Source organism: Pleurodeles waltl, chromosome 9 (assembly GCF_031143425.1).
Source record: "Pleurodeles waltl isolate 20211129_DDA chromosome 9, aPleWal1.hap1.20221129, whole genome shotgun sequence".
Classification (NCBI taxonomy): Eukaryota; Metazoa; Chordata; class Amphibia; order Caudata; family Salamandridae; genus Pleurodeles; species Pleurodeles waltl.
Window position 1 is genome coordinate 916,454,182 of NC_090448.1, and position 144,179 is coordinate 916,598,360.

Consider the following 144,179-nt stretch of genomic DNA (forward strand, 5'->3'; position numbering starts at 1 on the left):
GCAAATAATACATTTGAAATGTATTAGTTGCACAGAAAAAAAAATACTGTCACTGGAGGTTATACTTGCCCCGCGGCACTATCAACGTCAAACACAGTCCCAGTTAATTTTTCATGTGTCATATCTTGCCAAAAACAGTGTTGTTCGTATCTGACATATAGATAGTAGCCTCCATTTTTAATGGTGGTGACGAACTAACAATTTAAAAATATACAGCTTCATACCCTAAATTGGCAGCTGCATTACCTTGGCATCAAGACGTTGGCTACCCAACAGCTGTCAATGGAAGTTGACAGCATAGTAGGTGGAACACTCCACAACGGACCCTCCCATAGGCTAACATGTGTGAGGGCTATGCATGAAAGCTAATTTCTGTGTCTCTGTCACATCTCTGTCACGGATTGCATCTGCTGTGTACTTGTATGCAGCATATTAAAAAATTGTTCACTTGCCTTCTAACACTACAGCCAACAGGACCTTCTCGTTTTTGGTTGCTGTTACTGACCACTGGGAGCCAGGATGCAGGGTAAAGCAGGTGATAGGGCCCCTGCCTTCTCCCCTGAGGAGCTGGAGCTCCTCACCAGAGAGATCCCGTCCCTGTACAGCCAGCTGTATAGGACCCCAGAGGAACAGGTACATGCTTAAGTGGGAAATGTTTGCCAAATTAACTTGTTCCTTCTTTGACCAAAGACTATTTAGTCCCTTTTTGTTCAGGATTGAAGTGTTGTAGTTAGAGGGTAGTGACCTTAATGAGTTAGCTGGATACAGGATGTTAGAAATGTCTGTGCATCGAAATGAAAAGTCACCTACAAGAATTAGCTGAGTTTTCAGTGCATGTTGCTCACAATTCCAGGTTTAATGAGACAAAATAAACGTCTCTTAGTTCCGGTGGCTGATAGGCACTATACCACTTGTTTAAGTGGAAACATACAGCCCAGGTTGAAATATGGAAATCTAAATCCCAAGTAGAATTTTCAAAGTTATGGAGATGTCTGATGCTGTTTTGTCAAGTGAATGTAGAGGACATATTATTTGGGAATTGGAGTATCTTTTTGTTTCATACATGTAATGGTGTCACATATGGGGAACGTTATTTCATGTGCTGCCAGTCTAAATGACATAGGCTCTCAATCAGGCTGTCAATCATCTATACAGGTAGGTCCCATTACTACAGACACTTGATCAGACATCATCTAAAACCATGCTCTCACTGACATATGGCAGCCTTCGCATACTGTCCTTAGTCACTGTTGGTGGTGCAAATCATAGTATCTGACTCTTAGAAGGTTAGGCATAAATAAAATGTAGCTGTGTATGTGGTTAAGTGCAAATAATGTACCGATTATTTAGCCTTTAGTAGCTCACGATGAGTAATGGAGTAATCTGGAATGCGGCTCACTACGTGACAAGTTTCCCATCCCTGGCTTAGATGATGTTTGAGTCCTGTATTGGTAACATGAGTAAATAAAATGTTGAGGCTACTCCACAGATTACTGCAAATTAGTGTTTCTTAAAAACTTTGAAAGTTGTGTTGCTAATCCTACTGATTGCTCTGTGAATGCAAGTGAGAGCTGCTAATAAATTGTGTGACTGCACTACAGACAATCAAAATCACACAAAACCTCTTTTGTTGTTATTTGTTCTCATCCATAGAGATCAACACCCATCAGAAGTGGGAACTATGGAAGGCCATTGTGAAGAAAGGGCAGACCCTGGAGGTCTTTAAGTGGTACAGCCTGCATTGCCTGCATTGCAGGAAGAGGTGGGAGGACCTCTGATGCTGGACCAGCAAGTCAGCAGTGGTCTGGCTTGGCCAGGCCTCCCAACAAGGCAAGTGCGTGCCTCTAATGGCCCACATGCTTGCCGTGGCCTACCCAGAGCTTGATGGGCAGTTGAGGGCCCAACAGCAGCATCAAGGAGGTGAGTTATTGTATGTAGCTTATCTTGTTGTTTAATCTTTTTAATTTACCGCAATGTTAGTTGGCATCAAGATGATGATTGACACACATCCAACTCAGACGAGGATTTCTGGAGGTGTAAGTTTTCCAGACGGTGTCTGACGCTGTGTTTGAAATGTATTTTTGTGCTGAAGTTTGTCACTAGATTACTCATCACAAGCCAAGTACTGCTTAGAGCAGACACATGACAGCATGTGAAAAAAGTGGTGCCAGCATTTCTCCATATTATGAGAGACATTTGTACCAAACATGCTCCATTTGAGGATTGGGTCAATTGTGATAATCCATCACAGATGGGTAGTGTAGGCTCTGTTACTGGTGACGTGGCATAGTAAGTTCTTGTGAGACAATTGTTGTTTCAGGCTTTACATTGGTAAGTTCGTACAATGAAAATATGATCATGAGCATTTGCACCAAAAGGACTTAAAACATGTACGATAGCATCATTCCTTATCTGACAATAGCAAAAATCAGAACATTTAATGTAGACAGTGGAAGGTTGTCATGAAGCCTCAGTTCCACAGAAATGTGTATGTAAGCCAGTCTGTGTCTACCAACATACCGTTTCACTCCAGAATGTATTGATTGAAACGGACATGAATGTGTACACATTGTTGACAGAGTCACAGGTGCCCCATGTAAGTGTTCTTAGTTATGTTCAGGTGAGAAAGCAACAATGGCGAGCAAAGCGATACCTGAAATGGGAATTGCAGATGGAAGGTTCCATCACATAGATGCTGGAGTATCCTATCTTGATGAGTCAATAACTGGCTCTAAACATGTCTTTTGGATATGTTGAAAAGTTTTTTCTCTGTACTGAAGTGGTTTAGGAATGTATCCAAGGCCTACGTATTTACTAATGCTCTCAAAGCCATTTGTCATGCAGAGAATATAAGTGAATAAGAGTCAAAAGGCATACATGGTAAGAAGCTAGCCTGGGGAATTTTGCCACTATTAGCAAATGGTTTGTGGAATTATTCCCTACAGGTGTGAGATACTGATGATTAAGAAGCCAAGGTTGAGTACCTTAAAGCTACTTTAATATGTGGACTTGGAAAATGGCTTGTGACCAAAGTTCATGTTCAAATATATTTACCCAAATGTTCTCAAACTGCAGTATGTGTCTTTACACATCATCTGCCCAAAGTGAAAGTGACAGCAGCCACATTGGCAGAGACGAAGTTTGGCACTGTGGTCCTGGTGCAGACACTACCAACACTGAGGGACACAGTGACATGGACAATGAGGGGACTGGTGCAGAGGCCAGGGGTGACTCATCATCGTCTTTGGAGGCCTTCACAGATGACCAGTCCCTATGGTGGCGGCACCTAGTACGACTATTCCACTTACATCGTCGTCTACCATCCACGTTCAAAACTCCAGTCTCCCTCTTGCTTCCCCCCAGTTGGTCGTAGCCACTTCCCTAAAAGGGATGGCGTCACCTTTGCTGCAGGCACCTCTCCCCTTGCCCCGGTCTCCCAGGCTGCCTTCAATCGGGAGGCTGTTGATAGTTTGTGGACTATCGCTGTAGGCCAGACTGCACTTCTGAATGACATCCAGGGGCTTGCTGGTGAGTATAAACAGATGCTGGCTTAACTTTTATGCAATAAAATATCCGCAGATTTTGAGGAACAAATACGGACCATTCAACAGACATTTGAAAGTTCTCCCTCTTTTATGAATTTTCCAACAATTGACATTCCCCATTCAAGACCCTCTTTGTAAACCTTCCAGAACATTTCTATCAAGCAATTTTAGCATGGAAATCAGGATCCCCTTATGATCTGTGCCCCCCTCGTATACTCCGTAAAGTTGTCAATTGCATAAATCCAATAATTAATGACATTTTGAATACCCCTTTGTCCTCTGCGGAGGTTCCAAAAGACTGGAAATTAGCAATGGTAAAATCACTACAGAAAAAACGACTAGCTGACCCCATCATTCTGTCTAATCTTCAGCTCATTTCATTACTTCCAGCCTTAAGCAAAATTATGGAAAAACTGGTTAAGAGACAACTAATGGCGTTTTTGGAAGAGGCCAATATTTGACACCCTAAACAATCAAGTTTTCACCCAAAATATTTTACAGAAACAGCGCTGTTGGAAGTAGCAGACATGCTTAAAATTATGATGGATGTGGGGAAGAATGCAGTGTTGATTCAACTGGAGTCATCCACAGCATTTGATGCAATATCACATGATATACTGCTGCAAAGTGTCAAGGACTGCAGTGCTTCCCACCTAGCCTGGACCTGGATTAAATTCTTCCTCTCTAACCGCAGACACATGGTGATGTTAGCTTTACTTCTTCTCACCTTAAATGCCTGTTGATTCAGGGGTTCCCCAGGGCTCTTGTCTTAGCCTGGTATTATTCAACATCTATATGGCCTCCCCTAATTACATTGATCTCCTAGTTTGGCATTGATGCTACCTCCTATGCCGATGACACACAATAGATAGTGTCATTGGACAAAGACTCTTTTTGCTCTGAGCTTAATTTAAAAAACTGCCTGAATGAGGTCTTTAGGTGGGTGCAAGCTAACCATCTCAAGTGCAACACCAATAAGACAGAGATTATGCTTCTTGGGAAGTCCAATTCCTTCGACCCTGTGCTATGGTGCCCTAAATTCAAGCCAATCCCCTGGCGACGGCTCAAGTTGCTCAGCCACAAGCAACCACAGCAGCAGGCATTTGTTTTGGCATCATTCAGTCTTTGAAAAAGTTTTTTGACTTTCTTCCATTAACGGCCAGAAAATTGGTTGCCTTTGCTCCATTAACATAAAGATTGGATTACTTTAAAGTCTGCATGCCAGCTCTTCCAAGGTAGCCTTCCAGAAGTTACAAGTGGTTTACATTCTGCAGCGAGACTGGTTCCGAAACTGCTCTGTCATTTCTCGGCATGGGCAGCCCTGAGAATGTGGTACTGGTTGCCAGTACATAAAAGGGTTTTGTTCAAAACTCTTTTATTGGTGTTCAGAGCTCATAGAGCGCTAGGACCAAATTATCTAACCACCAGAGGTACTTGTCATCCAACACTACCTTCTCTGAGGTCCTCAAATGCCAATTTAATCAAGATCCCTGCTTTCAGACTCAAAACACGAGGAGGGAAATCATTCACAGTTCTGGGCGCGAAGGCTTGGAACCACCTTCCCCTTCACCTCCGTTTTTTAGAATCCAAAGAAATGTATAGAAGGCAGCTTACAACTTGGATCTTTGGTATTTCTGATGTGCTTTGTTATTCACTTATGATCTAAACTGTAGGATCTGGGTATTCCGTTGTCTTGCAGACAAACAAGTATTCCACCCTGAGTCAGGATGCTCCTTTAGGAGCGACAGTGCTTTTTATTTATTCATTTTGTTAACTGGATGGCATTCATGGTGCTCTGCCTGGCCTACAGCGGTCTGCCCTCCTCAATGACCACAACCTCCCACCGCCCCCCCCAACCTCATGCCTCTCCCTCTAAATCCTAAGCCTAAATCCATCCCGAATAGCCTACCTGTTCCCTCAAGGACAAAATAATGTTTCACCTTGCCCTGACCCTTTCCTCATCCCAGACCACACCTCCCAAACATAAGTCCACCCCAACCAAACCTCTTGGTACCCGTTCCACACCCCAATCTAACCCTTCCACACCCCAACGCACCCCTTCCACATCCCAACCCACCCCTTCCAAAGCCAAGCCCAACCCCCCAAATCCAATCTACCACTCCCAAATACAAGCCCACCCCTCCCAAACCCAAGTACCCCCCCCATAAGTAACATCACTGAGGTGCCTGCTCTCTACCCCATAGATACCCCTTCCATAGGAGGTGTATTTTGGCAGTGACATTAGGAGGCAAGTTTTGGGCATGCAACCCATATTGACAAGTAACAGTCTTGTTTCTCTCTCTGCAGTAATGTTTAGTTTACTCCTGAGAAAGCTATCTCATTTATATAAAATGTTTTTATTTTGAGAATAACATTTTCCTGGCCTTATCTTTGGATTGTTACAAATGATGTTATTTTTGCTAATGTGTGTGCCATGCACTTACTCTAATTTATGACAGTGACAAGCATAGGTTATATATTGTAGTTATTATCTTTAAGTGCATACATTAGTGTTGCACATTTGTGACGGACATGTTAATTTTGGCGCAAGCATTCATCATGTTACTGGACACTTACATCAAAATTATATGTGTTTCTGATATTGTGACTGGAGGATGCATATGTGTTCATTTTGACATGATGTGTAAATAATGTGCACATATGAATTACATAGAGAACCTGGCACCTTAAAGTTAAATGACATCTAATGTTTGTAATATAGTACAAACCAAGGGGGTATGTGACCTACATACATCTCTGCCATGTTTGCAGTTTAGAGGTAAGATTGGTAGTACATTCTGTGTACACCCACTTGTGGCGTATTGTAGTGAAATTGTTACCTTATAATGGGATTGAATAGTTTCTGTTGGGTATATTGTTTATGTTGATGATATGGAATGTATTGGGACACTATTACACACAACTGTTTGGACACATTTCTATTTGGGATTGATGTGGCCTTTTGTGTAGGTGTCTATTGGCAGTTTGTACCAGATTGGTGGGTGCTACTAATAACTCGAGGCGTGTTATTATACAATTTTCTAAGTAAAACATTAAACAGATATGCATTGCACATCATTATAGTGTTGTTTGCAACTATTTGTTAAATATACTTGAGTCTAGTGCTTCTGTACAGCAACAATCAGAGGATGACAGGTAAACGGTGACTTACCTTCTGTTGTGGCTATGTTAAGGTTAATTTTCATCTTGGCCCAGGAGCAGCAGCAACGGCAGGACTTATACTATCGAATTCATGGCAGCAGCAAGTGGGAAAAGCATCTAAATAGAGCGGGCGGACCGTCATAGCGGTGGACTGGTTTTCAGATGGAAAACTGACGGCAGATCATTACGGCCAAGATGTAAATCAGACCCTAAGTGTTGAAATATAGAAATATCAAAAGTTAGTAGGAAAAAAGGAGCATTTGTGACAACGTTTTCATGTGCAACTTCTCATCACAATGGGTGATTGACAAAAGAAATATACCATTACATCTTCTAGCCCCTTTCGGTTGTGGGTGGGCATATATAGGGTTTTTGGGTTTTCCAAGAAACCCAGAGCCAATAACTGAGCTGCACATTGCAATGGTTTTTCATTGTCTACTGGGTATAGAGCAATTCATATGGTATCAAGGAAACCTATGTATTTCTGTAATGGGAAAAATATATGGAGTTTAGAAGCAGGGGTTATTTGCACATCTCTGAATTTGTAGGTACCCATACTAGCATGTGAAATAGAGGGCATTTCTCAAAATTACTTCTTTCTTGCACAGTGTCTTACATTTGGAAGGTGCAAATGCAGAGAAATACTTTTGGAAATAACACTTGCATTCTGTATTCCTCTTAGTCTCCTGATAAAAATGTACCTCACTTGTGTGGGTAGGCCAAATGCCCACAACAGGAAACAGCCCAAAACACAACATGGACACATCACATTTTTCCACTCAAAACTGACCCTTGTTTGCAATGTGGCTAGCTGTGGATTTTGTGCCCTAGCTCAGCGGACACCTAGAGAAACCTAGCAAACTAGTATATTTTTGAACATTGGACATCTAGGGTAATCCAGGATGGGTTGACTTGCGTGACTCTCACCAGCTTGTGTTACTCAGAATTCCTTGCAAGCCTTATACTTTAGCTTAAAAACAGATTTCCCTCACATTTCTGTGAAGGAAAGTTCTGGAATCTGCAGGGAGACAGAAACCCCCTTCCATCCAACATTCCCCTAAGTCTTCTGATAAAAATAGTACCTCACTTGTGTTGGTAGGCCAAGTGCCCACAACAAGAAACAACTCAAAACACAATATGGACACATCAAAATTTTCCACTCAAAACTCAGCCGTTTTTTGCAAAGTGGGTGGCTGTGGATTTTGGGCCCTAGCTTAACGGGCACCTAGGGAAACATAGCAAACGTGTACATTTTTTAAAACTAGACATGCATGGCTCTCACCATATTATGTTACCTAGAATCCCTTGCAAACCTCAAACTTTGACTAAAACACATTTTCCTTACATTTCTGTGATGGAAAGTTCTGGAATCTTCAGGACGCTACAAACTTCCTTCCACTTGCAATTTCCCTACGTCTTCTGATAAAAATTGTATCACACTTGTGTGGGGAGGGAAAGTGCCCATGACAGAAACGGCCCAAAATGCAACATGGACACATCACATTTATCCACTCAAAGTTGGTAGCTGTGGATTGTGGGCCCTAGTTCACATGATATGAAGGAGAGACCCGGTTGGAGAAGAGAAGGTGCCCATTTATTTTTGACAGAGGTCCCCAGGCTGCCTTCTGGTCACAGAGAGTCAAATGACTCCCTCACCAATAAAGTTATATACTGGATACGTTCACAGAGGAATTGTCTCTCTGTTATTCGGTCAGATATTCAAGAGGTGTGTTGGTATATTCAACCAGGGTCAGAATTTGACTACATCTCTATCCTTTTTACCGATAGTACCATGGTGAACAATCTTATATCCTTCAATACCCGAAATGGCTCTTTAAGAGCGGTCAGGAAAACTGGTATTAATCTTTGCATACATGCACCTGGAGAAAAGATACGCAGATGTTGCTGTCCGTTTAATGCAGGTGGGGTCGAAGTTTCACCTGAGAACCATCTACCACTTCTGGTAGAGAATTCTTACCCCTCGTTATCAGACTTGGACTGACTAACTGATAACCCTTATGTAGGGATGCTAAAAGTAGCAACAGAGACGAGTCAAGTAGAATGCCCAGGGAATTTAGAAATGGCTCCCCAAATGAGAACCAAGGCAGGAATTACATCCCCAAACCTTGTTATTATGTCTTGGAATGTAGCAGGAATAGAGCAAAAGCTAGAAGATCCCGAGTGGGTCAGTTTAATTAATAACTATGATATATGCTTATTCCAGGAAACTTGGGCTGCAGAATCAATCCATCTAGCAGGCTTTACAACCTACTTCTCTGCGGCTCAACCAGCTTCTGGGGGCTTTGGTAGATGGATAGGAGGGCTTATGATTTTGTTGAATAACAGATTGAAATGCGATCACTCCGTAATATAGTTTAATTCTCATGACCTGTTGGGTGTACAATTCACATTTCAGCCTGGTTTCAAGGTGATTATGATAAATATGTTTGCAAGATCTATCCCATGTGCTACCGAATCTAATGTTCTCACTCAGTTAGCTGACTATGTGGAGCTCCTACATCCATCAGATTATCTGATGGTTGCGGGTGATTTCAATTGTTCCTTTGCATTAACAAACATTATTAGTAGCCTAACAATTGAGGATGATGAGCTATGGGGTATTCCTCAATCCAAAGAGACTGTCTCCACCTCTATTTCTCGCGTCGCAATGCAGATGGCCACTTTATGCTTAAAATTTGGGCTAAGAGAATGCAATGGTCATACAAGATCCGATCCCATCCGTGCTTCCACCTTTAAGCGAGGGCTTGCCTCTAGTACCATTGATTATCTCTTGGTGGATATTATGGACAAGTACCTTAGATATGGAAATAATATTCCGCCATGATAGTGATCATAATCCCTTGTGCCTTACCTTAATTATTCATGCATTTGCAAGAGCCCAGCATCTAGAGACCACTGATGTTCCGACTCCCCGGTTGAATCTTGGACAAACCTGTGTCAGCTGACCAAAAGTGACATCCAACCCGTACTTGATTAGGGAAATTTACTAATTGTTTCTAGAATTTTTCTCTAGTTTTGGGGAACAATAGGCTGTTATTATTCCAATCATGGCTATTCATACAGAAATGGTAGGAACCCTTCAGGGTATCTTTTATAAGGAATCCTCTTCTAGGCAGACACCCGACAATATTTCAAGTAGGGAATGGTATAACAAGGATTGTGGTTGTGCAAGATCCAATTTAAAAGTAGCTTTAAAAAATCACTCACAGGGGGAGATTAGGAACGCCAGACTCAGGTACATTAGGTCCCTGGAATGAGCTAAAAAAATCTGGGAACATGAGATTTGGCAGAGGTTGCTGGATGCAGTTAAGAACCGAGATGATAGTTCCTTTTGGAGGTTGTTGGCTTGTAGATCAAGAGGAGGTAATGATAATATAAGCATGTACATTGAGCCTGAAAGATGGGTGACTTATTTTTCTGAGATTTATGCTTCCCCTGCTCAACAGGACCCTGTAGATATTGGGGGCGTCGACTACAGTACTTCGGACAAATGTTCAGCGTAGGACATCGTTTTTACAATTGATGAAACAACAGCAGCCATCAATTCCATGAGACTAGCGAAAGCTCCTGGCCCTGACAAGATACCAGGGGACCTGTTTAAATCTGAACCCACCATATGGGCGTGGTACATATATACACTGTCAAATTCTATAGCAGCAGGTAGTCCCATCCCAGATTCGTGGCATGGGGCAGAAATAATTCCTAACATAAGAAAGGTGATGTGGGTTCGCCAGCTAATTATCGGCCAATCAGCCTTATTGATAACCTGCAAAAGATCTTTGCTAAGCAAGTCTTAGACAGGCTCACGGAATATGTACAGGATAACCAGGTTTTATCCCCTCTTCAGGACGGCTTTCACCCAAAAATCAGTACCAAGGACCAAGTTTTTAGGCTTTCATTGTTGTTTTGGAAATATGTCACCTTAGCAAAGCAAAAATTGTGCATTGCTTTTGTAGATTTAAGATCTGCTTTCGACCTTGTTCCGAGAGAGAAGCTATGGGAAGTCTTAAACAAAATTGGTACCCCAGGAAACCTAGTGCACTTAATCCAAAGGCTGCACGAGAATACATGAGTAAGATGGGGTAGCCAGGGGGAACTTACTGATAGAATAGACATTAGGCGAGGGGTACGCCAGGGCTGCATCCTCGCCCCGACTCTTTTCTCCCTGTTTATCAACGAGACGGTGCAAGTCGTAGCTGATTGCTGTAATGGCACGCCCTCCTTGAACAATCAAAAAATCCTGATCTTATTATTTGCTGATGACTCCCTTTTGATTTCCAAAACTCCTATGGGCCTTCAGGTCCTAATGGACAGGTTTAGCTCATTCTGTGTTGATTACGGATTGGAGCTTAATCACAATAAAACCAAACTTATGACCTTGGGTTATGGTAATACCAAGAGATATACCATCTTTTACAACGGGACCCCTTTAAGTAAGGTATGTTCCATCGATTACCTAGGGGTAAGAATCAGCAATAATATGCATTGGGAGGCTCAGATCGATAAAAGCATAGCCCTTCTATCGCACAGATCTGGGGCCATTTTGCGTTTTCATAAATCCACCACAGAGAGAGTGGTCTCTCCAGCCATTAAAATCTATTTGGCGAAGGCCCAGGGTGCTGTGGTTTATGGGGCAGGCATTTGGGGATTTTCTAATGTAAGTAAACTCTCTGTGGGGGAAAATAGGTTTATAAGATCGCTTCTGGCATGTCCTCGGAATACCCCTCTGATCCCAATGTTTTGGGACCTTGGTCTTTCGCATATCTCAGATGTAATTGTCCTAAGACACCTGCTTTTTTGGGTTCGCATCTGGACTACTCCTGAACTAATTGTATATAAGGAGTCCCTCCAAGATATTTTAGATAGACCCAATGCACTTTCTATTCCTTGGCTTCAGCATATCTCAAATTGGCTTCATATTTTGGGTCTTAAAAACTTTTGGAGTCAACCTTACAATCTAAGGAGGGACCATAAGAAACACTTGAAAACAGCTTATTGGACCTGTGTCAGGGAAAACTACTTGCTACATATGTCACATGGCAGACTGACATCCCGTCTCTCAAGTGATATCATTTATAGATTAAATTTCTGATCCGCTAAGCAAAAGTTTACATATTCAGTTTAGGTATGGATGCTTACCTCTTAAATCTTTGAACAGCACGTGGAGTTCTACCATAACAACTGATTTATGTCCCAGCTGTAATTGCACTCCAGAATCCGTAGTACATTTTATGTTTATATGCCCTGCATATAGGACCGCAATGCGGAAGTGGCTACGCCCAATTCGTAGGAATATGGGCATGAGACATTGCAAAGATGCCCTACGGATTATGATGAGGGATACCTCCACTCCCCTGTTCTGTGCGGTCAGCAAGTTCCTTGCGGCCGCATGGTACATACCCACATGTTCTCTAAAAAACTATAATGATTAGTTCTAAGTTTTATAGCTTTAATTATTTATTTCTGATTAATGTCTTTTAAGATTATTGTGATTGTTCAGCAGCTGTTAATGAGATTGTTAAGAGAAATAGGTTTTCAGGTGGTTAAATACAATTTGCGGGGAAGTATGTTTATGATTTTAAGTATTTATGCTTTTATTCTCTTCCTACGTTATTTATGATAGCATGATAGTTGTGTCCTTTTTTTTAAAATTGACTTTATCTCTGTATTTTTATGATGTTATTGCTTTGATGGTTGAATATAACCGAATAAAGCTGTGTATGATGATGACACTATCCCACTGGCTGGGCCTAGTTCCCACAACAGGAACGGCGCAAACCAAGGACGCCGTGAGGACTCCTATTGACCTCGGTTAGATCTGTTCCTGTTGCTTCCACTAGGCCCAGCCACATAAGTGCAAGAAGAAAAGAGGATCGATGGAATGCAGAACAAATCAAACATCCTCCCTGGACCAGAAATAAGCATCCTAGGACCATTTCCAGGGCATCATCCCTCATCAGCCATGCTAACTTGAATCTGGTGGCATAGCAAGCACGAGACCGACATCTGGGCATACCCTTCACACTTAGGGCAACAAATACAAAAAGTAAAAGATTATGGACAGAGTGTGGAATTAGGTTTTTTGCTCGCCATGCCATTCCAGTAGTCTTTCTACTCTCCTGGGGGCAGAGAGACTGTTTCCTTTTTTGAGGGTCTGTGGGCATTGCCGTGATCATTATTTGCGGCCCCCCTCCCTATAGAACACTTCAATAAAATATCCCTGGTGTCCAGTGGGCCTTCTGACCCCCCGGGGGGCAGATCAGGGGCTATTGCAACATTTGTCCCCATTTGTCTCCTAGGGGGGGCTCAAAAGACTTCTGCCCCCATTTATTTGGGGTGGGGGCATGATGATGCCAATGGTCAGCAGCCTCCCTCTTTTTGGAAAACATACAAAACTATACCTCTCTGGTGGCCTTTCTGCCTCTCTAATAACCCCTATTTGCCCCCCAGGGGTTTCCCTCCTTTGGGGGGCTAGGGGCATTGCTATGCCCATGATGTGACATTCCTCTTTTTTTTTTAAAGCAATAATTCCCAGGTGTCCAGTGGGCTTTTTGCCATCCCCCGGGGACAGATAGGGGGTAATAACACCCCGGGGGGGGGCAGAAAGACTGTACCCATTTTGAGCGGGATAGGGGTATTGCCATGTCCATTCTGGGCAGCTCTCAACCCCTAAACTTTACTAAAATAAATAATCCCTTGTGTCTAGTGGGCTTTCTGTGTCCCAGGGACAGATCAGTGGCTATTGTCCATCTGTCCCCGGGGGGGGGGGGGGGGCAGAAATACTTCTATCCCCATTTATTTGGGTAGGGGTATGACCATGCCCATGGTCAGCAGTCCCCTCTTTAAGAAAAAATACAAAACTATAACTTGCTGGTGTCTAGTGGCCTTTCTGCCCCCCTGGGAGGCAGAAAGACTGTTTCCCTTTTTGAGGGGTGGGGGCACTACCATGTCCATGATGGGACATCCTTCTTTTTTAAAAAAAAGCACTAATTTCCTGGTGTCTAGTGGGCTTTTTGCCTCCCCGGAGGTAATAACCTCCAACACGCCCCCGGGGGGGCAGAAAGACTCTGCCCATTTTTGGGGGGATGGTGCATTGCCATGTCCATTCTGGGCAGCCCCCACCTCTAAACTTTACTTAAATAAATAGTCCCTGGTGTCTAGTGGGCTTTATGTCCCCCTGGGGGGGGCAGATCAGGGGCTATCACTACATCTGCCCCCAGCCCTGGGGGGGCAAAATGACTGCATTACAAATTATGGCCAGGGGGAGCACAAGCCCTTGCCCTCCTTAGGAGATTCCCAAGCAGGGATCCAATGGCCAGAGGTACCTTTGGAAAGGGGACTAGGCTGTCAAAATGGCATCAGTGTAGTGTGAAATGACAGGAATGTGCCATATTTCATAGATATAGTCCACTCCTGCCCTTCCCCTTTGATGCAGGGCAACACAGCAGGGTGACTTGCTGCATTGCCTTGTGCCAAAAAGTTGTACCTTTGGCCCTCAGTGTCATCCACTACAACCAGATGATAAGATTCTGATCAAGAAGCATGTTCACAAGAGCTGCCTGCAACTGAGATTGAAGGGGACACATCAAATTGTGCTTGTAACCAACACTGTTGTGAAATGTGCTGGAATTGTGCAGTGGATACAGGCAGCTCATGTGAGAAGGGTGAAGTCAGAGGATGAAGACATGTTGACAACATCCACCTAATTCACAGAGTCAAGCTCCTGGTGATACTGTAACTAGTGAAGTTGGTGTTACTGATAAGAATGAAAATCCTGGTGAAGGAGTATTAACTTGCTTCATTTTGAACATGAGAGTGAAGAACTGTTGCAAGCAGCTGGAAGAAGCAGTCTGTGATTCAGTATGAAAAACTCAGCTGAGAATGTGAGTCTCAAGAACTCTCAAGGAAAAGAAGCAATTTATATTGAGTCCAGTTACTGATGCTGATCAATGTAAAATTTGACTGTGAGTAAAGAAGACTCAGCAATAATCAAAAGTAAAGACACAGAAGTTAAGAGAGTGCACTGAGGAGGTAAGTGGCCCCAGGCAGTAAAATGTTACATAGAACACATTGGAAAAATGAAAAATCAGAGCTAACCAGGGAAGAACCAGAACTTTAAACTGAATCTGAGAGTAGTGACAGGAAATCATCTGCTTCTGAGAAACCAACATAAAAGAGACTCCTAAATGAAAAGTACACTCCACCTCTGTGGGCAGAACTGGACTCTGTGTCCCAAGAAGAAGAAGAGTAAGATGTGGAATTCTATAATCTTACAAACTGTTGCCAATCCATCTTTGATGACAAACAGATTGGAGAACCACCTTGAATGTTTACAAACCCTTACAGATGTGAAATTTTGAAATTATGATTTTTTTTACTAAAGTGTCCAAATGAAGAAATGTTCTTAAATCTATGAATTTAGTATTTGAACTGAAAGAAAGAAGAGAACTCTGAAGTTTGATTATTGTTTATTTAAAAAAAGAAGAAACAGAGGATGTATTTTTGTTGTTTTGAAAAAAAAAGAGATCTTTAGCCCAAGTTATTCTGATTTTGAGTTTTTAGTTTTTTCCCCTCACTGGACATGGCATACAAAAGATGTTGTTAGTATTACTTCACTTGTAGTGATATTAATGTCTTTAATTGGTCTATTGTTGTGCCTTACTTCTCTGGTTGTAGAAGTTCCATCACAAGTTGAATTTACTGCAATTAAAAAATAAACTGACACTCAGGGAAAGATTAGTGATCAACTTTTAGAATAACATGCTGTGCCTTTCTCCTTTCTTCTGCAGGTAAAAGATCAGCACATTATCAACAGCTAATGTCCTACAGTTTGTTGTGTATTGTTTTGTTAGTATATTTATTAAGAAAGCGTCTCTGCAGTCATATCTGTCAGATTTCAATGCTTCACTGGAAAACCATCCTCTTTCTGGATATTCTGGATATTCAATGACCTATATTAAATATTTGGAACCCGACCAGAACACTAAATTACCAAAAGGGAGTACATGTGCAGTTTGAGTAAAGTGAATGGTTAGGTTGTTTGAAGAATTTAAGAAGAGGATAGTAACAATTTCGAAAAGCTGGAAGGATGAAAGGAAAATTAGAGAACAGATTATGTCTGAAGAGGAATTTAAGACTTCAAATGTACACCCAAAGTTAAGAATTAAGCATGAGAGAAAGGATGAATTATGTGTGGTGCATCATGAAACTACTGGAGTTTGATCAACAGAGTTTGTGGAAAAGAGTGAAGTTAAAAAACGTCATGTTGTTAGTGGTGAGTTTCAGTTAGTAAAAAGCCAACGCTTAGGGGAATTTATTATATGAGTGAAAAGACTGCCTATTTTATTCTACCTCATAATTATGTGGGTTCCTGAAACCTAGCTTTTAAATTCCCTCAAGTTTACGATGTGAATGGAATAAGGGGTGTTTTTAGTTTGAAAGGGTGAAACAAGGTTTAGGGCAAATTACACTAAATAAATTACACTTATTGGAGTTGCAATTAATGATCTGAAGTTTAGAGATTATCTATGCTTGTGGTCTGCTTTGGTTCTAACACACCTGGTGCATTAACCCAGATAAATAATGATTTAATTGCCTCTTGGACAATGTTAGAAATGGCGTCTCTATTTGGCAGAGGACCACAATCCTAGTCAGGGTAAGTCACACACAATCCAAATTATCCTGTGCCCACCCTCTGAGCAGTCAGGCTTAACTTAGAAGGCAATGTGTAAGGTATTTGTGCAATAGATCATGCAATAACACTGTGAAAACACCACAAAAATACACGACACAGGTTTTGAAAAATATATGATATTTAAGGTCAAAACAAAAAAGATTCAAGAAGCATAAGTGAAATATCACTTTTGCAATGTTAAGAAGAGTCTTAAATCTTAAAAATCAACAGTTGTCTCTTGTTTGCACAAAGTACCTGATTTGCGTCAAAATTAAACGCACTGAGAACGCAGAGGAGGATATGCGTGGAAAAATAAGGTGTGCCTCAGATTTTCAGATGCGGCACAGACGTTGCGTTGTTTCTTTCCACGCTGCAAGGGGCTTCACGTTGATTTCTGGCACACAGTCTTGGGTCCTCACTACGATGCGGGGTTCTTTTGACGCCCGGGGAGGATGCGTGGAAATCCTGGGCATGCGGGATGAAGTCACAAGCATTGTGTTGATCCGGTAGGCATTGTGTCGAATTTTCTGTCGCACGGTAGACACTGTGTCGATTCTTCACTCAGGAAGTGGGCCTGCGTTGTTCCGGCTCGGCTGTGCATTGATCCAGTTGGGCTGTGCGTCGAATTTCTGGTTGCAACGCAGGTGCTGCGTTGATCTTCACTCGGCAAAGTGGACTGCATGATTCTGGTTCAGCTGTGTGGTGACTTTCTCGTCGCAAGGCAGGCTGTGCGTCATTTCAGGCAGGCCGTGCATCAATTTTCAGTGCACAAGAATTTTCTCTGAAGAGCTGAAATCTTTTTGGCCCAGATACTTCAGAAAACAGGAGGCAAGCTCAATCCAAGCCCTTGGAGAGCACTTCTCAGCAAAGTCAGAGGCCAGCAAGGCAGCAGGGCTACAGCAATGCAGCAGTCCTTCACAGCAAAGCAGTCCAGGTGAGTCCTTTGGGGAGCCAGGCACTTCCTCGTGACAGGTGGCAGGTTCTGGTCCAGAAGTGTCTGATTGGTGGGGTCAGATACCTAGTTTATATAACCCAAAATGACTTTGAAGTGGGGGAGACTTCAAAGAGTGGGTTTGAAGTGCACAAGGACACCTTTCAGTACAGTTCTGCCTGCCAGGGTCCCAGTAGGGGGTTTGGCAGGCCACTAGCCTTTGAAATGTAAGAGTCAAACCCTCCACCCTTCCAGCCCAGGAAGACCCATTTAGTATGCAGATGAGTGCAGATGTGACTGAGTATCCTGTGTTTGTGGTTGTCTGGGTGAAATGCACAAGGAAGCTGTGAACCAGCCCAGACGTTGATTGGAGACAGGCTGCAAGGCACAGATGGATTTTCAAGTGCAGAGAAATGCTCACTTTCTAAAAGTGTCATTTCTAAAATAGTAAAATAAAATCCAACCTCACCAATAGGCAGGATTTTCTATTACCATTCTGGCTATACTAAACATGACCTGTCGAAAATCTACCACTCATACAGTATATGATGGTAGCCCTAATGCTAGCCTGCGAAAGGAGCAGGCCTCACAGTAGTTAAAAGAGAATTTAGGCGTTTTCCAATACCAGGACATACAAATCACCCAGGTGTATGTCCTGCCTTTTACCTACATAGCACCCTGCTCTATGGGATACCTAGGGCCTACCTTAGGGGCGAGTTATTTGTAGAAAAAGGGGAGTTTAAGGCCTGGCAAGTACATTTCAACGCCAAGTTGAAGTGGCAGTGAAACTGCACACAGAGGCCTTGCAATGGCAGCCCTGAGACATGGTTAGGGGGCTACTTATGTGGGTGGCACAATCAGTGCTGCAGACACACTAGCACAATTTAATTTACAGGCCCTGAGCACATGTAGTGCACTTTACTAGGGACTTACAAGTAAATTAAGTATGCCATTTGGAGATGAGACAATGTTACCTTGTTTGAAGGGAGAGAGCATATGCACTTTAGCACTGGTTATCAGTGATAAAGTGTGCAGAGTCCTAAAAGCAGCACAAACAGTGTTATAAAAGTGGAGGGAGGCAGGGAAAAAGTTGGGGGATGACCACCCTAAGGCTGTCAGGTCTAAAAGACAATGCTTCTGCAAAACCACATTGCGCAAGATATGCTTCTCCTGAAGGAAGGCAGAATTTCCAGGGTTTTGAAGATGAGAGAGTGCCACACATTCATCCCAGATAACAGTAGCTTTTTAAGGCATCTGCAACTAACATCAATAATGTTTCTTGTGAAGTCAAAGCTTTTGAAGAGTATGGCTTATTGGAATCAGTGGGTTACTGGGTTAGGAGATTGTAAATAGTTTTATTAAAGTTTGTGAGTGGTGTGATAGCTTGGGGGAATGCTAAGGGCTATTCTAACCCCTGTAATTATTGTGTTAACTTGTGCTATTGTTCTGTTTCTCTTTTCTGTTTTTTCTCTGAATTCATATTTTTAAAATGTGGGTGTAAAAAGAAAAAGGAGTAATCTAAAAGAAAAAGATGCAAGGTGGAGATGGAAGATGCCATAGATCAAGTATATACTCAAGAAAGGGGCTCCTCCCGTGTATCCTGTATGGAACAGGTAGCTACACGACTAATGTGCTCTGTCCCTGGAATTAGGGGCAGTTCTTTAGTGAGAAAGGCTACCAGGCCTGACTGCATGAATGAGGCCGGGACTGTGCGCCTCCACTCTGGGAAGACTCACACATGCTTTTAGCATGCTGCATGTGTGTGTCCTCAGCGACCGAGACCAGAAGTTGCCTGGCACCCGTCCTTTTCTGATCCAACAGAGACAGCTGGCCCAGGCCCTGTGCTGAGCCTGGGACTCCAGGGAAATGTGGAGAGCGCGTGGGGAGCTGCCTGCTGACAGCGTGGGGACCACGTGAAAAGCGCAGATGGTGTGATTCCCCCACATATGCCTGGAAACACTGCAGGAGACAGTGTGACCCAACACAGAGATCAGAGGAGCCGCCGACTGTGTGGCCCCATGGTACAGAGTTGAATGGAGTGGCTGAACCATTCTGACTCCTGTAGGAGGCCGGCCCTAATGGAGAAACTGTGCAGGCCCTTCCAGCATTGCAATGGAGCCTGAGCACTGTGCACTGCTCTGGCAGACGCCCCTGCGCGGACTGACGACACTGACTACTGCAGGCCTGCTCATGTCAGCTTACGGACCAGGGCCTTACAGTGAAGGGAACAACACAGCCAGTGTGGTGCATAGACTCAGTGCCACAGGAAATTATTAACATACCCATATATCTCATGGACCTGGGCCCTGCAGTGAATGGAACAACACACCAGGTATTGTGCAAACCATCTGCCCTGCAGGCGATACCTAATTTACCTACGTGACACGCGGCCATGCTGGGCTGCGAGGCTGGAGGGCAGTGAGGGGGGCACTGGATCCCATCTTCCAAATGGCTCCCAGGACTCAACTAAACCACAGGCAAGCATTACAGCAGAGAGACCTTACCCTTACTGAATGTCAAAACTTGCCAAGGCCTACCATGCTGAGACTTCTGGGATAGGACACTGAGTTGACAAGCAACTCTTGATCCACGTAGTGGAACCTTCTGGGGCAAAAGAACAGCTTCCCTTATCGAGACTGAGAACTACAATCCTGCCCTTCCGGCCTGGGCCATAATATGCTTTGCTGTAAAAATGAATGGCCACCACTATAGTAAAGTCGTCCATGGCCTAGACAGGTGGTATGTGCAACTGGGGCTTGTTGGGACCATTTATACCTACTAGCAGGGAGCCCCTTCAATGGCCAAAGAAAAAATGGTAAAAGACAAGGCAACCTGACTGCTGGCCACATGCCAACAAATGTATTATCTACACTCACTAGGCAATGGTGAGAGGAAACGACACAGAATCATGCCTGACTGACACACCAGGTGGTACTCCCCCACAGGAGGCACAGAGCCCATCCTTACTGGATGTAAATGAGGAACTCCAGGCAACACGCTCTGAACTAGCCACAAAATCAATTCCTTTGCCATTGACGTGAGCCTTCAGAGAGCAGACCTTTTTAAAGTGATGGACTGAGTGACAACAACTGAAGAAATGGTCGATGACCTACGACGTGAAGTGCCCACCTTGAAACAAACCATGCCCTCCCTGCAAAAGTTGTCAGTAAAGTTACAAGACCGAGTGAAGGACTCAGAAGGCCGATCCAGGAGGAATAATCTGCACTTTGTTGAGTTCCCAGTGCAGGCGGAAAGAAAAACTGTAGAAGCCTTCCTGGAGGAGTGGCTCATGTCGGTCATGCCTATACAAGTACTTTCCAATTTCTTCTCAATTGAGAGAGCTCATTGCGCTCTGGCCCTCCCTCCTTGACCCGGAGTGCCACTGCATGTCTTCATCACTCCCCTATTTAATTATAGTGACCGGGATGCTATCCTGCGCCAGGTAGGATTGAATGGGCAGCCACAATTTGAAGGCAAACCTATAGCAGTTTTTCCAGACTACACTGAGAACATTCAAGCCCTGCACAAAACTAATTTAGCTGTTAAAAAATGTCTAAGAACTCTGAATCTGAGTTACAGTCCCATGTTTACGGCAAAACTGCTAGAGGTGCATGAGGGTAAAGTGCACCTCTTCTTCAGTGTCAGTGAGGTGAGTGACTGGGTAAACTCGCTGATGGAAACCACTGATCGAGAACCCGAACAAGGAGACTCCACAACAATAACAGACCTGAGACATTCAAACAGGCCAAGGAAACACAATAGCCGTGAAGGAGAGGAGAACATCCAGGCTCTCAGGCCATATTGGGTTTGGACCAGATGGTGCACTCACGGAGGAAGACACATTGATGGACCACAGTGCCTCCTTCCGAGAAAGACAGAGCCACCCTGGATCGGGCACAGAAAGCAGAAGTGCACAGACCCTGTGGATATGACCCCTCACCGCTATGTTTCCCACTATGGGAATAAACTTGAACTGCATGTGGACGACAGGGCTATACTATACTGTGCCTTTTGGTAGTAGGGCACTTGGCCATGCGCACCTATTTTTCTCAGTACAATTCGCCACTGCGGACACCATTTGGATGTGCAATCTCTACCATCTATTACCTTTCAGGGCCCTGGGGTTCAAGGGACCCCCGTACACTAGGGTGGGGTAATTGTTTTTGAGGGACTTTTTTCTGGACTACACCATAAAAAACATTTATATGCTGGTAGGAACCAAAGGATCGAGGGGCCTAGAAGTTGTTGGATCTACTTGAGTGCTTTGGTCTTGTGGCTCCTGCAAATTCCTGGCCTCCAAACGCAGAAATGAAAATCTGTATATCTAAAGTGTTAGTTTAAGAGTTGGTCTACTTATGAGTTGGGAATGGGGCGGATAATGCAATATCACATCCAAAGTTATCATTGCCTGGGTCAGACGGCTTCACTGCCCATTGGAGGGGACATTGGGACATTGTTCTAGTTGGTTAGGTTATTTGTTTTGGGGAAGGATTGCGACTCGTTTATCTGATTGCCGGTCACGGGCTGAAGTTGCATGCTGCATATGTGCTGATACGCTAGAGAGGGCTCTTCTGGAACGGCCCATTATCAACACAACAGAGTATGGAAGACATATATAACTACGACATGGAATGTGAGAGGCTTAGTGCACCTTGAGAAGTGCAGTAGGGTACATGCTTACTTGAAATGACACTGAGTACCACTAACCCTCCTTCAGGAGACACACTTATGGGGGGATTGCATACCTAGTCTCAGGAAGTGATGGAGAGGGCAACTTTATGTAACCTCGTACTTGGGTATATTAATATGGGTGGCACCTGGAGTCCCCTTCCAATACAGAGGCCATAGGTCTGACCAAGTGTCAAGATATGTTATCCTTTATGGAAATCTGGATGGATGTGAGCTCTGTTTGATAAATGTCTTTGCTCCTAATAACGATTTTGGGAACTTCTACACCAGGGTGATTATGGCAACTACACTCTTCCAAGCACCAGAGGTAATCCTGGCAGGTGATTGTAACTGTGTAATTGATGGAGAGCTTACACCCCACAATTTGCACACAAAATCCAATATGATAGGACAGTTAGTGGACCTCTTGAGGGGTCTCAAACTATTAGACCCAAGGAGACAAAAACACTGACAGACAAAAGTATACTCCTGTTTCACGCCTGCAACGGGGACACATAGAAGGTTAGGCTACTGCTTGGTGTTGGCTGCTCTGGCTTCACAGGTGACAGGCACCTCACACCTCTTCTCTTATCTCTCTAACCATTCCATCCTGCTGACAAGCCTGCGTAGGGGACATGAGCATCCAGCTTTCCCCCTTTGGTGGCTTCGAGCAGAAGCACTCACAGACCCCACATTTGAAGCCGATATCTGTGAGGCACTTTACTTTCATAAAAATTAGGGGACCTCTGGCACTAGGGCACATGACTGGGAAGTGATGAAGCTGGTGATGCAAGTGATATGCCTCAACTCCAACTATGGAGTAAGGAAACAACTGCAAAGAGATATTTCCCAGCTGGAAAAACACTTACTGTCACTAGAACGTGACCTCCCATCCACACAAATTAAAGGACTGGCAACACACCAGATGGGTCCTTTTCGATGACTGGCATAGGCTAGAAAAACATATTTACACAGTTTATCGCCAGAGACTACATGCAGAGGGGAACAGGACCGGGGCCATGCTCTCACTACTACTTCGACAACAAGAATCCTGGGAGCTAGTCATGATGCTATGAAATGGGAAGGGAGCACTGGTCCATACACAAAGGGCTATCAATGAGGTATTCCAAAGTCACCTCGGCACCCTATATGCAGACCGAAATGAAACAACAAAAGATCAGGGCACTGCATTCCTGACAGAGTTAAATCTTCCATCTTTGGGGATGGAGGAGTGTGCTTCCTTAGATGAGCCTATTAGAGGAAATTTAAGGCAGCTATATGTAAACTTAATACCACAAAACAATTTTTTCCAGTATTATATCGGGCTGATAGCAGAAAAACTGCCCGAAGTGTACCAAGAGGCAAAACAATGAGGGAAATTACCTGATTCCATGAGGAAAGCGCTCACAGTAGTAATTCCCAAACTAGATAACGACTCAATTGTATCCTTGTCTTACAAATCATTGTCCCTTTTAAATGTGAACGCAAAAATACTTAGTGGGGTGCTAGCGCAAAACTACTCCCACACCTACGGAGACTTGAGCATATAGACCAATGCGGATTCATACTACGCAGAAGCACCATGCCCAATCTGCGATGTCTAGCACATTTCTATCATGCGCTACAATCGAGAGACAACCCAAAAGCCTTAGCACTATTAGACATAGAACAAGTGTTTGATTCAATAGAGTAGAACTACTTATGGTTAGTTTTGCAAAATCTGGGCATCAGTCCACAGTTTACTGCGTGGGTTAAATTATGATATGCAGACCCCGGAGCGAGAGTGCATACAGATAACATTGTGTCGGACAGATTTGTCCAGTATAGGGGCACTCGCCAAAGCTGTCCCATATTGCCCCTCTAGTTGTGCTGGCCCTTGAGCCTACGGTGGAGGTATTGCACCATCCATTGAGACCTTGGGGATTCCATTGGGTGGCATCACCGATGTGGTGTCTCTATATGATGACGATGCCCTGGTGTATTTGTCCCAACCTGAGTACTCAGTTCCTATCCTCCTAAACTCCCTTCATCTCTTAAGGGAAGTCTCCAACCTCTTTGTGAATATACACAAATCACACCTATTTCCGCTGAGCTCCCTGGCCATGACACAGTTGACATCCTTTCCACAAACTGGTCTCCCATGGGGGTGGCAAGAGGAAATCTGGTATCTGGGGTTAGATCAGCCCATGCAGAACGGAGGCTCCTGGACCTCAATTTGAGTAGAATGATGGAAAACATGAAGGTGTTGTTCCACTTTTGTAAAGACCTGCTCTTATCTTTAATGGGTAGGGGGGTTGTGGTAAAAATTGGGGTGCTTCCCAGATACCTGTATGCCCTACAGAGTACTATTATGAAGTCCCACAAATGTTTTTTGCTGAATTGGATGGCCTGCTAATAGAAGTACTGTGAGCTAACAAACGGAAGAAAATAGGGTTACCAATGCTGGAACAGTCTTGGAAAAAGGGCAGCATAGAGCAGTACTATGTGACTGCTCATCTTCCGCATGTTGTCTATTGGTTGGACAATGATAAGAACTGGGAAAAGAAACTCTTAGAGGGTACATAAGGGCTACAGACACTACCGGCTCTGCTCATGAGTGGGGCGTGAACACAGGAAGACCTACACTATATTATCCAGCAGATGTGGGGAGTGTGGGAAAGTGCAGTTACACGTGTGACATGCCACTTTGGAACCTGAAACCTTTTGCGCAAATTACCAGCACTCTCTCGATACAGAAATGTAGGGATGGTGGTTGTGAAAATCTGGAAGATCTTTGTCTAGGGAACGCCTTCATTACAATGGCAGACTCAATAGACTCCTTTGGGCTCGGACAAGGCCAATACTTACAGTATGCAAAGACGCAGTAATGGCCGTGAGCTATGGTCATGCTTACCGAAGGAACCACCAGTCTCCCATGTGCCGAATGCACTCCATAATATGGCTGGGGGACACAGGTTGATCTCCGATATATAAAGAACATTTAGAGAAGATCTCCCCAGAATTGCCCCTATGGCAGAGAAGAGATGGGAGCAGGTCCTGGAGGACACTTGCACTGCGCTTGAATGGGAGAAAATACACATGAGAGCAAAAATGGTGAGCTCCAACGCTCAGTTCTAACTAGTGCAATATAACTATTCGCATCAAGTGTACCTGACCCCCAAGACACTACACCATGGTTACAGTGACCGACCAGACTGGTGCTTACAATGCAAGGCCCCTGCAGCTGACTTTTTGCATATGGTATGGAGCTGCCCAACCTTCGCCAGTTTTTGGGAAGTCATAGTGACTGCCCTTACTAGAGTGACGGGATGGAAACTAACATATCGGCCCAGGGCTCTATTGCTGGGACTTCTCCCATCCACGAAAAAAGGGAAACTCAGTTGCAAATTTGTGATGTGAGGGCTCCTGCTTGCAGAAACATCGCATTGCTAATAAATGGTTGGCTGGAGGACCACACAGATATGATGATTGGCTTAGAGAGATGATTGAATGGGCAGTAGCAGAAGGTGTGAGGATTACATTTGTGAGGAGGAATGATAAATAGGAGGATGATCTGGCTGCATGAACTCAGATGTTATCAGAGTTACATGACCCTCTTGATGCCTCAGAGGGTCTGGGGAAGTGGACAAGATGATGAAGACTCCACTGAAGCTCATACACTGTAGGGAGGAAGCTAGCTCAAGAGTTTTAATAAAAATCATTAATGAGTGTTTATGTATTCTGAATAAAGAAGTTTGTGTAGAAAATAAAATAACGTAGAAAAATAATGCATGCATTTGAAAATGTGATCATGAAGAATGGCCACCAATATTAACGAAATGTACTAATCAATTATAAATGTTTGACTAATGTAGTAATATGTCATATTAAGGGTTATAAAGGAAGCTTTAGCTTTAATTAATTGTAGGGCTTAACTTAACGAGTGTCTTGGCCCAGTTTGCCAGGCCTCATGTCAAAGCTGTATATCTTAACGTTTAATAAAATGGCTGTCCTATAGAGTTAAACTGCGATTTCTATAGTATTGTTTAAATTTGTTCATAACAGTAGCTTTCTCATGAGAACCGACTTATAGAAGATGATGTTCCTGCTAGATGCAACATTGTCTGTGTAATGTGTGTGAGGCTGACTTTCTCAGAAGAAGAACAATGGAGATACTGACTAGAGTGGAAGCTCAACAATATTGTTACCTGACAACCCGGATGATGAGGACATTGCAAGACAACCTAATCAACGACATGTGAATGGAGTAATAGTAGGATTCATAGATTTGGAATTTTAGTTTTATTGGACAAAGTGTGAACATGTGATTAACTGACCATGGATTTGGGAAGTAGTTTTAGCAGTTTTGACTTAACAGGACTACACTGAGAAGAGAGAGACATTCTGACCTTGCATTTGCCATTACCGTCATTGCCCATTTTCTTGCTGACCGAAAGACTTATTCATGTTCATCTTGCTTCTTGGCAAGAGACGTGCTTAACTTTAATGCTAGGAGACTTTGCGTTTTCCGAACTTTGATACTGAATCCTGATGCCTTGCTGATCGACTGATGTCCTGAGGACGAAGACTGACTCTGCTTGTTGTTCCACACTGAAGATAGGTATTATGATCCAAAGTGTTGATTGACATGCATGTGCTTTTACTTTCTAGGTACCAACTGCACTGTTTTGCTAGAGCCCTAGTTAGATGTTTTTTCCAAATTTGTGTTACTAAAACTGTTTTGCATGAAGACCAACATGCCCATGCTAATTTGATGTTAGTTAAGGACCCTTACTAATGAAATCATGATAACAGGGATTAATGCTTTATGAATTTCGCTGCTAAACTTAATGTATGAAATTACTTCGATTAGATCACATTTCTTCCGCCGCTCTGGACAGCCAGTGATGTTCCTGTATGTGTTTGATTTGATTTTGAAATTTATCTACATGTCCTTAGCATTGTTAATATAGGGAAATAAATATTCTAACTTTTACAAAAAGGTGTGGTTATTTATGACTGAAAGGTCATGGCACATGACAATTACTGACTCTTTTGATTATTACTGTTATTGATTATTGTTGATTATTGATATTGCATATTGATTATTGATTATGTACTGGAGCTATGGTAAGAACATCTTAATTGCGAGTCAGAAGGTTCATCGACCTATTCGCGTCCCCTTGTAAGTTTACTTATTAAGGTCTGACGCGCTAACAGAGATGGTAGCAGACTGATGGTTTGTCTCCTTAAGAGCTTATCATAGACGTCAGGTACAGAGTAACAGGTGTTAACAGAGATAATAAGAGACTGATGGTACGTAGGTACAGAGTAACAGGTGTTCCCAGAGATGGTAGCAGCTTGATGAGTTGGTCCTTTGAGAATTCATCATTATTGAGATTTGGATTTAATTTTTTAATCATGCTAATTGGAGAGAAAATGTTCCCTTAAGTCCAGAAATGACTTTCCTAGATCCTGGATCCTGCTAATGGTTGTTTGAGGGTGTTCTCGCTGTTCTAGTGACAGGGTGAATGTAGGTTGCGCTTGCACAGCTTATACAAATTGCAGGTGAATTGTGAGGTCTGTGAGGGTTTTAGGGAGATGGCGTACTCCAAATGAATTTGTAGAAGGAGTGTGTGTTCTCCGCAGTGTGAGAGTAGGGAAGTCATCAAACTTCACATGTGTGTGGCGCGTTGTGCTAAACATTTGGCATGTGGTTGTTGATGTACGGACCCTGCATGGTCTAAGACTCCGGAGTATATTGAAAAGTGTACAAGATACTTGGCTTTATGTTGTAATCTGTTTGGTTTAGTAGGTTGATCAGGCGTGGTCAACAAGTCAGAGTGTGAGTAAAGTGAGTGAAAGAAAATTTCAACTGAGATTTGGCAAGTCCTATGTGCACCAGGACAGACCCATTGATCAGTTGAGAGTAAAATTTGTGAGTCTGGGAGATCGAGAAAGAAGGAGTAGCTGTAAGTGCGGGAAGAGCCGTCAGTGAAAAATCTGTAAGGTTTCTGAAGCGATTGTGTTAACTTTCCTGTAGTAAACCAGCAGATTTGTTTTTGTTTTTTGTTTTTTGATTAGGGCTCGCAATTTTTGTATTAGTTTGTGTGAATCAGATTTTGGGAGGACAAGCTGCACGACTTTGCCAGCCACAGTACGTGTGAGTGTGATGTCATTGGAGCCACACTGGGATAGGTCAGTTAGTGAGAAGGGTTGCGCACGGATTGGCAGCCATCCGTGAGAGGCAATTGGTTGAGAACATAGGTGAAAGGAATCTTGGGATTAAAAGTCACTTCCTGATTTGATTTTGAATAACAAAAAGGTCTAAAAGTATAAATTTTTCAAAGCATTAAAAAGTGCCCTAAGGGGAGATACGTATATTACAATGAGTGTAGGCAAGGCTACACCGCCAGAAGGTACACCAGCTTACATTGTAATGGAAAAGAAGGGTGTCGCGCCATGTCTTTGGCTAAAGCATTGGTGCAAATTAACAGAAAAGGACGGGAATTTAGCATTTCCTACAAATGGGATGTTCAATTTGAGGGTCTTGGAGCATTTAAGGATGGTGCTATATGAATCGAAGACCCTCCCGAGACCATCACAGTTTGAGGCATTAGGGATTTGGGAGTTAGAAGCCAGACAGCAACAGAAATTCGTGAGGAGGATGAGAAAGGCAGAAAAGACTCTAGCGGAGGCTAGATGGGACTGTGTTCAGAAGGTTTGGAGGATGGAGACTTTGTACGGGATTAGGTTGTTTCCGGCAATTACGCCGGAGAATGAGAAGGAGGGAAAAAAAGCTACTAGGAAGACTAGCAAAAGTCAGTCCAAGAGTAGGAAGGCTAGAAAGTCTTCAACAGTGGAGGAGGAATCGAACGATGATGAGTTTATTACACAGTTGTTGAGAGATCGTCCACCACCATATACAATACATGAGAGTGGTCCAAGTACCAGTGCTGATCCAACAGCTCTGACACAGGTTAATGAGACAATGAGTCCGATGCAGGTTAATGCTAGCCTGACATAGAATGTAATGCAGAGTGGCCTTAATGTGCCTACCACTCCTGTAGTGCAGAGCCAGGTGCATCCGCCACAGGTTCAGAGAAGTTACCCTGATGTGCCCATTATGGGAACGACTTCGAACTTAATGGTGCCAATAGAGCAAGTTTACCTGAGACTGATATTGGTTCAGACTGAACCAACTCCAATTTTACTGCCCCAAGTGCAGCTGCAGGTAATGCCAAGATTTACTCCAGTAACAGGGACACAGTCAGATATGACTCCAATAATGAATCAGAATATGGGAGTTACTTTCCCACAAAGCGTAAGTGCTAGAACAGTCAAAGATGCTATATCGCTACCTATTGCTGTTGGTCCAGCGGTACCATTATTTGCACAGAAGAAACCTATTGTAGGTGAACAGGGAGCAAAGTGCCAGAACATAATGAGTTGAGGACATAATGAAAATGCACGAGTAGTCTCTCCTGTGGGACAGATTTTTGATGGATCAAGATCATTGCTAGACCTTAGTCCATTTGTAGCACTTCCAGATATTATGGCAGGGCTGAACATTAGTCAGAGTTTGAAATTATTGACACCACAGACCCGAATGACCCCGCAACAGCCACATCTCCGCACACCTGAGACACCTGCATTGGCTCCCAGTCAGCAAAAGGATCACCTTCCGTCTTCTCACCCACGCACACAAAGCCCTCCACAACAAGGGACCGGAATACCTCAACAGACGCCTCAGCTTCTACGTCCCCACCCGCCCCCTCCGCTCCGCTGGCCTCGCACTTGCTGCCATCCCTCGCACCCGCCGCTCCACGGCGGGTGGGAGATCTTTCTCCTTCCTGGCGGCCAAGACCTGGAACTCCCTCCCCACCAGCCTCAGGACCACCCAGGACCACTCCGCTTTCCGGAGACTCCTAAAGACTTGGCTGTTCGAGCAGCGATAACCCCCCCTTTCCCCCCTAGCGCCTTGAGACCCGCACGGGTGAGTAGCGCGCTTTATAAATGTTAATGATTTGATTTGATTTGATTTGATTTGCACAGCAAGTGCCACCGGTCCAAGTGTCTGAGTTGGGGGGATGTGGAAAGATGTTTTGATTAAAAAGCAATTAAATTGCATGCTCAATGATTTATTTACTGCTTCATTTAATGTGACTTATGATTGTATTTTTTCTTACTATTTGACCATTTCCTTTTTAGATATTACCGGTCCAAGTGATAACATTTCATTACAAGGATTGACAGCTCAGCAGTTTACTGAATGGTTACACAAGCTGAATACCCCACAGAGTGCCCCTAAGGGAGAGAAGCATTTGAATTATACTAGGCTGAGCATGGAGGCGGGTGAACTCATTGAGAGAACAAATGGGGGTGCATAGGTTAGAATCCTACACAGAGACAGAGTTGAGATATTTGTGCCCGAAGATTACAAGAGAAGTGAGCAATGTGCATCAGAAACTATCAGACTTTGAGGCTAAAGATTTTGAACACATGAGATCTGCCGGAATGAAGACACACCTTAAGGAACTGCTTGAAAGCGCTCAGACCTGGAAAACATTAGTCAAATGGGATGGGTAAAGAAAAGAGACAAGAGAAAAAGGGATTCTTTGGAGCTGACTGCAAATGTGCAGCAGGATAAAGGTTCAGTGAAAATGTTGCCAATGAGAGAAGTCCCAAGGGTGAATTTTGTTTGTGTCCCATGGAGCAGAAATGACATTCTATCATGTACAAATGATTACACGAAATTGAGAGAGAAGCCAGTAGAGCGGTATTAGCAGACAGACAGGTTTGTAAAACTTCCGAAGTGCCTGTGGGAGGACTTGAACACATTACTAGAGATAGTAGTTCCAGCTGATCTGTGGATCGAGTGTAAGAGGAGTGTAGATTGGCCAACAAGCAAACCAGAGAGAGACAAAAATGCAGGTGCACATCTCCTGAGGTAATGAAATATTACTATTAGGTGATTGCATTCTTGAAAATAAGAATTTTGACCAAGAATATTGATTGGCCAAGGATTGACAGGACAGATCAAGAAGCAAAAGAGTCGATACATGCGAATTATGAGAGATTGTTGGAGGCATTAAAGCATTACAGTGGTACACAGACAATTGAGGCAAAAGACATGCTCCATTTTGTGTTAAGATTTGTGGAAGGGTTGAGACCTGAAATTAGACAGATGATTGAGTCACTTGATTTGCTGGCAAGCATGGCCGATTGATGAGGTCTTGCAGTATGCAAAATACTTCAGTGATGAAATTGAAGTGAAGCAGAGAAAGTTGAAAGGGAAGGCGATGGTGATGCAGATTAAAGCAGTTACCACAGCAGCAGCAGGGAAACATGATGTTTCAGCCACAAATGAGAGGTCGTGGAGGAAATATGAGTCGTGGTCCAGACTTGCATACTGTAGTGGTTAAGAATGATGTGCAGGGGATGAAGAAGTTATTGCCATTTCACATTTGCAGAGCCGTTGGGCATCGGAAACAGGAGTGTCCAATGATGGTGCAGGAAGGTGTCATTCAGCAGAGTAATGACATTAATTCTTTCCAGAATGTGAGAGGGCTGAGAATGAGAGGTCCTAATCCAAGTTTTTAAAATAATGTGAATCAAGTGCAGAATTTCCAGCCCATGCAGCAGGTGCAAATGCCATGTGCACAAATGTCACAGTTGCAGCCAATGCAACAACAGGTTCCCATGGTGCCTAGACAGTAAATTCAAATACCTCAAGCCCCAGCAACAGATTATGCTTTCTCAACAGGTCACAGATCAGAGGCTTAACCAAAGTAGTAGCACAGTGCATCAATTCCCATTACACAGTGAGAATAAAATAGATGATGAATGGACGAGTGACAGTTCAGACGAGGAGCTGTGTGTGCTTGCAACTTCCTCAGAAGTAGATCAAGCAGGACACTGGGGGCCAGATGTAGCAACCCGTTTGCGAGTCGCAAACGTGGGTTTGGCATGCAGAAATGCATATTGCGAGTCGTTACTGACTCGCAATATGCATTTCCGACTCGCAAATAGGAAGGGGTGTTCCCTTCCTATTTGCGAGCCGCTGTGGGATGCAATACCATTTGCGACCGCGTACACGGTCGCAAATGGCATCGCAGTTACCATCCACTTCAAGTGGATGGTTACCCACTCGCAAATTGGAAGGGGTCCCCATGGACCCCTTCCAGTTTGTGACTGGACCCCAAAATATTTTTTCAGGGCAGGGAGTGGTCCAAGGGACCACTCCCTGCCCTGAAAAAATACCGAAACAAAAGGTTTCGTTTTTTTTTGCAGTGCAGCTCGTTTTCCTGTCAGGAAAACGGGCTACACTTCAAAAAAAAAAAACTGCTTTATTTAAAAGCAGGTCGCGAACATGGAGGTCTGCTGACGTCAGCAGGCCTCCATGTTAGCGAGTGCCCATACTCGCTATGGGGCTGCAATTTGCGACCCACCTCATGAATATTCATGAGGTGGGTTATTGCGATCCCATAGCGAGTTGCAGTCGGTGTCTGAGACACCGTACTGCATTGGGAATTGCGACTTGCAATTTGCGAGTCGCTCCGACTCGCAAATTGCAAGTCGCAATTCCCAATTTTCGTACATCTGGCCCTATATGAAGGGGAAGGTTATGTGTAGGAAAATGCCACTGTTGGCATGGTTACCCCCTGTAACTTTTTGCCTTTTGTTGATGTCAGCTTTGATTGAAAGTGTGTTGGGACCCTGCTAACTAGGCCTCAGCACCAGTGTTCTTTCCCTAAAACTGTACCTTTGTCTCCACAATTGGCAAAGCCCTGGCACACAGATAAGTCCCTTGTAAAAGGTACCCCTGGTACCAAGGGCCCTGAGGCCACGGAAGGTCTCTAAGGGCTGCAGCATGTATTATGCTACCCTGGGGAGCCCTCACTCAGCACATGCACACTGCCTCACAGCTTGTGTGTTCTGGTGGGGAGAAAACTTCCCTCAGAGTGCCATGCCCACAACCCACTGCCTATGGCATAGGTAAGTCACCCCTCTAGCAGGCCTTACAACCCTAAGGCAGGGTGCACTATACCACAGGTGAGGGCACAGCTGCATGAGCACTATGCCCCTACAGTGTCTAAGTCAATTCTTAGACATTGTAAGTGCAGGGAAGCCATACTGAGTATATGGTCTGGGAGTTTGTCAAACACAAACTCCACAGTTCCATAATGGCAACACTGAATACTAGGACGTTTGGTATCAAACTTCTCAGAATAAGAACCCCACACTGAGGTCAGTGTTGGATTTATTTAAAAAAAAATGCACACAAAGGGCATCTTAGAGATGCCCCCTGTATTTTACTCAATCCTTCAGTGCAGGACTGGCTGGTCTTTGCTAGCCTGCCACTAAGAGACGAGTTTCTGACCCCCTGGGGGGAGACCCTTTGTGTTCTCTGGGGCCAGAAACAAAGCCTGCACTGGGTGGAGGTGCTTCACACGTCCCCCCTGCAGGAACTGTAACACCTAGCAGTGAGCCTCAAATGCTCAGGTCTGGTGTTACAATGTCCCCAGGGTGCTCCAGCCAGTGGAGATGCCCGCCCCCTGGATGAGCCCCCACGTTTGGTGGCAAGTCCAGAGGGTTAATGAGAAAAACAAGGAGGAGTCACCCCCTCAGCCAGATCCACCCTTATGGTGACCAGAGCTGAAGTGACCCCCTCCTTGGAAAATCCTCCATCTTGTTTGGGAGGATTTAGCCCAATAGGGATAGGGATGTGCTCCCCTCTCCAAAGGGAGGGAGCACAAGGAGGGTGTAGCCACCCTCAAAGACAGTAGCCATTGGCTACTGCCCTGTGACCCCCCCTAAAGTCAGTATTTAGGGGAGACCCTGAACCCAGGATTTTAGGTTCCTGATGACCTACAAGGAAGAAGGACTGCTTAGCTGAAAAGCCCTGCAGAGAAGAAGGAAGATGACAACTGCTTTGGCCCCAACCCTACTGTTCTCTCTCCAACTTCAGAGAACCTGCACCAGTGACGCATCCTGTGGGACCAGCGACATCTGCCACTCAGAGGACTGCCCTCCACCTAAGAAGGATCAAGAACTCCTGAGGACAGGGGACCTCCAACCAAGAAAGAAGAAACCATCTTTAAAGGGACTCTCACCTCACTCCAGAAGCGTGAGTCCCCACCACTCTGCACCCGACACCCATGGCCTGTGTCCAGAGAAACCAATGACCCAGACAGGATCCACAGGCGACTCTGATGACGTGTCCACCCTGGGCTAACCTCTCTGCACCCCCAAGACAACGCCTGCAGAGGGAATCCTGAGGACCCCCCTGACCGCAACTGCCCGGGACAAAGAAACCCGACGCCTGGAAGAAGCACTGCACCCGCCGACTCCAGGCACATGAAGACAACCACCAGTGCAGCAGTGACCAGCAGGCAGCCCACACCCTTGCCCAGTCAGCGGCTGGCCCGAGAAGCCCCCCTATAGCCTTCCTGCAACGTCTGAGTGACCTCCAGATCCCTTCATTGAAATCTGTTGCAAACCCGACACCCTGTTTGCCCACTGCACCTGGCCGCCCCTGTGCCGCTGAGGGTGTGTTTTGTGTGCCTACTTGCGACCCCTCCAGTGCTCAACTAAACTCCCCAGGTCTGCTCTCCGAGGACACAGGTACTTACCTGCCAGCAGACTGAAACCAGAGCAGCCCCTGTCTCCAAAAGGTACCCATGTTATTTTGGCTCCTCTTTGACCTCTGCACCTCACCGGCCCTGTGTTGCTGGTGCTGGGTGTTTGGGGTTGACTTCCATATTTAAACAGATCTTGAAAAAGAATTTAGAGTCGTTGGAATTGCCTTTCCAATCGATATTGGAGCAGTACATTGATGATTTGCTTGTTGCGTCCAAAACAAGGGACGAATGCAAGTATGATACGATTGCCCTGTTGAACCATTTGGGAAAGAATGGTCACAAAGTGTCTCCACTTAAATTGCAGTACTGTCAGTGAAATATTTGGATCATAAGATTGAGAAGGGTTCAAGAAAGATATCCAGAGAAAGGATTACAACCACATTGCACATAGATCCCCCGACCACACAGAGAGGTGTCAGGATTTTCCTAGGGATGGTAGGCTATTGTCGCCAATGGATTTCACATTTTTCTGCTATTTCAAGACCATTGCAGAAGCTGACTCATAAGGAAGTCACTGATCCCATAGTGTTAGGACAGGCTGAAATGAAAGCGTTCACTGAATCGAAAGTCTCGGCAGGACTCCAGCATTGGATATGCCTGATTACACTAAACCTTTCACATTGTTTTGTCATGAGCTTGATGCATGTTCTTTGTCTTGATACAGGTCCATGGAGGTGTAAACTGCCCAGCAGCATATTTTTCAGCTGCTTTGGACCCAGTTACAGCAGCCTTGCCGTGTTGCTTGCGTGCAGCAGTTGGTCAGGGTCGTGCACAGCATGAAGGCATTGTGATGTGACATCCCCTGACTGTATTGGTCCCTCACTCTATTGAGATTCTACTTACAAGCATGAAAACCCTATATTTGACTGGTGCGAGGTTGACCAGATCTGGAATGAGTATTCTAGGGTCATCAAATGTGTCATTGAAAAGATGTACAGTGCTGAACCCGGCAACCTTACCTCCAAGTGAAAATGTTAAAATTGAAAAGGAGGAAGGTGTTGAGCATGATTGTCTTGAAGTAACTGACTTGTGCACAGAACCGAGGCTTGACATTAGAGATACCCGTTTGGAAGAAAATGACCAAATTATCTTTGTTGATGGTTCTTGGCTGAGAGACAATACAGGAACATTGAGAGCAGGATATGCTGTGTGCACAATTACAGGTATGTTAGAAGCTTCTTGGCTTCATGGAGTGTGTTCTGCACAAGTAGCGGAACTGGAAGCCCTTACTAGAGAGTGCCATGTTTCTGCTCAGCTGAAAGTTACAGTCTATACGGGTAGCCAGTATGGATTCGGAATAGTCCTTGATTTTGGCCAATTATAGTCACAAAGAGGTTTCCTGACCTCTTCTGGTTCACCAGTGAGAAATGGTGAGAGTATTAAAGAATTGTTACATTCTATTCAAAAGCCTGAATTGTTACATTCTATTCAAATGCCTGAAAAGATGGCCATGGTGAAATGCAATGAACATCTGAAGTCGCAGGACTTTGTGTCATTGGGAAATGGATATGTGGATCAAGTCGGAAGGTTTTGCGCATTGAACTGTATATTGTTCAAAGACAAGTGGGAACTGTTACCTGAAGAAGATGAATCTTGTACAAGCTATGCACTGAAAATAATTGACACTTTGGAATGATTGAAAACATTTCAGAATAATGTTATCAGGGAGGAAAACGTTCATGGAGCAAAATGAAATGTTTGCAAAGACAAAATAAATTGTGGGTTTCAGAAGGGAGTCAATTGGTTTTGACAAATAACCTGTTGTCTCAAATGGCCAGACCACAGACAACATGACGGCCCTCAAACACGCCACCCGCAAACACCACCAACTGATCCGCGCCACAAAGAAGACAGCCTTCAAGGAACGACTGGACAACAACACCCACAACAGCAAGGAACTCTTCAGCATCGTCAAAGAGCTCTCCAACCCCGACGCCGGAAACAATGACATCACTCCCTCGCAAGACCTCTGCGACTCCCTCGCAGCCTTCTTCCACGACAAGATCGCCAACATTCACAACAGCTTCGGCCCACCAACCACAAACCCCACCACCGAACCGATGCCCCCCACCGCCACCCTCCGCACCTGGACCCCAGTCAGCACCGAAGACACAACACGCAAAATGAACACCATCCACTCCGGATCCCCTACGGATCCCTGCCCACACCACATCTTCAACACGGCCGACCACATCATCGCACCCCACCTCCGTGACATCGTCAACGCCTCCTTCAACACCGCCACCTTCCTGGAGTGCTGGAAACACGCCGAGATCAGTGCCCTGCTGAAGAAACCAACTGCAGACCCCTCCGACCTCAAGAACTACCGCCCCATCTCGCTCCTCCCGTTTCCTGCCAAAGTCATCGAGAAGGCCGTCAACAGACAGCTAGCCGCCTTTCTCGAGACCAACGGATCCCTCGACCACTCGCAATCCGGCTTCCGAGCCAACCACAGCACGGAGACCGCCCTCATCGCAGCCACAGACGACATCAGATCCCTAATGGACAATGGGGAAACTGCGGCCCTCATCCTCCTGGACCTCTCCGCAGCGTTCGACACTGTCTGCCACCGCACCCTGGTACAGCGCCTGAACAACACCGGCATCCAGGAGAAGGCCCTGGAGTGGATCACCTCATTCCTCGCCGGAAGAACCCAGAGAGTCCGCCTCCCCCCGTTCCGGTCAGCGGCCACCGAAGTCATCTGCGGAGTTCCACAAGGGTCATCGCTCAGCCCCACCCTCTTCAACGTCTATATGAGCCCCCTCGCAACCATCGCACGTCAACACAACCTCAAGATCATCACCTACGCCGACGACACCCAGCTGATCCTCTCCCTCACCAGCGACCCGGACGCCGCCAGAGCCAGCCTACACGAAGGGATGAAAGACGTCGCCGAATGGATGAAGAACAGCCGCCTGAAACTGAACTCAGACAAGACGGAGGTCCTCATCCTGGGATCATCACCATCCGCCTGGGACGACTCCTGGTGGCCCCCCGCCCTGGGAGCCACCCCCAAGCCAACGGACCACGCTCGCAACCTAGGCTTCATCCTGGACTCCTCCCTCTCGATGACCAGACAAGTCAACGCCGTCTCATCTTCATGCTTCAACACCCTGCGCATGCTTCGGAAGATCTTCCGGTGGATCCCCACCGAGACCAGGAAGACGGTCACCCAGGCCCTCGTCACCAGTCGGCTGGACTACGGGAACGCCCTCTACGCCGGCACCGCCGCCAAACTCCAGAAGAAACTCCAACGGATCCAGAACGCCTCAGCACGACTCATCCTGGACATCCCCCGACACAGCCACATCTCCGAACACCTGAGAGACCTGCACTGGCTCCCCGTCAACAAAAGAATCACGTTCCGACTCCTCACCCACGCACACAAGGCCCTCCACGACCTGGGCCCCAAGTTCCTCAACAGCCGCCTGACCTTCCACAAGCCCACCCGCCAGCTCCGCTCCGCCAGCCTCGCTCTCGCCACCGTCCCCCGCATCCGCAGAGCCACCGCCGGAGGAAGATCCTTCTCCTACCTGGCAGCCAAGACATCGAACTCCCTCCCCATCCACCTCCGGACAACGCAAGACCATCTCGCCTTCAGGAAGCAACTGAAGACCTGGCTGTTCGAGCAGTAGCGTTCCCCCCCCCCAGCGCCTTGAGACCCTCCGGGTGAGCAGTGCGCTATACAAATGCCTTTGATTGATTGATTGATTGATTGGTTTTGACAAATAACCTGTTGTCTCAAATGGCCAGGTACTTGCACGTGTTGGGAGGGATGCAATGATTCAGTTGTTCAAACATGATTGGTTCAACCCAAAGTTTAGACAAGTTGCTAAAGCAGTTTGCCATCATTGTGTCATTTGCCAACCGTTCAACGCAGAGAAAGGGACAAGGGACAGTGGATCATTTAAGCCACATTGGAAGAGCAGTGGGTCCATTCAGCAGCATGCAGATGGATTTTATTGAGATGCATGTGTGTGGAGGGTTGAGATATGTGTTGGTGATTGTTTGCATTTTTGTCACTGGATTGAAGCTTACCCCACACAAAGAAATGATAGTCTCACAGTAGCAAAACTACTTCTTAGAGAACTGATACCGCATTTTGGATTTCTGATCTCTTTAGAATCAGATAGTGGAAGTCACTTCAACAATGAAGTAATTAAATTACTGTGTGCAGCATTGAACATTGAGCAGAAGTTGCATTGTAGTTACTACCCTGAAGCATGAGAACTAGTGGAACAGATGAATGGTACCTTGAAGTCAAGAGTTGCAAAGATGTGTGCGTCCACAAATTTGAAATGGCCTGACGCATTGCCTTTGGTGTTGATGTGAATGAGAAACACACCTGAAAGGAAGATAGGATTGTCGCCGCATGAAATGCTCATGGGCAGAGCAATGATTTGCCGGCGGTGCCATTACAGAAGATATGGTTTTGGATTACTGCAAAGGTCTGGCTGCTGTGGTTCGCTCTTTTTCTCAGCAGATAGAAGCCACCACACTGCCACTGATCCATGACCCAGGGCACAACTTGAGAGCTGGAGACTTCAGTTGAGGTCCTGAAACATGTGAGGAAAACTAAGGATAATGACATATTAATAGTTAGAGGTTTCTTTGAACCTACATTGACTTTTGGCACAGCTTATGCGCACAGGAATAACCTGACATGCTTGCTTACACCTTTAGAGAAAACCTTCTTAGATCACACTGACGGCAGGAGAAAGGCATTAAAGGAGAAATGAGAAAAAGGCTTAGAGAAAAGGACTTACAGAAATGATTATGCTTATAGTGCAATTAAAACGCAAGGGAAATTAGCTTTAGATGCACAACACGTAGGGAAACTTTGTATATATAGGGCTAAATCACACACTGACACTTTATTTGTGGGAACAAGTGAATGTGTGCATGTGTTTTTGTTTCAAAGTAAATCGATGTTTATGTTGAATGGACAGGACCCTGCTATTCCAGGGATTTATTACATCTGTGGTCTTAATGGTTGTTACCGTATTCCAAGAGGATGGTATGGGGAATGTTACTTGGGGATAGTTTTCCCAAAGATTTATCAAATAGAGGATTTGAAGAAGTTTCAGAAAGTGACTGGATTACATCATATGAGACAGAGGAGGGAGTCCTCTTCTGCTATAGTGGTAGATATATTTGGAGCAGTGATTTGTTCGGTGGAAGTCATTCTGAATTCGATAAAGATTCGAAAGTTGTCTCCTATTGTGGATAACATGCTGACAAATATTTCAGGAGCCATACTCCTGATAGATACCGAATTAGCTCTGATAGAGCTATGACTCTACAAAATCGTCTTACTTTAGATATTCTTTTAGCGAAGGATGGTGGAGTCTATAGAATGATTAATTCTAGGCATTGTTGTTCATATATTCCTGATAACAGTAAAGAGGAAAGAGACTTACTTACTAATCTGACTAATGAAAGTACTGATTTGAAAGAATTGAACGAACCAGGAGTTTGGGAAAAGATTGGCAAAGGGTTTGCTTCAGTGGGAAAATGGCTCAGCAACATTTAGAATGGGATTTTATTGAAAATATTACAGTAGATATTAATTGTTGTGGTCTGTCTAATTGGAATGTGGGGATTGTGTAAGCTATGCAAAAGAATTAAATTGAAAAGGTCAAAAAATATTCAGAGGAGGGAAGAAAAGAAAAGGGAAAAATTGTATGGAGAAAATTCAAAGGGGAAACAAAAGCATGAAGGAATTTGTTAGACCTGACAGCCTTAGGGTGGTCACCCCTAATGTTTTGCCTGCCTCCCTCGACTTTTTGGACACTGTTTTTGCTGGTTTTTAGACTCTGCGCACTTTACCACTGCTAACCAGGTCTAAAGTGCATATTTAAACATGGTAACCTTGGATCACACCAAATTGGACTATTTGATTTACTTGTAAGTCCCTAGTAGAGTGCACTATATGTGCCCAGGGCCTGTAGATTGATTGCTACTAGTGGGCCTGCAGCACTGGTTGTGCCACCCACTTTAGTAGCCCCTTGCCCCTTTACCTTGTCTCACGCCTGCCATTGCAAGGCCTGTGTGTGCAGTTTCACTGTCACCTCGACTTGGCATTTAAAAGTACTTGCCAAGCCTAAAACTCCCTTTTTTCTACATATGAGTCACCCCTAAGGTGTGCCCTAGGTAACCCCTAGGGCAGGGTGCTGTGTGGGTAAAAGACAGGACATGTACCTGTGTAGTTTACATGTCCTGGTAGTATAAAACTCCTAAATTTGTTTTTACACTACTGTGAGGCCTGCTCCCTTCATAGGCCAACATTGGGGCTGCCCTCATACATTGTTGGAGTGGTAGCTGCTGATCTGAAAGGAGTAGGAAGGTCATATTTAGTATGGCCAGAATGGTAATACAAAATCCTGCTGACTGGTGAAGCTGGATTTAATATTACTATTTTAGAAATGCCACTTGTAGAAAGTGAGCATTTCTCTGCACTTAAATCTTTCTGTGCCTTACAATCCACGTCTGGCTGGGTTTAGTTGACAGCTCCTGACAGAATCATAGTCTAGTAATGATTAATCTGATATAATCTTGATATTGTGTGTTTTAACCTTTTGCTTCCTACAGGTCTCTTTCCCAGCTGTCCCCTACCTAATCCCCTTTTCCCAACTTGGACTCTCTTAGACTCTGTGACATTCTAATCAGAGTATTGGAGCTGTCTTGTGGTGGACGTGTTGGGAACGTGTGCAAACCCCAAGGATCTGGTGACTCTGACACTATTACTCCGTTCACATGTCATTGATTGGTTTGTCTTGCAATGTCCTCATCATCTGGCTTGTCAGGTAACAATATTGTTGCAGCTTCCACTCTAGTCAGTATCTCCTGAGGAAGTCAGTCTCACACACATTACACATAAAATGTTCCATCTAGCAGCAAGGCAGCAGGGCAACAGCAAGGCAGCAGTCCTTCACAGAAAGCAGTCAGGTGAGTCCTTTGGGCAGCCAGGCAGTTCTTCTTGGCAGGATGCAGGTTCTGGTTACAAGTTTCTTCTCCCGGAAGTGTCTGAGGTGGTAGGGAAGAGGCCCTGATTTTATACCAAAATGTGCCTTTGAAGTGGGGGAGACTTCAAAGAGTGGCTTAGAAGTGCACCAGGTCTCCTTTCAGTTCAATCCTGTCTGCCAGGGGGTGTGGCAGTCCTTTGTGTAAGAGCAGGCCCTCCACTCTCCCAGCCCAGGAAGACCCATTCAAAATGCAGATGTATGCAAGTGAGGCTGAGTATCCTGTGTTTGGGGTGTGTCTGAGTGAATGCATAAGGAGCTGTCAACTAAACCCAGCCAGACGTGGATTGTAAGGCACAGAAAGATTTAAGTGCAGAGAAATGCTCACTTTCTACAAGCGGCATCTCTAAAATAGTAATATTAAATCCAACTTCACCAGTCAGCAGGATTTTGTATTACCATTCTGGCCATACTAAATATGACCTTCCTACTCCTTTCAGATCAGCAGCTACCACTCCAAAAATGTATGAGGGCAGCCCCAATGTTAGCCTATGAAGGGAGCAGGCCTCACAGTAGTGTAAAAACAAATTTAGGAGTTTTGCACTACCAGGACATGTAAACTACACAGGTACATGTCCTGGCTTTTACCCATACAGCACCCTGCCCTAGGGGTTACCTAAGGCACACCTTAGGGGTGACTTATATGTAGAAAAAGGGGAGTTTTAGGCTTGGCAAGTACTTTTAAATGGCAAGTCGAATTGGCAGTGAAACTGCACACACAGGCCTTGCAATGGCAGGCCTGAGACAAGGTTAAGGGGCTACTTAAGTGGGTAGCACAATCAGTGCTGCAGGCCCACTAGTAGCATTTAATCTACAAGCCCTGGCACATACAGTGCCTTCTACTAGGGACTTATAAGTAAATTGAATAGTACAGTTGGGTATGATCCAATGTTACCATGTTTAAAGGGAGAGAGCATATGCACTTTAGCACTGGTTAGCAGTGGTAAAGTGCGCAGAGTCTAAAAACCAGCAAAAACAGTCTCCGCCAAGTGGAGGGATGCAGGCAAAAAGTTAGGGGTGACCACCCTAAGGCTGTCAGGTCTAACAAAAGGCCACCATGTGAATGCCATGAAATGGTAGCGCACAATGAATAACATGAATTAAGCACAAGAAATGAATCAAGCGTCTTGCCGATTCGAATTCCACCATTTGAATGCCATGAAATGGTAGCGCACCATGAACAACATGAATTAAGCACAAGAAATGAATTGCGCATCTTGCTGATTCGAATGCCCCATGTGAATGCCATGAAATGGTAGCGCACCATGAACAACATGAATTAAGCACAGGAAATGAATCACGCGTCTTGCCGATTCGAATGCCACCATGTGAATGCCATGAAATGGTAGCGCACCATGAACAACATGAATTAAGCACAAGAAATGAATCGCGCGTCTTGCCGATTCGAATGCTACCTTGTAAACACCATAAAATGGTAACAAACAATGAGTAACACCGATTAAGCACAAGAAATGAATCGCACGACTAGCCGATTCAAATGCTACCTTGTAAATGCCATAAAATGGTAGCGCACAATGAATATCAAGAGTTGTACACGAGCAAAGAATTGCGCATCTTGCTGATTCGAGTGTCAGCATGTAAAAGCCATGAAACACCAAACGCACATTCACACGCACAAGAGAAAAACTGTTTTATCATACAAATTAGGCCCAAGAACTCAAAAGCTTTCGAGAACGGGATCGGGGGCCCAGCCAGACCTCCGTCTTACCGCCCTGATCAAGAATCACCAACAAATTGAAAGGGCAAGACCTGGAAGATCAAAGTAGGCCTCTGGAACAGGAGCTCAGGAAGTTGATGCTGCTGCTCTGTATCGGTACCTCGGAATAGTGAGCACGTGGAGCTGGACTGGCTCCCTTATATAGAGTCTTGGCCCAGCCCACAAACTACACCCAGGCATGCTGCAGGGAAAGCTTCTAGAAGGCCCTGGAAAGGGACCACACCCTGACACACTTCGAAAGCCTGCAGCAATACATTGCAAATGAGCAGTATTTATAAGCACCTTGAAAATAAGTCTTCAGGATTAAACTCTACAATGCAAAAGGTTCAACAATAGCATATCAGCACAATGCATAAATTACGTTATCTTGAAAGTGCTGGGTTTTTGCATTCTAGTCGCCCGTAGAGCGGGTACTGCGCAGATGTTGACAAATAGTAGAATTCATAGATTTGAAATTTTAGTTTTATTGGACAAAGTGTGAACATGCGCTTAACTGACCTATAGGGATTTTTAAAGTAGTTGTATCAGTTTTGACTTAACGGGACTACACTGAGAAGAGAGAGACATTCTGCTTTTGCATTTGTCATTACTGTCATTGCCCTTTTTCTTGCTGGCCGAAAGACTTATTCTTGTTCATCTTGCATCTTGGCTTGTGTTTTCTGAACTTTGATCCTGAATCCTGATGACTTGCTGATCGACTGATGTCCTAAGGACGATGACTGACTCTGCTTGCTGATCCACAGTGACTAAAGGTATTATGATCTAGACTGTTGACTGATATTCATTTGCTTTATCTTTATAGGTACCAACTGCACTGTTTTGATAGAGCCCTAGTTAGATGCTTTTTCCAGATTCGTGTTACTAAATCTGTTTTGCATGAAGCCCAACATGCTGATGCTAATTTGATGTTACTTAAGGATCCTTACTAATTAAATCATGGTAACAGGGATTAATGCTTGATGGATTTCTCTGCTAAACTTAATGTATGAAATTACTTTGACGTAGTTGACTTTGTTATTGATTTGCACCATAGCTTTAGAATGTGTTGTAGTTCAAGCTTTTATTAGATCACGTTTTTTCTGCCGCTTTGGACAGCCATTGTTGTTCCTGTATGTGTTTGATTTGATTTTGAGATTAATCTACATGACCTTAGCATTGTTAATATATAGGGAAATAAATATTCAAATTTTTGCTAAAAGGTGTGGTTATTCATGACTGAAAGGACATGGTGCATGACAATTACTGACTCTATTGATTATTACTGTTATTGAGTATTGTTGATTATTGCTATTGTGTATTGATTATTGATTATGTACTGGAGCTATGGTAAGAACATCTTAATTGCGAGTCAAAAGGTTCATCGACCTGTTCAAGTCCTCTTGTAAGTTTACTTATTAGGGTCAGACACCCTAACAAGGGATAGGAAGGAATCAGTGTTGTCAGAGTTCCACCAAATTGGAATCAATTGTGAAGTCATTCAAATATTATTTTCGACAAGATTTCATTTATTGGTAATGTCAAAACTTAAATGTCTAAGCGTTCCACATGAAAAATCTTGAAGCATATGATGAAGAAAAAAACGGAGAAATCTTGGACATATGGTGAAGAACAGCCGACACGTGTTTCGCCCCCTTTATTTGATTGGTTTACCCTGGTCTTTTTCAAGGTTGCAATTAGGTAAGTAGTGATTAAGTCAGGTGTTACGAGCTATAGGATAGGTGCAAAAGGAAGGAAAAGTGAACTGAAGAAAAATTCCTTATAACCATAGTAGAAAAAAGGGGAGAAGAACTTAGATAAGTAGACAGATAGTCCCAAAATGATTAACCTCAGTGACATGTTAGTCAAAATGAGGGTATCAAGAGAAAGAAGAGTCCATGTTTGTGAGTATATAATCGGTTGGGGGAAAAAACAAGACCAGTGTAAACTGGAGCAGAATGTAGAGAAAGTAAAGGAAGAATGATTGTTGTCAACAGTGCATTGTTTAAAAACACTAAGGGCCATATTTATACTTTTTGACGCAAAACTGCGCTAACGCAGTTTTGCGTCAAAAAAATTAGCGCCGGCTAACGCCATTCTGAAGCACCATGCGGGCGCCGTATTTAATCAATGACGTTAGCCGGCGTTAGCCGCCGGCGTTAGCCGCCGGCGCTGCCTGGTGTGCGTGGAAAAAAACGACGTACACCAGGCAGCGCCGGCGTAGGGGGATATGGGTCTTGGGCGTCAAAAAATGGGGCAAGTCAGGTTGAGGCAAATTTTTCGCCTCAACCCGATTTGCGCCATTTTTTTCGACTCCCAACCCCCATAGAAATGACTCCTGTCTTAGCAAAGACAGGAGTCATGCCCCCTTGCCCAATGGCCATGCCCAGGGGACTTCTGTCCCCTGGGCATGGTCATTGGGCATAGTGGCATGTAGGGGGGCACAAATCAGGCCCCCCTATGCCACAAAAAAAAAAAAAAAAAATGACTTACCTGAACTTACCTTAATGTCCCTGGAATGGGTCCCTCCAGCCTTGGGTGTCCTCCTGGGGTGAGCAAGGGTGACAGGGGGTGTCCCTGGGGGCATGGGAGGGCACCTCTGGGCTCCTTCAGAGCCCACAGGTCCCTTAACGCCTGCCTTTTCCAGGCGCTAAAAAACGGCGCAAAAGCGGCCGTACTTCATTTTTTTTGACCCGCCCACTCCCAGGCGTGAATTTTGCCCGGGAGTGTAAATACGGCGCACATGCCTCGGAGTCAATTTTTTAGACGTGAACGCCTACCTTGCATATCATTAACGCAAAGTAGGTGTCCACGCTAAAAAATTACGCAAACTCCATGGACTTTGGCGCTAGACGCGTCTAACGCCAAAGTATAAATATGGAGTTAGTTTTGCGTCGGAATTGCGTAAAAAAAACGACGCAATTCCGGCGAAACGGAGTATAAATATGCCCCTAATACTGTACAATATTTTTGTCTCTGCAGTTGTTTAGTGTTAGACCTGTCTGCCCAAGGTGGTCTTCCCCCAAAGTTTTGCCTTCACCCCTCCTAATTTTGCTGATTTGTTTTTATTGGCCTTAGGATTCTGTACACTTTACCACTGCTAACCAGTGCTAATGTGCTTGTGTTTACTCTCTAAAATATGGTAAAATTGGCTTCCACCTGATTGGCATATCTAATTTACTTATACGTGTTAAAGTGGTATACTTTATGTCGAGGGCTGATAAATTAAAGTCTACTAGTGGGCCTGAAGCACTTATTGTGCCACCCACTTAAGTAGCCCCCTTAAATAAGTTCCAGGTCTGTAATTGCAGCCTGTATGCAGTTTTAAATTGCCAATTAGACTTGGGAAAATAACCTCCTTGACAAAAACTCATTTTTTATGTTGTATTTTGTTGATTTGTATAGACAACTAATCACCCGAGATGGTATCCAGGTGCTTGAACAAGGTGTTCAGATGTGCGGTCCCAATGTGCTTACATGAAGAACCAGGTTTTCAGTTTCTTATGGAACTCAAGAAGTAAGGAGGAGGCTTTGATGTGTTGAGGAGGGTTGTTCCTTGTCTTGGGTGCGATGAAGGCGAATGAGGGACCTCCAGTTTTCCTTTACGGATGTGGGGAGTGTGTGTGAGTGAGAGTGAGGTAAAGCATAGGTGTCTGGTGGGTTGGTGATAGTGTATGAGGCTGTTCAGCTATTCTGGTCCTATGTAGGACTCTGTATGTGTGTGAGAATTTTGATTTGACTGCCCTTGTTAATGGGGAGCCAGTGAAGCTTCCTGAGGTGCGGTGTGATGTAGATGTTTTATGGAAGGTTGAGTATAAGTCTTGTGGCTACCTTCTGGATGGTCTGGAGTCTGTGTAGAGTTGTTTGGAGATTCCAGCATAGAGTGTTGCTGTAGTCCAGCCTGCTGGTGATGAGTGCTTGCATGGCAGTTTATCTGGTGTACTTAGGCAACCATTTGAAGAATTTTTGTAGCATTCATAGGATGTGGAAGCAGGAACTGTACACAGAGTTGACTTGAGCCATCATGTTAATCTTGTCATCAAAGATGATCCAAAGATTTCTTAATTGGTCTGTGGGTGTGGTTGTAGGTCCGGTCTCAGATGGCCACCAGGTGGAATCTCATGGCAAGGTCTCATTGCCGAAGACCAGTGCTTCCATCTTCTCAGAGTTGAGCTTCAGGCAGCTGGTTCACAGCCAGTCTGCTACCATTGTCATGCAGTTGGTAAAGATGGTTCTGGTGGTGTTTGTCTTGTCTGTCAGGGAGAAGATAAGTGTCAGGAATAAGGCCAGGCGTGGTCCAGGTCTCGCCTGAAATTCCGCTGCGCAACTCTGCTGCACTTTATGCGCACCACTGGTCATCCCTGCTTGTTCCAAGAATGGCCATCAGCGTCATCTGCGCTGTGGAAAAACTCACGAAGCTGCAGGTTCAGGGTACTGGTGGACAAGATGCACTTATCAGTGCTATCCTATGAAGGGACTACATTTCCCATGTTTTTAGGGGCAGCGGCCATCTTGGGGTGTGGCAGGCCTATAAAGCCCAGCCACACCCAAGCACATTGCTCACTATTTTGAAGACTTCGATGCAGCCAGGCCTCGTGATGGTTTCTCTGGAAAAGTCCAGAGTTTCTGAATGGCAGAGTATCGTCTAACCAAAGTCCATGGTGCATCTAAAAACGAGTAGGTCGCACTCGTAGCGGTAAGGCCTTGCAGAATCCAAGTTTGGAGGAAGTTATTACTTCCTAGAGGTAACGCGCTTTGTGCACATGTAATTCATGGTGATTCCATTCCCTGATGTAAAGCGCTCTTTTGGCTCAGTGATTCAAAGTGTTTCAGTTCACAAGAGATAATGCACTTTGTGCACATGCAATTCATGGTGTTTTCGTTCACAGATGTAAAGCGTTCTTTTGGCTCAGTGATCCAAAGCGTTTCGTATCACAAAAGATAATGCACTTTGTGAACATGTAATTCATGGTGTTTTCGTTCACAGATGTAAAGTGCTCTTTTTGCTCAGTGATTCAAAGCGTTTCAGTTCACAAGAGCTAACCCGCTTTGTGCAAATGTAATTCATGGTGTTTCCGTTCACAGATGTAAAGAGCTCTTTGAACTCAGTATTTCCAAGTGCTTCAGTTCTCAGACGTAAAGCACTCTGGGCATGATAATTCAGGCGCTTCAGTTCCCAGATATAAAGCGCTTCAATTCACAGAAGGAAAAGGTTCTTGGCACAATGATCTAAGTGATTAAGACTACTTGAGTAAAAGTGCTTCCTGGTGTTATTTAAGTAAGGTGCTTTAGGTTTTAATGAGTAAAACCTTTTTGACATTTATTATTATGAATGTGAAAGTATTTATGGAGATAAAACAATCAAAGTTTTAATTGTTCTTCGAACAACTTAAGATATGAAAAAACATATTTAAGTCTTTGAGATTTTCTAAGTCATGATCAAAGGTTTATGTTGTGAATACATAAGTGTTACAGGATTGATGTTCTGTGTCAAAATCATAGTTCAACATTCTTGCCATCTCTTGAATCTGAGATCGTGTTTTACAAGGGGCTTCACCCGCATTTCAGAAGAGGTCTCCACCTGATATCTCGGAGACACATTAAGTCAAAAGTCTATAAATGAATTACGTTTTCTATGAATGAGTAAATGCATATTGTTCTAACCTTTCCTTCTCAGATCTCTCTCCCTGCTGTTCCGTTCCCTAATTGCCTTCCTCCCGACTGGCTTCACCATAACTCTGTGCTATAATAGCTTTCTGAGTTGGTGTCGCCGGGATGTGGGCCTTTTGTTCAGCAACGTGCAGATCCTGAGGAAAGGACCCCGTGACAATAAGTGTCATCAGTGTAGGAGATGACGTTGATGTGCTATGAGCGTTATATGTTGAAAAGCGTGGGGCAAGGGACAATCCTTGTGGACACAGCATATCAGTTTCTTGATCTCTGATGTGAAGGGTGGTACCCTGACCCTTTGGGTTTTTCCAGTGAGGAAGGAACAGATTGATCTGATAGCGGATCCTTGTATGGCAATCTCTTGGAGTCTTCTGATGATGGTGTTGTGGGAGACAGTGTTGAAGGTCATGGAAAGCTCGAGAAGGATGAGGCCCTCTGTTTTCTCCTTAGTGTAGGATGTTTTGAATGTTATCAGTGGTCGCGATGGGTGCTGTTTCAGTGCTGTGTTTTTTTTCTGAATCCTGAAAAAAATAGCAAAAGACTGGCCAGGCATAGAGAAGCATAAACCCATGTGTATCATAAAAAAGTAAAATAGGAAAGATTTGTGTGGTGCTAAAGTGAGGCTAAAGAGGCCACTTCAAACGTCATATAGGGGCCAAAGGCGTCTTATCAAACAACAAATTGTCCCCCGAGCAACCAAAATTAATTTGTATAAATTGTCCATATTTTTCAGAAAAGTTATTTTATTTGTATTCTTCATGTTCTCCAAATAATTCAAATGATACAATGTAGTCTTCAAGCAATTCAAATTAAACAATGTAGCAAACATATGTTTCATCGCTGCGGTACAGTAACCAACAAATTTGTCAGTGTAATAATAGTGTATCTCAACAATTTTCTCCCAAATGTTTATCCTATATCATCACAGTCAAAAGAGTAATTCGTAATCATACATTCCCATTGAAAGTATCCAAGTTTCCATGATTCGTACAGTTTATGCAGTCAAAGCCTCAAGTACAGCAGGTCCAAAAGAGCGTACATGTGAGGTAACTGCAGTACTCTCCTTCAGACCTGCTATAATTTTAATGGGAATGTATTATTACAATTACTCTTTCGATTGTGATGATATAGGATGAAATAGGATATACATTTGGGAGAACAATGTGGAAATACACTATTATTGCCCTGACAAAGTCATTGGTTATTGTACCAAAACATATGTTGGCTACATTGTGTCATTTGGATTGCTTGGGGCTTCTTTAGGAGGGCTTTGATTTCTAAAGGTTTCCATTAATCGGGGTAGGGGGCGGACTTAATGGAGGTGTTGATGATGTGGGTCAGGGTGGTGCTGATTGGTGATGTTCCCAGGTTGTAAAAGTGGTGGCAGCATTGATCCATTGGGATCCCTGAGGGGATGGTCTACATGATTGCCGATGTGTCTTTTCTGGTGAGGATTGACCATTCTGTCAGATAGCCATCTTGGTTGGTGGTTTGTAGGTTAGCAATGAGTTCTCTGAGGTTGGGTTGCAATTTTGGTTCGGAAGAAGTTAAACAGGTTGTTGCAGAGTTGTTGGGAGGCAGGAATGTTGTTGACAGTAGCTGTGGGTGAGGTGAAACCCATGACGATCAAGAAGATCTCCTTGCAGCTGTTGCAGCTTCCTTCTATGCGGTCCACTAGTGCTTTTTTCTGGTGTCTCTTATTTGCGGGTGATAGCATTTGAGTGCAGCCTTGTAGATAGCTCTGTCAGTGGTGTTGTGGGTGGCTCTCCATTTCTTTTCTAGCTGTTTACAGTGTTGTTTGGTGTCCTGGAGGTCTTCTGTGTACCGGCTGGCCTACTTGTTTGAGCTACTATGCTTGTTGAGTTTGAGGGAGTCCACTCAGTTTTTGATCCACTTGTTGAAGTTGTTGATGTTTATTATATATGTCACCCTATGTTAGGCCCTAAACAGCCCTTAGAGCAGGGTGCATTGTAATTAAAAGGTTGGGTGTGTAATTTTAGGTTTTGTACGTCCTGGTAATGAAAAGCTCACAAATTATTTTTTTGCTACTGTGAGGCCTACCTTTCCCATAGGATAATATTGTATTCCTCCTAGGCAGCCACACAGTAGAGGGATTAGGTGTGCCTGTATGGGCCATTTCCGACTGGATGGGGGCAAAGCTGGGCACAGCCCCATTTGCAAGTCAACAGGGTGTGCCCTGCCTTCACACAAAGTACTTCACTCTAGTCCATTGTGGCCAGGACATTGAGGCAGGACATTCCAAGCAACTTGAAAGGAGAGTGTCTAGAAACTTCTCTTAATTCAAAGGAGGCACCAGGTATAAAAATAGGACCCTCAGACCCACTCTTCAGTTCAATTTCTGGACCTGTGGAAGGACTCTCAAAGGATTGCTTGCTGCTGTGGCCTGCTGTGTATTCCAGAAGAATGCTTTGCTGCACCAAGAAGGACTGCTTTGTTGCCTGAAGCCTGCCCTGAGCGCTCAGAGGTCTGCCCTGCAGTTGTGCCTTCATTTCTCTTTGAACCTAGGACTACCAGAGGGACTCTAAACGCTGGTAGCCTGTCCTCATCAGAGCCTCAGGGACTGAAAAGGGTCCAACCATCTTGAACCCACTACTGGGCCCTGCCTGAGTGTGATCACATCCTTGAAATGGTGCTTGTCCAGTCCTGAACCCTTGGCAGTGGTGCTAAAGATGCCAAGGTAGCCAAAATCCAAAATACAGGACTTGGAAAATGTTTGCTTCTCCACAGCAACAAATCCTGTTCTGTGGCTCCTTCCAAAAGGGGTATCCAGCCTCATGAGCCTCTTGTCAGCTACAGCCTGAGGCTTCATCCCGCTGGTGATCTTTGACTTCGAAAAACAAGTATAAGTCTGAATTAAGGCTTCTTTGCTGCAACTTCTGCCAGAAACTCCCTGACCCCGCCACCTCCTCCTCGGACACACCCATCTGCCTTCCCCAACTGAACTTTACCTTCTCAGACATTTTTCTTAAGATTTTCTTCCAAGCCGAAGGTAAACACAGATAGAGCTCAATCCACTTCTTGGATCTAAACAACGTTTCACTGTGGTTGGCCATAACTTTTGACTTTGCCCTGGTCTCGTGAGAGTAGATGCCTTTGATTGACGCTTTGATCTTTTAGGTGCTAGTTTCCAACATTAACTTTAAAAATAAATAACTCTGGTTGTACTGATTGGATTTATTTCTTTTAATGTCGAATAATTCAACATTTACTCCCTTTTACTAAATTGGTGTGGGATTTTCCTTGTGTTGTGTTTCACTTTATTGCTGTTTGTGTGCTGCATAAATACTTTGCACATTGCCTCTAAGTTAAGCCTGACTTATTTTGTGCCAAGCTACCAGAGGGTTAAGCACAGGTTAATTTAGTGACTTTAGTGGTTCACTCTGACGGAGATTGTGCTGTTGCTTAATGAAGGCAAACACCCATCTCAACCGACAACCCAGTTTTTCACATTTAGGATCCACCAAAACCATTGGTGACTGGTAATTTGAGAAGGAAGGCGGGATGGTGGGCTATACACACTCACACTCATGCATTCATGCTCACAAACACAAACACACACCTATTCACAATACTCACTCACAAATAGACATAAATACACGCAGGGATACATGTATGCGCCAAACATTACTAAACATAAAACTTACCAGCTGCAACCCTCTGGAGGGAAGCCTTAAAAGTTACATAAGTTTGGGACTGCCGCAATGAGAGGTGACTAAGTGGAATGGGTTCAGTGAGAAATGGGGCCAACCGCACTCTGTGATGAGGTGTCAGTGATAGACACTCTGCCCAGGGCACTTCAGGGCTAAAAACTGAAGCGCCCAAGATTGAGGCTATCAGTAATGCTCCCTCTCATCATTAAGGGAAGGTCCTCCAAGCACTTTGCCAGGCTGAAGTGATCACATCTACAGAAGCTGTGACATCTTCAGCCTGCAAAGTTCAGCTCAGACAGCCAGGCACCTTCACATTTAGCACATATGTAGCACCTGGCTGCCTGACCTGAACATAAAGATTGCCTGTCAGGCTGAACTTTAATCAGCATGACAGAATCTCTCCATGACTGCAAAAAAGGTGGGGATGGGGCTGCCTAAAAAATAAGATGGGTGGAAAAGGCTTGCATGCAAAAAGAGGTGCACTAGTCACACATTTGCATACAGAGTATGTACTATAAAAGCAAAAAAGCTAAATATAAAAAGAATCACTTTGTGTCAATCCAGAAACCCAACTTGTCACATATGAGTTGGGAAACCAAATTACCCTAACTCTGACTAATCAATTTTTCTACATTCTAGAAAAATATTACGGGTTTGTAGGAGCCGTTTTGTGAGTTTTCCACTTTGTTTTGTAAGATTTGAAGTTGGCTTTTCACAAATTACATTCTATATACTGCTTTTTATTTCTAGGTTGCCAATTCCAGACTGAGACACATATTGCTTGAATGCTTTTGCACATACCATTCTGACATCCCACGTGAGTCAAATGTCAGTCAAATGTCTCCCTAAAAATCTCTCACTTCAACATCTTTCTAACCTGAGGTGATCCATTTTGGTGGATGAAGCACATTCTAGATATGCATGCCATTGACACCCCATGCTTTTTTATATAGGAACATTTGATGATTGATGCAGTGTGGGTCAGATGGAAGGTAAAGCAACTAGATTTGTAAGTAATTTTTTTCCAGCCTTTGTACCCTCTTTTATTTGTTGGAGTTCTTCTTAGCAAATGTTCTTTATTGATATGTTACAATTTCCATTAAGTGGCAGTCATAGTGATTGCAAGTCCTTTCCTCTGTAAGGGTGACCTTTGCCTTTAGCCCATCTTGTGCTACAATGGAGAGGCAGGGCTATTTTCAGCTTTAAGCCCCCTGCCAAGTCCTTCTTGGCAGGTGGACAAATGTACGTTATTCAGCTGAGAGAAGAGTTCAAAGTAGATAGGGGTGTAAAACAACTAATTAAGTGGAAGAAGATCATGGAGTGGTGTACAGTTAGGAATGAGTGTGTTTGTGTTCATCTGAGATGCACATTTGTTCACTGTATAGTCACATATTATTCATCTTGACTGGCTAAGATGTCACGTTTATGAGGACAACACAGTCTAATTGTTCCCTGCTGTTTAATTGCTAGCTGCTAAAATGCCTTTCTCAGAGGTGTGCACCCCATTTTTTTGTTTGGAAGGGTAGTATTTATTTATGATTTTTCAATATGCTTATTAAACGTTTGTATTAACAATCTCATCTTGACAAACTCATGAGTACATGCTGCTCTGTGTGGTCCTGTAACAACAGAGCCACTGTGGATGTCCTCCAGATGTGCAAGTGCTGAAGATCGATAGATTGTCTCTGGTTGTTTTAATATTTGGTAATCCTGTTTGCTACAAGCATTCTTATGGTGAGCACATCTGTTGCCATTTGTCTGAACCCCTCGAGGTCTAACCACCGGCTGAAGATGACAGGTGTTAGTGACAACATTGGGTGAAAGCTTCAAATGTTGAACAGTCTGCATCATTTCTGGTATCTTAAGTAGCACTCAATTGCATATTTTTTCACTCCATGACCATTGATATAATTGTCTCTTACATGGTCCCTCTTCAACATTAGCTTAGGCATGGCAGCAACTTTAACGAGAGACGACCACCTTCTTCAACAGGCTAGGAAACCCCCCAAGCAAAATCTGTTCTAATCTCAACTTCTCGCCTTGACCAAAGTTTGTGACCACCTTGACCAAATTATAAATCTTATCTTACTCAAATTTTAAATGGCCATCTTGTCTTTCTCTACCTAAGTTCACATTGATGTGAACAGTGGGAGAGATAGTGACACCGTATACACATAAAAATAAAATCTGTCAAACACAGTTCTGGAAGGCTGAATTTGCCTTGCTGCAATCCAGACATGCGATGTTCATGTGGCACGCCCATTTCAACAGGGGCAAAATAGAATTGACAAGTTAATTTAACTGCTATGCATCACTTTTATACTCATTTACTGCAGGCTGTTAGCTACGTAACCCCTTTGGTGCTAGACATCCCCAACCCGGCCCCCACCCACATGCTGAGCCCTTTTTTGGCTATTTGGGGTAGTTTGCGCTTACATTTTTGTCCCCATATGCTATCCACGTCAACTTTGATTCCTCCTTTTCCAACACCATGGGAATCCTGAACGTACCCAAGGTTTGTTGATTCCAATGGAGGTGACCAAGAAAATATGCAAAATATAGCATAATTTTGAGTTTTTGGAGAAAAACAAGGAAAAGGTGTTCCAGATTAAAGTGTCTGTTTTTTTCTCTAAAAATGGCATCCACAAACGGTTTACTGTACTGATGTCACCATCTTTCCAGCGTTCAGGAACATCAGGAGCTCAATCAAAAAACCTAATCTTGTACTACAGTTTTGGCATTTTTCTAGAAGATAACCTACTTTCTCTATTTTATATGCTCTCAACCTACATCCAGTTTGTGGTGGAAACCAATGTCAAACCCATGGGTGATCCAGAAAAGCTGTACATTTCTGAGAACTAGAAATAATTCCAAATTCAGAAAGAGGTCATATGTGTAGATCCCTCAAGGTTTTATCCAAGGAAAATAAGTGTTGCGATAAAGAAATATTGAAATTAAGTTAGAAAAAACAGGCATTTGTGGCAACATTTGCATCTTTAACTTCCTTCTGGTTGCACAAATATACAGGGTTTGTAGCTTCTACAAGAACCCAAGATACCCAGACCAAACAATTGAGCTGCACTGCACAATGATTTTCATTGAATACCTAACATAGACAAATTCTTATAGCAAAATACACAGAGTGAAAAATGAGTATCAAGGAAACTTATGTATTTCTTGAATGGGCACAGGATATAGGTGGTCATTACAACATTGGTGGTAAAAGCTGCTTACCGCCGTGCAGAAGACCGCCAACACACCGCCGCGGCCGCGGAATTCCGCCACAGCTATTATGACCCACATCTCGGAATCCGACAAAATTCAGACACCCACACAAGTCCGCCACACCAAAGGTCAGTGATAAACTGGCGAAAACAAAACCTCCACCGTCACGCCAACAGAAATACGCCCACACTATCACGACACACGAATCCACGCGGCGGTCTTTCAACCGCGGTATTCCATTGGCGGTACACACCACCGCGCTCAAAATACACACACATATACAAAACACCGCCACATTGGACAATTCCAAATACACACACGTGAGACACATACACACACCACTCCCACACACCCATTACAATATAAAACACACACCCACATTACCCACAAACCCCTATGACCACTACTGCAGAGAGAAGGCCAGAGAGAGACACCACCATCCACAAACTAGCATCCACAGGCACCCACACAACTTCCACGCACAAAACACCACACACCACTACATATCACCACACTTATCACCACACACTCCACCCCACACATCACCTACACCACTCCATGGCACGGCAAAGACACCCCTGGTTCTCGGAGGAGGAGCTCAGGGTCATGGTGGAGGAAATCGTCCGGGTAGAGCCACAGCTATTTGGAGCACAGGTGCAGCACACCTCCATTGCAAGGAAGATGGAGCTATGGCGAAGAATAGTCGACAGGGTGAACGCAGTGGGACAACACCCAAGAAATTGGGAGGACATCAGGAAGAAGTGGAACGACCTATGGGGGAAGGTGCATTCCGTGGTCTCAAGACACCACCAGGCGGTTCAGTGGACTGGTGGCGGACCCCCACCTCCTCCCCCACAACTAACAACATGGGAGGAGCAGGTCTTGGTGATTCTGCATCCTGAGGGCCTCGCAGGAGTCGGTGGAGGAATGGACTCTGGTAAGACAAACCTTAACTATTGCATCCCCCACCCTACCTGCATGCCAGCACATACCCCACCCTCACCCCCATCACACCAACTCCTCACAAATGTACCAATATCACAAACCACCCATCCCAACACCAAGCCCTGCATGCAACAACAAAGCATGGACACCCATCACTAAAGCATGCCCACTGCACATACCCATCCACCCCCATAAACCATCATCACACAGGCCCCCACACAGGAATGCCAGCACTGGGGTACACGGTCACCCACCCATTGCACTCCATGACACACACAGATGCAATAATCATGCTTTTCCACCCCTGCAGGACCACTACCCAACATCACCAGACAGGAGGGTCCAGACATCTCCACCCCACCCACAGAAGAGGCCCACAGTGATGACAGCAGCTCTATCCACCTGGATCTAGATGACCAGCCCGGACCATTGTGGACCTCGGGACAGTCGGTTCCCCTCACACAGGCACTGTGCATCTGGACCATCCTCCTGCAGAAAAGGCACCTGTCGTCGCAAAGCCAAGTAATGAAGCATACAGCAGGCCATGATGATCTGGCACACCTTCTTTGGTGAGTAGAATAGGGATTCACCTGTCATATGGAGGCACCTAAACCTGGCCTTCAGGAGGCCGAAGGTGCGTTCGATCACCCTCCTAGTTCGCCCATGGGCCTCATTGTAGCGTTCCTCTGCCCTTGTCCTGGGATTCCTCACTGGGGTCAGTAGCCATGACAGGTTGGGGTAACCAGAGTCACCTAATAGTCACACCCGGTGCCTCTGTAGTTGACCCATCACATAAGGGATGCTGCTATTCCGCATGATGTAGGCGTCATGCACTGAGCCAGGGAACATGGCATTTACATGGGAGTTGTACGGTCTGCCAAACACACCATCTGTACATTCATGGAATGATAACTCTTCCGGTTCCTGTACACCTGTTCACTCCTGTGGGGGGGGGACAAAACCCACATGGGTCTCATCAATGGCACCTATGATGTTGGGGATATGTCCAAGGGCATAGAAATCACCTTTCACTGTAGGCAAGTCCTCCACCTGAGGGAAAACGATGTAGCTCCGCATGTGTTTCAGCAGGGCAGACAACACTCTGGACAACACGTTGGAAAACATAGGCTGGGACATCCCTGGTGCCATGGCCACAGTTGTTTGAAAAGACCCACTTGCAAGAAAATGGAGCACTGATAGCACCTGCACTTGAGGGGGGATTCCTGTGGGATGGCGGATTGCTGACATCAGGGCTGGCTCCAACTGGGTACAAAGTTCCTGGGTTGTGGCACGGTCAAACCTGTAGGTGATGAATAAATGTCTTTCCTCCATTGTCGACAGGTCCACCAGCGGTTGGTACACCGGAGGATTCCGCCATCTCCTCACATGTCCCAGCGGACGGTGCCTATGAAGGACAACAGCGAGCACAGAGTCAAACAACTCAGAGGTATGTACCCACAGTCTAGACAGAACACGATTCATACACAAATTTAGGCCTGTATGTGTGTTGAGAGTAGGCCTAGGTATGTGTGACGCAGTTGGTAATTAGGCCATGTGGGCCCCTGAAATGGCGGCTGCCTGACCTCTAAAGCGGGACAATGGGATGTGAGGTAACAGCGCTGGCATTGTACACCGTCGCGGTAGGCGGTCGAAGACCGCGGTGCAATGCTGCATTGGTTAACATTGGACCCTACGGGTCCCAGGTGCCAATGACGATGTACGCCGGCGGTGATGGTACGCACCGCCGCTGACGTGACCGCCATTTTCTAGCTGTTGACAGGAGAGGACCTACACTGAAAGTGCTCCTGTGACCTCGGTCTGGAAGAGACAATGGCTAGTGCGTCTGGGTAAAGGGCCCCTGCCTTCACTGCGGAGGAGTTGGGGAAGCTCGTCAACGGGGTCCTCCCCTAGAACACGCTACCCTACGGTCCTCCAGACCAACAGGTATGTACACAGGGAGCATGCTGTATGGGCTATGTGTGTGTGGAGAGGGCTGGTTGTAAGAAGGAAGGGGGCAGAGTTCTGCGTGCATGAAAGACGGTGGGTGCATGTGCCACATGGCAAGGGTAGGGATGGGGTCCACTCACTTTGACGGTGGAGTTGGTAATGACTTCTCTTCTTCCCCTGTACATTTCATGTAGGTCAGCGCCCACCAGAAGAAGGATATTTGGCGTGTCATCGCCAAGGACGTCCGGACCCTGGGGGTCCACCACAGACGGAGCACCCACTGCCGGAAGAGATGGGAGGACATTCGCCGCTGGAGCAAGAAGACGGCGGAGGCTCAGCTGGGGATGGCCTCCCAACGTGGGAGGGGTGCCCGTCGAACCATGACCCCCCTGATGTTCCGGATCCTAGCGGTGGCCTACCCTGAGTTGAATGGGCGCTTGAGGGCATCACAGCAGACACAAGGGGGTGAGTACACTCTCATTCTGCTGACTTTGCACGCAGTGGAGGTGTCTGGGTGGGGGAGGAGGGCTGTGGGTTTCCCTAGGCAAGGGCGAGTTACGTAGGCTAGGCCCCTCCGTAAGGCATGGCCCTGTGGCCCCCCACCCCACCTCTGTAGAGTGCCAAGTACAGGTATTCATGCCCCTGTGTCAGCTATGTGTGCCGGTGCCGTCCATCGCCTTGTAGGTCATTTCCCAGGAATTGCACTGTAGAGCTCAACAGCGCGACGTAGTGCAAGGGGCTGCTGTGTCTGTCTTGTCCGCCAACGGTAGCGGTAATGCATGCACTCAACATGTCTTTCTTCTGTTCCCCCCCTATTTTTTGCGGTCTCCCTGTTCTCGTGTGCATTAGCATCATCAGGCGGAGGAGCAGTGGCACCGGAGCACGAGGGAGCTGCATCCCACATGGGCATGGAGGGCCACAGTACGGACTCAGAATACACCAGTGGGACGGAGGGCGAGGGGAGCACCACGGCGGTCACAGGATCTGCAACCAGCGACACGGACTCGTCTTCCGATGGAGCTCCCTTGTGGTGGCGGCAACATCTGTGCCCCCCACTTCAACAGGTACAGCCGCCACCCCCCCTACCAGCACCGCCCTCCCAGCAGCCCCTCAGCCTTCGCCCCGTGCCCTCTCACCCAGGAGGGTGGGCATCACCTTCGCCCCAGGCACCTCAGCCCCTGCCCCTGTCACGTCTGCTGCCCTCAGTGAGGAGGCCATTGACCTCCTCAGGTCACTCACTGTTGGGCAGTCTACCATTTTGAATGCCATCCAGGGTGTAGAAAGGGAGTTGCAACACACAAATGCATTCCTGGAGGGCATTCAGTCTGGTCAGGCTGCCCTTCGTCGAACCGTTCAGACTCTGGCCTCAGCACTGATGGCAGCCATTGTCCCTGTGTCTAGCCTCCCCCCTCCAACTTCCTCCACCCAGACCCAATCCTGTGTACCTCTGCCTATCCCAAGCACACCATCATACCAGCCTGCACACACCTCAACACACAAGGGAAGCTCAGGCAAACATAAGCACCACACATCCAACAGGCACTCACGCAAGCATCACACACATACAGACACACCAACATCCAATACCTCCACTGTGTCCCCCTCCTCGTCATCTCCCTCCTTCCTCCCAGTCTCGTCTACTCTCACACCTGCATGCACTACCTCTACAGCCACTACGTCCCGCACCAGCACCCCCAGCAGCACACCCCGCTCACGTGCAGTCACCACCCCCACTACCATACACACGTCCCCTGTGTCCTCTCCCAGTGTGTCTGTGACGCCCCCTCCCAAGGTACACAAACACAGCCACACACACACCCAACAGCCATCCACCTCGCGACAGTCTCCAGCGCATGCACCTTTACCCAAAGTCACCAAACGGACACCTCCTACAACCACAACCTCTTCCTCCACTCCCAAACCCCCTCCAGCTACTCGTCCCAGTGTTCCTAAGAAACTTTTCCTGTCCACCCTTGACCTCTTTCCCTCACCTCCCCCACCCCGTCAGTCTCCTAGGGCCCGACTCTCCAGGTCCCAACCTAGCACCTCAGCCACAACAGTGGCGGGACCAGTGGTGCCAGTAGTCACCGGATTCTGGAGTGCACCAGGCAGCAGGGCAGCCAGTGTGGCAAGGAGCTACAGCACGGACAGTCCCCCACCTGTCAAGCATCAAAAGTTGGCCAGTGCCCGGCGGGAGAGGGGGAAGACACCAGCCACCAAAGCCGCTCCCAGGGGTACAGGTGGGAGTGTGGAGTCAGCTGCGACACCTTCCAAGGTGGGGAAGGGGCACAAGAAACCCGGCAAGTCTGGGAAGAGCAGCACGGCGGAGAGGACCGCCATCAGCCCCGCTGCCCAGGATCCGACCAGCACCAGCCCCGCAGGCCCAGACAGGACCGCCAGCACCAGCCCCGCTGGCCCAGACAGGACCGCCAGCACAAGCCCCGCTGGCCCAGACAGGACTGCCAGCACCAGCCCAGCAGGCCAGGAGGCAACCGCCAGCAGCAGCCCTGCTGGCCCAGACACAACCACCAGCACCAGCCCCGCAGGCCCAGACAGGAATGCCAGCACCAGCCCCGCTGGCCCAGACAGGACCGCCAGCACCAGCCCCGCTGGCCCAGACAGGACCGCCAGCACCAGCCCCGCAGGCCAGGAGGCGACTGCCAGCAGCAGCCCCGCTGGCCCAGACAGGACTGCCAGCACCAGCCCCGCAGGCCCAGACAGGACCGCCAGCACCAGCCCCGCAGGCCCAGACAGGAACGCCAGCACCAGCCCCGCTGGCCAGGAGGCGACCACCAGCACCAGCCCCGCTGGCCCAGACAGGACCGCCACCACCAGCCCCGCTGGCCAGGAGGCGACTGCCAGCACCAGCCCCGCTGGCCAGGAGATGACTGCCAGCACCAGCCCCGCTGGCCCAGACAGGACCGCCAGCACCTGCCGCCACAAGCACCGCTGAACAGGACACCGCCGCCACAAGCACCGCTGCCAAGGACACCTTCCCCCACAAGCACCGCTGAACAGGACACCGCCGCCACCAGCACCGCCGAACAGCACACTGCCGCCACAAGCACCGCTGCCAAGGACACCTGGTGCCACAAGCACCGCTGAACAGGACACCGCCGCCACAAGCACCGCTGCCAAGGACACCTGCCGCCACCAGCACCGCTGAACAGGACACCGCCGCCACAAGCACCGCTGCCAAGGACATCTGGCGCCACAAGCACCGCTGGCCCATGAGCGCCAAGAGCACTGACGCTACTAAGTCCGCCACGAGCAGGATGAAGCACTCTGGGTACCAAGCCCCCTCCAGAACCAGTGGAGATTTACATCCATTACCTCTGTCCTTGGCAGGATGAAGCACTCTGGGCACCAAGCCCCCTCCAGACCCAGTGGAGATTTACATCCACTACCTCAGTCCTTGGCAGGATGATGCACTCTGGGCACCAAGTCCCCTCCAGACCCAGTGGAGATTTACATCCACTACCTCTGTCCTTGGCAGGATGAAGCACTCTTGGCACCAAGCCCCCTCCAGAACCAGTGGAGATTTACATCCACTACCTCAGTCCTTGGCAGGATGAAGCACTCTGGGCACAAAGCCCCACTCCAGCACCAGTGGAGATTTACATCCACTACCTCTGTCCTTGGCAGGATGAAGCACTCTGGGCACCAAGCCCCCTCCAGAACCAGTGGAGATTGTTATCCACTTGAGAGACTGTGACTTTGCACTCCCCAGGATTGTACAGTGGGCAAACCACCCACTGTAGAGACTTGTGAGACTGTGGCTTCGCACTCCCCAGGATTGTACAGTGGGCAAACCACCCACTTGAGAGACTTGTGAGACTGTGGCTTTGCACTGCCCAGGATTGTACAGTGGGCAAACCACCCACTTGAGAGACTTGTGAGACTGTGGCTTTGCACTCCCCAGGATTGAACATTGGGCATTTGGCCCCCTCGTGGATTTGGCGTTGTGCACTCAACCGGTGAGGTGCCCCCCTTTCCCTTCCCCCTGAGGTGCCTGTTTTATTTCTATCTGATGCCCCAGCAGTGTTCTCTCCGTCATGTTCGGGTATTTTGTGTGGGCCTCGCCCATGCAGTGTGGGCCCAGTGTTCCACGGACTTAAATGGCGCAATGCCTGGACTTCTATTCTTGGTGTATATATTTGTTTATAGTGTAAATATATTTTTGCGTACTGGATTTTAATATATTACAGTCGTTCACCTCATTTCCTTTTGTCTTTCATTCTTCCGGGGGGGTGTTGCGTGTTGCGTGTGTGAGTCCCTGTTTTTTCCCTCGCCCCTCCCCTGTGTCGTAGGTGCAGTACTCACTGTGGTCTTCGCCGCCGGCTTTCGTGCTCCTGCTAGTGGAGCAAGAAGATAAAGGCTGGAAAAATGTGAAGCTCTGGTTCCATGGCGTCCTGGTTCCTCGTGGGGTGTGTAGAGGTGAGCGTTTTCACTTCGAAGTCCAGTTTCCGCCGTGTTTTTGTTCACAGTGAATCCGGCCCGGAAAAGGTGGCGGATTGGTAGGTTGTGATACTGTGGGCGGTACATTGTCCTCCGCCTGTCTGTTGGCAGTGACCGCTGAGCTGTTTGTTTGTACCGCCGTGGCGATCAGAGTGTTAAAGTGGCTGTCTATTCCATTTTGTTTGACCGCCAGCCTGTTTGCGGTCTTACCACTGCTTTAACACCGACCGCCAGGGTTGTAATGACCCCGAGTCTTTTGTATCTGGGGAGCCCAATGTGCAATGAGGAGGTGGTTATGCGGCAGCTAGATGGGACAAGTTCCATTTGGTGTTAGCCTGCACTGAAATCTATTTTCAAAAACCATCGGGCACCATCCAGGTCTGCCACAATCTTGTTGACTGTTGGAGTGATGTGTCTCTCCCTACAAATGGCTTATTTTTGGAGACTCATGTCAACACACAGTCTGATGGCCCTCGGCTGTTTTGGTTTGCGAGCTATCACCAGAGGTGAGACCCGGGGTAGACTCTGTGACTTTTTCAATTACCGCTTGTTGCTCTAAGTGCCACAGTTCTTTTTCTACCAGAGGCCACAACTGAATTGGGACCCTCCAGTGGTGGAGAGCTGTGGGCATCACTGCGTCATTGATGTAAAGTTTCACTTGAAAACCTTTTGGCCATCTTAGCCCCTGGAACAACTGGGGAAATTCTTGCATGATGTCAGCAGCATGTGATTCATAAATATGTCTTGGAAACAAAACAAGTCCTAGGTCTTCTGCAGTGTGGTATCCAAGGAGAGTGCTGATGTCACCTTCAGTCACATGGAGCCCGGCTTGTGTTGACTTTCCTGCACTCACTACCATAATTTCCACAACGCCTCTCAGTGACAGCAGCAATGTTCATCCATAAGTGTAGATTCTGGCTATTCTAGGTGCTAATTTGGGGTATGGCATAATCTTGCTAGACTTGAGTCCATGGCATTGACTGAGGTGCCAGTGTTAATTAATGCCTTGACTTTGGTTCCCTCGATGTTGACACACTGTTCATGGCCGCTTGTGACTGCCTTCCTTGCCAGAAATAAAGATGGTGAACACTTCTTCATCATCATCATCAGGGCACTCCACTGGGTTGGCTGATGCCGCTGGATGTCTTGCCTCATCTTCCTCGAGCAATAGTTGTTGTAGGGTCAGTTTCCTTTTCCTCTGTAACTGGCACTTAGGTTTGGGCCCACTGCTGCTGCACACCTTGGAGATGTGGTTCATGCGCCGACATCTGGGTCATGTTTTCCTTTGCACCAAACACACATTCAGTGTGCAACGTGTCAGACTACAGTTGCTGCACCCCTTCTCGTGTGACTTGGGCATGGGTGTGACTTGGGCCTGGTAGGCCATCTCTATATGGCGTCCACCTGATCCTCCTTCACTTTCACCTCCCTGGCTGTGCTTGCCAGGGCTGCTCCCCTCATTAGCTCCACCTCCATGTCATCAGCATGACTGTTTGCTAGCTCATGTAGCCTTGCCAAAATTTAATTATTGTCCAGGGAGTTGCCTGGCTGATGCAGGATGAGCATTCGCAGGACAGCTGACTGGCAACCTTGGATCAGTTGTGCTCTGATCTCATCAGGCTGATGATGTCAGTGCAGGGGCTTGCCAATTTTCGGGGTTTTGCATAAAAACATATACAGACCCCTCCTCTGCCTCCTGAGCCTGTCTCAGTTTGAACCTCTCATAATCAGTGTTAGGTTGGGGGTCAAAGAATCAGTTCAGTGCCACCACTGGGTGTCAAAGTCAACATCTCTCCCAGTGTTTGGAAAGTGTTCAAACAGGTCATGCCGGCACACCCGTGTGGCAGTATGATTTGCAGAGCAGATGACACTGGCCCTCAGCAAGGTAGTCGAACAACTTGTAGCTCCACTTCTCATCAGGGATGCGGGCGGCCCCTCTGGCTTGTGGGTGCAGGGTGGTGTGCGTGGTATGCACAGGCTGCTGCCATTCTCATGCGGTCCCCTTGTGGGTGCAGGGTGGTGTGCGTGGTAGTAACAGGCTGCCATCATTCTTGTGCGGATCCCTTGTGCTGGCATAAGCAGGCCCAGAATTAGTGCAGCCACTGCATATATTATGCTTAAATACACTGTTGGTTGGGTGATCCTGGAGTGGCCTTGAGCAACAACTCTGCCCTTTATCTATGCCCACTGGTCACACCTGAGGGGATAAATAAAGGGTGGAGTGGTCGCTCCAGGTTGGATGGCACTCTTCTGGCAGCACAGGATGCATGAGAGAACCATCACAGAGTGCAAGGGGTAGCATTGTAGAGTCAAAGACAGGAGCAGCACTGAGTGCAATGGAGAGCAGAGCACTGTGTAATGTGGGGAGAAGCGAACCATGCAATGGAGCAGCAGTGCAGGGTAAAAGTCGGACGCAGCACAGGATGCCATGAAAAACAGTGAAAGGTGCTGGTGAGTGCTGAGCAGTTTGCTGCTTTGAACAGTGCATTATTCATGGAGAAGTAGCACATTGTTTACAGTAGAAAATCAAAGCAGGGCACAACGTACAGTAGAGTTGCAAACCAAGACTGCATGACCTAAATCTGATTATATATACCATCATCTATACTTTCTGTGCTAGCAGCACCAAGTGCCTCAGCCCCAAATCTCTTATTATGGCAGAATTTAGACAGTGAACTACAGTTTAATCTTTTCGGATTACAGAAGCCTTCCCAACAGTTTTACACTGTTTTGCTGTCTCTATCTGTCATACTCTCTATTTTGTTTCACTCCTCCCCACTAGATAGCAAGGGCCTCCTGGAACTCCAGCAGAAGCATCACGGGTGCTCTTCCAAGTTAAGGGGGGACCCTACTGAGCAATGATTGGAGATGTATTCCAGAGACCAGCAACCAAAGGAATATTCTATTTGAGATCCACCTTTTTTGCATTATGTGCTCTCATACAAAGGTTTGTTAGAGGATGTCTATGTATGAGGTATAGAGCGCTCACAACACATCTACGCATATATTCTTTAGAGTATGTATTATTGCAGTGCACTTAATCACTCAATTTCCCCTTCTCCGTCTTCATTTCCATTCCCCCCAAAATACAAGCCATCTCTTTATATATATATATATATATATACATATATATATATATATATGTATATATACCTTTCTCTTTTGCTTTGTCGCCCTCAAGAGCAACATTTTCTTTGCAATAAAAACTTTTTAAAAGAGGGCATATGTCTACCCTGGGGCTGCCTACTGACTGCCAGCCCATGCTGCCTTCCAAGCAGCCTCTAGGAGTTAGAAGCAACTCTTCCCTTCCCAGCTCACGTTTGAAGCTACGCCTCTCATTTGGCCGCTAGTGAAAATGCTCATTTTTGAATAATTAAGTCTGTTACCTCTTTAAACTGAGCAACTAATTGCATTCCTTTTGAAAAGACATATATATAGAACAGGCACCGAGCAACGTTCTATAAACACATGCATGAGAATACTTGATGATTTTTTATTTTTAGTTTACGTCAAAAGTTCATATTTGGAGAGGCAGCTTTTCACTGTGTGCCCCTACCCATGAATCCATCATTGTATTTCCTATTAAAATAACAATTAATACAACCAGGCAATCGTGTGGAATCATTAAGAACACCAGACACATGTACCAACAAACCAGGAGGGTGCCAGATACTGAACTAGCAGCGAGATGAAAGAGGAGCATAAGTCACCATCAAGTGACTGTGGAATTGTGCACATGCAAAGGCACCTACTATCCACAACATCGCGAACGTACAGCAGGCCGAGGGCTCTATTGATGTCCCACAATATTCCTACCCTGACAAGAGGTACAGGGCAATAGAAAAAGCCTAACAAATGTGATTAAAGTTAATGATGCACTGAAGAGCCATTTATTGCACGGGTGTCGATCCATTGTGTATCGACATGGTGCAGTTTTAGATCAACATTTGCACATACCGATCATTGCAAAAATTGAATTTTCACTAGTGACCAGTGCAAACATCACATTGTGCACTGGTTAGTCAGAGCAAATAAGCAAATGCTGTTGCAGCATCGACTGTCACTTGCCATTTATGGAAGCAGGGCCTAGAATCTATCTTGGAATCGACATTCTATTTTATGTGACGAAAAGAACAGATAAAATGAAAGAAAAGTGGCGTTTCGCTGAAGAAATCATCACTTTTGGATTCTTTCACAGGTTTTCAACTCCTTGATACTATTATGTTTGCCATCTGTAGTTGTTTGAAGCTTTTTCTGCTTACTAAGTGTATGTCTATAGTAAGAGAATGAAAGCAATTGCGGTAGTAAAATGACGTATAATCTGACTGACGTTTCTTCGTAGCTCTGTCTTTGCAGATGCATGGCAAAGACTAGGTAGCAGACCCTATATTTTGGATATCTTGATTGTGCCCTCAGACTAGTCACTTGCACAAACAATTGTGTGTTTCTTTGATAAATCACATTATCTCCAAGTGTTTCAAAATGGAAATATGCCAGATTTGAAGTGTAGAATTCTGACCCAAAGCATCCTCCCTTTGCGTCACATCCTGGATTCTGTAATCTGGTCTCACATGGGGTTCTCCAGAAATACATTTTTAAATACAGTACTTCATATTTCTGCTACAGCAAACGTGTTCGCTGCATATGGGGTATGGTCCCCTGTATGGCCCCAATAGCTTTCGGGAGGCACTTTATGGTTGATATAGTGAGGGCACCACCTCCGCCAGCCTTTGGTGTCCCGCTGAATTTAAAGCACTTTGATAGGGTGGCAAACGTTTCATCCAAATCGGATTCTGCACCAATGGCAGGAGCTACTTTAGAGGCAAAAAACAGTGATAGAAGGTCCACCATAACATGGCAGCATGGCAGACCTGCTCTAATTTTCATTATTTCCAAAGACCAATCCGTAAAGCAAGGGTCTAAGAGAGAGTGGATGCTGGTGGAAATGGCAGAATGGCATCCAATCAACAACCTTAGTAAGAGAGACCCCGCTGACGCCAATCATCCTGGTGCTGCGTCTGTTGTTAGCAGCAGAATCAGTGGAAGCTCCACTGTTGGGTGAACCACATTAACCAACCTCCAAACGAGGTTTGTGGTAAGTACGAAGGCAAACAGACCAGGACCCTATTTTTGACCTCTTCTAAAAAATATCCTACATCAAATGTTTACAAAAGAGAAAGATTGCTCCAGGTGAAGAAAATAATCTAAAAAAAAACAAAAAAACTTAGAGCCTTATCCAAAAGACACAAGTACCTTCATAACAGAGGCATGTCATTGCATCTCATTTGAGTTTGAGTGGTAGAGTGTTTTCTGAGTAGAGGAGCTAGTAAACCGCTAGTAAGATGATCATGTTGTTTCTTACACATTTCACCCTGGGAGAAACAAAATATGGTTGGAATTCCTGAACTAATCTCAGCCATTAATATTTCTCTGGGTCGCATTATAGTTTTCTATTTGCCAGTTATGGAGGCATCCGTGATGTTTTCCTCAAGAACTCGGACACTGACCTGAAGAATACAAATGTGAGGGACACAGACACATCTGAGCTGTTCGACTTTCTTTGTCTCAAAAGATTCATTCACTTCATAGAATCTGACAAATTTTACATAGGTGGTGCGTCAGAATACAGATGACGTACTTGTAACAGAGCGGGAGCAAAACCTAGGTGTAGAAAAACACAACATTCCAGTTCCACAAAACCATGAGTTTTTTTTTATATAACTGCAATTCAACAAATGCTAAGCATTTACACTTTTCAATCACCTCTCCTTGTCTTGCATCCTACGTTCCACACTACATTCTACTCATTCACAAAGTGGTCATTCCGAGTTCCACACAGACCAAACTCTTTATCTTCTTTCACCACTCCTTTCCAAGCGCCCTTCCACCATTCAATTACTTTCCTCCTGCCAGTGCTGAGCAGCATTCCCAGTTTACCACACCCTCCTTACCAATACCCACACCTCTCTCCAATTCCCCTCATTCACATACATCCTAGAGAAAACTCCTTTGTATTAGTGTTGCTTTCTTAACCCTTGCCTCCAACCTGCGAGATCACTTCTTTCTCTTCTGGGGATCTGCCTTTCTTCCTCCTATAAAATCTACCTTCTCCTAGAACTTATGTTTCCCTTGTGCCTTCATCATTCCTGTCTTCCCTTAGATGCCTCCCTGTCTGGAATAATCATGGGGATAGATTAAATACTGTACTCAAATGTTTGTGTGAAGCACCTAACTAGATTCACAATATCTTTTTTCATTGGATTAAAATGCTGCACAAAAAGTGTCTATGTGAGAAGAAATGGTAAATTATTCACACAAAAAAACATATTGCAGTTGCTATTTAAATCTCAAATTAGACGTCCTGAATATCCTGGTCATAAAAGCATTGCATTTCAAAATTGCAATTTTAATGTTCATGCAAAAAATGTGTTCTTTTTATGGATTTAATAAACACAAAATGTAGGTTTAATCTACACATTGTTTTGTGTTAAACTGGTTCGACCCAGGTCTTACCTCCATATTCATTTGATTCAGTCCAAAGTAAGGCATTACGTCTTGCAACTATGCAGATAAGACCATAATCCTCCGGTAGCTACAGGACTCACCAACCCTAATGTTGGCTTCCTAAAATCTTGCCTTCTTGAACTAAACTTGTGGATGAATAGGAGCCATTTAAAATGGAATGGCAGCACGTTAGACACCATGCCATGTGGTAACTAGCCCTGCCCTCAACCAACTATTCATTGACTATCAAATCTGTGAAGCTCCCCCATTGAAATCAACCATCTGAAGAACCTGGAAGTAATCTTGTATGCAGACCTTACCTTGGCACACAGGCCATTTCAGTAGTTTTGTCTACCTTTTACCTCCTCAAGCTCTACAGGTGAATTGCTCTCTTCTTGAGATTCTTGCACAGAGTTTAAGCCTTCGGTGTCCCTCTGTACTTTCTTACAAACCTAGGCTAGTGGCACTATCTTGGTGTACCTTAATGCCTACTGAGTAAACTTCAATGGTTTCATACCACTGTTGCAAGGCTATTACTACTTGCATGTGCATGGGTCAGCATCTCTTCATCCTTACAAGTAATCGGCTGGTTGCCGATTGCCAGATGACTCTCCTCACTGAGCCCTCAGAGAAATTGTAGAATCTTTCCTGCAAAAGAGATGTGCTGCTACCAGCCCAGACAAAACTTTATTGGAAGAACCAGCTCTGGATTAAAGAGTTAGATCTCATTTTAGAACTTATCTGCTTGCAGAGAATCCTAAAAACCTAGATGTTCCCTTCCATCAACACCCTTTGCTTCAAGAAGCTCCACATCATACTCTAGAGCAGTGGCTCCCAACCTTTTGACTTCTGTGGACCCCTACTTTATCATTACTGGAAACCTGAGACCCCCAATGAATCAGAATTCGAATCCGGGGACCCCTCACTGAGTCATTACTGAAAGCTGGGGACCTAATATGATAATACTATTTCGTTTTCTCAGCAGTCATGGGCCCCCTGAGGAGTCTTCGTGGACCCACAAGTGTCCCTGGACCACAGGTTGGGAACCACTGCTCTAGAGACATCTTAAATATAGCTAGCATAAAACTGTTAATTCTTCATTCTTAACCTCAACTTCACAGGTGAGAATTCAATCTCAATTATGGGCTTGGAGAAGTCCCATCAGAGTGCTATTTAAACACTCTTTTACCCTTTCTGTAATACCACTACACCTAGCACACCTGGCAACAACATTATAAGCCTGGTTTAGCATTTAGCAAATCTGCTGCTCTGTCACAAATGTAAAGAATGGCATGTTATTACAACTGTGTTTTATGCTCTGACACTTGTAATAAGGCGGATGTGATACCTGTTACATTAGTGATGGTGTACCCATCTGCCAATCTTTAAATCTGACCCTGTAGCATGTTTTGATCACATCTCTCGCCCTCACCCACCCCACCAACTCTTCCCACAAAGGATATCATCCACTTATTCACCTTCCAACCACTCAAACACACTGCAGTTTGAACTCACTCCGTAAGGCAATAGTGCACAATACCATACCACACCAGTCACGGTAGTGTATTAAACATATACTAGAAAGCATTCCATAAAACTTATGAAATGATTTATATTTAGTTTGATATTAAGAATACCAATTTTGCATTGCTGCTAAAGACTAGGGCCCTCATTATGAACATGGCAGTAATCACCGCTACATCGGTGGTGGCAGTAAATACCGGCAAAACAGTCTGGCGGTCCAGACCACCAAAAAATGAAGCACATGAGAAACAGCCAGTGTGAAATTCACACACCGCCAGCATTAGAGTGCCAACAATGACTGAAGAGGCCGCCAACAGGCCGACGGCGAGGCCCCACCCGCTCAACAAATAATGGAGCACAAGACAGCCGTCAGTTCCGGGGCGGGGACCACCGACACGCAAAGCGTGGCAGAAATGAAACAAAGAAAAGGAAACACTCACCGGAGGCACACACAAAACGCCGAAGCAGACATGGGGAGAGAGTTGCAAATAATGCCAGTCCTGCTCCTTCCAATATACCTCCATAACCGTGACTGCCGACGAAGAAAACAATGGTAAGTACCGCAACCTAGTAAACAAGGGAAGAAAAGGCACAGTTACACACCCAAAGCAATGCACTCCCAACCCCTCACACCATCACAAACCATACACACCAGAACAAGAAGTACTTACGGACACAAGGCCAATAAAACCTGTCCAAAGTACATACATGTGCACACCACAACCCCACAATGAAATGATGAATCACGTTTCCTTTTTGTGCCAACAGCAACACTGGGCGCACAAACTTTAATCCAACATTAAAATGTAATGTCCAAATAAGGCCATTGGCCAGTTCATGCAAAACAGGCCGAAGGGCCAAAATGGCCCAAATTTGACTCCCACATGTGCACATGGAACTCCACTGTGAACGGACATCAATGAGGCAGCCAGGCACCTCAGGGAACAGGGGCAGGGGATGGCAGGGGTGGTGACTTGCTTCTGGGAGGGGGGCTTGGACTCACGTTTGGGAGGTGGAGGGGGTTTGGGTTTGCCCTTGGAAGGTAGGGGAGTGGGCTTGGGCCGGGGGTGGCAGATGGATCTGGGGCAGCATGGGGCTTCTTCCTCTCTGGGGAAGGGGCACAGGAATGGGAAGGGCAGACTGGGGCGGACTGAGACGAAGAAGGAGTGGACAGGGCAAGGAGACGTGCACGTTATGGATGAGACGGGGTGGGCCAGTGGGTTCGAACAGGTCAACACAGGACAGGAAATGCTTTTTAGGGGCAGTTGGGGTGAACGTGGAGGAAGGTGTGGGAGTGGAGGTAGAGGGAATGCTCGTAAATGGCATAGGTGTGCTGGACATGGACGCAGGTGCCTGTACACTATGCTGAGGTGTGGTGGATGTCTGTAGAGTGGGTGTCTGGGAACGTTTGAGTGTCTTGGGAGAAGGGAGTGGACCCAGAGGGACAAGACAGGCTGCAAGTGTACATGGATGTTGTCTGGGTGTCTGCAGGTCTGGTGAGTGTGCTGCATGTGTCAGTCAATGTTGTTGTAGTGAGTGCAGGTGTGGTGTCTGGGGTGGATGACTGGATGTCGGATGTTGTGGTGAATGCAAGAATGGGGCCAGCAGCAGTGACTGATGGTGCAGTGCTTGTGGGTGTGCATGTTGAGGTGACAGACAGGGAGGCAGGAGAGGTGGACACACTGGGGGAAGTGGATGTTGTCATGTGTGCCTTTGTATGTTGGCTGTGTGTATGCCTGTGGTGGGAAGTGTGGTACTTGTGTTTCTCTGTGTGCTTCTTGTGTGTTGAGGTGTGTGCATGGCTGTCTGAACGTGTGCTTGGGATGGGTGAAGGGAGTAGAGGTGGTTGGAGGGGAGACGGAAAAACCAGGGACACTGGCTGCCATCAAAGAGGAGGCTGGAGCCTGAAAAAATCTCTGTAGGCCAGACATGGCACCGTGAATGCCTTCCAGGTCTGCATTGCATTGCTGCATATGGGATGCTAGCCCTTGGATGGCATTCACGATGGTTGTCTGCCCTACAGAGATGGTCCTCAGGGGGTCAATAGCCTCCTCTGTGAGGGCAGCTGGACTGACTGGGGCAGGAGATGAGGTGCCTGTGGCGAAGGAGATGCCTACCCTTCTGGGTGAGAGGGCACGGGCAACTGGGTGGGGAGCAACTGGGAGGGTGGTGATGATATGGGTGTGGCAGAAGATGACACAGAATGGGAGGGCCCACTAGGGTCCACCACCACCAGGGAGCTCCCATAGGAGGAGGTATCAGAGTCACTAACGCCAGTGGTATTTTCATCCACCGCAGTACTCTCCTCATCCTCCAACCCACTGGTCACCTTGGTGTCCGTCAACTCTGCCTCCTTGGAACCTTGGAGCACTGCATCCCCAGTCGCTGGTACCACTACTCCCACGCCAGATGATGCTGATGTACACAGACAACACAAGAGTACAGGGGTGGGGAGACAAAACATGAGAGAAATCTGTAAATACCTGAATGGATGTGCATATTTGGTGCACACACACCCCTGTCCAGCTTACACACCTACACGCAGCACCTACAACTATATTCATGACTATGCCCCTGACTAGTGGCAACTACCCCAGCATACAACTCATTTCCCCATGACACACGGACCTGATGAACTGTTAGACCTGCCCCTAATCATTTCAGTGCCGATGGGCGGGCAGGACTTCTGGTAGACACCTGTCAGAGTGCCTGGCACTAGACAGAATACATACTACAGCCCCCAGACACATCCATCAAAGAGGCATGAAACGGTGTTGGTACTCACCCCCTTGTGGCTGCTGTGCTGCCTTCAAGTGCCCATCCAAATTTGGATATGCCACCGCCAGAATGCGGCACATTAGAGGGGTCAGGGTCCGACAGGCACCCCTTCCTTGTTGGGAGGCCTTCACCAGCTGGGCCTTGCAGGTCTTCCTGGCCCAGCGCCGCAGGTCCTCCCACTGCTTCCTGCAGTGGGTGCTCCACAGGTTGTAGACCCCAGGGTCCGCACCTCCCTGCCAATGGACTGCCAGAGTCCCCTCTTCTGATGGGCGCTGACCTGTATGGGACACACAGAGAAGAAAAACAGACGTCAGGATATGGCCACTTGATACACATGACTATACGTCCCCTATGGGACGAACACTTCACAGGATCATTTCACCGCCTCACTCACAGTACCTGCCACACAATCTACGCCTGTGCAGTTACACACCGACCACACATGCATAAAGGACTCCGTCACCATCACACACATCCATGCAAGGCAACTGCCTACTCACCTGCTCCTCTGGTCTCCCATAAAACTTGGCATACAGGGGTAGGACACCGTCCACCAGCTTTTGCAGCTCCTCCGTGGTGAAGGCCGGGGCCCTTTCCCCTGAGACTCGTGCCATTGGAGTAACCAGAGTCAGGACACAGCAGCACACTCAGTGGAGTACTTGCATGCATGGGATCCAGGAGTCAACGACATGGTGTACGCTCCACGGCGGTGTGCACCTTCACTGCCGGCAGCGATCATGATAGGCCCAGGTTCCCCATTGACAACCACGTAAACCAATGAATGGGTGCACGACGGTGTATACCGCCTTACGCCATGACAACAACCGCCAGTGGAATGAGGTCACTTCCACTCCTTCATATCTGGATGGCAGGAGGCTGCCATTTTGCTAGCACCACTTACATATTTCCTGCTCAGGGGCCCTATTCAGGTCCTATAAATTCCAGCCCTTAATCGCCTGCCCACATGAGTGTCTTTTCCTCACAACAGTCCAGAGGTATCACTGCATACATGTCCCTAAAGTTATACATCATACATCACTTGTGTGTGTAACCTACGTATAGTACAGCAGTTATTCTTACACAACATGTTTTGCATGTATATGTGTGTCCCTCTATGTGTTCTTTCCTCCCCATAGGTACAGACCCATGTGGCGAGGGAGGGCCCCATCTGTGTACAGACCTCTTGTTGATTTGGAAACCATGGTGGAACGTTATATCATTGTCACCTACAGACTCAATCGTACAACAATCCATGACCTATGTGCTTTACTACATCCTGTACTGAGACTGGTTAATCGGATTCAGCATGCCATCCCTACTGAAGTGCAAGTACTCTCTGTACTCCATTTATTGGCTACGTGCTCATTTCGGGTGACAGTGGGCATGGGTGCAGGGCTCTCCCAGCCAATGTTTAGCCTCGTCCTGTCAAAATTCCTAGATGCATTTGTACAACTCCTGCAGACATATGTCAAGTTTCCCCAAGGAGCTGAACTCCCTGCCATCAAGTCTGACTTTTATGCCTTTGCTAACATTTCCAATATAATAGGTGCCATTGATGGCACCCACATAGCTCTCATCCCCCCAAGAGTGAATGAACAGGTGTACAGGAACAGGAAGAACTTCCACTCAATGAACATACAATTGGTGTGTACTGCTGACCAGTACATTTCCCATGTAAATGCCATGTTTCCAGGATAGGTTCATGGTTCCTTTGTCCTGAGGAACATCAGTGTCCCTCACTTGATGCAACAACTACAAGGGGACAGAGGATGGCTCATAGGTGAGTGTGTATGACACTGGATCAGTACATAGCTGACAGCCAGGCTGTCTGCAAGTAATGACAGTTTGTTACAGTCCTGTTTCAACCACTTTTGCAGGTGATTCTGGCTACCCTAACATGCAATGGCTCCTGCCACCTGTGAGAAATCTCAGAACAGATGCAGAGAGGAATTAAAATGAGCCCCATGGATGTACTAAGAGGGTGATTGAGCGCACTATAGGTCTCCTGAAAGCTAGATTTTGTTGCCTCCATCTCTCTGGGAGATCCCTGTGCTATTGCCCTGAGAAGGTGTGTAGAATAGTGGTGGCCTGCTGCATGCTGCACAATGTGGCTGTGAGGAGAGCTATCCCCCTTCTAGACGAGGAGGGTGCTGTACATCCAGACCTGCCACCTCTGAGAGGGGATGAGAGTGATGGTGAGGATAAAGAGGGGGAAGATGTCCACTCTAGGAACCAGCTGATTTAACTATATTTCCAGTGATTATGAGGTACTGTTCAATGATGATGTTGTCTGCACTGCATGTTTGTCTGACTCATTTGTTTGGGGATGTGGGGCCTGTAGTCATTGACACTGTTACCTGAAGAATAGGTGGCATGTGCTATGGAAACAAACATGGTGTACATTTTGGTTCACTCCAGACAATCTTGTGCGTGGGGAACCATTCCTGCAATAAAGATCTGATTATGGAATTGACTGGCAAATACATTGGTGCGCTGTACAGTGATAGGGAGTGGGCTAATGGTGGATGTCCAGACTAGGTACATGGGTTCAGAGATTGGTGGCAGTGGGTATAGGAACACAAAAGGATGATGGATGGAGTGCTGAACAATGCAAACACTCACCCCCAGTCACAGATCTGGATTTAATGCATCGTTCTTTTGCTCACCATGCCTCCCCAGTTTGGACCCACCCATATGCAAATCAGTCTTGACCTTGTTCCTGATGGTAACAGTACAGCCCGAACTGCCAAGCTAGGTCCTCCCTGGACCGGAAACAAGCATCCTGGGACCAGTTTCAGGGTATCACCCTTCATCAGCCAGGCTAGCATGAATCCAGTGGCACAGTGAGCAAGGGATCCACATCTTGGCATACCCTTCCCACATAGGGCAACATTAGCAATACAAAAGGATGATGGACGGAGTGTTTAACAATGCAAACACTCACCCCCAGTCACAGATCTGGGTTTAATCCATCGTTCTTTTGCTCACCATGCCACCCCAGTTTGGACCCAGCCATATGCAAATCAGTCTTGACCCTGTTCCTCATGGGAACTGTCCAGACCGAACTGCCAAGCCAGGTCCTCCTTGGACCGGAAACAAGCATCCTGGGACCAGTTTCAGGGCATCACCCTTCATCAGCCAGGCTAGCCTGAATCCAGTGGCACAGTGAACAAGGGACCCACGTCTGGGCATACCCTTCCCACTAAGTGGCAGGGGTATGCCCAGACATGGGTTCCTTGCTCGCTGCGCCACTGGATTCAAGATAGCCTGGCTGATGAAGGGTGATTCCCAGAAACCGGTCCCAGGATGCTTGTTTCTTGTCCACGGAGGACCTGGTCTAGCATTTCGGGCTGGACTGTTCCCATGGGGAACAGGGTCAAGCCTGATTTGCATATAGCTGGGTCCAAACTGGAGTGACGTGGCGAGCAAAAGAAAGATGGATTAAACCCAGATCTGTGGCTGGGGGTGAGTGTTTGAAAAGTTGCAACACTCCGTCCATCATTTTATTTTGTTTTGTGGTGTTGTTTTGTGCGCCCTCAATGGCAGGGGTATGCCCAGACATGGGTCCCTTGCTTGCTACACCACTGGATTCAAGCTAGCCTGGCTCATGAAGGGTGAGACCCAGAAACCGGTCCTAGGATGCTTGTTTCCTGTTCAGGGAGGACCTGGTCTAGCAGTTCGGGCTGGACTGTTCCCATGGGGAACACGGTCAAGACTGATTTGCATATGGCTGGGTGCAAAATGGGGTGACGTGGCAAGCAAAATAATGATGGATTAAACCCAGATCTGTGACTGGGGTTGAGTGTTTGAAAAGTTTCAACACTCTGTCCATCATTTTATTTTGTTTTGGCAGTGGATATAAGTTGTTAAGTTGGTATTGTTGGGTGAGGATGGTAGCACAGTGGCACACTTGGGAGACAGTTCAGGTCAAAGTCACTTCTTTGAGGGGGCCTTGGTCTTGGCAGGTGTTTCTGTGCCATATCTGGGTCTGAGGGACCGTTTGAGTGTCTGGTGCTGGGCTGCACGGGTAGGGGTGCTGGTCTCTTGTGTGTCCTCTGCCAGTGCCACCAGTCCAGTTGCTGCTGCGGATGTAGAGGGCTGGTCCATGTCCTGGGCAGTGGTAGGGACTTCCAGGTTTGTGGGGGGTCTCAGGCTGGGTCGGGTAGTGGTGCTGCAGCACCCCTGCCATAGTGGCCATGGTGGCATTGAGTTCTTTCTACTGCTCCATGGTCTCTGATGTTGGGCTATCTGCAGCCTTTGACTCTGTTTCAGGGTGGCCAGGATCTGACCCATCCTGTCTTATGTATGGAGGTATGCACCCAGGACCTCTGAGATCACCTCCTGGACTGCAGCATCCATCCCTGCCCCCCCTCGGCCACTGATGCCCTCCCACTGGGCCTTGCCTCCTGTGCCCGTGTACCCTGCACAGGTCTGGCAGTCCCACTTGCACTGGGGCCATCTTCATCCTGCCTGTCAGTAGGTGGAGACTCTGGCCTCCGTACTTGTGGTCCGGCTGTCTGTGGCCTGGAGACACTGGTGTGGGGTCCTTTGGCCAGAGCTGATGTTGGTGGATGGGTGGTAGGGGTGTCAGTGGTATCCTGGGTAGGGCTGCTGGAGGGTGACATTCCAGGACTGTGTGACAGGCCAGGGTATTCCTCACTGTCCAAACTTCCCTCTCCAGTGTCCTCAGAGGGGTCTCTGTCTCTATGTGGGGCACTGGCACTCCTTGGCCTTTCGGTCAGGGTGGCATGGGTGGTGGTGCCTGTGGGGGGGAATGGACATGTATGTTACATGTACTAATTCGAATGAGGATGCACAGTTCTGCCCTATTTTGTGCTGTTTATTCCACTGTCGAGCCATGCAGGGACCTATTGTGGGGTTGTCCTTACATTTTGATTTGGACGTGGAGGTGCATTGTGGGTGCAGTAGTGCCATTGTGATTCCTTGCAGGACTAGGTGAATGTGCACAGGTGGAGGGATGTGGGCCTGTTGGTGGGTTTTTGGGCATGCAGGGTGACTGGATGCAGTGATTGTGGCCTGGGTGGGGTAGTGGTCCTGGTGGTAGTGGGAGGGGTGGGGTGGTACATGCATTACAGGTGTGGTTGATATGAAGTTATTGTAGATGACTTACCCGAGTCCAGTCCTCCAGTGAGTCCAGTGTGGCGCTCAGGGTGCAGGATAGCCATTACCTTCTCCTCCCAGTCGGTGTATTCGGGGGTGCAGGTGGGGGGTCCTCCTCCAGTCTTCTGGACCGCAATGTTGTGCCTGGATGCCATCGACCTCACCATCCCGGCAGGTCGTTCCATCTCTTGCGGATGCCGTCTCTTGTGCGTGGATGGTTTCCCACTGCGTTGACCTTGTTTAATATAGTCTGCCATAACTCCATCTTTGTGGCGATGGGTGTGTGCTGGACCTGTGCCCCGAAGATTTGTGGCTCGACCTTCAGTATTTCGTCCACCATTATCCTAAGCTCCCGATCTGTGAAGTAGGGGTGCTTAGGGGGTGCCATGGTGTGTGTTGTGGGTGGTGTGTTGTATGAATATTGGTGAGGGTGCTGTTCTGTGGTTGGGTGTGTGACTTGTGTGATGTTGCGTTCAGTGTGTGCATGTTGTGTTCTCAATCTCAGTTGTCCTATTGGCATTGCAAAGGACTGTGGGGTGTGTATGTGAGTGTTTTATAGTGTTGTGGATGTGTGTCAGGTGTGTGGGTTTCAAACTTGCAAATGTGTGCATTTCTTGCTGTTGGGTCCACTTGCTGGCCGTGGTGACCCGTACCGCCAATGGTCGTTCAACATCCACTATCTGCTGCGGTGATCTGTGCATCGTTATTTGGAGGGCGGGGATTTGTCTGCTTGGTGGTGGCGGGTGAGGTGTGCAGCCTTTCCGCCATCAAGGGCCATGGCGGTGGCTGGTGGTAGCAGAATTTTTGGAGGTTTCTGTTTTTGGCATCATAATATGGCGGTGTGCTGTTCAGCACCAATGGCGGTCTTCTGTTCACAGTCATGGCGATCAGTCGGTGTTTCCCGCCATGTTCATAATGACCCCTACAGACCTGATTTAGATTTCAGTGAACAGGGTATTCCATCACAATGGTGACAGATATCCTGTCCACCGAAATATAAATCCCTTTATTTCCAATGGGATTTATATATCGGTGGACGGGATATCCATCAACATTGTGGCGGAGTAAACCATCCCTGAAATATAAATCAGGCCTTTATTGACAGCTCAAAATAAGATGACTTTAAAGCACAGCTGACAAACTATAATTCTGAGAGAAACCTATTTGAGACACATATGGTCCATTTTATTAAGTTCGTTCACACAAGGAATGTGCTTTGTGTGTCTGTAATTTTTGCACGAGAAGAGACTTTTCAGAGGTATGCTCACCCAAGACGTGGATGAATACAGCGTTGATTTAGCTACTGCTCTTCACAATGGTGCCTGTTGTTGGCATGGAAGACCGAAAGATCAATACATGACCTTGCTCTTAAAACATTACATGACCTTGCTCTTAAAACATTGACGGCAGCTTTCATCAAGAAGGAGAGCTCTTTTGCTCTCTCCAAGCTTTTACAAGGAAAGCCTTGCAAGGTCTCCTGACTGTTTCCTTAACAAAAGCATCCTTTGATAACTCAAGAACCAGGGTCTTTTAACGAATAACTGTGGTCTTGTGTATTCAGAGAATCAGAGGGGATATACTCATTCTACTGTTGATCAATATTCGTTGTTTTTAACAGAGAGTAGGGGGTTATTGGAACCTATAGCTTTTAACATGCTTGCATTTCACCAGCCTCCTACTGTGGAGGAAGTTAGCTTGTAGTTTCAGTATCAGTGTACAGATGCCTCTCTTAATGGACTAGTCTGGGCTGCTACACAGTGAATAACTGGAGTTTTAACTCTACTCTGGGGTGGGAGAATTACAAGGATTTCTAGGTGAAAGAGGACTGAAGGACATAAGGAGCTGATCGTCAGACCGTTTGAATGGACTATATCAATCATCACAAAGTGCTCTATCCCCACAACTTTTCCTTGCTGGCCTAGGCCACTACTAAGATAAATGTGGATGCCATGGTTTTAGAACCCAGTTCCAATGAGAACATCGAATATCACCACTAAGCACTGGGCAGGAGATGACTAGAGGTATTAGTTGGGCCAAGCTTTGTTGCTCAATTCCAGTTCCAGCGTAGACTTTCCCATTGTGCAAGTAGCCAAGGGCCAGATGTAGCAAAAAGCCAATTTGCGACTTGCAAATTGCGAGTCCCTGCGACTCGCAATTTGCAACTCGCAAATTGGTATGCAGAATGGTGTCTCAGACACCGTCTGCGAGTCGCTATGGGGTCGCAATGACCCACCTCATTAATATTAATGAGGTGGGTCGCAAATTGCAGCCCAATAGCGAGTATAGGCACTCGCAAACATGGAGGCCTGCTGTAGTCAGCAGACCTCCATGTTCGTGACTGCTTTTAAATAAAGCGTTTTTTTTTTTTTAAGTGTAGCCCGTTTTCCTTAAAGGAAAACGAGCTGCACTTAAAAAAAAAATACGAAACCTTTAGTTTCGGTATTTTTTCAGGGCAGGTAGTGGTCTCTTGGACCACTACCTGCCCTGAAAAAATAGTTTTGGGTCCATTCATAAAGTGGAAGGGACCCAATTTGCGAGTGGGTTACCATCCACTTGAAGTGGATGGTAACTGCGACACCCTTGGCGACCGCATATGCGGTCACAAATGGTATTGCATACCACTCCGAATCGCAAATAGGAAGGGAACACCCCTTCCTATTTGCGATTCTGAAATGCATATTGCGAGTCGGTCCCGACTCGCAATATGCATTTCTGCATTGGAAACTGGAATTTGCGACTCGCAAACAGCATTTTTTGCCGTTTGCGACTCGCAAATAGTTTCCTGCATCTGGCCCCTAGTCACTTGCTATCGGATAATCCCTGATCCCACTGATCGGATGTCCTATCCTTCACCGCTTTGAGTTGGGTGGAAACAGGGATCTTGCCCCTGTGTTCTACAATGGCTAATGCACAAAAACCACTGTGAAAAGAGAGAAAAATAGTATTTATATTTGAACTGGGAAATTAATTGCTGTGTTGTTCGAATACCAACCTTTGGTGAGTGCCAGCGTGAGCAAGCCCGGTACAAGTAGGATGCTTAAGTAAACTGCCACTCAGGCGCCCATGCATGCTCGCAGGCACAAAGATAGCACCTACACGGGGTAATGAGTTGCTTACTACTTTCTGTATGATGCCACATCTTTTAAGAACTGCACAGCAACACCACGTTCACACTTAAAAGTTAATGGTAATAGTGTAACTATAAAATTAAACCACTTTGACACAGTTTAGAAGTAAAACGAGTGTTTGCCTTTAAAAGAGCTCTCTATTGGATCAGCTGGAGCTATGAGCCGTATAAACATACATATTGCTTCGAAATAAAGACAGAAACGAACAAATGTCTCTGCAGCCTTGAATTTATGCCTACCTACCGTGCAGAGTGGCCACATGCTCCTGTTGATAACAAACTGAAAATATCTGGAACCAATCAAACCATTCATTCCAATACAAGGAAGGAATCTGGCCATGACTGGCATTCTGGTTTGCTCCACCCATTGCTGCGTTTTAAAGTATGGTTAAATCTTGTGCAGCTGTGACAGCTGGGATGAGTTCCTTTTACTGTATTAGTGCTGTGGCAGATAGCGATTAGTCAAAAATGTATTTATATGCCTCACCTTTTTATCTGAGGCTGTTTCCAAAGCTAGAGGCCCAGTGGCATAACAAAAAAGACGAGTCTCTTTTCCAAAATGTTCAAAGATATTCATTGGCCTTGAGCTGAATGGGAGCCCCGTGAAGGACTGAGGCCCCTCCGCTCCACAGGGGCCTGTGTTATGCCACGTGAATTAGATGCTGCATTAATTAGATAGCATTGCCGTTTGTTTTGCCTATTAGAACTATTCAGTTATGGAGCCTTTCAGGAATGGTGCCATCATTTACAGATCCCAGCCAAAGAAGTGTTTTGCCTGCTTGTGCACTCCTCATAGATACATACAAAAACCTCTGATTTTTTAAAGCAATTTGGCAACGCCGTCAAGGTGTTGGCATAAGGATACTGCATTGCAATGTCTTCTGGAAGCCCCTGTCAAGCTGCCACTCAAGTACCTTAAATCATCCAAATTAAGGGGCAGATTTAAGAAAAGTGGTGCTGCACCCAGTGGAGCACAACTTTTCTTGTGCCCCTTAGCGCCCTCCTACCGCCACCATGTGGGCGCTGTATTTAAAAAATGGTGCACCATGGCGAAGGGTAGGGGCAATAGCGTCAACCAACATTTTAGCCCTAACTCTGAAGATTTCATAGAGGCCTATTATAAATAATGGTGTGCCCCTTTTCAACTCCTGCTCTGAGCAGGCGTTAAAAATGGCGCAAAAAATGGCGCATATAAATCTTTTAGATTTCTTTGCTCCATTTTTCAGCCCCCCTAACAGGAGTGCATAAATTATGCCTGTTGCAGACATAGGGCCTGATTACAACTTTGGAGGAGGTGTTAATCCGTCCCAAAAGTGACGGTAAAGTGACGGATATACCACCAGCCGTATTACGAGTCCATTATATCCTATGGAACTCGTAATACGGCTGGTGGTATATCCGTCACATTTGGGACGGATTAACACCTCCTCCAAAGTTGTAATCAGGCCCATAATGTGGCACAAGGGGTCAGAAAGTGGCGCAGTGCATGCATTGTACCACTTTGTAAATCTGGTGCGGCGACTTTGGTCTCATTGGGCCACATTAGCATAAAAAAATTGACCCTTATGTGGAGCAAGGAGGCACTAGACCCCCTTAAATCTGGGCCTAAATGCTCTGTGATGGCGGTTAGATTCTCTCATTTATTATCCAGTCAGAGATTGATTGGAGTGTCACTCACATGCGTATGAAAATGTAGGCAGTGCGGTTTGACTATTTGAGTTAGCAGAGTTATAAAAAAGGCATTTCACTCACCCAACATAAAGTAATTTTGACTGACAAAGCAAGCTAGCTGCTGCCATAATAATATCCTCCACGTCCAGAATATCCCTTGTGAATTACCCTCACACAGGGCAAATACTGACCCATGGCCTGTATGTCTATGAGTATCACTTTGTAGTAATCGTATGCTGCTGTTTCCAATTTTTTACCAATAATCACAATCCACTTAGTTTGACACATTCACATAACAAAGGTTGTGGCACATTCTTTATGTTCTTGACACACTTAAACAAAGCTACTCAGACTCCGATCTGCTATGAAAATCTTGGAACCCTTTGAAAGTCATCTCTGTACTGCTAAATGTACTCAACTGCTGTAGTATTATCTGAATATGAGCTATATAAATACCAAATAACAATGATATAACTATGAAGTTGAGTTAATATGGAATTGCATGGAACCGAATGAGACAACGGAGGCATCTCCTCATTCATCAAGTTATAGAAGTCTTGGGTGGGCTCTTGTGCTCTCCATCAGGACTCCATTCTTTCATATGCACCCTTCGTTGTTACATGAGTTCCTCCCCGGCAAAGAATCTGTGGCCAGTGGACAACCGACAGATAACAATACTGTATAGGATGGAACCTTACAATCTTTCTGTGTCTCACAAAGTCAGGGATCATCCATGACTTAATTTGAGATAGAGTTGTTTCGAATCCCTGATAACTGTACGTAAACCGTTTCTGTTGAACAACCCGTTACTTGATGCTATTGAACCTAATAACAGTGCTCTCATTGATGGGATCCACATCATAGGTAACATTGCGAAAAAACTTTTGATGTAAAAGCTTCAGACTCACTTGCAGCTTTATGAAACTCTTGATCGCAGACTGCGACCAATCTGCATTTTCTTTATGAGTGTGGACTAAACACTCAATTGTTCATATTATGGACATTGTGGGGGTTCCTGGTAATAGGTATCTAGGGCATTTGGTTTGTTTGACTAAGAGCCAGCATTTGAATTGAAGGATTAAGGTCTCCTGGACCAGTGTCTGAATCATGTGTTAAATGCTGACCATTCTTCGTTTGAAGGACTTTGATAGATAACTGTACTGCAGGGCACTTTCTATAATCTCCACATTGTCTCGCTAGTGGCATCCCTAAAGGAGCCCACTTGCTCCACTGTATTTTGAATGTTTACCCAAGACCCTTGTGTGATTTACTGAGCAGGGAAGATGTGAGATTTCAGGCTCACACTGACATACAACTGATATTGAGCCTGGATGACCTGCAGACCAGTATAAGGTGCTCAGCAACTGCCTGCCTAAATTAGAGGACTAGTTACAAGCAAGTCAGCTGTAGCTCAATAGATTGAACGTGAATGTTAAAATGCTCAGGCCTAAATCACTATCTCTTTAGGTAGCCAATGTAGTCCAGAAAGTGAAGATAATTGGTACCCACTTCATGTAGCCTAAGACAATGAAACCATCTATTTTCAATTGGAAACAATAAAGAGTAATTCTACACAATTCCAAACAAAATTGGTTCATTGTGGTATTGTAAATTATAAACTCGGATTTGTAATGCTAACTACTCTATTTTGCCTTTATAACACCATCTAATAGACTTGCTTGAACACTGGTACCTGCATAACAAGAACCAACAGACAGGAGGCACCTTGTCTGTCGAACGTCACCTTCACTTACCTAAAGGTTTTGTCTTCAAAATGTTGCCATGAACAGATCACTTCTCTTCAGTAACCTGACTTTGTAGTAGTCTGTCCGGTTTCATGTTGAAGAATAAGGGGGCTATTTGTGCTTTGGTTGGACTGCTGCCAATCCACCGTTGTAGCGGAGGTAGCACTTTCACTATCATGGCAGAAGCAGTCATTTTCAAATTGACTGCTGTTATAGTGGGTATTTTTCCCCAAACAGTTCCAACTAGCATGGCGTTAGCTATTTCAGGGGACAAATAAATGTGGTGGTTGTCCCTTGCACCATGCCAGAACTGTTGTCACTTATCCGAATCTGTTAGAAATAACACATATAACAAATATCTGACATGGCTGAAGTATATTCCGGCAAACAAGGGACATTTCATACGTTTTTCTACCCTGGACTACTTTGGTTCCAATGGTAGCCCTGATAAGAAGATAGGAACTGCATTAGATGGGCCACATTTAACTCGTCATTTCAGTGGTATTTCTGTCTGTGGTGGGTATGCAGAAACAATGTTCTTGATGGTGGTGCTACCGTCATGAACATTGCCTTTCCCTGCACTCTAATTGAGTGAGAGGAGTACAAAGGTAGGCTGATGGGGCAACTTACACCTTTCGGTAGATACCCCATTATCGTCCATCTCAAACGTTCTATGTCTGAGAGTATAACCTCGTACTGGAGCAATTGCCTATAACTATCAGACTGTATGCACTTGTGAGAAGGTCTTTGTGTGTTCTATGCTCCTTTGATAGTCTTTTGAGGGAATGTAGGGACCATTTAGAGCCTGATAGGCTAGCTGCCAAGCCACTGGTGAGGTGTAATCCCTACCTCGGGAAGTCCAATGGTGGATGGCCAGCCATATCTAAAGTTCCCTACCGCCTGGAGCACTATAGACTAAAAATCACTAAAAATTCATTATCCCACTGACTTCTTGCATTGCAGACTAGTAGCATAGAGCCTCATATCCCCGACAATGGCCTGAAGCTCTTCCTGGTGGGTAAGAGACTACAATGTTTGGCATACTTGATTGATACAGTGTTTGTTTATAATGTAGCCTTTGTTGAATGTTTTGGTATATTGCATGAACACTAACGGGGTAGGTACTCTGATCATCCTGTAGCAAATCTGTAACTGTGCTAACACATGGTGTGAAGTAAATAGAAGCAAGATGAATTGTTGTATATTTAGCACGTAGATGACATTTTTGTGTATATCACTAATTGCACCATTGCAAAGGGAGGAATGGGATTGTGTTGATCAGGTGGTGCTCACAAAAGTGCATTATCACTGCCTTCCTGAATTCTAGACACTCCTGATTAATCCTTCTCTTTGTCTGCAGTGTGTTCCAGAGTTTCAAGGGTGGGAAGGACAGGAGGGGTGTAATTTCCTGATCAGGAGGTCCTATTTTCTATGAATCGCCTACCTTTCACCCAGATGAAGGATGGGCTGGTGCTTTAGATTGCCATGTGGGTGAAGCACAGAGCCATGAAAGAGATGCGTCCACCATCTGTAACCTTTTGAGAGCCTCTATGGCTAGAGGAATATAGGAATATGTGTGGCAGCTGTCACATTCCAAATTCTCTGTACTCTTAGTAATAGGTAGACTGGGGCTCCAAGATAAAATCTATTGGCATACACCCGGCAACACAGTAGCAGGAATTTGGTAGCTCAGAACCTCTGAAGGAATCATAGAAGACAATAGATTTAGTGCAGGGGTCTCATGGTGAATAAGGTACTTCTGTTAACTTGATTCACAGGAGGCAGTAGGGATAGACCGAATTTATGATCACTTTCACATTTCTTACTTTTGTTGATGCCATTGGAGGTGGTCCATGTTTCCAAGGCTAGGCAATGGTGATGTGATACTTCCAGTTTCTGATGGTGAGACTCTCAGTTTTTGAAGTGTTGAGTTTGGGGTAGTTAATCAACACCCATAGATCTATGACTTGGATGGAATTGTCTTGGCCAGACAGTCTATGTCCTTCTGGTTTTGAAGCTTAGGGGCTATCTGGGTGTTGGGATTAAATTGGCAGTTGGAACTAAATAGCTAACTAAATTGGGACTAAAAAGCTATGACAGGTTAGATCTGCTGAAGTCTGTAGTAAGCTGTTTATGCACTGAAGAAGGGGAGTTGAGAGATGATGGTACATAGAGGGACGTCAGAGTTGGTGTAACAAGAAGTTGAAGAATATAGAGGGACTGAGCTTATGCTGCATCTGGTGGGGAGGAAGGAGCAGAGCCAATCCAGGAGAATCCTTTCAAAGTAAACATTTGACAGTTGGGTTTATTGACTTTTACTAGGAAAGTTTGGATTTATATTGTAATTGTTTTTCTCTCAGTATGCTCTTTTTATATATTTTTAGAATTTCAATTAATATATATTCCACTTTATATTCAAATTAGGTTTCTACTTGTACATTCTCTCTGAACTGTGCTGTTTGAAGCTCTGTTAAATTACTCACCTCTTGATAACTCCAAAGAGCCATTTTTGTGCTTAATCAAGTTACCAAATTGTAAGTCACAGAATACACCTAGTGGAAAAAATGGTTTAACCCTCATTATTTTAGCCTGGCGAGGATATATGGTAGGTCAGTTACAGCACTCGTCAAGTCTGCGGCATCTCCCCAACATGGCGAGCAAAATGGGGAAATGCACAAAAATAAATGGCTTTCAGAGCACATGATGGTATAGTACCAGAATGTTATGGTCTAAATATCGCTGAAATCAAGTCCTAAATATAGTTTAAAATATCTCTCATTTGGATAGCAATAAAAAAAATCTACACCCAATGGAACGATGTTTTTGCGAACAATATTTAGGCCAAGGATTTTATGTCTGATGATGTTTCTTTTATCGAAATAATGACATACAAACAACATGACACCATGATATCACAATCACAATCTGCCTCTTTGGCTTATTACCACAAGCTCTGACTTTATCCCTAATCAGCAAATGCTACACAGTACAACATGCATTTATAAAATATGGAATAGATGTGTGAATTTTATTCGATGCTTTTTTAAAAAGATATAAACTGTGCTCAGGTTTGAAATTAACAACTCGCCTTTACTCCTGCTGTTTAATTAGTCGCCTAATCTTAAATAAAGGTGGGAGCAGTTTTTTCTATAGCGAACTATGCAAGGTATTAAACCATTTTCGAAGTCATTCAGCAAAAGCAGCATGAAGGGCCGGGCTATTACACGGATATTAGCTGCATGACTTGCATTAGAATATTAAAACATTCCTAAGTTTTGCATAAATGAAATTCTTGAATAAAAACACCTCTCGTGTGAATGTTAAAGTTCCACTTAAAAGGCCCCAGCTGCTCTTCCTACACAGGTTTATTCATCTGGGACCTTTCCTGGGTCACCGTAATAACTGACGACTGCTTATTATCCCATCAGTCTCCTGGGACAACCCATGATCTAATTGCCCAGCATTTATGTTGCTTGGTAACCATAAATACAGTGTAATAATCCTTAAAGGGGCAGTGTCGGATTTCATGCCCCTGCAGTGAAGTACACTTCATTTCCCAGAGCACCCTGTGTTTTTAATTCCGTGAATAAAAATGTGTAATGAATAATTAAATATGTGCTTGGAGGCACAATAGCTGCCTACTTTTGAATATTCATCGCTGGCATTATTAATTCACAAGAAATCTCAAGGAACAGTAGAATAGGCTTTTAGCCTAGCTGGAGGATTTAAAGATAATGTTCTGTAATATGAACAAACTTTATAATCAAGCGTGTTTAACAGTTTGAAGTTTCATTTTCATCTTTTAAAAACGGGTTGTACTAAGAGCAGTGATCGGCCAAAGAGAAGGCAGAGGAGAGGGAGTAGGTAGGTGATTAAAATAATATCCGAACAGGCTTCCCTATACTTTCTCTTGCATTAGAGAAACCGGGTTATCTCTGAATCTGTGAGTTTTTCTATTGTGCATCTGGCAGAGCTTGCTGTCTCTGGCAACCCAGGGCGCATTCGCCGAGCGATCCGCTATTATCTTCAAGAAAAGCGAAAACAGAATCAACATTGCTTGAAAGATTTCCGTCCTGAAGTAAGTCAACGATCCACCTCCCGCAGAGAGCATTATCCCTCACAATTAGAGCTGCAGGGAAGTGCTCACCGGAGTTGTAATCTCCGAAACAGGTGTTTTCAAGTGTATGTGCGCTGCTAACAGTCACTTTGCGGAAATGGGATATATTGGCTCCCCACGGTTGCCGTACCTGCTTTTATAGTTCAACTTAATGTTTGCCTCATTTTCCATTTAAAGCGCTAGCGCCAGCAAAATGAAAGTTCAAGCAGTGGAGCCATTTCGTACTAAGGCTGCACCACACCATTGCCCATAGGAGTTTGATATCCCTACAAGAGACTGTCAAACCATATTCAGTTGAATGTTTTCTAGATGTTTTCATTTCCGAAAAACCTCCATAACCTTCAAATACATCAGCCAGAAAGTCAAAGACTTCCATGATTGCACTGTGTTTAAATTATGGCGCTAGAGCCTCCCAATTGAGCTTTATTTTTGGACCTGAATTCCTTACCACATCTCACCGAGGCATCACTCCATTGCCCCTTTCTAGTCTGAGACTCTTACAGACCTCAAATCATATTGACTGCCTACCTTCAAGCATTTTGTTCCCATATTTGAAAAACATTGGGTCACAGGATCCTGTCTTTCACCTTGCCTAACTAGTGACTATAAGGTTTGTGTCACTCAAGTAATATCGTCCCAAACATTTAGGAATAAGGCCATTTAGATGCCCCCAAAAAAGTGGGATGACTTCTGTTTGGAAGAAAGGTATACGCCTTCTGTCGGGATGAAAGTTATTTGACAGGTGTGGCAACAAGCCTGTATTGGTCATTTCATCTAGCCTGCCTTACCAAACTCCTCCAGAGAATTTGAACATCTTGCAGTCCACTGGAGATACTACATAGTTTACTGTGCTGTTCACTTGTGGAGTTAGACTCAGACGACAGAAGGAACAGCCAAAGTGTCACCTCTTTAGCCCCCTCTTCTTATTGATGAGTGATGTTGGTGCTGTCATTTTAGTTCAAAAGTACAGGCCTTTTACCCGAACTCCTTGTGGGGAGATTCCCTAATGGTTCTCCCCTGTAAAGGTCCACCCTATCCACCATAACTAAGGCCTTTTGCCTTTTCGCCAAAAGTGTGTTATGTAGGTGTCATTTTTGTGAACGCTCTACTATAAGGATAAGTGGATGGTTTCTGTCAAGGTCACTTTGTACATGGTTGCACAAAACGGAGGTCTCCCTGGATCTCACTATTTGTCGAGAGTCCCCCTTTTGCAACCTATCTTACATGTTTGGTGGGTATTTAGCCATTCAATGTATTTTTTCCAAGCAGCGTTCCACTGCTAATAAAAAAAATATGTCCCTTCAACCTTCTCTTGTATTGCTGAATGTTGCCTGGCAATATCTGCCTCCTGTCTTTTTGTTGACTCAGACTTAGCATTCTTGCCACAAAAGTTGGATAAATAGAGTTCTCTTTGGAGTACTAAGCTGTACGATGTCTGGACAATGAAGCCGTACACCTCAATGTGCGACAGATGCATTGTTAGGAACAAAACCTCTGCTAGAAGAAGTAGCCCTATGGCCTGCGGCCAGGCCGGGATATTGGTGCACCTTTTTACTGTGGCCAACAGAGACAAGGATCTGGATTGCTCTGTGAGAAAAGGAGCTGCCCAAAAAGCTCAGGTGAAAGACAAATATGTATGGAGAATGCCTCATGGTACCAAGATCACCCATGATCCATGACATTCCTTCGGCTCAGATGGCATGGAGAAAAAACAAAGACAGATGATGACAGACTGAAGTTTGCAAGTTGTAGAGATGCAGTGATGCTTTCCGCCCCGTGTGAGAGCAGTGCTCAAATCTACCCTTTCCCAGTGCCAGTGACACCAGGGCATCTAGCACCATTACATCACAGCATACGTTCAGGTGTTCTCTCTATTCTGGAACTATTTTATAAATTTTTCAATTGCTATTGTTACACAGATATCTTTCATTAAAGTCATGGTTAGCCTTTAACCCTAAAGTCCAGTACCCAATTGGGACAGGTGAAGCCTGGGATCTATCCAGTGCACTATGTGCTATCCCCACTACTAACAAATCTTCACTGTGACCAGCTGGTACAACCTAGGGCATCACTGTGTGCACTGACCCGTTACTATATCTTTCCTATCTTACTAATGAACAGTGTCCTGACTGTGCACTGGTATCCGGATCCTGGTAATCAATTGATCTAAAAACTCGACCATTACGTTTGTTTGAATGGGACTCTAGTTGTTTGGATGATGATATTTTCTATTTTTAGCAACCTGGGTTTCAACCCGCTGAGGCATATATCCAGTGTTGCACCCAGAGACATTTGAACCCAAGGACCAGATATATCATAGAATGTTGCAAAATTGCAATTCTCTTGTCTGGCACTTGTGATCCCTTGACTGAGTAATTTATGTTTATAGTCAACTTATTTATTTTCAAGAAGAAAATTCTCAAAGAAATACTCCACATTTTCAAACTCATACACAATACATTTTGAAATAATAAAATCTCAATACACTTCAACACCGCCGGCACTTTACACAATCCCAAAAACAGTATAAAACAGTAAATAAAATTGATGATTATAGTAAACCTGAAGAGTCACAAAGTTCTTTAAGTTCACCGGAGTTCAGCATCTTAGAATCACATTAGCTACAGGACTAATGTTATAGAAAATGTAGAGCCGACCGTGTAAGTAATATAAACAACTTAGGGTCATATCTTTACATCAGATGGTTCTAACATCTTCTAGTTTTCGTTTTTGATTTGCACCTTTTCTCCTTATTTGTAACCAAACCATTTTAAATGTTGAGGACATATCATTGGCTAGATTTTGAGGTGCTTGAGTGTTATTTAGGGTATCATATGACATCTTAGTTTTTAAACCTTACCACCTGCTGTCATAAATCTAACCTGCTCGACTTCACTGCACCTAGGGAGACAATGACTCAGCAGAAGTGTGGTTAGCCTATTAGGGGGCAATAGTACACTAGGGGTAAAGTACAGTACCAATGCAGGATAATTCCCACAACCTGCTGCCTGCCCCTAGACCCTCAAAATGGCCCTCACAACCAATATCTTAAGTGACTACAGCTCTGGTCCCAGGATATACTATAAGAACCAAGAATGATCTAAATACCAAGGTAAATGGCAGGAAAATGTCCCTGTCCCTAAAAAACCAAAGCTCCTTTCATCAGCGCTATTAGCCCATAAGCTGAGTCTTCAAAAGGATGTTTTCAAAACTCTAACCTACTTGTAGATGCCATGTATTTTCAGGTTTCGTACTAACACTGAAGAGATATGAGCGAAACCCCTGATAGAGGGAGATTCTTGAGGGTATGAGACCCTAAACTATGGAGCGGTCTAGCAAAGAAGTAAATCAGAAGCATGGCCACATAGATATAATTGTATGAAAATAGGCCTATGTGCAGCTGAAAGCTAGCAAGATTCGTGAAAATGTATTTATTAGTCTAAAAATGGTATAATTCATGCTCGTTCTCATGTTGGTCTTTTTTTGCTTTTCTATAAAAAAAATCCTCAAAACTTCAAATTTAAATAATGATCTACAGACTTCCTCTTCAAGAAATCCTCCAAACACTGTAGTCTCTTACAGCCTGAGTTTTTTGTGTGTCAAATTTGCACCTACCAGTGTGGCAAACGTATGTCCTCCGAAACACAGGTAGAGGATATTATCTCCGCCCTCAGAGTGGCTGCCTCTTCCATTACAGGAGCCACTTTTGTAGGGGGTGGGATGTGGGAGGGAAATCAATCGATGCTGTTGTTGGCATGGGAGTGCCACTATATCTCTGTATTCTGGAAATGTATTCCAATAGGGGGTATATAAAGTGGGTGTCCAACGTGTTTTTCTCCACAATATACTAGCAACAATTGTCCTAAGATGGTAACAACAGTTTACATACCTTTCTGTGAGAGTGCATTATTTTTTATTTTTCCATTGTGGTTTTTCAATGGGGATAGCTTTGTCAAGTATGATGACAGACCTGACACTGTATATGGGTCGGTGGAATTCTTCCAACTTTGCCAAAGAGAGTTTTGAACCATGGTGAACATCATGGCAGAGATGATGTCCCCACTTGTGTTATATATCTACCATCAATGCGACTCCAAATAAGGCACTGATGAAGAATCTAGTATGTTCTATGGATCCTCCATTAAAAGAGCTTCTCTAAATCAAGGCCTGAATCCCGCTAAATTTGGAAGGAGAATTAGTCAAAATAAAGCGCCTGAAGTGGAGTTAATTTCACTACATGTAGCAGTATACAAAAATGGAATAACAAGACCATACTACATTCTATAATCTAACATAGCATGACATATTGTAAAGTAAAATTACATACCATATCATTACATAACAAAGATAATGATAAGTTCATGAACATGTTTCTGCCAAGCCAGTGGCACATCACACTTGTGGTCTTTCGTCACATCTTATGTCACGTTATAGGATATTGTAACAAACAATAAGGTGATTAAAGGAATCCTTGAACTGCTCAGCCACTGACATTCTCTGAGGGCGTGCATTCTAGAGTATGCAGCTTTCATCCTTAGTACCGACAGACTTTTTGCCTCCTGCACTTCACCGCATAATTAAACAATGCTACAGGTGCAAGTGGAGAAATGCCACAGCAGGGGTTAAGGGAAAGTGGGGGTTAAAGGGGCCCCTCGTAAAGTAAAAAAAGTGGGGACATCTCCTGTAAACTAAAAAAAAGAAATTCAGGCCACGATGGGAGCGAGTGGCAAAATATCTGCAACGCAAACGCCTGCATTTAAAATGTGTAATTGTTTATCCTGAAGTAAAAAATCTGCAAAGTGCATTTCATTCCATAGTTTTCTGTCTACTCTACCACTTTAGACAAATACCTAACATATGTAAAGCACTCTTGGTCCTGCTCCAATAGTAACAGTCCACCCCAGGCTGCAAGGCCAGATACTAGAGTCTTCTAATTTCCTATATTTCATTACAATGGTCCATTTACATTCAAAGCACTTGCTGCCAACTGGGATAATCTGGGATGACAACTCGAGTCATGTAGAACAGTATTACATGTCTTTTTATTCCTTTAACTTTCAATTTTACCTTCATTCAAACCTACCTTCACATAGGACTGCTATGCAATCTTTCATAATATGACTTTTTATTAAGTTGACTCATTACCTCAGAATCATCATCATACTTATTCATTACCACTAAGTTACCCATGTTATCCCGTAATGCATAATGATACTTTCATCCAGTTTAAGTTGCAATAACTCTTCACGTACTCCTTTCCTCAGATTGTAGCTTCTTTTTGATTGACATCTAGCCAATTTATCATATCATTTATCCAATTCCTTCATTGTTAACTAAAGAAGTATCAATGCTATTTCTAGGCAGTTGCTATGGTGTGAATGTGAATTTGTTTTTGAGCCAACTCATTTTACTATGTGTTTTATCAATGTCTAATTCAGTAAATAACTACTGTAACATCAGAGGAACTCTATCTTGTCGTGAAATGGATAGCACCATCAATGTGTCTGTGAACTCACCTGTGCTGGTGTTGCACCTTGTTTATTACTAGTAGGGTTGTAAAATGTCTTTATCTACAATGTTCATACTATTTAAATATAGTGACAACTGATTCACTAAAATCAAATGCCAAATCATTTTTAAACACTGAAATCATATACATTGTAAATGCTTTATCATATAATTACGACAATATCATTTAACAAATAATTTTCTCCTCATTCAGTTTCCCTTATCAACTCTTTAATATTTTCAATATAGATCTTTTTTGTTGTTGGTCTGGTAATGGATCTACATCTTTGTCTCTCTTCTTCTTGCATAATGTTTCTCCCCTCTTACTTCCTCTTAAAAGAGCTGGAGCTTCTATTTCACCAATATTTGCTCCCTCTTCTTCACTACTCACATTCAAGATATTTAATCTGTCAACATTAGTTGTGGCTCTTGCATTCTCTAGACCGTGATCACTTACTTCAGTTTTAAAGAGGTGATCAAATTGTACCCTTTTAACAATCTTGCTTGTCTCTAATCACCCTTTTGGCTTTGTCCTGGACCAGCGTAATCAGATACCCGCAGTTAGCCTTTTGCTGCTTTTTGGTGCTATTTTCACCTAAAACTTTAAAAACTGATAAATCCAAGTCTACTTATTGAATTTTTGTTGTTTTGGAGTCATGTTATTTATTATATATCCACTGTTTCTGAATAGGAGTGGGCTAATTCTTGTGTTGTGTTATCACTTTATTAATATTTGAGTGCTGCATAAATATCTTCCAAATTGCTACAAGTTAAGCCTGACTGCTCTGTGCTACGCTGCCATAGGGTTAAGCATACATTTTTAAGGACTTTTGTGGTTCAAGCTGACAATGATTATGATCATTCTTTAAAGTGGGTTCTTACCCCCTTCAATGGATAATCAAACTTCTTATAAACACACACAATTATTTGAGTTACAGTGCCTTCCGAAAAAAGAAAATCAAAAATATGTACACAGGATTCAGGAACCTGTCTTGGTCTTTGTACATTTTCTAATCTTTGCTTCAAAAATTGTTACTCTGTTAGCTGCCTCAACACTTGAGCAAATCAAGACAAGACCTAATCCAGTGTTTAATCCTGTGGATTGCTGCTTTTTCTCAAATACCAGTGGTTGGCCATGTGCAGTGCTAGACTTGATAAGCTTGTGAAGTCTGAAAAGTAGTAAACTTACTCAGAGGTATAAGTTACCTTTGTGAATCAGGGCTATCATGTATACTCTTTGTGGTGAAGCGGGAGCGTCGGGGATGCTGTGCAATGCCCGCTAACTACAGAACCATGTTTGAAGAGTCTTGCCATTCATTGACTATGGTAGGTCATTACTGCTTAGGCAAAATCCGATTTTATGCCATGACCATTGGCATTGCTGCCCCAGTGAACTCAACTGAAGAATTTTCTAAAAACGATTGATTCCCCTGTGCCCTAAGCGTGGCCAACATTTGAACAGCATGCTTACTTCCCTAGTGGTTGGATCGTACAATTCATTTTCATCTTTATCTCCCCGAACTGCAAGGACAGGCTGTCGTTAAAGTCTGACCCTCAATGCCCAGATTCCAGAGCTGTGAAACTCAGCACAGGAAGGTGGCGCCAAAGTCAAAGACTGCCCTGTGATTGACTCCAGACAGTATGGAAAACTATACAGTGGCTGGAGCGCCGAGACAGGCACTTTCATTGTATTTTTAGCATTCTGCACTTTCAATCCTTACGTCCCTGCACTGCGTAGACCCGGTGGCATTTGAGGTCCGACGTGGCGGAATTGGATTCCGTCAGGGCCGTGAAGCACAGGAAAGGGGAGCCAAAGGAAAAGCCTGCCCCGTGCTTGGCTGCTGATATTTTGAAATAAACAGATGGGGGTAGGGGGACATTGGGCTGACGATGGCATGAGCGTTGTGTACAACGTTTTTAAATGGCGCCGTCCGTTATGCCCTCAGGCTGGTTGAATGGAAGCACAAAGATGACCCCCCACATGAAATCTTACAACACAGGTTGTGTACCTAGTTAAAATTGGTTATATTAGTCATTAATGCTAGGCAAATCTGTCTCGAGGGGGACGTGAAGTAGGAGGAGTTGAGATCCTCGAACACATCATCTCCTTCCACTTCACCTCCTTTCACTTCTACTAGTACGAAGAAGGATGTGTTAATGACCAGTTGTTTTCTCTCTGCTGGCTAAACGTTTATGGGCAGAAACCTTGGCTTGATGTCACCACTTCGAAATGTGGCATCAGTGTGTTGTACAAGGAAGTGACCTCCCCAAGTATAACTGCCTTGACAGAACACTGGGGAGATACACAGGGTGTCTGCTTAGGATCTCAGAAATCTGCGCATGAAGGCACTGTATATAGCAATAAGAATGCTGTGAACGATCGTGGGGAACATAATGATCACATCTTCAATAAGGTGGCGTCTAATTAATGCTTAATATTGGAAGCTACAGTTAGAGCATTTGACTGTCCAGAAGACAAAATTGATGTCCAAGTTGAAATATTATAAACTTTAGTCTCTTATGCCTCTCTTCGATAGGCAGGAGGTTAAGGACTTTGGTGGTCATTCTGACCCTGGCGGTCGGTGATAAAGCGGCGGCCAACCCGCCAACAGGCAGGCGGTCCAAAAAATGGAATTCTGACCCTGGCGGGAACCGCCAGCACAGCCCGCCACCTTAACACTCCGACCGCCATGGCGGGACACACAAACAGCGCGGCGGTCACCGCCAACAGGCAGGCGGCAGACAATGTACCGCCCACACTATCACAACTCACCAATCCGCCACCTTTTCCGGGGCGGGAGCCCCGCCGAGAAAAACACGGCGGAAACAGACTACGAACGGGAAAACGCTCACCTATACACACTCCACGAGGACGGAGAACAGCATGGAACCCGAATTAAACATCCTACCAGCTATTGTCTACCTGCTCATCTACAACGAGTACGAACGCCGGCGCAGACGACAACGGTGAGTACTGCACCTACGACACAGGGGAGGGGGGAGGAGGAAAGCTTACGGGCACACACATATGCGCCCCCCCCCCAACTATCTACACACCAATGCAGAGCACCAAGTCACAGTGACACCACCCAAACCCCCCGGAATAATGCAAAGACATAATTAAAGTGAGAAACAAAATTTATGTATATAAGAGGTTCTTTGAAGTCATGGTAAAATAGCAATATGAATCGTAGAAAATCAAGTAAGAACATTGCGAAACCGATAAACATAGGCAATAAGTCCTGCACAGTCACTTAAATTTCCACTGTCCGTGGGCCAAAGTGTATCAACACATGGGCAAAGCCCACACAGGAGACCTGAGTCCGTTGGAGAGAACACTGCTGGGGCATCAGATGACAAAACTACAGGCACCTCAGGGGGAAGGGAAGGGGGGGCACCTCAGCCACATGAGTCCACGACGCCAGATCCATGAAGGGTCCACCATGCCCACTGTGCCATCCTGGGGAGTGCAAAGCCACAGTCTCACAAGTCTCTACAGTGGGTGGTCTGCCCACTGTGCCATCCTGGGGAGTGCAGAGACACAGGCCATCAGGTGGATTACAGACTCCACAGGTAATGGAGGAGGCAGGGTGCCCCGAGTGCAGCGTGAACACTAGCTCGACACCGAACCGGCACTGTCAATGGGCCAGCGGTGCTTGACAGGAAGGGCCCAGCGGAGCGGTGCTTGAGACGGCAGGGCCCAGCGGAGCGGTGCTTGACAGGAAGGGCCCAGCGGAGCGGTGCTTGAGAAGGCGGGGCCCAGCGGAGCGGTGCTTGACAGGAAGGGCCCAGCGGAGCGGTGCTTGAGACGGCGGGGCCCAGCGGAGCGGTGCTTGACAGGAAGGGCCCAGCGGAGCGGTGCTTGAGACGGCGGGGCCCAGCGGAGCGGTGCTTGAGACGGCGGGGCCCAGCGGAGCGGTGCTTGAGACGGCGGGGCCCAGCGGAGCGGTGCTTGACAGGAAGGGCCCAGCGGAGCGGTGCTGGAGACGGCGGGGCCCAGCGGAGCGGTGCCTTTCTGCACGGCGGGGCCCTCTTCAGCGGTGTCTTTCTGTACGGCGGGGCCCTCTTCAGCGGTGCCTTTCTGCACGGCGGGGCCCTCTTCAGCGGTGCCTTTCTGCACGGCGGGGCCCTCTTCAGCGGTGCCTTTCTGCACGGCGGGGCCCTCTTCAGCGGTGCCTTTCTGCACGGCGGGGCCCTCTTCAGCGGTGCCTTTCTGCACGGCGGGGCCCTCTTCAGCGGTGTCTTTCTGCACGGCGGGGCCCTCTTCAGCGGTGCCTTTCTGCACGGCGGGGCCCTCTTCAGCGGTGCCTTTCTGCACGGCGGGGCCCTCTTCAGCGGTGCCTTTCTGCACGGCGGGGCCCTCTTCAGCGGTGCTTGTCCAGTCATTCAAGGGAGCCAGACCTGGCCAGGACTCCCTGCTTAGTCGCCCTCCGACCGTGCAGTTGCTGGACCCTTCTGTGACGGAGTCCTGGGCCCGTGGGTGTCCTCCCTCACACCCAGGATGGGGCTTGTGGGGCCCTCCTGGTCCGCGCCCCTGCTGCCTGACTTCTCCGACCTGCTGCCCTTGCCCTCCTTCGATGAGGCTCTCTGGCCCTTGCCTCCCCTGGATGTTGTGGCAGGTGACGGCCCAGGACTTTGCTCCTTGGGGGCAGCCGTGTCAGTCTTCTCACGGCGGCCCTTGATTTTACGGGTCCTCTTTCCAGGGGTGGGGGGGGGCTGGCTGTCCCCTTGCTGCTGGCCGATGTATCAGTGCTGGGAAAGGGTGGACTCCAAAACCCGTGCACAATGGTGACACTTGAAGCAGGGCTGGTGGTGGCTGAGGTGCTCTTGGGACTCTTAGCAGATGGAGGGGGTGGGTCAGGTGGGGCAAAGAGGTTAAGTTTGGAGAGGTAAAGTTTTTTAGGACCAATGTAAAGGGTAGGTGTAGTGGGTATGGGAGTGGAGGAAGAGGATGTGGTTGTAGGAGAGTCAGGTGTGCTGTCTATGGGTGCAGGTGCTTGTGACGTAGGCTGTCGTGTGGTGGTTGGCTGTTGGGTGGGTGGCTGCCTGCGTTTGTGTGTCTTGGAAGAGGGGGTGACAGACACAGTGGGAGAGGACACAGGGGACGTGTAAATGGCAGTGGGGGTGGTGACTGCACGTGTGCGGACTGTACTGGAGGGGTGCTGGTGATGGAAGTACTGGCTGATGGTGGTGTGCATGCAGGTGTGAGTGGAGACGTCACAGGGAGGGAGGAGGGAGACGAGGAGGAGGGGGACACAGAGGTGGTAGTGACTGTTGGCATGTCTGTATCTGGGTGTTGCTTGGGTGAATGCTTGTGTGATCTGTGGTGCTTATGTCTGGATGAGCTGCCCTTGGGTGTTGAGGTGTGTGCAGGCTGGTCTAATGGTGTGGATGGGATAGGCTGAGGAACAGGAGACAGAGACAGGGTGGAGGCAGTTAGAAGAGGGAGGCTGGAAACAGGGACAATGGCTGCCGTCAGTGCTGAGGCCAGAGCATTGAACGATCGTTGATGGGCAGCCTGACCCGAATGAATGCCCTCCAGGTATGCATTGCTCCGATGCACCTCCCTCTCTACCCCCTGGATGGCATTCAAAAGGGTAGACTGCCCAACAATGATGGTCTGTAGGAGGTCAATGACCTCCTCACTGAGGGCAGCAGGGGTAACAGGGGCAGGGCCTGAGGTGCCTGTGGCGAAGGAGATGCCCGCCTTCTTGGGCGAGCGGGCACGAAGCGAAGGCTGAGGGGCTGCTGGGAGGGCGGAGCTGGTGCGCTGGGTGGCGGCTGTACCTGTTGAGGCGGGGGGCCCGGATGTTGCCGCCACCGCTAGGGAGCTCCCTTCCGAGGACGTGTCGGTGTCGCTGGTGTCACCACGGGTCCCCGTTGTGGTGCTCCCCTCGCCCTCCGTATCACTGGTGACCTCGGTGTCTGTACCATGGCCCACTGGGGCCTTGTGAGTTGCAGCTCCCTCGTGCTCCGATGCCAATTCTCCTCCGCCTGATGATGCTAATGCACATATGCACAAGAAGATAAAGAAAAAGGGTGGGGGGAGAAATAAAAACAGGTTGAGTGCATGCATTGTAAACACCGTTGTCGGAGAGGACAGACACAGGAGCCTCCAGCACTACGCCGCGCAATCGGGGTACACTACTCAGTACTTGTGACTAGGCCTACAGGTCTATGGACAACAAATGCACACATGGGTGATGCTGGACCATGGATTGCTGTACTTGGCACCCTACAGAGGTGGGGGGCGGGGGCACAGGGCCATGCCTAAAGGAGGGGACTACACTACAGAAAGCGCCCTGGCCTAATGTCACCCACAGCCCTCCTCCCCCACCCAGGCACCTCCACTGCGCGTAAAGATAGCAGAATGTGCTGGTATTCACCCCCTTGTGTCTGCTGTGATGTCCTCACGCGCCCATCCAAATCGGGGTAGGCCACCGCCAGGATCCGGGACATCAGGGGGGTCAAGGTATGACTGGCACCCCTCCTACGTTGGGAGGCCATCCCCAGCAGTGACTCGGCGGTCTTCCTGGTCCCGCAGCGGATGTCCTCCCACCTCTTTCGGCAGTGGGTGCCCCGTCTGTTGTGGACCCCCAGGTCCCTGACTTCCTTGGCGATGGCATGCCAAATGTCGACTTTCTGATGGGCGCTGACCTATTTGACATGTACAGGGTGGGAAAGGAAATTTCAACATTTCCTGCATGTTAGATGTGATTGCCCCCCCCTCCCCAACCCTGCCATGTGGCACATGCTCTCATCTGTCGTGCCTTGCACTCCTCATTCGCTCCCCACCCCACCATCTTACATCCACCATACACAACCCAGGCATAGCCCATTCAACGTGCACACAGTGTACTTACCTGTTGGTCTGGAGGACCGTAGAGTAGCGCATACTGGGGCAGGACCCCATCCACAAGTTTCTCCAACTCTTCTGAAGTGAAGGCAGGGGCCCTTTCCCCAGTCGCAGCAGCCATTGTCTCTTCCAGACCGAGGTCACAGCAGCACTTGCAGTATAGGTCCTCTCCTGTGGATGATCAGGTCTCGAGTGATTAATCAGATAGAAAATGGCGGTCACGCCCGCGGCGGTGCGTACCGCGGCGGTGCGTCCCGCGACCGCCGGCGCACATCGTCATTGGCTCCTGAGACTCATAGGGTTCAATGTTAACCAATGCTGCTTTGCGCCGCGGTCTTCGACCGCCTACCGCCACAGTGTGCCATGCCAGCGCAGTGACCTCACATCCCACTGTCACACTTCACAGGTCAGGCAGCCGCCATTTCAAGGGCCCACATGGCATGATTTCTACTGCGTCACACAGGCCTAGGCCTGCCATTGCCACTCATACAAGCCGTTCAATGCATAGCGATTCGTGTACTGTGCAAGCTGTGTGAACGAACCTGTGGGTTGCTTGACTCTGTGCTCCATGTTGTCCTTCCTAGGCACCGTCCGCTGGGACTTGCGAGGAGAAGGATGAATCCTCCCGTGTACTGACCGCTGGTGGACCTGTCGACAATGGAAGAACCACATATTATACTTCGATACTGACTTGACCAAGCCACTATACATGAACTGTGTGCCCAGCTGGAGCCAGACCTGATGTCCCCCATCCGCCAACCCACAGGGATTCCCCCTCTGGTGCAGGTTCTGTCAGTACTCCATTTTTTGGCAAGTGGGTCTTTTCAGACAACAGTGGCCATGTCATCAGGGATGTCTCAGCCTATGTTTTCTAAGGTTTTGTCCAGAGTGTTGTCTGCCCTGATGAAATACATGCAGAGGTACATTGTTTTCCCTGAGGAGGGTGATTTGGCCACTGTGAAGGGTGATTTCTATGCCTTTGGACATATCCCCAACATCATTGGTGCCATTGATGGGACCCATGTGGCTTTAGTACCCCCAAAAGACAATGAGCAGGTGTACAGAAATAGAAAAAATTACCATTCGATGAATGTCCAGGTGGTCTGTTTGGCTGACCAGTACATCTCCCATCTAAATGCCAAGTTCCCTGGGTCAGTGCATGACGCGTATGTCATGCGAAATAGCAGCATCCCTTATGTGATGGAACAGCTACAGAGACACCGTGTGTGGCTAATAGGTGACTCTGGTTACCCCAGCCTGCCTTGGCTATTGACCCCAGTGAGGAATCCCCGGACCAGGGCAGAGGAACGGTACAATGAGGCACATGGGCGAACTAGGAGGATTATAGAACGGACCTTCGGGGTCCTGAAGGCCAGGTTTAGGTGCCTGCATATGACAGGTGGATCCCTAATGTACTCACCAAAGAAGTTGTGTCATATCATCGTGGCCTGCTGTATGCTTCAAAATCTTGCATTGCGACGCCAGGTGCCTTTCCTGCAGGAGGATGGTCCAGATGGTGGTGTTGTAGCAGCTGTGGAGCCTGTGGAGAGTGAAGAGGAGGAAGACGACGGGGACGACACGGACAACAGGGACACAGTTATACAACAGTATTTTCAGTAGCACACAGGTAAGAATCACCCACGCCATTTTACATTTACTTCTGGCCTCCTGCATCTCTACTTTCTGTGTTTCCCCCCCAGTTCCTTTTAACTGATTTTTGACTTTCCCTTCCCTTTTCAGAGCTGTATGACCCAAAGCGTGACTTCTGCTTTGTTTGCCCATGGACTAATGCTTATTGTCATTGGTATGTTGTCATCACAATGTAACTGAACATTATTGCACCGTTATGTGTAATACATTTGTAAAGAATACAAGCAGACTCCTGAAATTTGAAGTGCAATTGGTGATTTATTTTAAGTGCTGCATATAGGTCCATGATAGTAAAACGGTGATGGGTGGGGGTGGAGTAATGTCCATGGCAGAGTCCAGTTCTCAGTCGCACAGGTGCATTGTCCATATGCCTGTGGAAGGATGGAGCAGGGGCAGTTCAAGGTTGGACAGGGTGACACTGTGGGACAGTTGGATGACATCAGGGGGTATCTTATGCTGGCGGGGGTCTTGGCATCCTACTCTGTCTTCTTGTGTGATCTCAGGTTCTGCTTGCGGGGTGGTTGATCTTCAGCAGGAAGTGGGGTTCTGGTGGCCTGTCGTGGTGTGGGGGCCTCCTGTCCACTAGCGCCGGCGGAAGTGGTTGGCTGTTCGTCGTCCGGGCTAGTGACAGGGGCCCTTTGGGGTGCCACATGGTCCCGCAATGTGGTGACTATCTGGTTGAGGGCCAGGACGATGGTCCCCATTGCGGTACCGATGTTCCTGAGTTCGTCTCTGAACCCCATGTACCGTTCCTCCTGCTGTGCCTGGATCTCCTGGAACCTGGCCAGTACCGTCGCCATCGTCTCCTGGGAGTGGTGGTATGCTCCCATGATGGTGGTGAGGGCCTCTTGGAGAGTGGGTTCCCTGGGCCGGTCAACCCCCTCTCGCACAGCAGCCCTCCCAGTTGCCCTGTTTCCCCGGGCCTCTGTCCCCTGGACGGTGTGCCCACTACCACTGCCCCCAGGTCCCTGTGGTTGTTGGGGTGGTGGGTCAGCCTGGGTGCCCTGTAGTGGCGGACACACCGCTGATTGACGCGTCCTGGAGACAGAGGCATGGGCCCGCTGGGTGGGAGCGGTGCTGGTATTCCCAGAGGGGGTTGGGTGTGCTGTGGCCTGTGTCTGTGTGTGGGGAACCGACTGTCCAGAGGTCCCCGATGGTCCGGGCTGGTCATCAGGTTCTAGGTCGACAGAGCTGCTGTCATCCCTGGGGGCCTGTTCTGGGGGCGGGATGGACAAATCTGGACCCTCCTGGCCAGTGTGTTGGCGTTCGGGCCCTGCAGGGGTAAAAGAGTATGGTTATTGCTTCTGTGTGTGCCATGGCGTGCGATTTGTGGGTGCCCTTGTCCCCCAGTGCTGGCATTCCCTTGTGGGAGGAGTTGTGAGGGTGGTTTGTGGGGGGGATGGGTATGTGCAGTGGTCATGCTTAGGTGATGGGTGTCCATGGTTTGTGTTGGCATTCAGGGATTGGTGTTGTGTTGGGTGGGTTGTGCTGGTGAGACATTGGCAGGGAGGATGTGTGCTGGGGGGTTGGGGGTGAGGGTGGGTGTGTGGGTTGCATGCTGGTGGTTGGGGGGGGTGAAGTAGTTGGGATTAGACTTACCAGAGTCCATTCCTCCGCCTACTCCAGCGAGGCCCTCAGGATGCAGGATGTTCAAGACCTCTTGCTCCCATGCTGTGAATTCGGGTGGAGTGGGTGGGGGTCCGCCGCCAGTCTTCTGCACAGCGATGTTGTGTCTTGACACCATCGACCGCACCTTCCCCCGTAGGTCATTCCAGCGCTTTCGGATGTCTTCCCGGTTTCGGGGATGCTGTCCCACAGCGTTGACCCTGTCGACGATCCTTTGCCATAGCTCCGCCTTCCTGGCTATTGTGGTGTGCTGCACCTGTGTGCCGAATAGCTGGGGCTCTACCCTAATTATTTCCTCCACCATGACCCTGAGTTCTTGGTCCGAGAACCTGGGGTGTCTTTGGGGTGCCATGGGGTGGTGTGGGGTGGTGTTTGTGGTGATGAGTGTGGTGTGTGTGGTGGTGTGTGGTGTTTTGTGCGTGGATGTAGTGTGGGTGATGATGTTGTGTTCCTCTGTGTGTTGGGCTTTTTGATAGCTGTGCTCTCTCTCTCTCTCGCCTTCTCTCCGAATTTCTAGTAGTGGGGGTTTGTGGGTGATGTGGGTGTGTGTTTTATAGTTGATTGGATGTGTGGGAGTGGTGTTTGTATGTGTATCAGGTGTGTGTATTTCAAATTGTCCAATGTGGCAGTGTTTTGGAGCTGGGTGTGTATTTTGACCGCGGCGGTGTGTACCGCCAATGGAATACCGCGGTTAAATGACCGCTGCGTGGATTCGTGGGTCGTAATGGCATGGGCGTGTTTGTGTTGGCGTGACGGTGGAGGTTTGGTCATCTCCAGTTTATCGCTGACCGCTGATGAGGCGGCCTTCCGTGGATGTCGGGTTTTTGGCGGTTTGGCAGTTGTGGGTCGGAATGGTAAGAGCCTTTTACCGCCGAGGTCAGAATGACCCCCTTTATGTATTTATCTTTATTGCATTTTCTGTAACAATACAGATAAACGCAGCAAGTAATCAGTTACTGATCTGTAAGACGGTGAGGGGCAATTGGATACTCCCGAAGCATTATTTCATTGGCCTACTACAGCTTAGGGTGACGGACAGCATATGACACAAGCACATTCAGCAGGACACATCTATCCATGACAAACAGTAGTCCACTCGAGCACCACTACCATGGCAGCTTCACTAGCCCTGGGTGAACCCACACTTCGCAGTCTGCCACCACCCGCAGTCTGCCCATTGCAGTATTATCGACAGTGGAGCAGGCCATGTGCCTACCAGGGCCGTTCACACAACTTTTCTAAATTTACAATGAAACTATCCCATTTATCATAACCGCCCCTCTCATTTGGCGCTATAAAACAGACTTCCCACTCTAGCCCAACGCATCTGGTCAGTTTACCTTCATTGCAGTGTAGGAGCAATCCTGGTCATTCATGCCATGGCGAGCCTTTGGCAAACACTAGAGTCAAGTTCACAAACCTTTTAACATGCAGGTACTTTTTTAGGCTAGGCACACAGCTAATAGGGTCTGAACGTGATCGAGTGGAAGGAGCACTCTGGTCAGCTCACCCACATGAAGCAACACATCTTCCCAGTACCTGGCTATCATAGGCAGCGCCACTGCATATGTAGGAAATCAGCATTGGTAATTGGGAGCTTCCAGCCCCCTTCATCCAGCGGGCATATAATGTTGGCAGGGCCTCCCTGCGTCTGTCGGTCCCTCAGATCAAAAATGTAAGTACCGTTTGCAGCTCCATAAAGAAAACACTAGGCAACACCACTGGTAGTGCAGAAAAGAGGTACAGCAGTCTGGGAAGGAGCAACATCTTGGAGATCACAATTCCCTCATGGTTGATAGTGGTAGCTGGGTCCACAATCACAGTGATTTCCTTGCTTTCATCATTACCCTCCACATTTTGCCATCTATAACATTATGGTCTTGATGCTACTGCAACACCTAGATATCTGAATGTCTCAGGATTCCACCTGAGCAGAAAAGACGGCTAGGGCTGCTTCTGTCCATTTGGGGTTTTCAGAAAGGGGAACATGCACGATTTGCCCCAATTAATCTTTAAGCTTGACATAGCCCTGAACTTGTCAAGGAATTCGATCAGCTAAGGTACATGAGAGCTATGCGCCCTTAGATAAATCAGCCCATCATCGGCATAGAGGGATACATTGTAGGTCTGCTGCCCAAAGGTTATTCCCCATTCTGGGTCTTTAGATTGCAATAAGCACACCAAAGGCTCCATGACCAACGCAAGGATTATAGGTGAGAGTGGGCATCCCTGTCTGATACCCTTCTGAATGGCTACAGGAGTTTAAATCTCTGTATCGGGGGCACCTGCGCCAACGGGTCCTTATACAGTAGAGGGACCCATCTCTGAAACTGCCTAACCACTTCTATTCTGTGAAGCACTGCAAAGAAGAAGGGCCAACTTAGTGTAACAAATGCTTTTTTGATATCCAGCGATGCTACTCAGTATTTAGTGTTGTTTTGCTTGTCCCAATCCATAATGCGTAACAGCTGTATGAGGTTAAGGATTATGTTCCTGCCTGGGATGAACCCATTTCAGTAAGGGTGCACTATGGTTTGCCTATGGGGTTTAGCTGGGGCATCAGTATCTTTCCCAGGACCTCATAGTCTGTGTTTAAGAGCAATAGTAGCCTGTAGGAATCCACATTAAGAGGATCCCTCCCAGGCTTTGGGAGGACCACTGTCAATGCCTCTCTCATGGATTTTGGAAGGTACCCCCCTCCCTGGCCCTCTGATACATTTATAACCGGTGCTGAGCCAGCCCTGTAGAATATGCATCATAGAATTCCATGACAAACCCATCAGTCCCTGAGTTCTTCCCACCTACCATATGCTTAATGTCTGACCTGATCTCCTGTGCCGAGATCGAGGTCTTCAGCTCACACTTACGAGTCTCAGTGAGGGGTGGCAGAGCCATACGGTCCAGGTATCAAGTTAACGCATCTCGGGGGGCCTCAAGGGGAGCTTCATATCACTGACTATGATAAGAAAGAAATACCACATTAATGTCATGCTCTGTTTTCAATATGGAACCGTTATGGGTATGCATGTCATATGTAATGGTCCTTGGAGTCTTGGACTTAAGTAGCCACACATGTATGGCACCCGTTTTGTCCCCTATCGATTGCTGATGGGCCATATATTTCAGATTGCAGAGCCGAGAGTCACGAGCTTTCCCACTGCAATCTGCAATAGGTTATGATCGGATAACATGCAGCCCAGATATTACCCTCCCACTAGTCTTGCCCATGCCTCTGTCATGCCAAAGGCCATGTCTGTTGTGGCATGCAATGAGTGTACACCTGAGAAGTGAGAAAATTCTCTAGTGATCGGATGTAGTGCCTGCCAGAGATCTTTTTCTTGAGTGTGAGTAGCCAATTGTTGGAGAATACGAGTAGTAGCTAATGCCTGTGTGGGCAGAATAGGTGAGTAGACCTGTCCAGCTGCAAATCCTGGACACAGGTGAAACCCCCACACCAATTGGTCAGAACCTGCAGTGTGGTTAGAAGAGCAGGAATGAGCGATAGATAGAAAGGGGACTGATTGGTATTCGGGGCATACAGGATTGCCATGGTTGCTCCATCCAACTCCCCTTACACTACTACCTACCACCACTCTGGGTCTACTCAGGTATGGTGCATTGTAAACAGTACACCAGGCGCTATCCTTATCAATACTATGCGTGGCATAGCCCAATTAGATGGTACCATATACTCCACCCTCCCACCTTTTGGTCAAATATCTGTAGTTCGCCTGCCATCAAATGAGTCTCATCCAGACAGCCAAAATGTACTTGCCTACTTTCTAGATATGAATGTACCTTATAATGTATCGCATGCATGGCCACACACATTCCATGATAGGAAGACAGTTATGTTAATTGCCATCCTGGTAAAGCATGCTCCCTCTCACACAGGGTCCAATCCATGTCGCCAACCTCGCTGCCACCAGAGCTTCCATATTTGTATACAGTTACCTGTCTTGGGTCAATTAACATACGAATTAGAACTAACCCCATAAACTCTGCTCCACAGGCTAAGGTAAATAATCAGCCAAATAATCTGCGCTCAGAACTTGTGCAGACAAAAAAGTCAACTTGGATCAAGGGGTCTCTTGGTTCCCATCATCACTTTAAAGTTCCATATTTGCACACTCCCAAAATCCTTCCTGACTTGCTGGTTGTTCCCCCACCCTTGGGTGGTATCATTAGGGTAGCAGAACTTCCCTCATGAAAACTCACCTCCAGGGCAGTCCATCACAGCAAACTGTGGGGATAATCCTACCAGCCAAGTCAAGTTACCAGGCAGGTCCAATGCACAGGGACTCCATCATCTCATCAATTGAGTCTCTATGTGGGGTTGCAGGTGTCTCTAATATTGAGACCAGACTACCTGACTCCATTGATCCCCTTATCTCCATCTCCGCCACCACCAGAGCTCTTTCAAGTGCTGCCTGTTCTTCGTATGGTTTGTGGTGAGTCTTTTTGCTAGCTCGTCTATGCACCATCGCAGGGAGCTAACCCACCCAATTACCCACACTAGGTAGTGTCGCCACCCTCCTGGACTCCATTGAATCCCACTCATGTGGCATTTTGAAGAAAAGTGACTTCACCATCATTTATACAAAGCCACGCCGGGAATCACAAGGAACACTTCATGTTCAGCCTATGTAGTTTATGCTTAATCTCCATGAATGATTCCTGTATCCTTTGCACTTCTGCATTGTAGTTGGGGAAAATTGTCATCTTACCATTTTTGACTTGGCAGGGGCCCTGGGTGCACGCTACCTCCAGGATGTTGTCTTTGTCTCTGAAGTTGAACATGTGCACTACCATCAGTCTGGGTTGGGCACCCGGTAGGGGTGGCAATGACCTGGCAGTCTATATGCCCACACCACTGAGAAGAAGGCTGATGGCTTGCCCCCAGGACCCTGGTCACCAGCCAGTTTTCTAGAAACAACTCCATACTGAGGCCGCAACTCTTTCTGGCAGCCCCATCCCCCTAATGTTTTTGCACCCCATGTAGCCCTCTGTGTCTTCAGCTCTCATTGTAGTAATTGGATCACCTCCTTCAGATCCTTGATCTGGACCTGCGCCTCTACCAGGGAGGGCTGCACCAAAGCCAATATTCCACAGTATTCAAGCTGTCTTGCAGCTTACTTTTGTCATCTCTGAGGAGGCTCACCCCCACCACTAACATTTCTATGTTAGGGCCCAGAGAAGTTGTAACGTCAAGTACAGCTTGTAGCAAATTGGCAAATTAGTAACAGGCAATGATTGTACATGTGTCAAGGTGGGGGCTGACAGCTGCTGGACCGCCTCCCCTTGTCTGTCAGACTTTGTTTTCTCCATCTTCTCCTGGTGGTGATCTCTAGTGTTTAGTGTTAATGCCAGCCAGACACCAATCAAACCCCCAGTGATGCCCCCGGCCTCAAGCTCTATGACTGGGGTAGAGGTGATCCACTGTTCTCAGGCCATCATGCAGCTGCCACAACACCATCCACCTTCACTCACCACGGCCTCCTCTGTTTGGTCCTTTGATCTTTTGTGCCCGCCAATGGGAGCACTGCTGAGTCGGCACATGTGGGCCTAGAGGAGCCCTGGAGTCAGTCGCACCTAGCCTCACCACTGCAGGCCCCAGTCCACCACTCCCGAGTTGTGCTAGGCACGGCCACCACCTCGCTGCCCTGGAGCCATCTGCAGCTTCTGGTGGGGACCACCAGCCTCTCTATGCTATTCTCCATTGATTCCTGTAGTTGGATGGTAAAAATAACAGGATCTTGTCAGATCTATGAAGGTGTTGCAGACAGAGCTCAACTCTATGCGACTACTCCTGCCGCCATCTTGGCCATGCCCAGGTTAAAGACTTTCAGTTCTCTTTCTAATCTATTAGGGAGAAATCAAGAATAGTGACTCCAACATGTCTCTGTTCCTTATTTATTTGTAAGCTCCGTTATTTACTGGGCATTTGGTGGACGGTCTGAATTTTACAAAAGACTCAGCACATGATGGATATGAAATAGATTCTCCCATTAAAGAGATAATTTCTGAAAACAACATTACATTAACTGTGTTCCCAAGAACTGAAGCACCAAAGAGTATTGAAGAGGAAGCTGTTCCTTTGTTGAGGAACAATATGAAGGAACTACCAAAATTGCTTAAAAGTAAAAGAGCCAAATCACATTTTGTAGACTTAAAAAAAGGTACTAAACCAGCTAATGTTCCCACTCTTCATTGTGTCTTCACCAAATTTTGTGTAAGGACTAGAAAGAACAATCTAAAATCTGAAGATGAACATTTCAAGCCACCAATGGAAGAACTTGCAGAAGAGACCTCGAAATCATGGTTGGGAGACCATCCTTCAATTAATGCTAAGGGAAGAGAAAAGCAACTGCTGACTCTGGTGTGAGTGAGGAGTTGCCACTCACCTGCAAAAATGGATGAAGAGCTGGAGTACTGAAAAAGAATTGAGAGAGCTTTACCAATGACTTTGGCATCGAGGGCGAATAATGTAGAGTGCTCCACAGCAAGTGGTATTGTAGTCTCAAATGTGTGGATTGAAATGTCGCCGAGATTGATGACATCTCCCAGACAACTTTGGGGACCTGTACAGAGGTTGATTAACACACCTCAAATCTCTCCACCCATGACTATTGTTAGACCTGACAGCCTTGGGGTGGTCACCCCTAACTTTTTGCCTGCCTCCCTCCACTTTTTGGACACTGGCTTTTAGACTCTGCGCACTTTATCACTGCTAACCAGTGCTAAGGTGCATATGCTTTCTCCCTTTAAACATGGTAACCTTGGATCATACCTGATTGGACTATTTAATTTACTTATAAGTCCCTAGTAATGTGCCCTCTATGTGCCTAGGGCCTGTAGATTAAATGCTACTAGTGGGCCTGCAGCACTGGTTGTGCCACCCACTTAAGTAGCCCCTTTACCTTGTCTCAGGCATGCCATTGCAAGGCCTGTGTGTGCAGTTTCACTGTCACCTCGACTTGGCATTTAAAAGTACTTGCCAAGCCTAAACGTCCCCTTTCTCCACATATAAGTCATCTCTAATGTGTGCCCTAGGTAACCCCTAGAGCAGGGTGCTGTGTGGGTGAAAGGCAGGACATGCACCTGTGTAGTTTACATGTCCTGGTAGTGTAAAACTCCTAAATTCGTTTTTACACCACTGTGAGGCCTGCTCCCTTCATAGGCTAACATTGGGGCTGCCCTCATACAGTATTGAAGTGGTAGCTGCTGATCTGAAAGGAGTAGGAAGGTCATATTTAGTATGGCCAGAATGGTAATACCAAATCCTGCTGACTGGTGAAGTTGGATTTAATATTACTATTCTAGAAATGCCACTTTTAGAAAGTGAGCATTTCTTTGCACTTAAATCTTTCTGTGCCTTGCAATCCACGTCTGGCTGGGCTTAGAGGACAGCTCCTTGTACATTCACACAGACACACCCCAAACACAGGGTACTCAGCCTCACTTGCATACATCTGCATTTTGAATGGGTCTTCCTGGGCTGGGAGGGTGGAGGGCCTGCTCTCACACAAAGGACTGCCACACCCCCTACTGGGACCCTGGCAGACAGGATTGAACTGAAAGGGGACCTGGTGCACTTCTTAGCCACTCTTTGAAGTCTCCCCCATTTCAAAGGCACATTTGGGTATAACACAGGCCCTCTGCCCTACCTAATCAGACACTTGCTGGAGAACAAACCTGAACCTGAACCAGAACCTGCATCCTGCCAAGAAGAACTGCCTGGCTGCGTAAAGGACTCACCTGACTGCTTTCTACAAAGGACTGCTGCCTTGCTGTTGCCCTGCTGCCTTGCTGAACTCTTGCCTTGCTGCTGAAGTGCTCTCCAAGGGCTTGGATAGAGCTTGCCTCCTGTTCCCTGAAGCCTCAGGACCAAAAAGACTTCCCTTTTTCATTTCGACTCTTCGTGCGCCGAAAATTTCGACGCACAGCTTGCTCCGCGGCGAAAAAAATCACTGCACACCAACGCTGATCGACGCAACACCTTCGGGGCGACCGGAACTTCGACGCACAGCCTCGCAAGGACAACGCCGCCCGACTTCCAGAGGGGAAATCGACGCGACACCTCCTGTGAGAACGAAAATTCCATGCACAGCCTCCCGGAACGACGCGCAGCTGGAAAACAAGCTGAAGAATCGATGCACAGACCCCGGGACATCTTGTAATCCCTCGAACCACAGAAAGAGACTGTCCGCGCACCGGTAAACGACGCACGACTTCCCCGCGTGAAAAATAACGACGCAAGTCCGTGTGTGCAGGGGAGAAATCGACGCACACACCATTTTTCCATGTATCTCTTCTTCTGCGGCCCTTTGCGGAGATTTTCTACTTTAAACCAGGTACTTTGTGCTTGAAAGAGACTTTGTTTGCTTTTTAAAGACTTAAGACACTTTATATCACTTTTCAGTGATATCTCAAAATTTACTTATTGCATATTTAATCTTTCTGACCTGCATCTTATCAGATAAATATTATATATTTTTCTAAACACTGCGTGGTGTATTTTTGTGGTGCTACATGGTGTTATTGTATGATTTATTGCACAAATACTTTACACATTACCTTCTAAGTTAAGCCTGACTGCTTAGTGCCAAGCTACCAGACGGTGGGCACAGGATAATTTGGATTGTGTTTGACTTACCCTGAATAGAATGAGGGTCCTTGCTTGGACATGGGGAAACCTGACTGGCAACCAAAGACCCCATTTATAAAAGTTCTCAATACTTATTGTGGTCGAAGGTCTATACCTTTAGGCTTATCAATCGCCTTGCAAGCCAGGACTTACAGTGGAGTACAACTACCCCCCACAAGGGAAACAAACTCTGCATGTGCTGTGCAAGAGTCTGCCAGGCGCAGGTCCCTAGCCCTCTGCCACTGTGACAGTGCACGGCGCCCCCCCCAGGTAAAAAATGTCCTCACCAGAATCAGTCTTGTGTTGCTCTAGCCTCAGAGCTGGCAACCCCTGACCCCCTGCTCCTCCCACTGTGGAATGTTTCCACCTCCTTCCCCTCCATCTGGACCTCAGTACTCTACGCTGTGGAGTGGTGCCCCCAGAAATCAGAACTGGTAAGGAACGTGTGGCAGCCACCCCATCCAGCTCTCCTGACACTGTGGAGCTCCCTCAGTGAATGGACTCTTGGTGTTGATCATTTCTCTTTGCTTGTGCCCACTCTGAGAGCAATCCAAGCACTGGGGCTGGGAATAGGTTACCCTGGGCCTCTGCCCACCCCCACTATATTCCTACTCCTGGAAAGGGCATGGGACCCGCCCACCTTCTACTACACCAGGACCTGTCTGGGACACTGTGTCCCTTCCCCTCACTCAGATGGGGAAAACATGAGCCACCCTCCTTAGGATCACTCCCCAAATCCCATCCCAGACACTCTGGTATTCACCCAGAAGTCTGCCTGCTCTGCAAGCTCTTTGAGGTCAGAGAGCCTACAATCCAGCAGGTGCTGGCACATCTCTGGAAAACAGTGACTGAACATGTGCATTCTAGCATTCAAATTGTACAGACCCTCAAATGTGTTGGCCATACTACCCTTCACCCAACTTTTCAGTGGCCTGCAAAAGAGACCCACAAAATCCCCTCAGGACTGGTGATACAGTTTCCTACTGCCCCTAAACCTCAACCTGCACTCTTCCGGAGTTTAGAGTGAAACTAAATCTCTTGACAAGGGCTCCTACATGGTGGTATACCTCAGCCTGTCTCTCTTATGTGGGGCCAGTAGGACATCCATCCCATCACCAGGTGTACACCTCCATAGGACAGTTCCCAGTCCTCCTCAGGGATCCTGTGCACTACTAGAGTGACCTCATACACCTCAAACCACCTGTCTATGTCACCCCCCTCCCTGAAGGAAGTCACCAAATCGCTGGAGCTTTCCTTCAGCACTGGTCATGGTACTTTCGCTACCACCACTGGACTCCACTTGGTTTGCTTTTAAGTCCAGTTCCGTTAGACTTAGGCCCATATTTATACTTTTTTTGCGGTGCATTCGCATCCTTTTTTGATACAAAAATGGTGCAAACTTACAAAATATAATTGTATTTTGTAAGTTTACGCCACTTTTGCGTCAAAAAGTGGCACAAAAAAAGTATCGATATGGGCCTTAGTTTATGACCCGGCAAGATCTTCCTTCCTTTCCTTGGCTCTCCCAGCCTTAGCTGCCTCCATGGCACGTTTTTTCCTGGCTAAGGCCATTTCGGCCTGAAACATCCTTACATTCCTTAGGGCTTTGTCAGCCTCAGCTCTTATCTGTTCTGCAGCCAGTTGAGCCAGATACAGCCTCAGGTTCCTCTCATCCTGTCTGACCATAAGCCCCTCAGGGGACAGGGTTTGGGAGTAGACGCTGGTTCTTGCAGGGGATCCAGCAGGGAACACCCTCTCTGTGGGCTCCCTTCTCTCCTTTGGAGCCTCTTCAAAACCATTTTCTCTGCCTTGCCTCTTGGGCCTCTGAATCATCCAGGAGGTTCCAGGGCTTTGGGTTCTTTGGGATTCCAAAGGGGTCCTCCTTCTCAGAGTCATCTGTTTGTGTTGTTCGCCAGTGTGTTTCCTCATAATTAAAAATTAAACAGGGCTGTCTGTTGTTCCTGCCTTGTGGATTTCTTCTTCACAAGCAGCCCCCTCTCCTTGCACAAATCTTTCAGCTCCCTCATAATGTAACATGATAGGTGCCAGAAATGTATTTCTATGCTGATAAGGCATCACAGATGAAACAACCAAACAAGCCAGTCTCAAGTTAAAGAAGATGAAGCAGGGGTCAAATTTAGAGAAATTACCAAAACAGAGAAAAAATAGAAAATCATAATGGTCTGAAATGTGGATATTAGTGTACACCAAATTACTGCAAGGAAATGCACAAGCACAAATCCTATGCTCAAAGATGATCACCAATGTCAGAAAGACCCAATTTCTAACAGAAAGTATGTATTGACAATAAAAAGGGCAGCTTATTGTTGTCAGGAATATGTGGTTGATATGGATCAGAATAGAAGAAGTGAGTGGAATTTGCAGGCCAAGTTATTGTTTGAGCAGATAAATCATTAGATAACTGTTAAATATTATTCTATGTGTTCTGATCAAAGTTTAAATTAATAGCATCTGGTTCACATGAATAATTGATTTAGGAGATTTTCTATTGTATGGGGAAGAAAAACATCAAAAAGTTTGGTTTACTAGTAAAGTGAAAAAAATCGTAATTTGGCACAACAGAAATCATGACCACTACTTCAACACACACTCTCCTTGGAAACCAACCAAAGAGTGGGGGAAATAAAATAAAAACTTGTATAGAAAGCTATTTGGGTTGCCAACCAAGGTTTTATAGAATAAGTGTGGCTGGAGATAACAGACATTGTTAACCCTTCCCCACCAAGGACGTAGTGGTTACGTCCGGTGGCGCGGCGCTGAGGTGCCACAGACGTAACCACTATGTCCTGGTATAGGCCCTCCGGGGAAGCAATGGCACTCCCCAGAGGGCCTCCCCCTGCCTCTCCAGGGCAGGGCTGGAAGGGGCATCGCTTCCCCACCCACCCCCTCAGTGACGTCTGTTGATGTCAGCACGCAATTGCGTGCTGACCTCATCAGAGGTCACCTCCCATTGCACTGAATGCATGCTTCCAGCGCGATGAGGAAGAGAAATGCTCAGCATTTTTCTTCTGCTCAGGAGGAGGGGCCAGGCAGAGGCATGAAAGGAAAGGAAAGGGCTTTCCTTTCCTTCCATGTCTCTTCAAGCATTTCTGCTGCCCGATCGCGATGCGATCGGACAGCAGAAATGCCCACTAGACACCAGGGAATTTTTTTTTGTGATACTCACTCATAAGGGGTCCGGCCCCAAATTATTTTTAGGCCATTTCTGCCCTCCCTGGGGGCAGATCGACCTGATATAATTAGGCCGATATGCCCCCAGGGAGGGCAGAAGCCCCCTAGACACCAGGGATAATTATTTTTTTTGTTTATTTTTTCTTTTTTAATATGTGGGGAGCGACCCTTTAGGCAAGGGTAGCTCCCCTAGTGTCAAAATTACTTTTAGGCCATTTCTGCCCCAGATCGACCTATTTTTATTAGGTCAATCTGCCTCCAAGAGGGGCAGAAACCACTAGACACCAGGGATTTTTTTTTTATACTTGTGCATAAGGGAGCGGCCCTTGACCAAAGGGGCAAAGTATTTTGAGGCCTTTTCTGCCCCCCCGGGGGCAGATTGGCATATTATAATTAGGCTGACCTGCCCCCGGGGGCAGAAACCCCTAGACACCAGGGATATATATATTTTTGTGTTTACTTTTGTTTTTTATATATGGGGAGCGACTCCATAGGCAAGGGTCGTTCCCCTGGGGGAACAAATTGTAATTAGGCCATTTCTGTCCCTCTTGGGGGCAGATCAGCCTTTTTTTGTTAGGCCAATCTGCCCCCAACGTGGGCAGAAACCACTAGACACCAAGGATTTTTATTTTTTTGCGTCAATTTCACGCAAGGGGAGCGACTCCTTAGGCAAGGGTAGCTCCCCTGGGGGGGGGCAAATTTATTTTAGAACATTTCTGTCCTCGCCACTTAGGCACCAGGGATTGGTGTGTGTGTTTTGTTTGGGGGGGCAGCCCCTTGGGCAAGGGTCGTTCCCCATGGGGGCACATTACTGTTGGCCAGATCTGCCTATTTTTGGAAGACACATCTGCCCCCAAGGGGGACAGAAAGCCCACCAGAGACTAGGGAAGTTTTTTTTTTCAAAATAAGAGGGTGGGGGTATGGCCATACCCCCACCCCAAATAAATGGGGCCAAAGTTGTTCTGCCCACCAGTGGGCAAATGGGGCAATTACCCACGATCCACACCCCGGGGGGCACAAAGTCTCCTAGATGCCAGGGAATTAAAAAAAAATAATAATGAGGTGGTGGCTACCAACCAGTATGGGCCTGGTTATGCCCCCACTCCAACTGAAGGGGTAACAGTCTTTCAGCTCTCCCCCGCACACTAAAACATCTTATCCCATGGCAAGCAAGAGGACATTTAATTATTTTGGGTTTTGGTTTTGCATTTGGGCCATGAGAGCTTGGCTAACTCTCAAAATTGCCCCACTTGTAATGGTGAGGGCTGCACTTTTTAGACTTTGGGGCGCTGCCATGTGGAAAAATACACAAGACCTAGACACATCTGAAAACTAAACATCTGGGTGATTCCAGGGTGGTGCGCTTTACATGCACCCACACCATTTTCTTACCCACAATGCCCTGCAAACCTCCAACTTTGCTGCAAATCCCACATTTTTCCCACCTTTTTGTGATGGAACCTTCTGGAATCTGCAGGAATCCACAATATTCCTACCACCCAGGATTGTCTCATCTATACCGATAAAAATTCTGCTGCACTTGTCAGCCTAAAAATGTTTTTTTTCAAATTGCTCTTTTGGACCCACTTTGGTTCCCTCTCAATTTCGACATGTTTTAGGCTCTTCCCTGTCACAGGCACTTGGCCCACCTACACAAGTGAGGTATCATTTTTAATGGGAGACTAAGGGGAACGTTGGGTGGTAGGAACTTTGTCCCGTGCAGTGATCCCACACAGCATTGTTGGACAAATTTGATTTTTTAAACTAAATTTGAGGTTTGCTGAGGATCCTGGGTAAGAAAACATTGAGTGATCCATGCAAGCCACACCTCCCTGGACTCCCTCGGGTGTCTAGTTTTCAGAAATGTGTGGGTTTGGTAAGTTTCCCTGGATGGCTGCTGAGCCCAGGACCAAAAACTGAGGTGCCCCCCCCCAAAAAAAAACAGGTAGTTTAGTGTTTAATAATTTTGATGCGTCCAGATAGTGTTTTGGGGCATTTCCATTTGCGGGCAGTAGGCCTTCCCACACAAATGAGGTACCATTTTTATCAGGAGACTTGGAGAAATGGTGGCCAAATTTTGAGGTTTGCAAAGGTTTCTGGGTAACAGAACATGGTGAGAGCCCCACAAGTCACCCCATCTTAGATTCCCCTAGGTGTCTAGTTTAAAAAAATGTGCAGGTTTGGTAGGTTTCCCTAGGTGCCAGCTGAGCTAGAGGCCTAAATCCACAGCTAGGCACTTTGGGAAAATGTGATTTGTCCACGTTGTGTTTTGGGGCATTTCCTGTCGCACGCATTAGGCCTACCCACACAAGTGAGGTACCATTTTTTCGGGAGTCTTGGGGGAATGCTGGGTGGAAGGAAATTTATGGCTTCTCTCAGATTCCAGAACTTTCTGTCAGCGAAATGTGAGGAAAAATGTTTTTTTGGCCAGATTTTGAGGTTTGCAAAGGGTTCTGGGTAACAGAACCTGGTGAGAGCCCCACAAGTCACCCCATCTTGGATTTCCCTAGGTGTCTAGTTTTCAATAATGTGCAGGATTGGTAAGTTTCCCTAGGAACCAGCTGAGCTTGAGGCCAAAATCTGCAGCTAGGCACTTTGCAAAAAATGCAGATTTCAATGTAAAAACGTGATGTGTCCATGTTGCGTTTCCTGGCGCGAGCATTAGGCCTACCCACGCAAGTGAGATACCAGTTTTATCGGGAGACCTGGGGAAACACAGGATAGTAAAGCAAGTGTTATTGCCCCTTGTCTTTCCCTACATTTTTCCTTAGAAATGTAAGACGGTGTGTAAAAAAAGACGTCTATTTGAGAAATGCCCTGTAATTCACATGCTAGTATGGGCACCCCGGAATTCAGAGATGTGCAAATAACCACTGCTTCTCAAAACCTTATCCTGTGCCCATTTTGGAAATACAAAGGGTTTCTTGATACCTATTTTTCACTCTTTATATTTCAGCAAATGAATTGCTGTATACCCGGTATGGAATGAAAACCCATTGCAAGGTGCAGCTCTTTTATTGGCTCTGGGTACCTAGGGTTCTTGATGAACCTACGAGCCTTATATATCAACACAGTCAAAAGGGGCCAGCAGACATAACGGTATATTGCTTTAAAAAATCTAACATTGCAGGAAAAAGTTACAGAGTAAAACGTGGAGAAAAATGGCTGTTTTGTTCACCTCAATTTCAATATTTTTTTATTTCAGTTGTTATTTTCTGTAGGAAGCCCTTGTAGGATCTACACAAATTAACCCTTGCGGAATTCAGAACTTTGTTTTCTTTTAAGAAATGTTTAGCTTTCTGGGATCCAGCATTGGTTTCGGACCCATTTCTGTCACTAACTGGAATGAGGCTGAAGCACAAAAAATTGTAAAAATGGGGTATGACCCAGTAAAATGCCAAAATTGTGTTGAAAAATTGGGGTTTCTGATTCAAGTCTGCCTGTTCCTGAAAGCTGGGAAGATGGAGATTTTAGCACAGCTAACCCTTTTTTAATGAAATTTTCAGGGGAAAAACCACAAGCCTTCTTCTGCAGCCCTTTTTTTCCCATTGTTTTGCAAAAAACGAAATTTTTGCTGTATTTTGGCTAATGTCTTGGCCTCCTTCAGGGGAACCCACAAAGTCTGGGTAGATAAAGAATCCCTAGGATGTTGGAAAAAAAGGATGCAAATGTGGCGTGGGTAGCTTATGTGGACAGAGGTTATGAGGGCCCAAACATCCAAAAAAAGGCTTGGCACCTGAGAGGGGAAAAGGGCTGGCAGCGGAGGGGGTTAAATAAAAAAGATCCTCATTAGTTTTGAATGTGTGTTCGTAGATTAGGTAAACTCACCATTGCAAAAACGTGCTAATAATGTCAGCCACCAAAAATGGTTAAACCAAGTAGAGTCTTTGTATGTAGGTCGCTCCTTACAACATTTGAAAGATGGACTGATAGATGAGATCTCACTTTTAACCCTTTCTAGAGAAGTAACGGAGGTTCAACCAAAGGCACAGTATTTTAATTCCACGATTTCTAAAATTCTAACTTGGAGCGAGCAAAATGGTGCACCTGGCCCAAATGCCTGTTTGCGGGAGTAACACACAAAAATGATTAAAATGGTTTGCTCAATTGTTCAATGCCGCAGATGTTTTCAGTCTCCTGAAGGGGTTCAGGCCTTTGAATGATTTTCAAATAAGGCAATGTAAAGGACCCGATCATTGTGAGATATAGCTTGAGGTTGCTTTGAAGCAATTGATATCTGTAGGTATTTGGACCGTGCCAGAATCCTTATTAAAGCTCATGGCCTGGTTATATGATCAGCTGGTACTAAATTCGGGACTACTGTTCCATAATGAGTTCGGGACAAGAAAAGTGGCCACTTCCCTCTTCTGAAGAGTGCAAGATGCAACAAGGTTATTTGAAGCTGACAATTGGTCATTCAATGAGCTTAGGCATGAAGGAGACAATTGGTCATTCAATGAGATTAGGCATATTATACCTACATTTCCTCCAAATTCGAATTCTTGAGTTTTAGAGGCATTTATTACTCCTATCAAGGAACAGCATAAATATAAAATATGGGATTGATTCACAGAAGCATCTATCAGTATGAGAAGTAGCACTACACGAGCAATAATGTATGTATGCTTCCATGCCTAAAGGCAGGCTATCTTTAGGTACTCCAAAAATGCCTTTGTGAATAGGACGTCAAACCTAACTGCAAATGAATTTAATTTCATATAGTCTGCATCCGCCAGACCCAAATCCCTGAAACGTGAAAGGTGAAACTGACTAAGGCCTCTCTTTTAACATGGAAATTCGGACATGTCGGGAAGCAATCAACTTTTGCCTGAATTGATATATTCCTACTGTGTTATCCAAAGTTGAGAAGTACTTTACATCAGCTACTACATATTTTAAGAAGATAAATGTATCTGTCATCCAAAAAGTCATATTATGAATTGTGATTGTACATACTTGTTTTGTGTTGAGAAAATACACTTTTGGAGATAGTACAAAGCATGATAGGTTAATGACGCCTTTTCACATTGTGTATATCTGCTGAGCATATCTCATTTTATTAAATGTTGTTAATTTATGTTTTTTATCCTTGGCGAGCGAAGATGTTGTTTATTAGTGTAAAAAAATCGATTTCCTGTTTGAATTTCTCCAGTGCTTTTAATTTCAGTAGTCAGATGAAAGCCTATGTGTTGTTGTATGATGCACAAATTAGTTTACAATGGCTATGTAAGGCTTCTTATCAGGTCAATTAACAGAGACAGACTCTGAGTAACAAGGTGCCTAATTTTAGCCGGTGGTTGGAGGTGAGGGACACCGGCACTCATTTTTGGCAATCAGTGCCTTCTTTTCCTTTTCAGACTTTAGCCCAGAACAAGAAAGAGAAAAAACATAAACAGAGAAAATATGGAAAATAATGACAGTAAATCAGTGACAAACGGAGAAAGAAGGGATGACAAAGAACCTGCTGGGGTGAAATAAAGGGTCAGAGAGTCTTTGGTGGAAGAAGAAAGAAGCATGAGGTGTAATCCTGACTACGCAGTCTTGGTATTCGGCATGCCAACATTTGTCAGCAGTGGCTGCAGGCATCTGGGAAAAACTTTGGACACTGTCACTTATTATTGTACAAATTAAGCTTTAAAGTAACACCAATCTTGTAATGAGCTTGCAGTTGCTGAAAACATTCATCAGAGAACTAAAGTCTGTAAAAACTGAACAAGGAGAGAAGTTGAAGAACGCATGTTCTGCCTCTCTGCTAAACAGCACAACATTAGCAAGGTCGGTAGGACAGGTACTCCTTTTTATGCATTTGCCCCGAGCTGGCATCCGAACATCTTAAAGAGGAGTCAACCTAATACTAATAGGCCTACCAAATGAAACATCGAACCACAGAAGATCACAGATATGTTTGTTACAGTTTTAGGGACATAGCTCCGTGCACATGAAGTAGGGCTTTTGAGCTCTCTTTACACCCAAAACAACACACAGCCTCCAAAGGAATTATCACCAAGCAACCAATCCTGTCTCACTGCCAACTCCTGATACAGCCTGTGGTCCTCAGTGTATAAGTCATGCGTACAGCAACTCATTCTTATAAAGACATTTACAGTATGATAACATTAATGTTTAAGATATCATCTGGGCGCTGAGAATATGAATGCCCCACTGATTGGTATACGCATGCTGATTAGTCGATATTGCGAATTTGTGGATGTTGTAGACCCTCAACAATGCACATTTATAATAAGTCAGATATTTAACCTCAACTACAACTGTATTTCATTCTTTGATATACAATAAAAATATCATAGTGAACTCAATTGCTTACGTAAACTGAGGTGATGGTGTTCAGCAATAATGCTTTGCTTTAGCAACAAATCAGCTGGCCTTGTGCACTAGGTGATCGTCCTGTGACGAAAACTGAAGTAAAAAGTCTGGGGTTTACTTTAGATCATAAGTTTTCAATGGCCTCTCAAGCAAATAGGATCATGGGCACTTACTTTAACCTATGAGCGCCCTTCAGAAATCCTTGAAATTGCTCCTATTAGAAGCCAAAAGAATTGTGGTCCAGGGGTTGAATGTATCGTGCCTGGACTACAGGAACTCAATCTATAGAGTCAGCCCGAAAGTGGTTAGGAAACTACAAGTAATTCAAAATGCTGCTGCCCAGGTTTTTCTGGGAATTCCAAAATTTAATTCAGTAAGGGAAGCACTTAGAAAGCTATATTGGTTACCTACAAGTAGAAGAATTCAGTTTAAGCCTTTTTGTCTGGTGTATCGGGCCAAACATAAGCAGGGCCCTAAAATTCTCCATCAGTAGGTTGCTTCGAACCAACCCAGTAGTCTCCTCAGATCTAGTTCCTTGGACCTTCTTGTCATACCCAGGATAAAACGATCCAGGGGCGGCGGTCGGTCCGTCGTGTACTTAGCCCCAAAGGTGTGGAATTCATTTCCAGGCAATTTAGGAAGTAAAAACAACTGGTTGATCTTTTGTAAGCAACTAAAAACATATCTATTTCCTAAGTAGAACTGCCTGTAGGTTATTGTTCTCTTTTTAGCATTGAGAGGCCCGTTTTGGTAGCCATGTGCTTTATAAATCTGGTAATGAAATGTACACTGTCGAAGTGGTTTCAACGCTTTTCATCCTTAGCCTGTAATTACTCTGTAGACACACAGTACATTTAGTCATAAACATTAACAAAAATTCTAGAAGTTCTGAAAGCACTATTGCAATATTTGTGTGTTGTGCTGGGCAAGCTTTACCCTCGCCAGGGGTATTAGTGTGTTTAAGTAGTGATTTTGTCAGCACAGCTTCACCAACAATTGTATTACATTTAATTGTATCTAATTATATTAGTTATGTAATACAGGCAGTTAAAAAATACGGCTGTGTAATTTCAGATGGGCAATTATTTTTGAGAATGTATATAGTATCTTCTTCAATTTATTTTCCCGTGCTGCTTCTTAAGTGTTGAATCTAAGTCATATATTAAAGCTGAGTTTCTGTATTGAAGATAAATGGTGGAAGCATTTAAATTCAGCTACATCTCACATTCACAGTCCTCCACCGAAGGACCTCCCTATTAGGACTTTCTCAGGAAACATCGTTGCATACCTTTACTCTGAATATACCTTTACCACGCAAGCCTTTACAATAAATTTTGTTCTAAAGGCATGAATGGTGAAGGTATATGTGTGGTAAAGCTTTTAAAGGTAAGTATTATTTTTTTTTTATTTTGTAAAGTAATGAATGGTAAAGGTGTATGCAGGGTAAAGGTTTTGCAGGTAAGTACAGGTAAGTAGTAAGTATTTATGTTGGGTATGCAATATAGGGTGGTAAGGGCATTTTTTCGTTTTAGGGTGGGTATAGGTTTTGGGATGGTAAGGGTATTTTTAGGTTTTATGTTGGGTATGAGTTTTGGAGTGGTAAGGGCATTTTTAGGTTTTAGGGTGGGTATGGAATTTAGGGTGGTAGGGCTATTTTTTGGGTTTAGGTTGGGTATAGATTTTGTGGTGGTAAAGGCTTTTTAGGTTTTAGGGTGGGCATGGAATATATATGAAACATATATATATATATATATATATATATATATATATATATATATATATATATATATATATATATATATATTATGTTTAACTATATACACAAACATATATATGGGGTTATACCTACCAATTGATTTTCTACCACGCATATGTCTTTACTAACTATGCCTTCACAAGGAAATTTTCGTGGTAAAGGCATTTTCGTGGTGAAAAGCTTTAGTAGTAAGTGAATTTATTGTAATGACGGATGCGCTGTAATTACCATGTTGTAAAGGCAATCGTGGTAATTGCACTCGTGGTTCCGTCATAAAACCGTCTTTCTCCTGATCCATCAACTAGGACAGTGGAATCAAGCAGATGCAAGGCAATCACGTCTATCAGAATTCAATCGATTGTCCAGTGGGCAACATGTTGAGGACTCAAGAATAATGGACGAAAAACGCCCATTTGTCAAAGCGCTGGATCTGACTACCTACCCCTTTATGATGGCACAGTCATGCTTTGGTTAGCTGCTGTGGGGCTGCACCAAGGACTGGGACTATTCATAATACTTCACTCCCTGGTCATGAGGCTGGCTACAAATGGGATCCCCTGACGAGCATGTCAGGGAAGGATGCACCATGGAAGTATGGAGCCATCCAGAAAGGCTACAGAACCTTTTTTTCTTTAGTTTCCTTTTGACTAAGATAATTTAGCTCAAGCCAAATACAGTAGAGCCCAGGAAGGGCAAACGACTGATGAACGCCAGTTACCCCCATTGAGATTCCACATTGTTATCCATAAATAATGCAGAGCAGTCAAAGAAGTCACAACAGCAACACCAGAAGACCAAAGATCGGAAGGAACATCAGTTTCAAGTCGTAGGATCATTATCCCTCTGCATGTTGTCAAAGAGAAACTGTAAATCCTAGACCAAAGTATGCACTACATAGTTGGAACAAGTACCAGCCGTGACTGAAAAAATGGTAGCAGAGAAGGAATGCTTCAGTGTCCTTTCACTTTCTTATACATGGGATCAGGCAAAGATACCTCCTCAGATGCCACTTATATAGGTGAAGCCATACTGGAAATTATGGAGTTGGCCTTTGAGAACTGCAGGAAGTCCTCCTAAAAGTCAGCTGGCACTGGTGAGATGGGAAACCACATTTTCCCAAATTATCCCGAAAAAGGGCTGTGAATCTGCGGAGTTTCATGCTGATTATAATTTAGCCTTCTCTTCAATTGGCTAGTGGAACCCCAGCATGTCTCTTAAGTGAGCCATGACTATTACCAGCAGACTGCCATGTACATTTCCCCATCTGCAAGGGCTCTTCATCCTCACTGCCAATTGTTTAGGAGTAGGAAGAGGAGTACAGATGGCTGCTCAAAAGTAGCATCAATCATCCCCTGTAGCTCAGCTTTGGTTAGGGTGTAAGGCCAACTCTGGGCCCCCACTGACCTCCACTACACCCCATCCACGAGGCCACCAACCCACTGCTGACACCTTCCCCAAGACAGGAAGAACATGCAGAAAACAAGTACACTTGCTAAATGAAAGCACCATTGAATGTGCTTTTTTGCCTAGATCTTGCTGTGCCTCGCAAAATCTCATAAGATTCCGTGGTCATCTTGGGAGCTGACTTGGTATAGAGGCCACGCCCGAACAAACAACCATTAATTGCCAGTTCTTCAGTAAACTCAATGAAGAAGCATTGTGTCTTCAGTACTAGATGCAGAACATCTGCGAGGAACAAAATATAACTTTCTACACTTGCACATGACATTTGCTGTCCTGTTGGCTTTGGGCCTTCGATTCTTGAAGATTCCACTTCGAGCGTTGTAGTTCAGCAAAACCCATGTACCTGTGGAGAAACACAATCAGAAAATAATCAATGTTAAGATAGGAAACAACGATTTTTCCATTGAGAAAAGAACGATATTTATCTGCCATCTGTTCTGTGACACTAAGCAACTTGTTTCTTGCTAATGTTTTAAAAGACTTCGGAAACTGGTCAGAGGAATCTGTAAAAAACACAAAAGAGAACAACCATTAGGAAAAAATTGAACAGTGACTAAATGCTAAAAACAAAAGGAACCGTATAGTTTGAAAATGGATACACGGGAGAAGGCAAATACAAAGAAACACATATGGTTAATTTGAGGCTCAAGATTACGAACCTTTAAAAAGAGACAGTTCATTCGAGCATTCTTTTTCAAAGTTTAAAGGTATGTAAAGTTTAGAATCATAGCGTGCAAGCATGTAGACCAGTTAAACCGGATTAATCTGTTTTCTGTCATAGAACGAGAAGCCAACTCATGAGAATTATTCAGTAGGGTAACTAGACTAGAGATGTAAATACTAGGGGGCATATTTACACGTTTTTGGCACAGGGCAGTGCCACAGATCTTCTTGCAGTGCTGCCCTGGTCAAAGAAAAGGGCAGGAATGCACCATATCTATGAGATATGGGGCATCCCTGTCCTTTTTCCCTGTGCTGGTGCACAATGGGCTGCCATGCACCAATGCAGGCACCCTTGCACTATGGTGCAAGGGTGTCTGCGTTGCAGGGATGATTGTTTTTTCTGCTGGAAGGGACACCTCATGAGATGCGTTTTCCTATTTCTATGTGCGCTGCAGAATGCAGCACACATAGAAAAAGGAAAAACACTGAGAAATAAAGGTATTTCTCCTTGCTGAGTTTCCCTTTTGCCTCTCCTGGGGAGGCGTAGGATTTCGATGCATTTCCAGTTTAACAAAATCTTGTAAATCTGGGAATGTGTCAAATACCATTGGTGTTACTGTGGGAACACCCACTGTAATGCCTATGGCCCGATTCCCTGTTGCAGGGTGAGGCAACACAATGACTTGTGCTGCATTGCCTCAGTCCATATATACAAGGCCATCAAAAGTCACAAAGGCTGGCTTTATGTGGCTTTGTTAAAATGTCGCTGCAGTGTGCGCCGCTGGACTGTTGCTTAAAGTTGTTAATGCAGGTCTTATCAATTAAATTACTAATTAATAATTTATGTATTTCGAGTGCTGAATTTGCGTAGAAAATGTAATAATCCAGGGAAACATAATACACACATCTGAAAGTGTGACCACGTGAATGGCCGCTAATGTTCACAAAGTGTACTTACTAATGGGTTATTAATATGAAATGTTAAGCTTATGTTTGAATAATGTAGTAAAACATCATATTAAAGGTTATGCATTATGTATTAGCTTTATTAATTGTAGGCCTTAACTTACCAGAGGTCTTGGCCTAGTTGCACGGCCTCATGTCAAGCTGTATTTCTCAGGCATTTATTAAAATGTCTGCTTGGAGAATTTAATTGTGATTTTCCACTGTGCTGACCTATAGTGCTCGTAGCTGAAAGTCTTTCTCATGAGGACTGCTTGCTAGAAAATACTGTACTAGCTAATGCAACATTGTTTTATGTAATGTGTGTAAGACTGACTTTCTCAGGAGAACACAATGAAGACACTGACTGGAGTATAAGCTGCAAAATATTGTTACCTGACGAGCCGGATGATGAGAACAGTGCGAAAGGAGCCAATCATCAGCATGTGAACCGTGTATTAGTAGAAATGTAGATTTGAAGTTTTAGTTTTATTGGAAAAAGTCGGACCATGCGATCCCTTGACCAATAGGGACTTGGGAAGTAGTTTTAGGAAATCTTAACTTACCCAGACTGCACAGAGAGGAGAGTTCACCATTTATTTCGATCTGCCCAACGAGCCACTTTGGCCCAGTTTGCCCCATTTCCATCTTGAGAAGAGACGTGCTTAACTTTATTGCTTAAAGAGACTTTGCCGAACTTTGATGCTGAATCCTGGTGCCTTGCTGACCAGACTGATGTCCTGAGGGTGAAGACTGTCACAGCTTGCTGATCCAAACTGAGGATAGGTATACTGACTATGAGATCGTTTGCTATGTCTATTCGCGTTTGTTTCTAGGTACCAACCGCTATTTTGATAGAGCCATAGTTAGATTTTTTTTCAAATTTGTGTTGACTAAATTGTTTTGCATGAAGCCCAAACATGCTATTCTAATCTGGTGCTAGTTAGAATTCTCACTAATGAAGTTCAATACATTGAGTAACATTTAATGTCTTTTCTTTCCTGAATCGAAATGTATGTGGTATCGTTTGCGCAGTTACTCTTGTTATTAATTTGCACTGTGATTCTAGAATGTTTAGCAGCCCAAGCTTTGATTAGATTGTGTTTCTTTCATCGTTTCGGTTAGCCAGTGTTGTTTCTGTATGTTTATCAATTGATTTTGAGATTATCCTACATAACATTAGCTTTGTTAATATAGGGAAATAAATATTCAAACTTTTACATAAAGGTGTGTGCATTCATGACTAAAAGGTCATGGGGTGTGACAATTACTGACTCCTATTGGTTACTAATGTTCTTGATTGTTATTGATTATTTATTATTGATGTTGATGATTAATTATTGATTACTGATTTGCATGTACCGGATATATGGTGGGACATAGTCAAAAGGTTCTTTGACCAATTTGCGTCCCCTTATAAGTTTACTTATTAAGGTCAGGCGGGCTAACATAGTTGGTATCAGCTTGATGGTTAGTCTCCTTAAGAGCCCATTATAGAGGCCCGGTACATGGTTTTGTCTTTCAAGAGCCCATCATCACTGAGATTTGGATTTATTTTTTCAATGATACAAATTGGAGAGAAAATGTGGCCCTAAGTCCAGAAATGACTTTCCCAGAATCTTGGAGCTTGCCAATGGTTGTTTGAGGATGCTCTCAGCGTTTTAGTGACAGTGTGAATGAAGTAGGTTTTGTGCTTGCACAGCTTATGCAAATTGCAGGTGAATTGTGAGGTTTGTGAGGGTTTGGGGAGCTTGCGTACTCCAAATTAAGTTGTACAAGGAGTGTGGGTACTCTGAAGTGTGGGAGTAGGGAAGTCGTCGAACCTCACATGTGTGTGGCTCTTTGTGCTAAACAATTGTCCATATGGTTGTTGATGTATGGACCCTGTGTGGTCTAAGACTCTGGAGTATATTGAAAAGTGTATGAGACACTTGGTTTTTGTTGTAATTTGTCTGGTTTAATAGGTCGATCGGGCGTGGTCAACAAGTCAGAGTGTGAGTCAAAGTGAGTGAAATAATTTTTGACTGAGATCTGGCGAGTCATATATGCACCAGGACGGACCCACTGATCAGTTGAGAATGAAATTTGTGGGTTGAATTTTTCTTCAGGGAAACTGAGAAAGAAGGAGTAGCTTCTAGAGCGAAATGCTGTCAGTGAAAAATCTCTAAAGTTTCTGAAGCAATTGTGTTACCTTACCTGTAGTAAACCGACAAATTGGGTTTTGATTTTGTTTAGTGCTTGCAATATTCTGCATTAGTTTCATGTGAATCTGAGTTTGGGAGGACAAGCCGAAAGACTTTGTCAGTCGCAGTACGTGTGAGTGTGTCATCATTGGAGCTGCGCTGGGAAAGGTTGGTTAGTGAGAAGGGTCGCCCACGGATTGGCATCCGTCCGTGAAGCGCAATTGGTTGAAAAGGTGGGTAAAGAGAATTCTGGGATTAAAAGTCACTTTCTGATTTGATTTTGAATAACACAAAGGTCGAAAAGATAACATTTTTAAAAGTTTTAAAGAGTGCTTTAAGGGGAGATACGTACATTACAATGAGTATAGGGGAAATTGCTCTGCCAGTAGGTACACCAGCTTACATTGTATTTGAAGAAATGGGCGCTGCACCATGTCTATGGCTAAAGCAATGGTTCAAAGTGACAGAAAAGGATCGGAGCTTAGCATTTTCTGCTAATGGAACATTCAATCTGAGGAGTTTAGACAATCTGAGGAGTGCGCTGTATGATCTGAAGCCCCCTCCGAGACCAGCACAGTTTGAGGCATTGGCGATCTGGGATTTAGTAGCCAGACATCAACAACAACAGAAATTTGAGAGGAGAATGAGAAAGGCAGAAAAGACACTAGCGTAGATTAGATGGGACCATGCTCAGACATTTTGGAAAATCAAGACTTTACAGGGGATTACGTTGTTTCCTGTGATTACACAGGACAGCAAGAGAGAAGGGAGGAAAGCTACCAGGAAAACTAACAGAAGCCAGTCCGAGAGTAGGGAGGCTGAAAAATCTTCGACAGTGGAGGAAGAGTCAGACGATGATGAGTTTATTTTACACTTATTGAGAAATCGTCCACCACCATATGCAGCACATGAGAGTGGTCCAAGTACCAGTGCTGATCCTTCAGCTCCGACACAGGTTAATGTGACAATGAGTCCGGTGCAGGTTAATCCTAGCCCAACACAGAATACGATACAGAGCAGTCTTAACGCACCTACTACTCCAGTAGTACACACTCAGGTTCCACAGCCAAATGTCCAGAGAGTTTACCCTGATGTGCCCATTGTGGAAACTGCCACAAATCTAATAGTGTCTACAGAACAGGTTTTCCCAAACCCGACGTTGGTTCAGACAGAGCCAACTCCACTTTTACTGCCACGAGTGCAGCCACAAGTAATGCCGAGATATACTCCAATAACAGGGACCCAAAAAAATATGTCCGTACTGATGAGCCAAAATATGGGAGCTACGCAACCAAAGAACATGAATGTTAGACCAAGCCCAGACGCTGTATCTGTTACTATTGGTCCATTTGTGCCTTTATTTGCACAAGAGAAAAACAGCATGAATGGACAGGGAGTCCTAAGTCAGAATTCAACGAGGGTAGGACTTAATGAGAATACCCAAGTACCCTCACCTGTGGGACAGACCTTTGACGGATCTAGATCATTGCTAGGCATTAGTCCATTAGGAGTTCCTCCGGATACTGTGATAGGATCGAACATTAGTCAGAGCCTGAAATTACTGACACCGCAGTCCCCGAGTGCAGTTGTGCAACAAGTACCACCTGTACAGGCCAACAACATTTTGCTGCAAGATTTGACATCCCAGCAATTGACTGAACGGTTAGATAAGCTGGATACCACGCAAAGTGCTTCAAAGGGAGAGGAGTACTTGAAATACACTAGATTAGGAATGGAAGCGGGTGAGCTCATTGAGGGAACTATGGGTGTGAACAGGTTAGAGTCCTACACAGAAGACGAGTTGAGGTATCTATGCCTGAAAATAACGAGGGAAGTGAGCAATGTGCATCTAGCAGACCTGGCAGATAAGTATGAAGATCTACCAATAAGAGAGATTCTGGGAAGGAATTTTGTTCATGTCCCTTGGAGCAGAAGTGACATTCTGTTGTTTACAAATGATTACCCAGATTGAGAGAGAAACCAGTGGAATGGTACCATCAGACAGACATGTTTGTGAAACTTGAAAGTGCCTGTGGGAGGACTTGAACATTTTATTAGAGATGGTAGTTCCAGCTGATCAGTGGATGGAGTGTAAGATGAGTATAAACTGGCCGACAAAAGAATCAGAGAGAGATCAGGTTACAGGTGCACTATCTCCTGAGGTGAAGAAATATTAGTACAAGGTGATTGAATTCCTGAAGACGAGAATTTCGCCCAAAAACATTGACTGGCAGAGAATAGTCAGGACAGCTCTGGAAGCAAAAGAGTTGATACATGCATACTAGAGATTGTTGCAGGCGTTCAAGCATTACATTGGTACGGAGACAATTGAGCTGAAAGACATGATTCATTTAGTGTTCAGGTTCGTAGAAGAATTGAAATTAGCCAGATCATTAAGAGTCATTTGATTTGTTGGAAAGCAAAGCCGATTGATGAGGTGTTGCAGTCCCAAGTACTGTAGTGATGAGATTGAATTGAAGCAGAGAAAGATGAAAGAGAAGGCGATGGTAATGCAGATTAAAGCTGCACAAGCAGGGATGCAGGGACATTTTTCATAACAGCTACCACAGCAGCAGCAGGGAAACATGGTATTTCAAAATCAGATGAGAGGTAGAGGTCGCAGAAGTGATGTGATCCATGGTCCAGACATGGGTACTGTAGTGGTTCAGAATGATGTGCAGGGAATTAAAAAATTGTTGCCTTGTCACGCTTGCGGAGCGGTCGGACATTGGAAACGGGAGTGTCCGATGATGGTGCAGGAAGTTGTCCTTCAGCAAACTAATGACATAAACTCATTCCAAAACATGAGAGGACCGAGAGTGAGAGGTCACAATCCAAAATTCTAAAATAATGTGAATCAAATGCAACATTTTCAACCCATGCAGCAGGTACAAATGCCACATGTACAAATGACACAGTTGCAGCCAATGCAACAGCAGGTTCCCATTGTACCTAGACAGCAAATTCAAATACCTCAAGCCCCAATGGAACAGCAGCAGTTCTTCCCAGTGTTTGCAGTGAAGGATCTTCATCCTGACTTACAGGGAGCAGGTAAAGAGAAAGCGTGGGATCTGACAGGGAAGAAGAAAGGTCTGATAAAGGGAGTTGAGCCAGTTAAGGTTTCTGTAAAGCCGAACGCAATTTTTACTCAGATTCCTCAGTACCACATGCCACAGGATATCCTTATAGAGGTTGCCCAAATAATTGCAGAGTTCGTAAACCAAGGGGTTTTAAAAGAAGTATTGAGCAGCCCATGTAATTCACTGATAATGGGATTGAAAAGGCGCCCTGTGGGAAGGTTCGAATTGTCCAGGATTTGAGAAAAATAAATGACATTGTGATCAAATGTTGCCCCATGGTACCAAATCTAGCTGTGATAATGTTTCAGATTTCATGTGCTGCTGAGTGGTTCACTGTCATAGACTTGTCTTCTTTTCTATGTCTCTTCATGAAGACAGCCAATTTTTCTTTTGTTTCAATTTTTTAGACTGAGTTTACTGTTGGTGCAGAATTCCTCAAGGATTTTCAGAGTCACCTTCCATAGTCAATCAGATCTTGAAAAATAATTTGGAGTCGTTGGAATTGCCTTTCCAATCGACCTTGGTGCAGTAATTGATGACTTGCTGATTGTGTCCAAAACAAGGGACGAGTGCAAGTATGATACGATTGCCTTGCTGAACCATTTGGGAAAGAATGGCCTTAAAGTGTCTCCACTTGAATTGCAATATTGTCAGAAAGAGGTGAAATTCTTGGGTCACCAGATCGAAAAGGGATCAAGGAAGATATCCAGAGAAAGGGTCACGACAATATTGCAGATGTGTCTCCCAGCCACTCAGAGAGATGTCAGGATGTTTCTAGGGATGGTTGGCTACTGCTGCCAATGGATTCCAAATTTTTCAGTCATTTCCAAACCCTTGCAGAAGCTGACCCGCAAGGAGGTCACTGATCCTATAGTGTTAGACAAGGCTTGTACGAAAGTGTTTTCTGAATTGAGAGGGTTTGTGCAAAGCTCCGGCTTTGGGTATGCCTAACTACACTAAACCTTTCATCTTGTTTTTTCATGAGTGTGATGCATGTTCTTTGTCTGTATTGACACAGGTCCACAGAGGTGTAAACCGCCCAGTAGCATATTTTTCAGCTACTTTGGACCCAGTCACAGCAGCCTTACCAGGTTGTTTGGGTGCAGTTACAGCAGTTTTGACAGAGCCTCACACAGTGTGAAGGCATTGTGATGGGACACCCCTTAACTATGATGGTCCCTCACTCCATTGAGATCCTACTTACAAAGACGAAAACCAAATACCTGACAGGTACAAGATTGACCAGATATGAGACGAGTATTTTAGGGTCACCAAAGGTGTCTTTGAAAAGATGTACAGTGCTGAACCTGGAAACCTTACTTCCAAATGAAAATGCTGAAATTGAAAAATTGGAAGACATTGAGCATGATTGTCTTGAAGTAACTGATCAGTGCACAAAACCGGACCTGATATTAGGGACACCCGTTTGGAAGAAAGTGACCAATTTGTTTTTGTGGATGGCTCATGTCTGAGAGACAGTACGGGAACATTGAGAGCAAGATATGCTGTGTGCACAATTTCTGGTATCCTGGAAGCGTCTTGGCTTCGAGGAGTCTATTCTGCACAGGTAGTGGAATTGGTAGCCCCTACTAGAGCTTGCCATGTTTTTTCTCAGCTAAAAGTTACCATCTATACGGATAGCCAGTATGGATTTGGAATAGTCCATGATTTTGGCCAGTTGTTGTCACAGAGAGGTTTCATGATCTCCCGACCTCTTCTGGTTCACCAGTGAGAAATGGTTAGAGAATTAAAGAATTGTTGCATGCTATCCAAATGCCTGAAAAGATTGCCGTGGTGAAACGCAGTGCACATCTGAAATCACAAGATTTTGAGTCAAGGGGGAATGGATATGCGGATCAAGTTGCAAGGTTTTGCTCATTGAACTGTACATCGTTCAAAGGTAAGTGGGAACTGTTACCTGAAGAAGATGAAACATGTCCAAGTTTTGCATTGCAAGTAATAGATACATTGGAAGAATTGAAAACATTGCAGAATAAGGTTGACAGGGAGGAAAAACGTTCATGGAGCAAAATGAAATGAGTACAGCGACAACATGAATTGTGGATTTCAAAAGAGGGTCAGTTGGTTTTGCCAAAACGACTGTTGTCTCAAATGGCTAGATATTATCATGGTCAAGCACATGTTGGGAGGGATGCCATGATTAGTCTTTTCAAGCACAATTGGTTCAACCCAAGGTTTAGGCAAGTTGCTGAATCAGTTTGCTATTGTTGCGTCATTTGCCAAGAAATGAGTGCGGGGAAAGGGACAGTGGTTAATTTGAGCCACATTGGAAGAGCAGGAGGTCCATTCAGCAGAATGCAAATGCATTTGATTGAGATGCCTGTCTGTGGAGGTTTGAGATATGTGTTGGTGATTGTCTGCATCTTTAGTCACTAGATTGAAGTGTACCCTACACGGAGAAATGACAGCCTCACAGTAGCGAAACTACTGCTTAGGGAACTGATACCAATTTTTGGGTTTCCGATCTCTTTAGAATCAGAGAGGGGAAGTCACTTCAAAAATGAAGAAGTTAAATTACTGTGTGCAGCACTGAACATTGGGCAGAAGTTGCATTGTAGTTACTGCCCTGAAGCATCAGGACTGGTGGAATAGTGGATGGTACCTTGAAGTCAAGAGTTGCAAAGATGTGTGCGTCCACAAATCTGAAATGGCCTGACAGACTGCCTTTAGTTCTGATGTCAATGAGAAACACACCTGACAGGATTGTCGCCGCATGAAATCCTTATGGGCTGAGCCATGAGGTTGCCAGCTGTGCCTGCAAATGCACTTGTCAACATTACAGCGCCAGTTGGACTACTGCAAAATTCTGTCTGATGTGGTTCGCTCTTTCTCTAAGCAGGTGGAGGCCACCACACTACCACTGTCCATAACCCAGGCCGCAATCTGAGAGCCGGTGACTGGGTTGTGGTCCGGAAACACGTGCGCAAGACTAGTTTGGAGGCTTGCTGGAAAGAACCGTTCCAGGTAGTTCTGACTACAACCACAGCTGTGAAGTATGCTTGAGTTCTGAACTGGATCCACACCAGCCACACGAAGGAAGTGGCATGTCCTTTGGAAAATGAAGAAGAGTTGTTGAGAGTACCAACAACTACAACAAGACAAGCCTCAGAGCCAGAAAGAGAAGAAAGAGGAACTGAAGCCGGATCTGAGCACATTGAGGATGGGTTGGTCACTCCTGTGAGAGACAAAGGAGAAGACCTCCAGGAGGGTGACAGTGAGCCAATCTCAATTGAAGCAGCTGGAGAGTCTAGTCAAGAGGGCTCTCCCAGAAGCAGATTATTTTGAAAGACAAACAGAGTAGTTGCCAGACCCCGAGGGGGAAGGAGTTGAGCCAAATCAAAGCCATTGTGATCTAACTCCTCCTGAACCAGTTGCAGGTGTGTCAAGAGAAAACACTGCAGAGCAAGAAGAAGTTTCAAGTTCAACACTAAAAAGAGCATTGACCAAAGGTCCACTGAAAGGTGGTAAGGGACCGGAGTCACAAGCAAAAATAAAGGAAGCAGTTTTTGAAACAACAATTGAGAAAGAAGTAGATACAACAAGGAATGAAGATCTAAGTGAAGGAGAATTGAATTGTGATTGAAAGTTGAAAAGAAAGGGAATAGCAAGTCGAAGGTACGCAGGTCCTGAATTTGGTATGTGCAACTACAAGTGAATGGCAGAAAGAATTGTTGTCTTTTTGTTTTGATCGGGACATTCCAGGTCAATATTTTGGCACTTGAAGGAAGCTAATGAACTGAACTGTTGAAACAATTTGAGAAAAGTGCAGAAGGAAAAAATATGCTGTTGAAAGTAACCAGAAAAGACTTTGATAACCTGAATTGACCTTTTGATAACCTGATTTTGACAAGCTGCTGAACTGATTTTGACAAGCTGCTAAACCGATTTTTGACAAAGGATCTGGAAGTGAGACTGAAAGCTATAAATAATGGCTGATCGAAGATTTTTGTTTTTGATTTTTGCTTCTTTTTTCTAAATTTTCTCTTCTGATTTCTGATTCTTTACAGATCATGAGTAACATTAGCCAGCAGGGTAGGAAGAATAGGTGCTGTAAATACATGAGTAGTGATTTGGCAATTGTGTCTGGGATATTGTTTGTGATATTGATTGTGGGTATGACTGGTCTTTACCATGGTAAAGCCAACCATATTTCAACTTTAGAGACAACTACTGCATTGACAGCTATAGAGAAGTTTAGGTTAGATAAAAAGTATCTGCATGTAGCTAGTATTGCCCAATGGGAACTTTCTTCTATTGTATTCTCTCTCTTATTGAGTGATTATGTTGAGATGATGGATGCAAAGAATTGTTTTGTATGTACGCAGATTCCTTCATCAGTCGAAGAAGGAGTTACCTATCATAGTTTGCCTCTGACTTATGGGATAAGTTGTAGTCTGTTGCTAACAAGATTCTATAACCAGGAGTAAATTCAGTACTTCTACTCGAACCACGATGTGGTGTTTTCGTTTTTCCCTATAGTTAGGTATCTGAGTGGAGTGCTAAGGATAATGGAATAGCATTACTTAGGGGTTTCCTTGAGCCTACATTAACTTATGGCACAGCTTACGCTCACAGAAATAACCTGACATGCTTGCTTACACCTTTAGAGAAAAGCTTCTTAGATCATACAGGAGAAAGGCATTGAAGGAGAAGTTAGAAAAAGGCTTAGAGAAAAGGACTTACATGAGTGATTATGCTTATAGTGCAATAAAAACACAAGGGAAATTAGCTTTAGATGTGCAACATGTAGGGAAGTTTTGTGCATATAGGCCTAAATCTCGCCCTGAAACTTTATTTGTGGGAACAAGTGAATGTAGACGTGTTTTTGTTTCAGATTAAATTGACATTTATGTTGAATGGAAACAATCCAGCGATTCCTGGGATTTATTACAACTGGGGCTATTGCTTATTACTGTCTTCCAAGACAATGGTATGGGACATGCTATTTGGGGATAGTTTTCCCAAAGATTTTTCAACTTGATGACTTGAATACATTTCCAAAAGTGACTGACTTTCATCATATTAGACAGATGAGAGAGTCTCCTTCTGGTATAGTGGGAAATAAATTTGGAGAAATAATTCCTTCAGTGGGAGTTGATCTCAATTCAATAAAGATTAGAAAGTTGTCTACTATTGTGGATGACATGCTGAAAAATTTTTCAGGAGCCATGATCCTGATAGATACTGAATTAGCTGCTAAAAGATCTTTGACCCTTCAGAATCGCCTTGCGTTTGACATTCTTTTAGCAAAGGATGGAGGAGTTTGCAAAATGCTTAATTCTAGGCATTGCTGCTCATTCATTCGAGCCAATAGTAAAGCAATTAGAAGCTTTCTTACTAATCTGACTAATGAGAGTGCGGATTTGAAAGAGTTGAAAGTACCAGGTGTTTGGGAGAAAGTTGCAAGGGATTTACTTCAGTGGGAAATTGGATCAGCAACATTGGGAAAGGGATACTATTGAAAATAATACAGGTTATATTGGTTATCGTGATTTGCTTATTTGAAGCATGGGGAAGTTGTAATTTGTGTAAAACGATCAAATTAAAGAAGAGGAAAATTAATCAGAGGATGGAAAAAAGAAAAGGGAAAGTTTGTTCAGGGAAAATGTGAAAAGAGAACGAAGATTTGAAGGGATTGAAATAACAGAATTTTAGCAGAAGCAAACGTTTGTGAGTGAAGGCTTGGTTGGATGACACATTTAGTCATCAGAGAAGGGATTGTTAACATAGGTTTTATTAATGAAATTACTAATGAATATTCATGTATCTTGAGTGTTGAATGTGGGTAAAAAATGTAATAATCTAGAGAAAATTTAGACATGCATCTCAAAGTGTGACCACGTGAGTGGCTGCCATTGTTCAGGAAGTGTACCTATTAATGGCTTATTAATATGGAATGTTGAGCTTATGTTTGATTAATGTAGTAAGACATCATATTAAAGGTTATGCATTATGTATTAGCTTTATTAATTGTAGGCCTTAACTTAGCGTAGGACTTGGCCTATCTGCATGGCCTCATGTCAGGCTGTATTTCTTAGGTGTTTAATAAAATGTCTGCATAGAGAATTAAATTGTGATTTTCCACTGTGCTGACCTAATGTGCTTGTAGCTGAAAGTCTTTCTCACAAGAAATGCTTGCTAGAAGATGCTGTACTAGCTAATGCAACATTGTTTTATGTAATGTGGGTAAGACTGACTTTCTCAGGAGAAGATGCTGACTGGAGTATAAGCTGTGTTAGAAATGGGGTCTTTGGTTGGCAGTCAGGTTACCCCCTGTCCAAGCAAGGACCCATACTCTAGTCAGGGTAAGTCACACACAATCCAAATTATCCTGTGCTCACCCTCTGGTAGCTTGAAAAAGAGCAGTCAGGCTTAACTTAGAAGGCAATGTGTAATGTATTTGTGCAATAAATCATACAATACCACCATATAGCACCACAAAAAACACCACACAGTGTTTAGAAAAATATATAATATTTATCTGGATAAATGTAGGTCAAAACGATCAAAGATGCAATTAGTAAATGTAGAGATATCACTGAAAAGTGATATAAAGTGCCTTAATTCTTTTAAAAGCCCACAAAGGGGGTCATTCCAACCTTGGCGGTCGGTGTTAAACCTGGGCTAAACCGCCAACAGGCTGCCGGTTAAAAAAATGGAATTCCGACCCTGGCGGAAACCGCCAACAGAGACCGCCACATCAACACACTGGCCGCAACGGCGGGACAATCAAACAGCGCGGCGGTCACCGCCAACAGACTGGCGGGAGTCAATGTACCGCCCACCCTATCACAACACACCAATCCGCCACCTTTTCCGGGGCGGCAGCCCCGCAGATAAAAACACGGCGGAAACAGCCATTTCAAACGGAAAACGCTCACCTCCATACACCCCACGAGGAATCTGGACAGCATGGAACCCGAACTCCACATCCTCCCAGCGATTGTCTTCCTGCTCCTCTACCAGGAGCACGAACGCCGGCGCAGAAGACAACGGTGAGTACTGCACCTACGACACAGGGGAGGGGGGAGGAGAAAATATTACGGGGACACACATACGCGACACACCCACCCCCACCCTCACCCACTACAACACACACATCAATGCACAGTAATACATCACAGTTACCCCCCCCCCCAACCCCTCTGGAAGAATGCAAAGACAAAAGGAAATGATTCTAAACATTGGAATATATTGTATTACTGGCTGAATTATATATATATATATATATCTACACATCAAAAACACTTATATACATATATGTACAAGTCCGAGCATTGTAGCAGGCATTGTCCGTGGACCACTGGGCCCAAATCACATGGGCAAAGCCCACACAGGATACCTGACTCCAACGGAGAGAACACTGCAGGGGCATCAGATAGGAAAACTACAGGCACCTCAGGGGGAAGGGAAGGGGGGGCACCTCAGCCAGATGAGTGCACGACGCCAGATCCACGAGGGGCCTCCATGGCCACTGTTCAATCCTGGGGAGTGCAAAGCCACAGTCCCTCAAGTCTCTGCAGTGGGTGGGTTGCCCACTGTGCCATCCTGGGGAGTGCAAAGCCACAGTCTCTCAAGTCCTGCAGTGGGTGGGTTGCCCACTGTTCAATCCTGGGGAGTGCAAAGCCACAGTCTCTCAAGTCTCTGCAGTGGGTGGGTTGCCCACTGTGCCATCCTGGGAAGTGCAAAGCCACAGTCTCTCAAGTCCTGCAGTGGGTGGGTTGCCCACTGTTCAATCCTGGGGAGTGCAAAGCCACAGTCTCTCAAGTCTCTGCAGTGGGTGGGTTGCCCACTGTGCCATCCTGGGGAGTGCAAAGCCACAGTCTCTCAAGTGGATGACAGTCTCCACTGGTTCTGGAGGGGGACTGGTGCCCAGAGTGCTTCGTGCAGCCCTGCCCGACACAGATGCGGGCCTGCCCCTGCCGCTAATGGGCCAGCGGTGCTTGAGACGGCGGTGCCCAGTGCAGCGGTGCTTGAGACGGCGGTGCCCAGTTCAGCAGTGCTTGAGACGGCGGTGCCCAGTTCAGCGGATCCCGCCATGGCGTGCAGGTCATTTGCCACCTGTCCTGGGGCTGGCGGGGCCTTCCTGCCCATCTGTAGGGTGGCTGGCGTGGCCTTCCTGGTCTGCAGTACCGGGCCTGTTGGTGTCCTCCTGCCCATCTGGGATGGGGCTGGCGGGGCCCTCCTGGCCAGCTGGGCTGATGGCCCTCTCCTCGGGCGTGCTGACCTTTCCAGCCTTCCCTGTTCGCCTGTGGCCCTTCCCCACCTTGGGCGGTGTGCCACTTGTCTCCACACTTCGTGCAGGAGCCATGGTAGGGATTTTAGTGCCTGGTGTTTTCGCCCTCTCGCGCCGGCCGCTGACTATCTTCGGGTGTTTCTCCGGGGGTGGGCTGCCCGTGCCTTGGCTCCATACTGAACTGGCTGCCCTTGAGGGTGGGGGACTCCACAGTCCATGGCAGACTGTCATCACAGGGCCCGGTTTTGTGGTGGCTGAGGTGCTGACTGGAGTCCTATGAGATGGACGGGGTGGGGGAGTTGTAGGAAAGAGGTTAAGTTTGGACAGGAATAGCGACCAGTGGGACGGGTAGGTGTAGTGGGTATGGGAGTGGAGGAAGAGGTTGTGGTTGTAGGAGTCTTAAGTCTGGTGTCTTTAGGTGCAGGTGCTTGGGCTGGAGCCTGTCGTGAGGTGGATGGCTGCTGGGTGGGTGGCTGCCTGCGTTTGTGTATCTTGGAAGAGGGGGGTGACAGACACACTGGGAGAGGACACAGGGGACGTGTAAATGGTAGTGGGGGTGGTGACTGCACATGTGCTGGGGTTCTGGTGTGTGTGCTGGTGATGGACGTAGTGGCTGAAGATGTTGTGCATGCAAGTGTGAGTGGAGACGTGACAGGAAGGGAGGAGGGAGACGAGGCGGAGGGGGACACAGTGGAGGCAGTGGGTGTTGGTATGTCTGTATGTGGATGTTGCTTGTGTGAATGCTTGTGTGATGTGTGGTGCTTATGTCTGGATGAGCTTCCCTTGGGTGTTGAGGTGTGTGCAGGCTGGTCTGATGGTGTGTCTGGGATAGGCAGAGGTACAGGTGATAGGGTATGGGTGGAGGAAGTTGGAGGGGGGAGGCTAGAGACAGGGACAATTGCTGCCATCAGTGCTGAGGCCAGAGTGTTGAACGATCGCTGAAGGGCAGCCTGACCAGAATGAATGCCCTCCAGGTATGCATTACTCTGGTGCACCTCTCTTTCGACACCCTGGATGGCATTCAAAATGGTAGACTGCCCAACAGTGAGCGTCCTCAGGAGGTCAATGATCTCCTCACTGAGGGCAGCAGGGGTGACTGGGGCAGGGCCTGAGGTGCCTGGGGCGAAGGAGATGCCCACCTTCCTGGGTGAGCGGGCACGGGGCAAACGCTGAGGGGCTGCTGGGAGGGCGGTGCTGGTGCGCTGGGTGGCGGCTGTACCTGTTGTTGCGGGGGGCACGGATGTTGCCGCCACCACAAGGGAGCTCCCTTCAGAGGACGAGTCCGGGTCACTTATGTCTGCCCGAGTCCCCGCTGTGGAGCTCCCCTCGCCCTCCGTCCCACTGGTGTATTCTGAATCCGTTGCATGGCCCTCCAGGGCCATGTGGGATGCAGCTCCCTCGGGCTCCGATGCCACTTCTCCTCCGCCTGATGATGCTAATGCACACATGAACAGGAAGACCACAAAAAAGGGGGGGGGGAGAAAATAAAGACATGTTGAGTGCATGCTTTGGCGACACCGTTGGTGGAGAGGACAGACACAGAAGCCCCCTGCACTACGCCGCGAACTTGGGTTCCACTACTCAATCCGTGTGACATGGCCTACAAGCCTATGGATGACATCTGCACACATAGATGACACAGGGCCATGAATAGCTGTACTTGGCACCCTACAGAGGTGGGGGGCGGTGGCACAGGGCCATGCCTTACGGAGGGGCCTAGCCTACAGAAATCGCCCTGGCCTAGGGATACCCACAGCCCTCCTCCCCCACCCAGACACCTCCACTGCGTGCAAAGTCACCAGAATGAGAGTGTACTCACCCCCTTGTGTCTGCTGTGATGTCCTCACGCGCCCATCCAAATCGCGGTAGGCCCCCCCCAGGATTCAGGACATCAGGGGGGTCAAAGTCTGACTGGCACCCCTCCCACGTTGGGAGGCCATCCCCAGCTGAGCCTCCGCCGTCTTCCTGCTCCAGCGTCGGATGTCCTACCATCTCTTCCGGCAGTGGGTGCCCCGTCTGTGGTGGACACCCAGGGCCCGGACGTCCTTGGCGATGGCACGCCAAATGTCTATCTTCTGGTGGGCGCTGACCTATGTGAAATGTACAGGGGGAGAAAAAGAGTCATCACCTTCTGCATCCTCAATGTGAGTGGCCCCCCATCTCTACCCT